The sequence below is a fragment of the Tetrao urogallus genome (genome assembly GCF_951394365.1).
Source record: "Tetrao urogallus genome assembly, chromosome: 7".
In the NCBI taxonomy this organism is placed as follows: Eukaryota; Metazoa; Chordata; class Aves; order Galliformes; family Phasianidae; genus Tetrao; species Tetrao urogallus.
In genome coordinates, this window is record NC_136820.1 from 5176583 (window position 1) to 5279628 (window position 103046).

At 41.3% G+C, this 103046-nt stretch overlaps 1 protein-coding gene across 1 annotated transcript; it reads left to right on the forward strand.

Moving 5' to 3' along the window:
* Window positions 1-17340: 17340 nt before the first annotated feature.
* Window positions 17341-76411, forward strand: NPSR1 (neuropeptide S receptor 1; the record flags this gene model as incomplete). Its single annotated transcript, XM_079538732.1, has 9 exons — window positions 17341-17487; window positions 32246-32378; window positions 59338-59441; window positions 59766-59859; window positions 65247-65448; window positions 72514-72590; window positions 74042-74131; window positions 76018-76198; window positions 76318-76411. The coding sequence occupies 9 exons, from the start codon at window positions 17341-17343 to the stop codon at window positions 76409-76411; spliced, it is 1122 nt and encodes a 373-aa protein (XP_079394858.1).
* Between the last annotated feature and the right edge of the window lie 26635 nt (window positions 76412-103046).

The window sequence follows — 103046 nt, forward strand, 5'->3', positions numbered from 1 at the left end:
TGAGGCAGTGGGTCATTCAATAAAAATGCCTTTTACATCGAAGTGCATGAAGAAGGGATTCTTTTTGCTGTCAGAGAATGCAATATCTTATTAGTGGGCAGTGATATAAATCACTAGTAACACAACTGCTGTTCTCCTCAAAAATGACCTTGTCATTGTGCTGAAACTGACGAGAGGTTTTCTATAAATTCCAAAGCAGCCTTTACATTTTGTTTGGTATTAGAAGAGAATTCTGTGTTTCTAGGTCTTCCAGAAAATGTTGATAATGAAAAGCATGCCAAAACAATCCCCAAACCTCATAGATGAAAAGAGTCAGAAGATAAGTGGGGAGTTTGCTTAAAAATAAAGGATCTAGCTGGTGCCATGGATTAAATTAGCTTTTTTTTGAATTGGAGGAAAGGTTGTTAAAAGTTATTTGCTGGAGGATAAAAACATGTGGAAAGATGGAGAATTTAAGAGTAGAATTTATGCCTTGGATGTGAAGCTGGAAGTTGGTTCCATTTAGACCTGACCCAGAAAGTGAATGGAAAAGCTCTAAATTAAATACATTTGAAGTGAATGCCTAAAGTGAGGAGAGGAGGATTGGGAAATCACATCATCTCAGTTCAAGACAGAAATTTGATATGGAAGGATCAGTATCCTAGCATGTTGCTATCAACAATGCTGCTACTAAAAATGCAGCACTTCTGTAATTGTATTTCTGTGCTGCTTCTGGGTGAAAAGTCTCAAGTATCTGCCTAGGCTGTGACACTTAAATAGGATGGAACCACATATAAAATGTATCTAAAGATGCAGCTGGAGAGAATTATGTGCTTCCAACTGGAAAATAAAATACAATTTATTGTGTTTTATTAGTCAGGATGCATCAGATATGCTCCGCTTGCAGGAAGGTCAACTGTTGAGCACAGTGTCACTTCATCTAGATGATTTCAGTGCTGTTAGGCCTGCCAAGAACAGCTCACTTTTACATATTGGTGTAAATAATAAATGAGTGGTTAAAAGCTTCAGATGAAGGCTAGGCAAATCTCGTTGTCTTCTCTTTGCAGAGTGTTGTTTTGTGCAGCTGTTCAAAGCATGTAAAAATAGCTATCATGTAGTCCTTGCTGTGTTTCACATTGCTTCTGTAATGGCCTGAACAAAGCTCCAACTGGTGGAAGGATAAGGGCTGATGCTCAAAGAGGTGGGTTTCTGTTCATTGCAGAAGGCCTTCTGCAATCCTGTACTGGCTTAGTTCCAAAGTTGCATACAGTGTTCCAGGTATCGACAGCCAAAATCTGATGTGTTTCTATGAAGAATTAAGCAAAGTTAAGAGAAATAATTTTAAGATCAGGCTAGGCCTTGCTGCAGCTGGAATAATATCTACGTAAGTACCTTGCATAGAGTAAATGTGCAAAGTTGTCCAGTGTGTTTTGTCATTAGTTACTTGTTCACAGAAAACTGGAAACGTGCTGGAACTGCAATGCATGAGGTTTTCATTCCTCATTAGTTACAATGTTATTGACTTCAGTGGGTGATGGAACGGTAGCCTAAAAGTCTTCCGAAATTAATTTAGGGTGAAGACATTAGAAAAGGGATCAGCAGACACCTTAGACACCTTAAATATATATATGCCCTTATCTGCTGTGAGATACATGTTTTGAAACACTTTGAGGGCAGAAATTTGTTCATTTTAGGTTGTTTACAGAAAGCAGATTGGACTTTCCTTAACTGCAACCACAACAGCTGGGTAATTATGAATGTTTTCAGGCATGCTTGCAAAGAACGTCATTTTTCTTCCCTTGTAAATTTCACTGGATTCAGGGAGTTCACATGTCTGTATTTTTCAACATCTAAGGGATCAGTAGGAGTACTGAGCAAGGGAAAGCTATCAGCAAAGGCTTAAATTCACTGAGGAGGATATAAAGCTTCAATGGAAAACTTTTATGGGGTCTTCAAAATGAAAAAGGCCAGTGACTTACATCAAAGGATAGAAAACTGTTTTCACCTTCTGGGCGTTTTTCATTCCTTTCATAAGGTTCTGCTTTATTTCTGAGCAGAGGAGAATATATGCTTGCATTCATTACATAACAGAGTTTGAAACTCACTTTATGACTCATTGCTTTGATGACGACCTTTGTGGCCGCTCGGATTCTCTTTATTTAAGGAGAGTATGAGTCAAATGCCTTTCATTGCAAAAACACTGCCATATTATAATAAACTGAAGCTGCAACTAATTTAGTGATTGAGGATGTTCTCTGTATCAAAGATTGCTTCTCACAGTCAGATACATTACTTTGCACTGTCAAACACCGATAACACTGGCTAGTTTTGCATATTGAGCGTGCATGTATATGAATATGAGAATGAAGCCAATGATCCTCTTTTACAAAAAAATAAAATTCCACTGAGAGAGAGCAGGTGCGTTTGCATTTGTCTTAATAGATGGAATTGCCTGGTGCTATTAGAATTCCATTCTAATATAATCTGTGAAAACTGCCTCCACCTATGGCAGCCCCATGGGGTATTTTGTAGACTTTGAGGGCATGTAGGCAGTTGTTTCTTACTGCTGAGGTGATAGAATCATAGAATCACAGAATGGTGTAGGATGGAAGGGATCTTGAAGTCCATCTTGCTTCAGTGTCCTGCCACAGGCAGGGTTGTCAACCACTAGATCAGGCTTTCTCCTCCATTCCTCTTTTCTCAAATACTTTCTACTTAGCTTTTACCCCACAAGCAGAAGAAACACATGTAAATGACATTTCGAGAGACCTGTCTCCTATTTCTTTGACAAGACAAATTTATTCCTAAACCTTTTCTGGTGGATGTTTTTTTTATTAACCAAATAAGAACCCCTGGAATGGGCTTCCATTACCTCTGCAGGCAGTTGATCTCAGAGCTTTCCTTTGCCTTGTAATTATAATTTTTTTTAGTTCCTAATGTGCATGTTAAAATCCTTGCTGCAGTATATGTCTGTTATGTCTTGCCCATCTTATGCTGATGGTTTTGAAGACTGTTTCTATGTCTTTCTTCATTCAATTCCTCTCATGATTAAAAGTTTTTCTGTGTTTTTGCCATGGACTGTATACCCTGAGCTTTTGATTATTTTTTTTATAAAGGCTTTTAAATTTATTTTAAATCAGTTAAAAATTAATTATTTGAATAAAATCATGCTAAATACAGAAAATACCAAATCTTAATGGCTTAAAGAGCAGTGCTTCTGCAAGGAAAGGGATAAATATGGAGATGTCTTTCCTAACTGTTTATATTGTCATTATTTAAGATAATAAGCACACACTTATATCCGAAGGTTGCTCTGAAAATAATGCCTCCTATTTTATTTTGTCAGCCCAAAAGATATTAGATGGATGCTGGTGGTGTTGCAGTAGAGTTTGAACCTTGCTGCTAATATTCCATTATGTATGTTGTCATCTGACAGATGGCAGCAGAGTGGCAGTCTGACCAAATGGCATCTAACATGGAAGTGCATCTGAAACAAAGACGTGTCAGTTTATTTCTCCATGCAGAAAAAAACTGCACCCACTGACAATCATCAACACTTGCAGAATGTTTATGGAGACCAAGCAGTGGATATGAGCTGAGTGAGGTGGTAGGTGGTGCTTTCAGCAATGGTAGCAGCAAAAGTGGGTCACCTCCATTTGTGCAGACTTTTGAGTGCAGCATGCAGGCTTTTCCTCACTGTGGCCAAAATGCACAGCTGCTGGTGATGGCTGTGCTGAAAATTTTTTTTGTAACTGAGAGTTTGCTCTATCAAATGGTGCTATTGCATTCTTCTTACCTGTTGTGGTTTCCATGGAAATAAACAAGAGGCATTACTTTTGGAGTGACCTATGTACAAACTAAAGCATCCCACACATATGAAAATCATAGGAAGTCCTCAAAGATAGAGACCAAAGATGTGAATTTGATGTTTAATTCCTGACTTTCTTGAATTTCTGCCCTGGTGCTGCATGAGAATAATGGGTAAGGGAGGGAAGTTTAGCTGTAGCAGACCCTGGAGCCTCCTAAAGCAGATTTTCATGAGCCAGAGCACTTTAGTGAGAATTGAAAAATGAATGTTTACAGGAATGCTACTGATTCTATCTGGATTGAATGATAATAGGATTTATTCTGTCGGTGATATTCATTGTTATCAACTGAGATGTGCTTGAAAACATTGTCTATCATATAATCTTGGATGGAAATCTTCGTGTCTCATCCTCTTTTAGTTCTAACTGATTTGCTGAATCAGGAACACACCTAATTCTGAATAAAAGTTTAAATTTCACTGACTTCAGTAAGAAACAAGTATGTGCTTTGTATTAAGCACTTTCTAAAGGCTTTTTTTTGCTAATGTTGCTTTCAACTGGATTTTTTTTCTTTAGTGCTTGGCAGTCCAGTGCTGTCTAATTTATTGCTTGTCATACAACACATCTTTCATAACTACCTTTCATGTTCCTTTGTTCAGATGTGTACTGGTGCTATAAATAATGCTGCTGTGTGAGTTTTAGAGAACAGTTGCCTGTAGCAAATACCATTGTGTGTTGTCAGTACATCTGTGAAGGTTAAAGATTAATAGTTAAATGAGGTGCTAACTAATGTTCACATTATATGTAATATGTCTTCTATTCACTTGCATTATTTTTGCTTTTGCTAAGGAAAAAATGTTATTGAAGGAGTAACTGCATCAGCTATTCAGAAACACAGAAGAGGGTTTTTGCTTTAGAGCTGCAAAGGCTCCAGGCTTTTAAAGCTGTGGCTGTTTCCTGAACAGAGGCAATGCTCTTCTCTTGTTTTTCTCTTGCCTATTGCAAAGTCCCTCTGGGTGGAGAACTCAAGTGGTTATGTGGAATTGCTGTGATGCTCCCTTACAATTGCAGGAGGGACTGTGACTTTCAGGCTGCTGGCAGCTGAAAACAGCATCCTTGTAAACGTAGCATTGCAATTGCTCTTCATTAGCTCGTGCTCTCTCATTCTTCCTGTTGACTTGCAGAATCTGTGCTGTAAGCACCTGACTCTTCCAGCACAGTGCATGTGGAGCCCACCTGCTGAATCAGTGCTGTCTGCTGCATTAGCTGCTGTCGTACTGGTGACGGAGGACAGAGATGCAAAAGCTAAGTCCTGGTAAATTCATAATTGTCCCAGTAAGGTTGCTTTTACCACTGTGCTGGGTACAATATATAAATGACCGGATGCTCCCGGTAAAACCCCTCATTTAGGAGACACTACAATTTATGGTATGGACAAACTATAGGCAGTAAAAAGGATCGTTAGCGACTGAGAGACAGAACTTGAAAAAACAGCTGCTAGTGAAGTAGAAAGCAGGATTCTTTTTTATCAAAAGACAGGGATTTATTTGAAGTACTGGATCTAATACACCTCAGGCTCGGTGTGTTTCTTGTGAATCCCAAGCAGTTCCTGCAGAAACACACCAGAGCTCACAGAGTCTCTGAATTTAGTAAGCCAAAGGCTCATGAATTTTTGGTCCTTGACAGACAGTTGCTCTCTTTGGGCTATTTATCAATTTGTGCAAAAGTTTGGAAAGGCGAATTGGAGGACTGGGGACTGTGGGAGTGAGGAGAAATAAGTCTCCATGAGCTAGAAGCCTTTCTTCTTAGCTTTCTCCACTTTAAGTTAGGATACTGAAATATGTCTGTGTAGCAGCTGGGAATACCTGAAGGTGCCACAGTGTTCCTGGATATGAGACAGCAGAAAATTCAGTGATACAGATGAACCATGCAGCAGTGTGACTAATACCATATTGAGCTTTAGAGGTGATTTGTTGTTGGTTTCATCCTTCCTCCAAGACTTTACTGAAACTATAAGGGCAGGACTAGTATGTTAGACACCTGTAATCACCTCAAGAGACCCTTCCTGCAGCCTCTGACCTCTGCGGGGGATTTCCTTCTCATTCCTGTGGATAACATACGGAGCTCTTGGCCCCAGAGGGCTTTGATAAAGCTTCACTGTTCTGTGAGAAATGCCAGCAAAGCCAGTCTTGCTATTTACACAGGATAGAAGGGGCTTACAAGCTGAACATGCTTGGAGAAAGAACCCAAATGCAATAGTGACAGATGCTTTTAAAGCTTTTATTTGAAGATGGCTTTTGAAGATGAATAACATTAAATAATGTAGGAGATTCCTCATGTGTGAGCATCAGTAAAAAGTTCTGTTTCATTTCACTGTAAAAGACAGTTACTGCTTTTTTTGGCTTAAGAATGACTGGCAGCCAGCATAAACTTGAGACAACTAGCCATATTTTCTGTGGAATACTGAGCCTGTGGAGACTACAAGTGGATGTATTAAAGATGTCACTGGACCACATCATTCCCTGCCAAGGAGCAGGGTGTGAAAGGGCAGGCAGGTACCTGAGATACCCACCAGTAAAAAATACAGGGTAATGGCAGTGGAGGAGCTGTGTTGCACACCAAGGTCTGCATTTTCTCCTATGCTAAAGTGAAGCGTGAGGAGGGCAGCTTGGTTTTCCTAGGTGTGTGGGAAATACCCCAAGCCTTCTGAGTGATGTTAATACAAGCCTTCTGAGTGATGTTAATAGGGTAAGTACTTAATAGAGAAAGGGAAGGAGAGAGATGATGACAGAAAAAATTCATTTTAGTTAAAATCCTAACATCATGCTCAGCAGATTCCTCTTACGTTTCGGATGGGCCATACTAGCCCTGGCTCCCAAGGGCCCAAGTCCTTTGAAAAAGCCCAGAGCTCATTGCTCCAGACCAGTGTCATAGAGACAGGATGGCATGTAGATGAAGACTGGAACAGTAGGGTTGAGGGGCAAGAAGTGCTTTATGAGGTCCTTCATGTGGCAGTTCTCAAAAACTAACCAGGGATTTCTCCACAGGCCGAATCCCTCAAAATGTGAAATTTGAAAGGTTGCACAGTGGCCACAGGTTTGGATGGATGAGTGCCATTGCTGATTTTGAACATCAACATTGTTCATTATCACTTATTCTCTGCAACAGTGATGCACTGTGAAGGAAAAGGTGAATCTTGCATGGAGTGACGTGGTTTATGGGCATAGTGGTGATGAGCTGATGGTTGGACTAGATGATCTGTGGTATTTTCCTACCTTGACAATTCTATGATTCTGAGTCTCTGTGCCACTGGTGAACTTCTCTGAAAACAGCTAAGGAGTCAAGTCCAGATAAGAAATTATTTACTGTGAGGGTGGTGAGACACTGGAACAGGCTGCCCAATGAGGCAGTGAATGCCCCCACCCAGGCTGGATAGGGCTTTGAGCAGCCTGGTCTAGTGGGAGGTGTTCCTGCCTGTAGCAGGAGGTTTGCAACCAAGTGTTCTTAAAGGTCCTTTCCAGTTTAAACCATTCTATGATTCTTCTTTTCTGAGCAGCAGGTTCATGCTTTTTAATGATGCCACACAGCACAGACCTCAGCCTGAGTGTAGGCAAACCAGGAACCAGTAAGAAACCAGTGCCATAAAGCCTTATGGCCACTTGGCTTCACAGATAGCATTCAACATCTTAGCAAAGTTTTAGCTAAAATAAAAGGTTAGATAAGTTAGAACTTCAGCACTATTTCTGTGGAATACTAGATTCTCTTCATTTTGGAAATCTTGAAATACTATAGATCTATCTATGCCTAATTCAATTTAAAAAATGATTACCTGACCTGAAGCAAGAAAGCTGAATTTTTGTTTTCATTTTGCTATACTGGTTAGCTGATGCCTCTTCACCTCATCATTACATATCATAGCTCCAAAAACTAATGTAGAAGGCTATGTGCATACAGCATGTCAGCTAGGCTGAGCTACAGGTATGTTATGATGTGGAATCATAGAATCGTTGAGGATGGAAAAGACCTTCAAGATCACCAAGTCCAACCGTCCACCTAATACTACAAACCCACCTCTAGACTATGTCTCCTTGTACCACATCCACACATCCCTTAAACACCTCCAGGGATGGGGTCTTCACTTCCTTGGGCAGGCTGTTCTAATGCGTGACCACCATGAAGAAAATTCTTCATGACATTCTTCATGAGATTTAGCCAATCTAAATCTCCTCTGGTGCAACTTGGGGCTGTTGTGTTCTATCACTTGTCATCCACCTTACCACAGCCTCCTGTCGGATAGCTACAGAGAGCTATGAGGTCTCCCCTGAGCCTGCTCTGCTCCAGACTGGACAGTCCCCATTCCCCCAGCCTCTCCTCATAGGTCTTGTTTTCCCGATCATTCATGTCAATTCAAACTCTTCTTGCAGTGAGGGGCCGAAACTGTGCTCAAGGTGCAGCCTCACTGGAGCTGAGTACAGAGAGACAAAATCTTCCCTGGTTTTTTTTTTTTTTTTGGTCATTCTATTTCCAATACAGTCCAGGTTGCTCTTGGTCACCTGGGCATATTGCTGGCTCACATTCAGCTAGTTGTTGACCAGCACCTCCAATCTCAATTTAATTCTGTACAGGCACCCCAAAGGCTTAATTACAGCTTATTTGATGTAGTTGCTGACCTACAACCGAATATCGTGAAAGTCTCAGATGAATTATAATATAACATATATAATTTTATTCAATTACAAAAATGGAATGAGAAATCGTACATGTATATTTTATGTATGTATAATTTACTGATCAGCCTTTGGACTCTTATCTGTTTGACAGTCTGGAACAGTGATTTTAAATTCACCTACGCCTAATTATTTGATCTGCTCCCTTGACTATCTTAACCTTCTTCAAACAGAAGACATTTATCTTCAGAGCATGTTAGGATTTGAACAGAACAAATTAGATGCTGACATGACATTTTTTGAAGCGTAATTAAAATACATGACAAAGTCACACTTCCATACCTGTAAAAAATGATTTAATTGCATTGAGTATTGAATCCAGGACAGTTAATCAATATTTACCTTACAAGACCATGTCAGAGACTGTAAAACTTCTGGCATCGATCCTTTCTTCAGCACTGGGAAATACCTGTGCTAAAATGATGGGATCGGATTGCTTATAAAGTTCAAGCTGATGTTTCTTGCAGTTCAGTGGTGAGACATTCCCTGGAATGCAAACAACATGGTAGCTGCTTGGGTTGCTCATCTGCATGAAGATATCCTCCTTTTCTCTTCTGACCTGTGCTGTGGGACAAAGATTGTGCCTTCCAGGGTGAGGGAGAGTAGTGCTTCTTCTGGTGCTCATCATCAAGCAGCAAGGTCTACAAGCTTTGACCGGCTTGCATCTGGGGCATGAAAATCCATACACAGTCCGGGTCATTTACAGGAGAGCAGCTGTATGTGAAAGGTTGTGAAGTTACTTGTTTGAGCCTGTATTCTCAAATATAGTTTAGAGCCTACTCTCTCTTTGCCATTCATCACCTCTTCCCTATATCCCGTATGGCATATGCATTGATGTCCCATGTGTCCTTCTGGTTTTGGTAAATTAACTTAGCTTTCACATTTCTTGGGCTTCATAAGAATATGCAGCTCTGAAATTTAATCTAACAGAACAGTGATCCACCTAAGGTATTTACACTTAACACAAAATTATGTATAAAAATTGCCAGATATATTGTCAGAAAAAAAGCCAACAAAAAGGTATATTTTAAGAATTGCTAGTGTTGAACTCCTCCTATCAGGATATTAAAAGTTATCCTTGTGAAATAACTTTCACAAAAATGCTTGTCGGGGTTGAGTAAAATTAATTGGTTTGACAGTAAATCATTTTGACAAAAAAGTTATGAATAAGGAATTTTGGTCTCTTTAATGATTTTGCTCTCCTTACTGATCTATTTTTTTTCACTACAACTGCCTTAAATTTCTGTTTTGTGGAGGAGAGAAGATAGGGGCCGGGCACAAACAGATTTCCTTTGAGATGCTGTCATGACGCAGTGGTAAAAGTCATTCCAGATTTTCAGACCCTGAGGTAGGCCAGATTAATTGCATTTTCATCTGAGTTCCTTAGATCAACAGTTGTAAGGCCTGCAAATATATTTTCTTTCTTTCCTGTGAGTTAGTGTAATGTCTCATACTGACATTTTCCTTTTAAGTTGGAGAGAGGTTGGCAAAAGGCATTGTGCCTGAAGTTCACATGGGATTGATAGTGTGGGCTGCTAGCTGTTAGGTAGCAGTAAGTATGGTAATGGAAAGGGCATCTTAGAAAACCTTGGATAAAGATCTTTGGAATGGAAGACTCAGAGTAAAGAGAAGGTTTTCCTTAGTATGTCTCTAATTTTAATGAAAGCGCTGATCTTCTTTCATGATGGGGATCATTTACACAATTAAACAGCAGCAGCGTGGACTGCTGAAACTGCAGATTGACAGTAAGTCAGCACAGAAAGCCTTGCTTTTTCCTTCCATGAGTGTTGCTTCTCTCAGCAGCCTATCACTGTCTTTTCTTCCTTTTTTTTTCTCATTCCCTTGAATTTTATGTATTTCAGGATAAGCATCCTTTGCATCTGCTGTTGGTTAACTGAGTGAAATATGTTAGATGCTTTGACACCAAATTGTGTTCAGCGCAGCCACGGCATTTCTTCTCATTAGTCACACCTATAAAGGATTTGTAATTAACCTGCAAGTAGTGACTTGGCTACAGAGAATGTGTAAACAGTACTTTGCTAACACAAATCCTACTGTGAGAATAGGAAGTTGGATGCCATTCTTGTAATAGCTCAGGGCTTTGGCTGATGGGGAATGCATTATCCTCATACTTATATATCTATGTACAGATTAAATCTGAGCTCTAGAAAATGAACCCCACCTGTCTACAGTATCTGACTTTTGATGATCTTTCCAGTATCTTTACTTAAGTTTTTGCATTTTCTTATTGAGTTATCCAAGAAGGGAGTCATTAATTATCCTATGAGCTGTGCTTTAATCCAGGCATGAATAGTGTAGATGCATTTGAATGAAAGTTTCATTATTTTTTGGCAAGTGGTTTCGGACCAAATATCACAGGTTTCTGTTGTCTTCAATTTGCTGACAGGACAATGCAGAAGCAGGGCACGTAAATGAGTTATGGAAGGTTAGGTACCACTGTTCTTCCATAGTATATTGAATATAGGGGATCATTAATCCCACTGGTAGATCCAGATTAAATGAAATCACAGCCATGTCTTTAAGCACTGTATCGCTTTTTCATCATTATTCTTATCAGATTCTGCAAATATTGTGAGCTGATAATAAGCAGTTCTGCATTAGTGATGTAGAAGTCCAAATTGTACCAGAGTTTTAAAGAACCCAGGGGCAAATTCCTAAACCTAGAAGGAACAATGGGAAGGAAAAAAAAAAAAAAAGAGAGAAACCTGCTGAAAATTATGCAGAAGTAGATGAAACTTTCTTAAAATGTATTTTTCATGGTAGAGGTTGTCTTGACATTTCTGTTAACCAAAAAAAAAAAAACCAAACCATAAAAGTTGAAAACTGGAAATCTTTGCCAGCATAAAAATGATTGTTTCTTTTTTTTTTTTTTCATGCTTCAGCTTTTGATTAAAATGGAGGTCTTTTATGAAAAGAATAACAAAACTTTTCGTGAGATGTTCATAGTACTGCAAAATACAGGGAGGGCTGTCAACAAACGAGGCTTCCCAATCAATTCCACTTAAGGATGCGAGAAATGAAACAAAAGGACAGTTCCCTAGTGAAGCTTAAGCAGTATTTCCTTAGCTTGTAACAACAGATTGTCAGAGTTTTCTAAAGGAGACCCAATGGTTCAGTTTTAGCTGACACTTTGAAAGCATGTTAAAATCCCTTAAGCAACTCCTATGACAGATAAATTTCTGAAACGATTCCTTTTTTAAAGAAAATGAAATGAAAAATCATCATACGCATTTTATTTCTGTAGAGAAATAAATCAAAAGCTCAATGTATTGTTTTGCTCATCACCTTCCCAAAGAGGAGACACTTTAATTAATCCTTTCTTTGAGAAAGATATTAAATCCTTCTCTAATCCCCAAGCAGCAGTTCATATAAAGACTAGAATCGTTTTGCATCTTCATAACCACAGAAAACATCATATTCTCCTAAAGCAAATTGTGTTACAAAGAATGATGAATGCTTCAAGTGCAGAGATGGTTTGCTTTTCCTTCATTTAATCTCTCCCTAATTTGGTATGTATTTGGATGCATAGCAACGAAAATTCTTTTTCAAAACTACTTGCTGTTCCAAAGAGAGGAGCCAAAGAACTCTTGAACAGTTTTAGCCCTTTTAGAAATGCTGAAAACATGGTTTTGGGCAACAGGAAGCAACACATCCCATGATGATCCCATGTTTGTTTCTGATGACAAATCATGTTTTGTATGTGCCATTTTTCTCATTCCACTATTAAGTGCTGAATACTTTTTTCACTCCATGTGGATACTTAGCATTTTACTCTATCTAGCTTTATTACAACCTTATTCAGGGGTATGTTTGGACACAGACTTGCAATTTTTTATCTGACTATATAAACAGAAAATCAGCTCTGCTTATGCATATAAGAATTTCATGGTGAACATATGAAGAAATCAATAGCTTACCTCCAGGCAGCACCGGAAAGCCAGATCAGCAGCTCATACGCTTGTGCGCAATCTGTGAGCTGAGAAGTGTTGACCCCATTCATTTCCATGAGGACCTGGCACAGCCTGCCCATAACTCACTGCAGGTCGAGCAATGTGGTTAGATGAGTGATTGTGCCCATTCTGACATCTGTCGAACATTTGTGTTGTGATATACTTACAGTGGTGAACGCAGAGTCGCTAGCATAAAATATACAAGACTGTGTGCCTCTTTTTGAAATGCCAGTAAGGTTAATGAGTTATGGAAGTCTCTTTAAATGTAGGGACAAAGTAATGGGCTGAGTTGATTGACCCAGTCACAACTTGCTGAATGTCCAGTCACCAGGGAGTGTGAGTACTTACATCAAGTATTTCCAACATCTTCTAACAGTTGCTGAATTTTGTATATTTCTTTGGCTTGGCTTCTCTGAACATCCTTTCTGTCTTCAAAGTACTGTTGTGAGCTGTTTTGTTTTGCTTCTCTTTCTTCATTGGATCAGAACCAGGAGATTGGATTTTGGGAGCAACTTCTTCTCAGAATGGTGAGAAATTGGAATAATCTTCCTATGTAGTGGTAGAGTCACCATCCCTGGAGCTGTTCAAGAAAAGTGTAGGTATGGCACTGAGGGACATGTTTAGTGTAAATGCCAGTGGTGGGCTGATGGTTGGACTAGATTATATAGTGGTCTTTTTGCAGCCTTTATGATTCTATGACAATCAAATGGTTTTATTTGTTCAGTGTGTTGTATATCGTGGCCAGTACCATGCAGGTCTGGTGTGGGACAGATTCCATTTGTGATCAGATTTCATTCTGTCTGCATGCTCCTTTTGGAGTGGAGAGCCACGGGTGAAATACTTCTCAGGAGAGCCTTGAACTCTGAGATTTGGTGATCAAGGAACTTATGCAGCTCAAATTGTCCCCCACAAGCCTGTTAGTGCCAGCAATAAGTTTAGTTTAGTGCACCTTGGGCATTATTAAAGGGAAATAGAGCATAGCCCATTCCCTCTCTGAAGTGTGGTCTACTTTCTTACCCTCCATGTGTGTTCATGTGTGCAGACTTGAAGGCCATGAGAGAAACACGCTTTCTATGGCAAAGGATTTTTTCTCTAGCTCTACATAATTTCTTCAGCTGTTTTATAAGTGGAAATAAGCTTAGGAGCAGTTAGAATTCAGCTGACTGCTTCTATATTTAATAAATAATAACCCTGCCATGAAATTGTAATTGGCAATAAAACGTCCTGCAATGCTTCTAACAGCTTTCCACCTCCATTGTAAATCTGCACTTCCAGGCTGCTGCTCATCGCCAGAAGACAGAGTGTATTCATTACTTCAGACACAACTGCTACCACAGAAATGGGAACTGGATGCAGGCATTTTAAATTTTTCTATTCTCCTTCCTCCTCCTGGGCACAAAGGTTCCCCAGTTTTTTGCTCTCCATTGAGGTTTTTGCCAGACTTTTCCCAAGCTTGCAGCATTGATAGATTAGTCTGATTTTCCTTGATGTCCCATTCCTCTCTTTGTAGCCTCTGTAATGCCATTTGAGCTGAGAATTATGTTGGTGATGTAGTCTGAAAGTTTGTTCTAATGTTTTGGGGTTTTTTTGTTGCTTTTTGCCAAGTTTTAAACTTTCATTTTAAACTTCATCTAGAACTGTATTGCTTTAAATCTGCTATCCAACAGAAATTCAGTACAGATCTGCAGTTTGCTCTGAAATGAACAACTCAGATACAGCGATGGGTTTGCTTGCTCCTGCTTTGGAGTTTGAGCTTGGTTCTGATTTCATTGGTTCGGATTGGGCACTCAAGGACCATGGTGGTGCAAGGGCTCAGTCCTCTTTAGCAGAGGGTTAGCTATTTGTAGAGGCTTTCTTCATCCACTTGCTTCTTCTCAAAGACATTTCCTTAGGAATTGCTTATTCTTCTCCAAGAGTGTATTTGCAAATACAGATAAATGGCTAAGTATCTTTTCTCATAAAATGGACCACCTTGAATTTAGATCACAAACAGAAATGGAGATGAGAAAAAAGTCCTTCTTTTAAAGCTCATTTATCTATAGAAAAGGAGTGAAGTGCTCGTCATTGTGATTTCTGTGATTTCATCACTGTGATTTTTGTGCCCTTACTACTTTACTGAGGGTGAAGTTCAGATTTATGCAAAAGATACCATCCGAAAGTGCAACTGGTAGAAAGAACCCACATGCTGACAGTCTGGAGATTTAATCCAAAGCTCGACAGCTGCTGACCGGTCAGAGATCAGGCTGGGCCCAGGCAGACAGAGATCTGGCATCTCATTCCATGAAGTCTTTGAATGTATCAAAATTGAGTCTGCACAGATTCTGAAGGAAAGTCAAACAGAAATTTTTCTGTGTAAAAGAAAGTCTCTTCTACTCCAGCTGCCAGCCTCTAACTTCAGAACTCACAAGTTAAATCCTAAAAGATCATTTTCACTTCTTCATGTCTTAAAAGATCTGGAAACTTGATGTTGTCTCTATCTGGAGTGGCTAAACAAAGGTGGCTGCAAATGCTGGGGAAGCAGTTACACTCCAGATAAACAGGCTGACCTTCCTCTTCCAAGGACACTAGATACAGATTTGGGTAATATTTTGGCACTTTTCTCTTGATGCTGAATAAAAGCAGAGAAGTCGACTCCAAAGTAAATTCTCAGTAAAAAATTATGTGTGTGTATATATATATACATATATAGAGAGCTTTAAGTAGATGTGTGTTCAGATGTACCTGTTTCTTTTAAACAAGATAAAAACTCTGAAGATTCACATCAGCCAAATCTGGGGAAATTATCAACATGGTGCACAGCAGTGAAGTGATTTTGTTCTCTGTCTCACAGCGCAGCTGTGGGGTCAAGATGTGCTGCAAGTTTCCCCACTGTGTGCTCTCAAGTTCTCTTGTCCTCTGATTCAAAGCTAGATTTGAGAAACGTAATTTTGTGTGGCTTCTGAGTCCGAGGTAAAGAGAATGGCCAATGAAGCGGCTTCTTAAAGAAGCCCTCCCTGTTCTTCTTACATATAATCCATTTCCTTTGCTTTAGGATTATCTCAAAGTTGTTTGATCTTTCCTATTTGAGAAGCATGCTTATGCTGTGGTGTGCTACCAAAGTGAGACTTAAAAGAAACAGCTTAGGTTAAGAAAGCGCTATCGCGTTTTGTTATGCATTAGAAAAAATATGTGTTAGAATAATAATTTGAGAGTATTTTATGTTAAAACAGTGGGGAAACTTAATTTCTCCCTTTGTAAAGCTACCTAAATCTCTTCAAGCTGAAATTCTTAGAGATTTCTGAAAGTCCTGACTGGGGAAAACAAAGTCAGCTGTAGGAATCAATTCTGCACAGAGGAATTGCTGGGATTTGATCTTGCCTGCTACAGGCTTTTGAGATTCAGTCAGAAAAGTCTGCTGTTTCACAATTCATTTCAGAGGTATTCAAATAGCTTGCTTAATACTGGCAAGGGGAGAGGGAGAAAACCCAAAGGGAAATTTCAGAGAGCAAGCACGCCTTTGTAGAGGATTAAAAAAATAAGTATTTTTTTCCTAAATAATTAGTTTAATTATAGACATAGTATCACAGACTGCCCATAGCCTAAGATTCTGAGAATAAATACAAGATAAGCAAACAACAAAAAACATTTATAGAAAAGCAGCCAACAAGAAAGCAGGGCAGTGACAGCAACGAAGAAATATTCAGAGGCAGGAGTGTAAGAGCTACTGAGAAGCCTCTTGGCACCTGTGATATGCTTGTGGGGAAAAAAAGACAAAAAAAACCCCAACCAGTCAATGCAAGAAGTTTTAGCTTATTCCACAAATAGGAGAGAACAAGGTGAGAGGAGAAAAGGATGAAAAGGAGATGGGATGCTTTCAGGAAGCTTGGTTGCTGCCTGAATGCCTCAGAGCAGAGGTTCTGAGCCAACCTGAGCAGTCATTCAGGATGGGCTTCAAAGAGATGTCCTCCTCTCTTTCATACAATCAATATGTAAGTTACTGTTTTCCCTGTTGATTTCAGCTCAACATGGTTGTTCTGAAAAACTATGTTTTATCTGATTGTATTCCAATGGATGCACAATTTTCTGTTGTTTAAATAGCTATTACTGATGCATATGGGTTAGCACTGATTCTTTCTCATCGTGAATGGTACCAGTCACCTCTATGGGCCAGAAACAGAATCTTCCCCTGGCTGGCCCAGGCCAAGGGCTGGACATTCTGTGACACCCAGAGGTCTCTCTAGTCCCTACAGGCTCCATCCCTGAAGGTAATGCTGACTGCCTCAGTGTTTTATAAGAATGCACATTTATTGGGCTACTGTTTCAGATCAGGGAACTTGGCTCTACTTGGTTAAATCTACCTACACCTGTGGTTCAGGTAGCATAGCAGCACAGGGCATAGCTGTGAAAACAGATTGCGTTCTGCTTAGGAGTGTATTGCTCTGGAGGCAGAGCAGCCCATGAGGCTGGACAAGTTCTGGATGCGTTAAATGCATGCTTGCTCTTCAGGTCTATGCTTTTACAGCCGTGGCAGCTGTGGATGCCTGGCAGGCTGAAATGCACGTGGACGCCTCTGTATGTGCTGACTTCTTACCAGCTGCTCGTCCTGCTGCTGAAAGAGCATGCGGATGGCTGTTGTCAGAGTTGTACTGAAGGAGAGCTCAAAGGGACGACGCTAGCTTGTTGGTTTTTGGGTTGGTTTTTTTTTTCCTTCACTTTGCTTTTTTTCTTATCACTCAGCTGCACTGAAGCCCGATGCCTCTGGTAGCCAGTGGTGGAGCAGTGAGAAGCTGGTATTGCTGCTGTGCTTTTACAGGAGAGGCTTGGCTGCATTAACTCCTAGGAAAACAAGAGCCCAGGCAGCTGGAGCAGAGCCTGGCAATGGAGGTTGGCCCCACAGCAGCCAGCAGCAGCTCCCCGGCTGGCACCGGCTGGCTGGATGTCACTTTTGTCACCTGCACTGACACCGTGACTTTCACCGAAGTGCTGGAGGAAGAGGAGTGGAAATCCTTTTACTACTCCTTTAAGGTACAGCTGGTGCATTGCTTTTCTCACAAGCTTTAGTGCATCTCAGTGCCTCTGCAAGCAGGCAGCTGGGATTATTGATGTTTTATCCCAGATATGGGTGGCATTTGCCCTGCGAAGACACCTGATAGTATATGTGAGGCATTTACTGAAAAACAAAGAGTTGCAGGTTTTGGAGTTCAGACTTGCAGATCTTAGCAATCGTATTCCCTTACAAGAGGGGGTAGTAATATTTTTCTAAAGTGGCATTGCAGATATACGTGCATCTTTAATCAAAAGTGTGTTGTAGTTTAACACACCTTTTGTGTAATTTCTTATTAGCCATCTCTTGACACAAGGAATTTCTTTTCAATTTCCCAGCTGCAACAAACATTGCACACAAGGAAGAGGGCTTTGTGTGTGTGTGTGTGTGTGTGTGTGTGTGTGTGTGTGTGTGTGCTTAACCAACAACAGCAGGGATTAGCTCTAATTAGTTAATTGGCTTGGTTTTCTCTTAAACTTGTGAGGAGGATGCAGGATCATTGTTAGAATGTAGCAGGCAAACGATTCAGGATTGAAAGCCGCTGAATGATGTGAGAAGTGTATTCATTCATCTCCCCAAAACAAACATCACCCTCACAGTATGTGATGGTAGAGAACAGATGAAAGAGGTGCTGAGTTACATCTTTGCTTCAGCTCTCCGTGTCTGTTGTCATTGCTCAGCTTTATGCTGCGTGCCATGTGTTATGATGCTGTAGTGGCACACTGTACAAGTTGTGCTCAAGTTACTAAAAGGAGCCACTACAAGAAGTACCCCGCCTTCCCTCCGGAGCTCAGAACCAAGCAGATCACTTCCAGATGGAAAGATGCAGGCGCTCGCATCGTATGGCAATCTGTTGGAAATCAGGGGATGTATTCAGATGCACTTTTGACTTCCAGGAGGTTGTTAGTACTCTGATACATTGCCCCTGGAATCAGTGGAATTATAACAGGGATTCACCTCTTCTATGGAAAAAGTTGATCTGTAGTCCTACAATTCATTAACTGGAGTTTCTTTTAACACAATACTCCTTTCTTCCCCCCCGCCCCCCTCCGTGTTAGACGCTTAAAAGGCTCTTCAGAAAGCCGGGAAGTGAGGAGCAAAACCTTTTTTCACAATTTTCTTCTTATCTCCTCTCTTCTCTCCACACTTAGGGCTGTAAATCTGAACAATGTCATGGGAGCAATATTTTATAATGGTAAAAATGACAAATTAATTCCATGATTAGAAAGTCCCCAGGCAGAAAAATGCTTCTTAATAGGGCAGATTGAGTAAATTACAATAATTAGGATACTATGGATAGTCATGCGTGCTCGTCCATTGCTGAAGGAAACTTGATTTTATTAGCTGAGAGCTTCTCATTAGACTTGCACTCTGCTGCCTGATGTCTAGCTTTGGCAAATATAGGACGAACTTTGCAAGGAGGTTCACTGATTTCACATCAATTACTGGCTACTGATAGGCATGGAAATATTTTGACTCGAGAGACAAGTGACAGCTGGTGTTGCTGCTGTAGGGAAGGAGGAATAATGCACCTGCTGGCACCTACTATGCAAGGCAGGGCTCTCTGCCAGCCATTTCAGCTCTCAATGAGAGCTTCACGTGTGGAAGGTGCTGACAGAGCTGCCTGTGCTTCACCATCCACACTCTGTGTGGTGACCATGTCCATGTCTGTTCCAGCAAGGTGCCCAGGATCTCCTTGCTTTTCACAAGGCTTTGGTTTGGCAGCTAGAGAAATAGAAGGTCAGCTTGTAACAGGCTGTGTGGATTAAAAACCCATGTCATTTGAAATTGGTGCTCAAAATACAGCTGCAAATGGGTTTTGGCCATTAACTGGGATTTTCAAACATGCTATAGCTGTTGCTGACTAAAGAAGATTGACAAAAGGCCACCATGCAAGTGCAGGTTGACCCCTGCGTGGCCATGAAGCAGAAGACTCAGGATGGATGTGGGACTGTGTCTGTGGCGTGGGGGGGATTGCCACATTGTTGTACATCCAGCACAAAACAAGCAAGTGCTTCTATTTCTCATTGGGAAATATGGAGTTGTGTTATCTTCCTTAAGAGATTTAATAGGAAAACAATCTAAACCAATAAATGGGGACCAAGGAGTGATGCTCATGCAATAAATGGAGCAGTTCCAACACAAATGACTTCTAACAGTTTTATCCACTGGCAGCTCTGTAGGGTGTCTCAAACTCTGCTCAAACTATGGGATGAGAGGAGAATACTGTATTCTTCTTTTCCTGCCATGCTTCAGAAGTACTACCTGTACCAATCCCCAGGTAATATCTGGGTTATATTGTGGTGGCAATGTGACAAAAGTAAAATAATGCCACTCAGAGCGTTTCAGTGCCAAAAAAAAGGTCCTATTATGGGCTGAGTTGTGAATGCTTCCCTGCTCCCCCTTTCAGAACAATTTGAATTTCTTTCCTTTCCAATCCTCTTCAGAACATAATAACTGAATCCCATGCTGATTCAAATTAAAAAACATTCTGCCAGTTCAGTTGATTTTTTTATTTATTTATTTTTTTCTTCCCTCCTTCTATTTTTTTGAGCTGGGAAAAGGAGCATTTCATCCACTTGGAGGAACATGCTCTTCCCTTCTGTTAGACGTTTTGATAGCTGCCTGGCCAGCTGCTATGTGAGCCTTTACCCCCAGGTCTGCTGTAAGGCTGCTTCCATGTGCAATGGGCTCAAAGCTGTTGTCACATCTTTTTGGCAGGACCAGGTGTGTCATGTAGTTCATGAGATGAGCCAGAGCTTTCTGTGGTAAAGAGAGCAGCTCGTCCCCGCCTGCAGGTTCTGTGATCATAGAATGGCTTGCATTGAAGGGGACGCTAAAGATCTTCTAGTTCCAACCTCCACATGGCAAAGTATTGCTGAAAGCTGAGCCCATGTCTCTGCCTGAGGCCTTTGTATGAGGCATGCTGGTAGCTCACCGTCTGGAACCACAAATGCAAGGAATTCTATTGTCTGTGCTGGCATCAAATTCATAACAGATGTGCAGATTGGTATTAATCACAGCTCCAACCTCCCAGGCCAATGGAAAGCTCATTACATCCCTTTACAATCTCCTCCACGTGCATTTAGTCTCTGTGTAAGAAGACTCTGTGTGTCAAATGCCCTTTGCTGAATACAGTGAGCTGTAGAAAACATTATCAGAATGCCTGTTACTTTTCTCTACTTTCAGAGTCCCTCAGTTCTGCCTACCTGACTCATGGGGGCCTAAGACATAAGGTGCTATCCACAAGCCTTCCTAGAGAGCCTGGGGAGAAGCCAAAATCTCAGAATAGGTTCATCAAGCTGAGTAAGAAGTCCCTGTGGCCAACAAGGCTGGAATCTTTGTGAAGGCTGGAAGATGCACCTCCCTTTGCGCAGCCTCAGCTGCTTCAAAGCTTAGAAAGACTCCAGTGGGGCTCGATTCTTATGTATGACGTGGCTGTTGGACAATGGGATGCTCTACTTTGATGCAGTAGTGTAAATCTTCTTCCTTCTTTGGCATTCTTCCTTCTTTGGCAGGTGTTCCCTGCCTTAGAATCATGGAATCATAGAATTGCTCAGGTTGGAAAAGACCTCAAAGATCAAGTCCAACCCCAACCTAACCATCCTACCCTAACTCTTAACAACCCTCTGCTAAATCATGTCCCTGAGCACCACATCCAAACAGTTTTAAACACATCCAGGGATGATGACTCAACCACTTCCACCATCTAGTTGCACTTTCTCGTTTTGTTTTCTTTATCTGTGCAGCAGCACAGAATTTTGTCGCTCTCCCCCAAGAGTTTTTGGGAACCCCTGTCCCATGCTGCAAGGTGGAAACCTCAACAACAGGACTATATGTTATGTCTTCCTTACTCCAGCTCCATCAGTCGTGGTCCCTGTGCTGTGCAGCATCACCCCAGCAGTGGTAGTGAAGGATAAGAGCTGTTAGGAAAAATACTGTGCACGTTAAATCCACTACAAATGATTATTCATGGATAGTTAAGATTCCCAGTTTGTTTGGTTTTGTTTTTTTTTTTCCAGGAAGAACTGTGTACCTGTGGCTATGATGTCCTCCAACACCATAGCATTGCCAGTACCTGCATGTTGTAGCCTAGCTAGTTCAGATAATAAATGGGACTGTAGAACCATGCTAGTGTAACCACAAATATAAAACCATGTGCTTCTCATCCATGGAATATAATCTTCATTGCAAAGGTCAGGGCCTATCACTTCCACCAAAGTACTGAGAAGATCAATGCAAGGAGAGCAGGTTTCCACAGATGAGCTTTGCAGAACTATCAACTAGTGAGGGTTTGTCTCCAGGTGTCCTCAGAGCCTATTTAAGTCAGTATCTGTGTCCCTATGATTTCAGCCAAATGCAGGAGTCTCTTTATCTCCTGGAAAGCATTTGCCTTTATTATTGCTCATTCTGATTTTCAGGCAGACCGCATAGAGCATCCCATTCCTGAATACATAACAGAAAAATATTAATGGGTGCTGTCAAATTTCTGGAGTAATCTCTGTAAATGCAATCATATGTTTTAGGAAAATGAGCAAACCAAATAATTCATTATTGACTTTGCTATCTTTCATTGGAGTGAGAGGAGGAGAATTAAGTCTACACAAATATAGTGTCAAGAACTCCTGAACACAGGCAATGCAGTATGCTCTAAGGAGTGCTGCTAGAGCTGAGCTGCCGTGCTGAGGAGGCAATAGCTGGCTGCCCACCTCGTGAAACAAAGCTGTTCTTGGATGAGCTGGCTTCATCTACTAGCTTAAATGCAGCACAGAAGGGAGCTAGCTTGGTAACAGCCCAGCATGCAGAAGCTGTGAGCCAACCAATTCAGGCAGTTTTACACCAGCATTCCTCACACCTCTCGCTGTTGTCCATGTGACCCACAGGTAAGGTTTGTATCTGTCTGAATCTCTAGTGTAAATATGTTTAAAATGTCTCTAGTCTATGAACTGTTTTAATTTCACAGATTAGGCACATTTAATCATCTTGCCCTTTTCTGTGATTAAGAAGGAACAGTTTCACAGCTTTTAATAGGCCTTTCAAAATCATGCAATTATGGATGGGCTATTGAGTGACCTAATGTTATCTCTTCCTGTTGAAATTATTCTAGGAAAAATAGATACATAATGAAAAATACATCGTTCTTGATGACATCAAAATTAGGGAAATCTGTTTAACTCCTTCCTTGGAATCTTCTATGATACATTTATTGAAAGAAAACCAACCCTGAAATAACTCAATAGAATCATAGAATTATAGAATGGCTTGGGTTGAAAGGGACCTCAAGGATCACCAGGTTCCAGCCCTCCTGCTGCAGGCAGGGTTGCCAACTGCTAGATCAAAAACTAGATCAGGTTGGCCATGGCCCCATCCAACCTGGTCTTGTTCAGCTCCAGAAACAGGGCATACACAACTTTTCTGGGCAACCCTGTTTCAGCACCTCACCATCCTCTCTGTGAATTGCTTCCCCAAGACATCTGATCCAAACTTTCCCTCCTTTGGTTTAAAAGCATTTGCCCCTGTCCTATATGTCCCAGTTGGTCACTCTCTGAATAGAACTGTCCCTGTTTATTATCCATTTACCAAAACACAACAAAATTGGTGAATGTGAACTATCAGCCAGTAAAACTGAATTCTTACCATTTGTTATTAACTTTAAATCTTTTTGATCCCCATCTACCCCAGTCACATCTACATTTATTAAATGCTGCCCATTGAAATGACCCTGCCTCAGCCATGATGGTAAAGTGAGAGCTAAGAAATATATTTTTAAAAACTGAGGATTCACAGAAAAAGGTCAACAGAGCATGGCTATATTTTTAGAAGTGAAAATAATATTAGTAACATAATTACTCCTTTCTATGGGAAAGTATTCTGATCTAGTGAATAGTTTTCCTTGCACCAAAAAAGTAGAAAATATTTTAGATTTTCCTCTGTAGAACACATTAGCATTCACAGACTATAAGTACAATTCCATCCAGATACAAACTCGTACAAAACTACTTCCTAAGTTTGGCAGAATAGAAAACATGGTCTTAGATCTCCTTCCAGCCATGCTGGAATGAAGATGCACGGAGATGTGACTGTTGCCAGAATCTCTGACATGTGGTGAAGGCCTCATGTGACAACAGATGCCAGAATATCCCACAGCCATGTGCTGGAAGGCTAACACAGTCATCCTGTGAGAAATCATCACAGTAAAGCAGCCACTGTGCAGGAGATGGGAAAACTATTGGGCATGACAAATGCATCTGCTGAATTCGAAGCTTGTGCTTGACTCAGAGAGGGGTGAGAAGCTTTCTTTGTTGAGCTTGCTTGGGGATATTGGTGTTTGAAGAGTAACCGCCTAATTAATAGTCAAAGTCCATAGCAGTCAGAGCTGTGTTTTAGCCCCAGGGCTTAAATGGGAAATCAGTGGTTCAAGAGAGACCTGAAGCTGAGCTAGTATTCATGCAGTGTGAATTGGGCTCAATTCCAGGCCAAGTTACCAAAAAATTCAACTCCTAAAGGGCTTTGCTGCCTTCCTCTCAAATTCATCTGCAATGGAAGAACCTTTAAATAAAAAGATACAAAACTTAGCTTTGAAATAATTCATTTCTCAGTTTTTGCTACCTCATCACAAGTTTTCTTAGAGTTTTCTGATGTCAATCAAATTGCATTCCAAAAACTTTCAGGAGCATCTTGTGTATAACAACAACTTCTCATTTTTGCCTTGCTACATGGGAAGCATTTAAGAAGCAGAGTGGCGCAGCGGAAGCGTGCTGGGCCCATAACCCAGAGGTCGATGGATCGAAACCATCCTCTGCTAGTAGTTTTTTTTTGGAATGGGAGGTTTAAGTTGAATATCAGGAAACACTCCTTTACTGAAAGGGTTGTTAAGCACTGGAATAGGCTCCCCAGGGAGGTGGTTGAGTCACCATCCCTGGATGTGTTTAAAAACTGTTTGGATGTGGTGCTCAGGGACGTGAGTTAGCAGAGGGCTGTTAGGGTAGCATGGTTAGGTCGTGGTTGGACTTGATGATCTTCAAGGTCTTTTCCAACTTGAGGAATTCTATGATTCTATGATTCCAAGGCATAATTTTATTATACAAATTTTCAGTTGTGACAATTAGGTCATAAGATTTATCAGTGATCTTTCAGTTCTTTAACGTGTTTCTTCTGAGACATAGTTCATCTGCAAATGAATCAAGATTGATCCAACCATATTTTTGTGGCTTTTCCCCTCCACACATATTCATTTGAAGTAGGAGGTAGTTTGTATTAATCATCTGAACTTTCACATTCAGATGCTTAACATCTAATGTATGAAGCTTACTTCTAGCCTAAAAATCCTTAAAATTATTGGTGCCTTTTATTTTGTTCTCTGACAGTGAGACCTGCTAGCTACTACTAAACTATGTATAACGCACCTATGGCTTATCATCGAACAGATTTCTGTGATGTTTTTTTTCTCAATCCAAATCCAAATCATGGTGGAAGATAAATGGATGTTTCCTATTGGCACTTCAACCAAGTTTGTTATTTTTTATACTTTAAATCACAGGATCAGAGAATCAGAGAATGCCTTTGATGAAGATCATGTAGTTCCAACCCCTCACCACAGGCAAGGTTGCCACCACTAGATCAGTCTGCCCAAGGCCCCATCCAACCTGGCTTCAAATGCATCCAAGAATGGAGATACTTTATACCATATGTAGGTAATCACAATAGATATAAATCTTTCACTTCCATTGCACGTTACTTCTGATAGGTTGCTTAACCTATCACATTCTGGCAGAAATACTTCATCTCAAACTTCTGCACACGCTTTAGCTGAACACCATCTATGACTTTTTAAGTTACTTAAAATTGATATGTTTGTGCCATTCCCATCAGCATTTACACCTGACTTGCAGGGTGATGTAAATTGTAATTCCCCGAAGATCTGAGTTGTTTTTGTTTCTGTGGTACAATAAATAATATATGTCTTGTGCAAAGCTCCCATCTGAATACATATCTGCATCAGTACAATTTAGTTTTTAGTATGTAAGTTTTTAAGAAAATAGGCATTCTGAGTATTATGCACGCTCTCGTGTGTACAGTTCAGGCTCAGGGGGACTTCTGAAGGTCACTTGATCTGACCACTCAAAAGCATGCTCAAGGCAGTGCCCAAACAAGTTCTGAACATCTTCAGAGACAGAGATCCTGCATCTTCTCTGCACTCAAATTCCAGTGTTTAACTATCCTAATATATAATCAAAATGTCCTGAGTTGCTTCCATTTGGTGCTTCTCATCCTTTCATTGTGAACTGCATTATGGAATCGTAGAGTATCCCAAACAGGAAGGCACACACAAGGATCATTGAGTCCAACACCTGGCTCCATGCAGTACCACCAAACCCTGTGTTTGAAAACATTTTTCAAATGCTTCTTGAACTCTGGTAGCTTGGGGCTGCCTGTTCCAGTGCCTGTGGTGAAGAATCTTTTCCTAATACTCAACCTGATCCTTTTCTGATGCAGCTTCTTAAGTAAACTGCTCCAACTGGTGTCTTCTTATTATTTCTTTAAATATTGCGGTCCAGTAGAAGCAAACTGACTGTAAATTAGTTTAAATTGGTATAGCATTAAACGTGGAGGTTGGTGGCCCTGCATGTGGCAGGGGAGTTGGAGATTCATGATCCTTGAGGTCCCTTCCAACCCTGGCCATTCTGTGATTCTGTGATTCTGTAAATCCCCAGCTGGAATCAGTGAAGTTGCACGGCACTCAACTGCCTCAGAAAAATTTGCCCTTGTCTTTTTCTTCCCCCTTTCCTTTCCCTTTCCTCTTCTGTTCCACCCTACATGGAATCAGCTAAAATAACATATCTCTCTTACGTATTTTCAGTAGTCAAAATTCAGGACTCCATGTCTTCTATAACAGGGTCAAAATAATGCAAAACCTGGGGTCCTCCATTTGCTTGCATGGTCTGCAGTTGAAGTGTTTATTTCAGGAGATGAGAAAAAGTTTTCCCTCTCTCTATTTTTTTCTTTAAAACTTCCTTTAGAACAGAGCAATACAATTTACTAGCGGTGAACATGATCTTCAGTATGTCAGTTTCCCAATTTAGCAAGCAATTTTATGTGTCCTTTTTACATGTTAAGAGGAACTTACTTGTGAATTTGCTTACTTTACTCCATGAGTACATCTCAGTGATTGCAATAGGTTACAATTCTTACATCATTTTTAAAATGAACAAAATGCAAGCAGTCAGATTATCCCCAGATAATTCACGTATTCCCAGAACTTAATCACCTAGTAAGAAGAAGCTGCTCAGCGACTTACATCACTACCAAGCTGTGATAGTAGGGATGCATAGAATAGTAGTGTCTTCATCACTCAACAGACCAAGGGCATGAAGCAGGAAAGCACCACAGAATCACAGAATCACAGAATGACTCGGGTTGGAAGGGACCTCAAGGATCATGTAGTTCCAACCCCCCTGCCTAGCAGGGCCACCAAACATACACATTTAGACCAGGTTGCCCAGGACCCCATCCAACCTGGCCTTGAACACGTCCAAGGACGGGACATCCACAACCTCCCTGGGCAGCCCGTTCCAGGGCCTAACCACTCTCCTCGTAAAGAACTTCCCCCTAACATCCAACCTAAATCTTCCCTCCTTCAACTTGGATCCATTTCCCCTAGTCCTGCTATTGTCAGCCCTTTTGAAGAGTTTACTCCCCTCCTGGGTGTAGGTTCCCTTCAGGTACTGATAGGCTGCAATGAGGTCGCCCCGCAGCCTTCTCTTCTCCAGGCTGAACAAGCCCAACTCCCTCAGCCTGTCCTCATAGGGGAGGTGCTCCAGCCCCCTGATCATCTTAGTCGCCCTCCTCTGGACCCTTTCCAAAATCTCCATGTCTTTCTTGTACTGAGGGCTCCACACCTGGACACAGTACTCCAGATGGGGCCTCACAAGAGCCGAGTAGAGAGGGACAATCACCTCCCTGTCCCTGCTGACCACCCCTCTCCTGATGGAGCCCAGGATCCCATTTGCCTTCCGAGCTGCCAGAGCGCACTGCTGGCTCATGTTAAGTCTCTCGTCCATCAGGACCCCCAGGTCCTTCTCTGCCGAGCTGCTCTCAAGGACCACTCCTCCCAGCCTGTACAGGTGCCTGGGGTTCTTCCGGCCCAAATGCAAAACCTTGCACTTTGCCACGTTGAACCTCATTAGGTTCACCCGAACCCAGCTTTCCAGCCTGTCGAGGTCCCTCTGAATGGCATCCCTTCCTTCCACCGTATCAACTGCACCACTCAGCTTGGTGTCGTCAGCAAACTTGCTGAGGGTGCACTCAATTCCCTCAGTGACCCTTCACTGACCTCAGACCAGGTCAGTGACAACTTGAATTCGCTATAAGCCTCCTAACGACATGTTAAGACACCAGCCAGCAACATTAGGAAAGATATTAAACTTTTTCCACTACTATTCCCCACACTGCAATAACTCATAGACACAGAACTTGAGACCCTGAAAGAGCTCAGGGGTGAATTTTGTCATTGATACAAGATAAATACAAATCACATCATAATAGCACAGATGCCTAGAATCCATAAGGATCCCTTCTGCCTTTGATGGTGAGTGAGTGGTACACCAGGCTTACAGGGATGCACTCTGTTTCAAACATAAAGCACAGTACACCTCATGCTAGACTTATTGCAGCCTGTGAATTCCGAAATTTTGTTAGAGACAAAATAACAAAACACTTCTGCGAGCAAAAGAAAATGTATGCACTTTTCAGACAGCTTTCTTGACTTACATTTCACCCATGAGGCGACTTGCTTCATTGGCTAAAGCTGCATTTAATCTTAAAGCAAATTAGCAAAACGTGAATATGTGCTCCAGATGCCAAGCACTTCCATGCTTCAAACAGCAGTCTTGTGGAATAGAAGCATAAGCAATGGTAATCGTCAAGCCAAGGAAATCCTCTTGACTTTGATTTGTCCTATAACCTTATTTAGGTCACTAGCATTTTTAATTTTTCTAATCTACAAGAACTGCTGTATGACACTGGTCTCGCTCATGATGTTCTTCTGTAATGTAGTTAGTACACCCACTACAAAAGCAGCCCTTGAAGGAAGCTTCTACACAAGGAGATGTTATTATCTTTTTATCCAGTTGTCTGTGTAAGATGTTATTAAACAGTGGTTCTCTTTTCTTCTTGCAAATCACCTTGCTGAAGGTTGCTACAAAAAGACGATTTCTGCTGGATGAACATGATGTGAAATGAAACACATCCATTTTTAAGCAACCTCACTGTGAAGTATAAAACAGAATTCTGGACAATGCAGCTGAAGTGAAGTTCAGGGATCAATCAGCTGTATCTCAAATCTAAGACTTATTTTCATAGACGGAGATTTCATTGACTCAATCAATCTATACAGGTATTTTGTAAATGAAAATTTTTAAATAACCATCCTGAATTCTATGCTGTAATTTTGGTTCATTGATTTTGGGCCAATCTGCAGTGGACCAGAAGAATATTTTGTTCCTTTTTTTATTATTATTCCTACAGCCTTATGTCTTCAAAGATATGCTCATTTATTCCTGGAGTCTGTTGTTTGCTAGGTCGAGCGATTTAAATAATTCACTCTTCTTGCTGAGCTGTATCCTCTGAACTGCTGTCAACTCCTTATCCTACGCCTCTATTTAAGTGCAGTGTCCCAAAGTGGACATAGTATAGCAGCTGGCTTCAGTGGAGCAGAGACATGCAACATGTGTTGGTCTGATGGCAGTTGTCACTGTTTTCAGTGTAGAACTAGAGAATATCTCAAGTTAAAGGGATCCATAAGAATCATCAAGTCCAACCCTTGACTCCAGAGAGGACCACCCAAAAATTCAAACCTTACATCTGGGAGTGTTGTCCCCATGCTTCTTGCCTGTAGATCCTTCCCCATCTTTGTAGGCCCCCTTAGATTGCAGTGCCCAAACGTGCACCCAGTGCTGGAGGTGAGGCCAAGTATTCCACCTGCAGAGAACCTTTACCTGCTGTGTGTTGGGGGTGATGTTTGGAAGGCTCACCCAGCCTGGAATCACTACAGCTACTGCACCGTAGTGTCCTGTGCTGCTCCTTTATTTAATGGAATCCTGTTTTTAAAAGTGTGTGTTTCCAGTTCATCAAGAACATTTTGAATTCCAGCCGTAGCTTCTATGAAGGCCTTTATCATGATGAGCATCCCATTAATACCTACAGAAGTTTTCATTCCGCAAGCTAATTCAGACTGATAGAGGCTGCAGTGATTTAAGCTGCCTATTAATGTAGTTCCTTAATCCCCAAGAATGAGATCTTTCTCTGTGCTCTCTGAACAGCAGCTACCACAAATAGATGAATAGAAACTTTGTCTATATGCTTTTGTCTACAGTCTTTCAAATTTAGCTCTCCTTACTCAACTTTTGCGCCTTTTTTGTCATTTTTGTAGATTGTTTTAATTGTACATTTCTGTAGAGCTTAAAGCACTCATTTTAAGTTGGCAAGAGGACTGACAATGTGTGCTTACCCCTATGTGGGGAGGAAGCACCCCTCTAACACAGGCTTGGCTGACACTGAGGATTTTCTTATGCAGGAATTGCAAAAAGATTTGTGTCAGAGCCTTGTTCTGTTGTTAGCCTTATCATTACAATACAGGAATGCAGAATTTCTTTTTGAAAAATGCTCTCCCAATTTTATATCAGAGAAAATGGGAGCATGTCTTGTCCCTTATTTTTTTAACATATGAAAGATCTTTTCTGAAATGAAAAAGACAAGCCAATCCCTTAGGAGAACCAATTGATTTCAAGGACAAATGTGATACAAAATCTTACTTCTTTTTTTCCCCCTGCTTTATTTATCTTCCAAAAAGATGTCTCCTTCCAATCCCTGTACAAAAAAAGTGTCCCCGTAAGCATAGTTTTACCATGTCTCTGCTAAGTGTTGCAAAGGGAATTTGCTTCCAAGAGATTGTTAGATTTTAAAACATGTTTGTTTGTTGTTTGCTTGCTTGTTTTGTTTTTTTGTTTGCTCATTTTGTTTTGTTTTTTTTCTTCTAAAATTTAAGCACCCAGCCCACACTGGTTGTCTTGTATAGGTGATTCTATAATCAGTGGAGACAGCTATCCCAGGGTGGGTGAGATGAATGATGACTCATGTCTGAGATATTACCATTATCTAGACTACAAAGACCATTTAGAGTAGCTGTCTCTCTTTAGAGCTTTAAAGTTAGATGAGGTGACCCAAATGACAGATTAAACTAACAGAAGTTATCGTGCTGGGAAAAATGAAACCATCTAAACACAGCATTCATTGTGTGCTTAAACTAATCCCTGGGCTCAGGCATGGAGCACAGCCTGGAATTGCTCATACAGCAAGTGGGTCCTGCCTCTTCTGCACAGCCACATAGGTCATGAAGTCCCATTGCTACCAGACTGAAGCAGAGCTGGTTCTGTTCCTCAGTAGAAAAGGAACTATGCATGCTGGCTGCTGAGCCACGTGTGTATTTTTTTTCTCCCCTTGGCTGTAATAACAACATGTGTATTATCACAGAATCACAGAATCATGGAATCACAGAATGGCCAGGGTTGAAAGGGACCCCAGGGATCATGAATCTCCAACCCCCCTGCCATATGCAGGGCCACCCACCTCCCCATTTAATATTAGTGATACTTATCACTGCTGGATACTTCAGCACTTCTTAATTCTGCCTTTCCTTGTTTCTCTGTCCTATGCCCTTCAAAGTCTTGCTGTGAAAAATGCTGTCTGTTCTGCTTGTCTTTGCAGAAGAGCTGCAGAATTGTTTTCTCCCTTGCCATACATGCATTATGCAAGTTAGGTTTTCTAAGTTTGCAGAAATGCTGAATATTTTCTCCAGGCTGACTCCATGCTCTGCAGACTCAGTGCTTCTCAGGCATTAAAGCTGGTTGGCTTGATGTAGAGAAACCGAATTTTGCAGTCCCACATGGCTAGAAGAAACCTACAGAATAGCACTGAAAAATAACTAACCTGCATTTAGAGAAGACCAACAACGTTTCAGTAGGCCATAAAGGAGGGAGCAAATTGTGTGCTCACGCACATGAAGCAAACAAATGCGTGTGTGTATGCCCTTAGTCTTGCAGTCAGAGGATCATAATGCTTCCAGAGTGCTTCTTATTTTTCTTTTCTTTGTACACAGTACCACTAGGGGACGTTTTGTCATCATGTATTGCATGCTGCACAATTTTACTTTTTCTTATAGTCGGTCATGCTTACTTTTCAATCTCGCTATACATCTAGATCATGGAGTGGGTGTCTGAATTTCATAGGGCTTATGGGTGACCCATACTCAATGGGCCTGGGAAGGAGAGAAGTATTTATTTCCCCCATTGCTCCAAAGAAGCATGTCTATCAGTATTCCAAAGCATGGCAGTTGGTTATTTCACAACTTGTTGGAGCAACAAGAGTAAGCTGATGGCTGCCTCTTATTTTAGTGTCCAGTGCTGAACACAGGCATCGATAGCAGTTTTGTGAATATAGCAGTAATATACAGGCACTGCAAATCAATCTGGGAGGGACATCACTGGTGATGATGTATGTGAGGTATTTTCTGAAAGAACAAGAATATCTTTTAGTCTGTATAATTAAAAATCAATTGTCAAAACTTACATTCCTCTCCTTTTTGCATTCTCACCTCATTTGTCCTATGTCAACTGATTGGCTTAACCCAAGTCACTATCCACTCACCTGCCTACATCATTTTTTTTTGTCTTTCTGATGCAGACAGAGCAGCTGGTGACTCTTTGGATCCTCTTTATTGTTACTATTGCTGGAAATGCCATCGTGCTCTTCTCTACATGGAGAAGGAAGCGGAAATCTCGAATGACCTTCTTTGTTACACAGCTGGCAATCACAGGTAGTGTTTGGGAGGGAAAGGGCCACTTAAGCTTTACAGAAATCAGTATGAAAATGACAAGAATTTTGTGCATAAACTAGGAAATGCAAGTTGAATGGCGAAGAATTCGGTTGCCACCCAACTTGCAGCTGCAGCTTGTCATAAGACAGATGGATGGGTGCTTATCTTAGGGCTCAGTCTGCCTTTGATCTCAAAAGATGTTGCTAGATGTAGCAGTGTCTGTGTCAGTTGCAGCAGCTGCAACTCATTGTTTTCACTGAATCTTATCTCCCAGTCTGAATTAGCATCCACATTTCCCAAAAGTTATGTTCCCAGCTGTTGTCATAGAACTGTTTAGATTAAAATAGTTCAAGATGAATCTCTAGTGTTTTTCTGCTAAAATCCTTTCTAAAGTACTTCATTAAAGTGTTGCTTCATCAATTGCACGCTTGCATTGAAGAGTGAAAATAACTTCCTGTGGTCTGATTTAACCAAGTAAGGGAAGTATAAAGATGTAAATGTAGAGAGGAATATATTTGGGTTTTGTGTCTGTGGGGAGGGGAATAAGAATTATACGGGAGAACGTACAGAAAGCTGGCTTGTAAAATGTCACAATGGCAAGGAATGGGAACAAGAGCATAGTCAGTACTTTGTTTCTCTGTGGCCTTGAATTGCCTGAATTTATGGAGTTTTAACAGTTTCCCAAGGGAAAAAGTGTACAGTTTCTATAACGATGTCCTGCTACTAATCCCTGTTTACAAGACATCTGTGTTGTATTGCTTGTGTATATAGGATACATTGATTCTTTTTTTGTTCCTTTTTTTCTTTTTCCTTTTTTGTAAGAAACAGTAGTAATTACAAGAATTTTCTACTAAACAGCTATTTAATACATGTTTTCCCAGCAATTTTGAGTCCTCCTTTGACATCTGTTGTGTCTGTTTAAGCTGGAAAATCAAAAGAAATAGCAGGATAGTATTGGTCAGAACTAGTTGAGAGACATCTGGTCCATATGAGGTACACCAGGAGGAAAATACTATTGGTGTTGTGCTGGGTAGTTCTGTCATTTTTGCATAGGAAAAGCTATTTTACTGAACAAATGCAGAGTTGGATGGAGAGCTATTTGCTGGGGATTTGAACACAGTCTATATGATGAGAGGAGAAGGGACTGCAAACACAGTTTTGAAGAAGCTGCAGTAGTCAGTGACAAAAACAAGGAGACATCCCATTAGATGTGGGCAGCACATAATGTTTTACAGCTGATATTAACATATTGACTAAGGTCAATGTGTTAAACTTGCTAGCTCTTTCGATCTCCTCTTTCCTAAAATTATCCCCAACTTACAAAATCAGACCTTGAAAGTGCCTCAGTTCAGCAGTGTGTTCCATTTCATATTAAATGAATTCACACAGGCAACTCACCCCCATCTGCAATGTTAGAAGAGTTAACACCACTTTGAACAGCAAGGCTCCTTTCAAGCAGTGTGGATTTCTTTCTTATGATGCAGGAGTCAGACCTCTAATTTATCTTCCCTCACCAAGAGTTCCTGTCAGCATTTTGGCACAAAGAAATGACTTAATTCCTGAAATGGAGCCATTTCACTTCCTTATCTTCAAAAATATTAATAAGAACAAAGCAAGCTGGCAACAGTCATCAGCCTTTCACAACAAGTTATGAGGTAGACACAGAACATTATGAAAACACTGGCTTGTCACATTGCTTTGACACGCCAGGCATATTTAAATCCTACTAACTAAAGCCTAATCTCCTGACAATCAGTTTCTGCTTACTCAATCTTACTACTTCCATCTATTTTTGAATTCTTAAAATATTAATTATTTCTGCCAAGGAGCAAGAGAGAAGAATAATGAATACAGTTTCATCAATGCAGGCATTTCTAAGCAGTCATTTCTAAGCCATTTAAAAACTTCTTCTTTATAGATATGTTTCATCAGTTGAGTAGCATCCTCAATTCTCACATCCTCCTACTAACATAGCACTAATATAAAATGAAAGTCTAGTTTTTGTGTTACAATAGAAAAGGCATTCAAAGCAAATTGTGCATAATACACAAATAGGAAATGAGCACTGATATTCTCCTTGACTCATTGCCAAGCCAGATGGAGAAGAGAAGTAACAAACTGGTTGAGGCGTCTTTCAACATGACTAAAATTCAGTGGTCTTACTCACTTGGCAGATTCACAGATTAGACTCATATGTATCCCTCTCTACATCATAATTTGTCATGATGCTGGAGGATGCAGAAATATGTAGATATGTAAAGATCTTGCTAACGCTTAATTCAGAGAGTATTTCTTACTAAGTATGTGCCCATAGAATGTCTGTATCAGTACTGCATTTATGCCTATGTTTAACTCTTAGCTCATGTATAAATTGCTTTGAAATTAGCTAGGAATTAAGCGCTAGGAAATCAGCTAAAAGTTAACAGCTGAGTTGAACAATAGTACTAATCACTCATCAGCTAATTTAACAAGGAGTAATATTGCTAAGTTTGTCTAGTGCTCACTTTGCTTTTGGGCATATGCTTTTTTTTCACCACCAACAAGAAACAAGCTCTTCTGTGAAGACTGAAACTAAAGGTAGGTTTCCTACAGATTTCTATCTCCAAGGCAATTTAGTTTCTCAGAAAGTGTAAGCTTTGAAGATTACCCTGTGGGGGGAGTATTTCTAAACACTTTTTCCCAAATAGATTTCTTTTGAGTTTAACACAACTTATCCTTGTGGCATAGCTATCTCTACTGGCAGGAAACCTCTCACATCTCCCTCTATCTGATACCATTTCACATACCTTGCAGAGCCTTAGAGTCTTTAACATTTTTGCCTCTGACTGAATTTCCCAAGTTGTTCAAGAAGAGAGTGGGGGTCTGACAGACTGGTAAGTTCACAGACACTGTGATCATGCTGGAAATTTTCAAGTGAAATATGGTTGCACTCAGAAAATATTTCTACTTATTCAGACACTTTACCCAGTTCTACCAAAGAAAGGCCACCTTACCCCTACTTTCAAAATGTAAAAGCAGCTGACGATCATGCATTTTTTTTCTGTTAATATCTCAGGTATTTGAATGTCTCATCCCACTCCATGGGTTTCAAGGGAGATGAATCTTTTTCTGTCTCCTGAGCTGCACCTCCTCTAGTTAGCAGGGGTTGCTGCAGTGATGGAGTCATCCAAGGATCAGAGGAATAATACGTATCAATTTACTGAGAGCTTTCTTAACACCAATTAATGCTTTACTTGAAGGTAAAATTGGCTAATTGGCTAATTATGGTTAAAAATCATTACAGTTAAGACAATATTAGGCAATGGCTACTACAGAAGCAGAAGTATAAAAGAAGAAAATGAGAAAATATAGAAAATGGGGAGAGACAGACATACAGACATACAGACATACATACAGACATACAGATATACAGATATACAGATATATGGATGTACAGATATACAGATATACAGATATACAGATTCAGCAAAGCAAAGAGGTTCATTGCTCCTCAACCTAGCAATGTCTTGGTGTCAGGTGCTGATCTTTGGTAGTGGTGGGTCATCCAAGGTTGTGGTGGTCAGTTGACTGCTTACAGTGACAGTACTTACTCTTATGGTCCAGAGTGGTCAAGCCTGCTCTTTTGGAGCGACAGTTTCTGACTTCTGAGATCTGAGCAGGAACTCCTTTGTTCCCATTTTCCAGGCCTTGTGAACTTAAATCAGCAGGTAAGAGCACACAGGGATACTCCAGCCTTCACAGGATACAGTGGTGTCATCTCCCAGTCTCCTTTATTAAGCTGGAAACACCTGTTCTCAGGCAAGTCTTCAGACAGGAAACACTCTTGGGCCCTTCCATTCAAAGGCAAACAACTCCAAAGAAATGCTTTCAACTGCAAAACTGTCCACAAAGTGTTGGTGATTGCCTCGTGTTCATTTGAGATATTCCTTACCAGTCTCATACATTGAGTATCATTGGATAAGAAGCATTATATATTACCTAAACAGTCCATTCAACAAAAATTATTGTATTGTATTGTATTATTTGACCACTGGATAAGAAGCATTATATATTACCTAAACAGTCCATTCAACAAAAATTATTGTAATTTGACCAATTCAAAAGTGGATCAAGAAACACAAGATCAATTTTGGTAAACCGTATCCTTCACTCAACTTCAAGCACTACTGTCTGGAGAATGTATTTAAGTTCCTTCTTATGATTTAATGACTACAGGCGTGTGTATGTATATGTTTTTGTGTTCTACATTTGTTGGTTTGAGGTTATTTTTGGTTTGTTTCTTTCTATTTCCTTCCCAAGTAAATATCTAAAAAGTGGGATTTGAAAATGTTAAGGTGATTTCTCACAGAAGACTCTGAGATTTCTCTTTCTGTCCCAACATTAAGCAGAAATCAGAATCTGAACAATGTTGGATTCTGTTTGTTACTGGGGTTAGATATAAAGTGGCAACTTCACCACATGCCTAATTATAAGCCTTAGGCCAACAGACTTGAAAGGTATACATGCTTATTTAGGTATTGCTGCAGTTGTAGTGAAGAAAAAAACTAAAAAGAATGCCAGCTAAACTTCTGTATGGTAGAATACATACAAAAAGAAAAGCAAAAGAGAAAGATGTGAAAAAAATATTCAGCTACAGTCTAACTTGCGAAAGAAATACCAAAATCTAAGTAATGACAAGAAATTTACACTGGAAAGACAAAAATGTATATTTTTAAGTGTTTCTGTGCATCACTTGCAGCTTTCTCACTTGCTCCCAGGAAATTGGACCATGGAAAATGACTTTGGTCCACAAGCTAGTGTACTCATTTTTAGTGTTTAGTAAAATAGCAGTACACAAAGAGCAAGCCATAGGAGTGTTATGTGAACAAATAGGTGGAGACAGGCTGTGCTGATGCAAGAATTATTTCATTTCTGTGCTGCTTAGCCTCAGACTTCTGAGATGACTTTGGCCATAATGACTAAAGGCAGAGTCTGAGAGTTTCCCTGTATAAAACTTGTGCATCTAACTCTACAACTACAATGGCTAAACATGAACAAACACGTTAGAAGCTCCCATTCTTTCTGCTTCTTTTTTTACTAAGTAGTTCATCTCCCTACAATAACAGACTCATGGATGGAGGCAACTGCCTTATGAGATTGGTTGCAGCAGTGGCAACAAAATAGCTGGCAAAGAAGGGGTAAACCTATTTGGGCTGCTGAGCTGTGGAAATACATTACTATTCAAATAAAGAATGTGTAAAGGTGCATCATGTAGATGCTCATGTGCCCAAGAGCAGGGCTACTGAAGAACAACAAAATAACCACCAAGGACATCAAGCTGCCACAACTGAGGTGGCTCAAATGGAGTTGGACTGGCAAAACAAGGGTGAATTATTTCTGTCTCGATGGGCCCATGAAACCTCGGGCCGTGAAGGAAGAGATGCAACATGTAAGTGGGCTAGAGACCAAGGGGTGGACATAACTATGGGCACTATTGCACAGCTTATTCATGACTGTGCTACACGTACCACAGTTAAACAAGCCAAGAGGTGAAAGCTCTGTGGGGGGAAGGACGATGGCAAAAGTACAAATATGAGGAGGTTGATGAAATCACCTTGCCACGAACTCACGATGGTAAGCATTATGTGCTCACTATGGTGGAGGCAACCACTGGGTTGCTTGAAACGTACGCAGTACCCCATGCTACCGCCTGAAACACTATATTGGGTCTGGAGAAACAAGTCCTGTGGTGACATGGCACTCCAGAAAGAATTGAGTCAGATGGTGGGACACATTTTGAAAATTCCCTTGCAAATACTTGGGCCAAACATCTTGGCATTGAGTGGACTTATCTCATATTCCCTTGCATGCACCAGCTTCTGGTAAAATCAAATACAGTGGGTTGTTGAAAACTACGTTGAAGGCAATCATAGGGAAGGGAATCGTAGACGTGTTTGAGTCAGAAGGGACATTTAAAGCAATCTGACCCAACTCCCCCGCAGTGAACAGGGACACCTATGGCCAGATCAGGTTGCTCAGTTATGGCAAAGCATTCAGGCCAGCAGCTCCTGCTGTTTTCTACTAGGTGCACAGAAAAGTGAACGTATGGGGGCATTCTTACATTCCCCTCGAGTTTGGTATTCACTGAGTCAAGAGTGGCCACCTGAAGAACAGTAACCACTCCTACTCTGAAGGTGTCCACACCAAAGGTCAGCTGTTTTGAATACTTACGTAGTATCCAGTGCTCTCCTTTGCACTGCAGTTATAATACCCCAGGCGCAGCTCCTCAGGAGAGATCTCTGGAAAGCCTGCAGGGAGGCAAACAATCAATATGCTCCAAAGGAAATACAACAAAAATACAAAATTGCCCTCTAGAGTTACACAAGAAAATGCCCTTGCTACACCACCTGGGACAAGCCAGTTCTACTTGGAGACACAAAAAGGACTCCTGGTGTAACTTCAGGGGTGCAAACACACCAAAGAAATACCGTAATCCAATGCCCCTGTTGCATCACAAGGCAAGACATCACCTTGCAAGTGCTTCCATTGAGGCACAGCAGTGTGGACAAGTATAGAAATGCAGCCTGAACAGTAGCAGCATGCAGCACTCAGCAAGGCTAAAAACAGTACTGACCTGAAACATTATGCTTGCCCATCACAGGAGAGTAACATGAAAACATCCACTGTCCAGAAGATTCCCAGGTTGCCTTGTCTTCTGCTATACAGTCACTAGAAAACAGAACATGACAGCAAAAGAAATTACACAGTCGGAAGCCAAACGGCAAAAAGCAAAGTCAAACTCAAATAGCCAAAGCCATGCCAATTAATTCCATAGGATGCTGCTCAGAGGGAACAACTGAAGAATACTACAACCATCTTGAAAGACACAGCAGTTGCTCTGCTGGACACACAGATGTCCGACAAAGCATTTTACCGTATCATCGAACCGCAAGTAAATCACATCAGGTCTGTAAGAGAAGCGAAACCTCAGTGCTTCCTATGGTTCCCCCCACACATCCCAGCTTCCATCCCCCAGAACACATCCTCTCCATTATCCAGAGGAAGCCAGTAAGCACTTAAGGAGCTCATTGCGAGCGCTTCCCAGGGGACAGGGTCATCACTTACAAAAGTTTCTGCTGTCCATCTCTGTGGTCATCACCTGGGTTTGCACTGCTTAACGCAGAGAGCGCATTCTGCGAGGAGACTGCACTTTTCTTGCCTGCTGCTCCAAAACTGGAGGCACCAAAGAGTCCTCCTCCATCACCTCCCATGTGCTGGATCATGGGTGGCTGGCTAAGGTTTGTGTTTCCCTGGGAAGCAGGACCCAATCCTTTCACAGTTCCTTCCGTGTGCTGGAATACAGTGGGCTGGCTAAGAACTGTGGGTGTCTGGGTTGTGGTACCCCATGCTGCCACAGCTCCTCCTGTGTACTGGCTCATGGAGGGCTGGCTAAGGACTGTGGTTGTCTGGATTGTGATATTCCATCCTCCTACAGGCCCTCCCGAGTGCTGGATCATCAGGGGCTAGCTAAGGATTGTAGTTGTCTGCGTTGTGCTACCCCATCTTCCTCCATGTCCTCTCAAGCGCTGGAGCACGGATGCTCTGACAGCATTTTTGTATCTCTGGATTGTTGCACGCCATCGTCCTCTGGCTCCTCTGACGAGACCTGCTAATGAAGAAGAAAGGATGCAAAGTGTTGCAGACGGCGTGCGATTCGTACAACGTCAACCAAGCCAGCAAAGTGTCGGAAGCAAAACGCACTCCCGGCGAGTCAGCCTGTCACTTGCACTTGAAGGACTGAAGAGGACTTGTTAGTCGTTAATATAATAAAACCATTACCAAAATTAACACAAAGAACAATATTAACAGATAATTATAATCCAGCTAGTCATCTGGAAAATTGAATTTGTTGTATTTCCCCACTTCAGAGAAATCATAAGTACAAATTCATCAGTTTTACAAGTACCTTAAATATCAAAGTGATAATGAGCATTGGAAGTTAATTGCATAGAGTCAATTAGCTTCTAATTCAGTAAGTCACCTTACTGGAGGTGGATTTGGCAGCCAAAGAGCCAATGCAGTTCCTGGCCATACTTGAAAACTTGCACTTTGCCAGCTGGGTCTTGCCTAGAACTTGCCACTGATTTACTCCCAAGATACAGAAACATAATGTAGAATGCTGAACTTAAGTAGAGTTTATTCCAGCAATCCCCAGAAATCCTTGACTTTCTCTTCTTTTTACACTTTTATTTGCTTTTTATTTTTAGAAAAGGGAAAAAAAAAAAAAAAAAAAAAAAAAAAGCCTAAGAAAAAGGGAGAGGCTTTTTTTTTTCTTCTTGTTTTCTTTTAAGAATCCTTCCTGCAGTAGAGTCTTGGGAGAAGTCTTTGCACAGTTCTCTGATAAACTGAAAGGAAGATGTCTACATTTTTTATGTTCATTATTTCCTAGAACTTCTCAAAAAATGTAATTAACATATGGTAATGAAACACTTCCTGGTAATGGAGTGCCTGTGCTCTACACTTCATGTTCCTGTGACTACTGAAAAGTGTATGTCAAAATCAGGAAGGAAGAAGAGCATCTGTAAATACTGCCACAGGCACAGACATTGAAATTTGCTGGAGAATGCAAAAGCAGCTGCATTCCACCATTTCAGAAGCAGATTGTTTGTCAGACACCCAGTTTGAAGTCCAATGACTCTGCAAATCATCTGTGTGTGTCTTGGAAAACAGGGAAAAAAATAGATGACACCAACCTTTTCTCTGCAGATTAGAGCAACTGTGAGGTTTGACAAAACCACTCATTTTGTATTCACAGAGTAAATGAGAATCAATTAACCAAGAGCAAAAATGATCTCAGGGAGTAAGAACAGCAATATTAATATTATTTATTCAGTGTATCCTGTGGAACTATGTTGACTTTTCTGGACTGGGAGTGAATAAGAAAATTCATTGCATGGTTGCATTAGATGCCTGGAGAAGAAGCAGTCATTTTCCATCCTGATGCTGCCCAGAAGACTAATTCAGTAAGTAGAAAGCTGCAGGAGGCTTCCTTAGAGTAAATCCCCCAGGCTGAGACATAAGTCAGGACAAGACAAATGCGGTGATGTCACTGCCTGCATTACCTCATGGTAGCTCATGGCAGCCACATTTGATACCCGTTGCCATTCCTGGCAATTTAATGCCACCTTGTAAAAACCGAAATTCTCCTTTGAACTCTTACATCCAAGATGAGTCGTAGTGCCCTAGATCAAAATAAATCACTCAGGCACTGATGTGATATAATTCCAGTTTTACTGTACTATCGGCTCTTGCGTGGACAGCCAGCAACGTTTCTGCTGTGTATCTATGCTGATGTCTCCAAACCTGATTTAGATGAGGTAAAAAGTGGAGTACATGTAGAAGCTGGGAGAGGAAACCGAGTGATCTTTAACACCTATAGTGAGAGACAGAAAGCAGCTTTGTGTGAAGGAGGAACATTGTCTCTTGGGGGGGATATGGACCTGCATTCCACAGTGCTTGGTCATACAGCCAAAGGAAAATAGTCAAGGAAAATCAAGATGATTTCATGTTTCACAGGTGAAATTGTGACACTAGAGATGTAACGGAGAGAACCTGGCATCCTGAAAACTTATAGCTCCAATCTAGTATCACAAAAGCAATGAAATGGAGAAATGCACATGAACAGTCTAGTTACACAGCTTCCTTGCAGCTGTAAAGAAACTGCCTTTGATGCAGAAGGAAAACTTTTCCCCCTGAAAAGGTAAAGCTGTGCTCCCACAAGACTGGGGCTGTAGGAGAAAATGTGGCTTTGGAGAACTGACAGTAATCCTGATGTGCAAGACAGCTGGATTGCTTTTGCCTTCTGCATACGTGGGCAAGGAATTATACAGGGAAAGATAGATATGGATATAAATCTAGATATAGATAGGGAACATTCATTCAGTTTCAGTTTCCAGTGCTGAACCAAATACTAAGTATTTTCAACCATCCTGGACCCAGACATTTAGACCTCAAATTTTGCCTAATGCTCACTGATTGCATTTTCAGATACCTTCTTAGAGGCTCACTGGAGAGTTAGGTCTGGAAACAATATGCCCATTTGCTATTACTTCATCTGTTGTAGCCCACTGCAGCAGGAAAAGTAACACTGCTACAGAACTAAAAATAACTGAGGTGTTATGTTTCTAGCAGTAGAAAGAAATGTCCCTACTATTAGTGGAAATATAAAGATAATGAGCTCTCCAAGTTTGCTACCAGAAGCAAGAATGGTCATCCACTTAAAAACTCTGTAATGATTGTTATTTATATAGCCTACTTTAATCTTACAAATGCAGGAACAAAATGTCCGTGATTCATGGTTTGTAATTAATGCAATCACAACCCACTAAGCAGGCATCCTTAAACCAGCATTTTTCAGGCTGTTGTGTCTGAGCAGTGGTCCTCAGATCCATTGCAGGTAGCAAAAACCACACTGCAGCATAGCCTGCGTGAGGCATAGTGCCCCTCAGACAAGGATCAGCCCTGAGCAAAACAACTTCTTCCCCATTTGCTCAATGTACAGCATCTATACCCTGTGCTAAACTGCTCTGGCAGGGGGTAGTTCATGTCAGCCACAGGTGCTCAGAGTGGTATTTTCACAGTGCCTGCTGATATAAACTGCATCCAGTTTAAGATTAAGTATGCCAAGGTGGCTTTTTTCCTGTCACACAGGACTAGTTGGAACCCCGAGAATTTGACAATGAAAAGGAGCTGTCTGTGTCTCATCTGTGTATCAGTCACTGTAACACTCTCAAGTCAGAGAAGACATTTTTAATTTCTACTTAGTGGAGCCACACCACATTTTCAGTATAGGCTGGGATTCCTTTATAAAGAATTTAAGCCTTTCCATAAACAAACTTTTCCTGCTTAATAGTCTTTAGCCCACAAATCCCCCTGCCTCTGAAGCACAGAGAAAAACAGACACCAGTATGCCTGTAGCTATTCAGTGCCATGCACAGTGACTGTTCCTTTGTATATGTATGCTTAAATCATAGCAGGCACCAGACTTCTCTTTCTAAGTCACCCAGTATTGCCTTTAAATACCATCCCAAAGGCCTGGGCCCTTGGACATTGCCACAGTGGAAAAGATAAAATTACTGGAACACCTGGTGATAATCCAGCTTCCCCAAATTCACCTCAGATCGTGTTTAATCTGTGGTGCAACTGGTCACTCCCTTGCTTTGCCTGGGTAATAGGTCATTTCTGAAAGGATTAAAAAATGATGAATGAACCTCAGGTGCCCTATCTTTATTCAAAACCGTCTGCTCGTTTCGACAGATACACAAAGCTGAAACTTGATTCCACTCCCCACCTACAGATTTCCACGCAGGAGAGCCACATTTACCATTTATATTATTTAAAATGAGCTGTCATTTATTCAGAACCTTGCATAGAAATGCAGTTCCTGACTACGTGCTTGTGTGACTAAAATGAAAGCATTTCCTTCCAGCCAGCTTTTGCTAGTGGCATCTTTTTCTCTTTCACCATCAACGTGATTTCTCTAGCCCTGTGCTGAGACCTGCACTATGCATCTAAATTGCTGTGCCATCACAGCTCTGCTGATACGGTATGAGTGCCTGGAGATCATAAAGGTTTGCCTGGCCAACTACAGCACTTTTGAGGTCCGTAGAGCAAAAAGTGGGCTGGGTGTGTATGCTGGAGCAGCCACACCATATTTGAAACAATTTCTTATCTTAGGAGCTTTGTTATTTAGTCAAGTGAAATGTGACTTAAGCAAATATCTCCAGATACATCCTTTCTCTTACAATTGGGCAGCGTAATATTTTGGTGATAATACATGTTTGCAAGTCTATGAGCCAAAGAGAGTTTAATCTGTGACCTTTTTCACCTGAGGGAGTTACTGTTACTGGGGACATCACATCTTCAGCTTTATTAGGCATCATTATCATGAGGAAGAAGGGAAATACGAGGTATGGTTTAATGCTACGAGATATGGTTTAGTGCTTGTGGTACTAATAGGAATGGGAGGGTGGTTGGACTAGATGATCTTGCAGGTCATTTCCAACCTTGTGATTCTGTGATTCTGTGGTAAATTGATCTCTTAGCTTCTTTTCACATATAGCAAACTAGGGCTGGAGGAAAGCATGAGGCTGAACTTCAGTCCTGAGAAACACACTGGGCTGTAACCATCCTAGAGATAGCTGGATTTATTTTCATTACTGCATTCTTTCACGCGGATTTTCATAGTAGGGATTATTCATGCCATCTATTTTAGGCGCCTCGCTGTAGGTATGTAAGATAGGAAGTTGCTTTTGCTATGATCTGTCTGTAGCCAACAGAAGAAAGCTCTCTGAGCTGCCTTTAGGTTTCTCTGGCTGTACAGAAGGATTCAGTTCCTAATTTAGACCCTTGAAGTTGACGATATAAATCCCTCTGACATTCATACATCATCAAATATGTCAAGATTAATGTTCCTCTCTGACAACTAAGAACCTAATCCTCTACTGCAAGACTAAGGCCTCCAAAGGCTCTGAATCAAATGCCGTCAGCAAATATAAAGCTTTCAAGAGAAAGTATTTTTTTTTTTTTTTTTTTTTTTTTTTTTTTTTTTTTTTTTTTTTAATGCACAGCAATGCATATCAACATGTTATCTGAAGGAAAACACATCATTTTCAGCTGATCTATATTTCTAAATAGCCATCTGGAACGTCTCCAGACTTTTTTGGCCTCTTACCAACAGGCAATTTATTCAAGAAGAATCAAGGAAAAAAAATAGTGTATCTGAAACGTTAAATGTTATTCCAAACCTGTGCAGTAACTCTGTGGCTGCACAACTAACCTGAGTGGAACCTCTGCAGGCAGATAGATGCAGAAAATAGCTGCTGTGCTCTGGTGCGCTAAGCAGTAAGAACAGCATGAAATTACTGAAGGCTGTGATGTGGCTATGGGCATATTTTAGCAGCTCACCTTATTTCTGTTCACGTTAATGCACACCAAGAGGAAAACAAACAAACAAACAAACTTTACAGTGCTAAAATGAGGTTCACAGTACAACATTCGAAATGTAGAAGAAACTTGCAAGTAGGTCATGTATTTATCCACATCTACTTGACTTATTCAGCACGAGGGCAAAAATAGCAGGTGGTAGCTAGAGAGAGAAAAGGGTGAAGAACTGCTTAACAAGAACAGGGGTGTTCAGAACTGGATGGAAATTACACCTGGACAAACCCCCAGGCTTTTCACTTCCACAACAGAATTTTTGCTGCTTCTTAAGAAAGAAGGATAACAACACTAAGAAGCAGAAGTGATTGGTTGATCATACTGATTTCTTAGCTGAGGAGGTTACTGATGATGATGCACGTTTTCCTTCAAAGATATTTGTACTTTTTTTGTAAATTAGCAAAAGAGAACAATGGGCAAACTATTATCCAAGCATGACCAAAGCCTGTAGACTAGAATGATTTACTAGGAGGGGATCAACACATGGGAATTGCTTTGTAGCTCTATGAACCTGAAGAAACATGACAAAAGTATAAATATATACATATATATTTAAAATCATTATACTGAAAGTGTGTGAAAGTATTTTTATGAAGCCATTTATGAATTAATTGCCATTAATGAATTAGGAAATAAATTTAAAAGCAAAAATTAGAAGCCATTCACTGGATGTGCTAGGACAGCTTATTATCCTCTGAGTTTTTAATGTAACCTCAATTCAGGATACAAATACCACATGTCTACATTTTAGGATGATACTGTTCTACAAAAGGTGTTCTAGTCTTGAGTGAAGGGGCTGATTTCTACCCACTTCCGCATTTAGCTCACAGATGCAGAAATAAAAACTTGGAACTGGTGCTGTGAGTGAGCTGGAGATCCTAGAATATGTCTTTCCCGCGCTCAGAGATAGTGATCAAATAAACCCTGCTTTTCTCAAGTATTGTGGAGTTACTCCTATGTTACTGCTAAGCCCACAAAACAGGTTACACTGTCTTAAATACTGCTGTTTCATACTGCTCCTTAAGAACTTACCTCTCCAGTGATGTACACTAAGTCTAATTCAGTACAAGAAATGTCAGTTCCTGCCCAGCCTTTTTTGTTTTGTGAAACATGTGAAGTACTTAAAAATCAAGGAGTCATTCTCTGTTGTTTAAATGACAGTGCTCAACATGTAATGAAGTGCAAGCCCATGGACCTTTACTCATGGAAATCAGTTTCAGGTCCCCCTTAAAACATGAAAAGCAAAGCAAGCATTTTCTTTCAGCCCCAGCCTGGGATCTAAAGAGCATCACCAATTCTGAGGCCAGCTTTGTACATAACCTTGATAGCATGAGACTTCTCTGGTGTTTTGATTCGCTTCTCTTACAAAAAGGAGTATAGCATGTCCCCTCTTCCACCTTTCATTTTCACAATAAATTCACATTTGAATATGTGGATTTCCCTGGCAGAAGTGCACACGGGCAGACAAGAAGTCTGACACATTAAAATACTGGGCTGGCACGATGGCACCCATTTGAAGTAAGCCTCACAGTGCTGACCGCATCAAGAGTGAGAGCCCTCAACTCTGCACAGCAGCACTGATGCACTCGTATGCAGCACGTGCATTTTCATGCTGATCTTCTGATGAATTTTTACAGCTCTGCAGTACTAAAACTCAACACATCAAATGTGTTTCTCTTTATCAAAGCATTTTTAGTGACAAATCTCATTGCTCTGTGTCAGAAATTCTCATGAAATGTTAATGCACCACAGGCAACACGGCAAAGAAAGCTACCCACTTGAAACCTTTGCAAAGCAAAATATCTGATCTAATATTAATACTTAAGGACCGACTGCATCAGCTGCACATCAAGCTAGTTCCCCTGAAGGGTCCTCTCATAGTATTATGCTACAGAAGCATACCCCTCAAACACAAAAGTTTCTAAAATGAACGAAACAGTGGTAAGTGCTGCACCATTGTCAAGTTAACTGGAATAGCATCCACTCACCACACACAAGGTTTTCATCAAGTACCTCCCAAATACCCATTTTCTTTCAAGGCACTAAATTAACAAAAAATTTCTGATTAAAAAGTGGCATCTTTTACACTCAGGTATTTCCCAAAGTGCTTTTTTTGTTTGTTTGTTTGTTTAATATCTATTCTGCAGTGAACACTTGTTAGAACAGAAGTTTTGAGTGGTGTGGGCACGTAGCACATTATGTACCAAGGATCTGGATGTGGAGTGGGGGGAACAGTGTCACCAGTCATCTTCTGAAGCCTTGGAGTACATGGGTGGTTGACAGTAATCAACATGAAAGTGTTCTGCACTGTGTCTAGGGTGCAGTATAAGAGCATGCTACTTCAAATATGGATTTTCTGTCAGCAGTAGTATTACAAACACGTATTGCTCTCAGGGACTAGTTTACTGTAAGTGCATACCATATCTAAAGGCAGGTAAAATTTACTCATTACAAAAGGGGAAGTGTTTTCCACTAAAGGACCAAAAGAAAAAGAAAAAAAAATGATTTGCCAGTAAGGGGAAAATTGGGAATTTGGGATGAAGCTCTTGAGGCTAAATGAAAAAAAAAAAAAGTTCACAATTTGATACTAGCTAGATTAGTCCTTATAGTCTCAGATCTTCACCATATTCTGAATCAAAGAATCATAGAATTGTTCAGATTGGAAAAGATCATCGAGTCCAATCATAACCTAACCATCCTACCCTACCTCTAACAACCCACTGCTAAGTCGTGCCCCTGAGCACTGCAAATGGTTTGTAAACACATTAAGGAATGGTGACTCAACCACCTCCCTGGGAGCCTATTCCAGTGCTTAACAACCCTTTGTGTAAAGAAATTTTCATGATATCCAGCCTAAACTAGGATGTCTTCTGCATCCTTTACAAATGCAAACTTCTTAGGCAATAAAAACCTGCACCCTATAGACAGTATAAAACTTTTTCTTAGCTTTGAAAAGGTAGGCAAGATAGAAAAAAGAAGGGAATAAGGGTTGTTACTGAAATTTCCAGCATCCTTTCATTCAGTGCTGTGACCTTCCAGATAAAAAGCTGCTTGCTTTGGAAAGCTGTGTGGTTTAAGAAATGAGCTCAGCTATTTCACATAGGTATTGACAGCCCTCTTGGACATCAGCCTGGAAAATGATGTAAATTTCATATTCTGAAGAAGCACCAGCAAGCAGGATCTTAAGGGAAAGAAATATGAAGTCCTTCATACAAGGAGAAAATTCCTCACTCCCTACAAGCACAAAAAAGGAAACAACTGTACTGAACCCACTGCAGATGGAAAGTCTTAAGCATGCTATGATGTCTGGCAATGCTCATTCAGACAACAAGCTATGGCAATAAATTATTGCTGCTCTCCTTTACATGGGGAAAGCTACAGGCCACCAGCACAGGGTCTGGTCTGGGGAGAATATGAGTCCTCAGACCTACTCCCAGTACTTCAGGTAAAGGATTAAGCTCACACAAGGTTTGAACACTGTGTTTGTGGACACTGCTGAACAAACTAACCGTGGGAGGTGGGAGAATGGCTCTTCAACACATCCAGAAATGAAAGTGATGTCCCCAGCTGTTGGGTGAGACTCTATGTGCCACCTGCCTAGCACCAAAGTCCCCAGCAAACCATGCTCAGACATCTGACTGTGAACTGCAGTGAGAATCAGATTGAGCTGTGACTGACAGGTGGAGATGAGCGGTCAGCTGGAAAGCAGTGATGCTGACTCCAGCAGAGCACGTCTCAATACATTGCAGTGCGTGAGATGCATTAGAGCACCTCAGTGTGCGTAGTTTAGGAGCACAAAGGGCATTTGCCTTTTAATAATGTTTTTATGAGCTGCCTGAGTGATTTGCAAGCAGTTCAATATCCACTGCTGCATACCAGTACTGCTGCATTTCTTAGAAGGCTGCTTGGATAACGCAAGGGAGAAAATGACTGTGATCAAAGTGAAATTACAATACACAATTGCATTTCTGTGAACAATTTGCACAGCTAATACAAATAGACTGGAAAAAATCAATTCAACGGGATCCATCAAAACACAAATAAAACAAAAAAAGCCTCGCCTCAGAGCAGTGCTTCCAAAACAAGACCCCATGAAGGTATGCTAATAAATAACTCTTATTTGGTTTATAATGTCGCTGTAAATGTGAAAGGATCTGCAAAAGGAAACGTTTATGCGTTCTTTTATTGGACCTCATTATGTGCGAGCAACGTTAAAAACAAATTATTTCGCTCTTGCTCAGGACTGACTTGATCACCCTGAAATGTCACAAACAAATGGACTGCCTGCTCTTGCAAGATAGCATTGTGTATTTTCAATCATATTTCCAAATCCTTAAACACTCACCTCATTAATACACTGTTGCATTTTCAAATAAGCACTTTGTCAGGTTAATGTCACTTTCAGCAGATGATGCATCCACAACACTTTTTATACTTTGCAGAAAAGTTTTTCAAACAGATAGTGACTTTGTACATTCACTGCCTTGCTGAATTGATACGGTCTGCTGCTTATGTTATGTCTTTTCATTCTTAGTAGGTACCTAAAAATGTTCACATCTCTCCTTGGTTGACCAGTCTTTGCTCCACGGAAAGCCACTGTGATCTGCACCAAGCTTTTCCCACTGTTACATTTCTTGTGTGAACTATAGCTAAATATGAAAGTTCAAATTATATTCACTACTTCAGAAATCATTCAGATTTCAGTGGAGCTTTTCCAGGGTGGCACTAGGAAGATGTGGAAAAGGCACAAGTAAACCAATTTTGCTTTTTAATTGTGTTGTTGGTTTACACTCTCTGTGCCCGTCGGTCTCATTGAACGACCTGCAGGGAGAACCCAACTTTCTGCATATTCATCTCTATCACACTTTGGCCAGGAAGAGAAGCAGCACATTTGGAAAACACTATTACCTGTATGTTTGTAGCATACTAGGGGGTCACTTTGGGCTGAGACTGTGAATTTACCTGCTGCTGGTGGGCCTAGCCCTCAAGCAACAAATCACATCTCATCCAAAGGATCTCGATGCTGGTGGGAAACTGATTCTGTTTCAGCTTATTTCTGAATGTGTGTCAGAAGCATTCAGTTAGTTACAAGTTTGGGAAAAGGGACCAGTAGCATCAGTAATTCTCTATAACATAATGTTGGTCCTGTTTACTGCATTTTTTCACAAATGACATTCTTCAAAACAGCCCAGCTTTTGGACAAGGCAGAGTACAAGGAGAAGGGCTGTTTTTATATTCCTGCCACATGCAGTGCACGCAGTGTGGAAACATGAAGGGCAAGAGGTGGGCTTGGGCTTTTCTTTGGGTCCCCAGAGCAAAACCAGGCATTAGGATGGCTGATACTTTGACAGTCTTTCAAAGGTCCCATTGGCAGTTCTGAGTATGCCTTATAGATACACTCAGCTGCCAGCAGGCTGAACGATGTGTTTTTTACATTGGCAGCAATCTGCTTTCGCTGTGTCAATTTCTGTTGGTTTATCGGAAGACTTAATTCTGGTTTTGACAGCTCCAAAATTGTTCTGTGGGCCTGAAGGACTGATTATGGTTTTCCTACCTTCAGCCTGTTTTAGACATTCAAATCCTAGTGACAGATGTGCTGCATTTGTTTTTGTTTGTAATGAAAGGTGCTCGCAGCCAAGGTGTGTAATCCTTTGGGTCCCGTGTTTCAGCATTAAGGAAGAAAGTGGATTTTTTTCTGAATTGCCTCGGAAAGGTTGCCTCTAAATTATACAGATTCCTGTTTGACTCCCCGCAGAAATAACAAGCAGGATTGTCACCTGACAGAGGGGATGCTAATTTTGCAGTTACTCTACATGAAGGTTTGGCTTCTGTTGCTAAAGGAAGATACGTGTGCAGATTTTTCTACCTGGCCTCTTTATATGCCAGCAGCAGACATTAAGAGAGATGACTGCAGAGCACAGGCTGCATTTCATGGTGCTGCCAGCAGTGTGGCTCTAATAAGTATGCTTTCCTAAGAATCATCATTTAGGTTCTCATTAGCTCTTGTTAAAAGACATGACTTTCAACTTTTGCCATTAGACATACAAATATATTATTAACACCTTTTAGTCCAACATCTCTACAGCAGTGTTTCTAACTGCAATCTAAAAAAAACTGTAATGGAAAGAACCTCTGCATGCGCTAAAAAGCACGTAGAGCATAAAGCTACATTAAGAAAGCAGGGATTTTTACTGTTCCCCTCTTGCATATTAAAGCAGCGACATTTATTACTCTGAATCTGTCTTTAGACAGACTTTTCTCCATCTTGCTGCACACAAAGCACCCAGCATTTTCATGTTCCATGCTTCCTTACCTCTAATTCATGCTACTCTCTATCACGAGTGCTAAAGCTTTTTTTTTTCTGCAGTTACTTCCTTCAAATTCATTGCATAACTGTGTATCAAATGTTTGCAAAGGTTTTAAAGGACTTTGGATTTTGCATGAAAGATATGAACATGACTGTGTCTGTATGTTCATGAGGTCCCATCCGTAGTACTACAGGTGAGATGGTAGGAGAAAAGTTTTTACTTGAAGGGTGATGCACTGGGACAGACTACCCAGAGAAGCTTTGGGTGCTCCATCCCTGGAGGCATTCAAGGCCAGGTTGGATGGGGCTCCGGGCAGCTGCATCTTGTACAGTGGTGTTTGAACTGGATGGGCTTTAAGGTCCCTTCCAACCGAAGGGACAACTTGTAATGGATGATATAACGTGCTATGATGGAGACCTAGATGATCTGATAAGATCAAAAGCTCAGAAATCAGTTATGGCAGTTTTAGGTGAAATCCAGATGCTAAATAATATTCAGTGCATTCTGGCATTGCAGTGTACTTCATGGAAAGAAGTTCAGCATGTATTTTCATGTATTGTATTTCCCATGTGACGATTTTACAAGGCATTCCTCCAGGGAATCTTACCAGTATATTTTATTTGTGTTATCTGCAAATACCAAGGGAGACAAAGCAGGTATGAAAATGAGAATGGATGCTGTCCTACCGCTGTGTAATTGCCAGCCTACAGTTAGACAAACATTGAGCTGCAGCTTGCAATATCATGGCTTGAACACCATGGCAATCTGCTTTACAGTTTGAAGTGAGGAAGAAAAAAAGACTGTACTCTTACCTATCAACTTAAAGTAGCTACCTCAACAGTATCTGAAACAATAGGAAAGGATTATAAATGCTGGTGCTCAGTGACAGTAATAATGACCAGAATGTCTGAATTACTATAGAAACTTCTTACATGGATAGTGCACAATTTTTATATGAGAAAATTCATGCAGCTGCTGTTGTGACCAATATATGGATAAGCAGACCTTAAAATGCTTGAGATAAAGTGCTGCCAAAAAGGATCAATAAGAAGGACCCAGAGGAAATAACAAAAGGATCTATGGAGAAAACTATCTATGGAGAAAATCTACTGGGGAAGGACAGAATTAAAGTGGACTTGTTAGTAGTTGATATCCTACAAAGTATATTTCTCCTGAAAAATATTAGAGACATAGGCATCACTTTATACAAATCAAGAAGCAATGAATTACAAACTGTGTAATTTCTTTGTCCTTTGAGGAGGCATGTCTCTGTTGATCTATAGAAGCTGCATTTACACTGAATGAGGCCAATTTCCTATGTGCTAGAATTTTCCTTTGTACTGCTTTCATTCTTCCTACCTGTTCTACTTTGCCTGAAGGAGAGAAGGGGAGTTAATTAATGAGTTGCATTTGAGATATACTTTCCCAGCAGCCAAATAATAGTGATTATTGTTCTTTCTTATAAGAGTTTTGATGTAGATATTTAGGCAAGCATAGGACTTAGGCTCATATACCTAGATTTGCTTGATTCCTATTTCAAAACCCGCAGCCACCTCCAAAGCATCCAACACAACTTATGGATGGTGTTTGCAGTGTTTGCCTTTATCTGTTGCTTAAGCAGCTGCTGAAATGTTGTCTACTGTTCAAATCCCTGAGTGGAGCTACATTCCAGAGAAGATTTCTCCTTGGAGCAGAAACTTCCCACTGAACAAAAAAATGCATAACCTCATAGGCCACACTCTCTTCTGCATGCAAGTAAAACAAAGGAAGTGGGGACACCCAGAACTGCCATCAACTCATCTCTCCACAGCATTCGTCCTCCACTCAGTTCTCCATTCAGCTCCTCACCCTTGTGGGAGGAACAGGGTTTTCTGGGAGCCTGAGACCACTGCTGATGTGGATGAACAATTCTATAAACTAAGTTCTCCTTCCTGTATGCTCTCCAGTGTTTTAGTAGGTGCCCTACTCCACACAATCCCCTTGCAGCCCTTAGTCCAGCTCTCTGTGAGTATGGGGTAGTGGGAGGGGGGTGGAAGAGTGCTTAGGAAGAGATTTATTAACAAAGGCAGGTTACTCAAAGGCCTAATACCCCTTGCAGCTGCAACACATTGCATTTGAACTGTCAAGCATCTGATCTCTTGCTCCCTGGTAAGTGCTACATCTTTAGAGGTTGATGCTGTGTGGCACGAGGTTGTTTCAGCCCTTCATTATTTAAGCTAGAGAGCTCTGAGGTGAGGCTGGAGCCTTACTCAGACCATTCTGTTAGCATCTTGCCTGATTCATCTCAGGGGTGGGGGACCTGAGCACAGAAATGTAAGAAATTCAATAAATATATAAAATGCTCACCCACTGTAACAAGACTTCTCTCTTCCTATGAACCAGAAGAAGAAAGAGGGGGAAAAAAAAAGGAAAAACGTCGCTTCTGTCACTTATAAAAGTCTGTATAGCCGTAACAGGAGAACTGAACAGGTTCCCTCTCAAAGGTTTTCAAGTGGGATTTGTTTCATCTCTTACATTTTGCGTTCTGCTCCAGGCCTTAAGCAGAAAACACACAGCTGCAGAGCACAGCGTGTCAGCAGTGCACGTTGCAGAGCTGCAGCTGATTGCCTGCTCAAAGCGCTGCCCAACCACAGCTCCAGCCCTGCACCCAGATGATCTGCAGGGCTGAGAGGGGCTGTGAGCAGCCACAACACTGGGAGAAGGGGCTGTGCCCAGCTCCCACCCTCATCTTTGGCACTACACTGTTCTGAGAGCTACAATGTTGGCACTTTAAATGGCATTTTTAGGTACGTAACTGGTGTCTTGTCTTTGACGTGCTGCTTCTGGTGCTCTTTGCACACAGCCAGGTGATGGGAACACCTGGTGATGTCCCCTGAACACGAGCTGGTGCTCAGCCCTGAGGAAGAACTTGCCTTACAAGCCTTGCCTCACATAGTCTGGTGCAGTCAACAAAACAAGACAAGGCATCCCACTTAACAATGAGACTGCTCAGTAAATTACGTGAACAGAGGCATAAAATTTCAGTAAGAGGCCCCAGCTACCAGCTTTGTCTGAGAGTCATGGATCACTACGTCCAGCTTAATAGGGCTGCTCTCATCGAGGGAAAAAAGACCAACCTGGGGATGAGATGACATGTGGAGCTTTTTAACCCATGGCAGCTTATCAGCAATCTGCTCCTTGCTTCCAACAGGAAAAAACTTCAGCATCTTTAGGGGAAATGACTTAAGGGAACATCAGTGTCAGCACTAATAATCAAATGATGGAGGGCTTTTTTCACAGCATCGCTAGCACAGAATTTTGTTTTAACCTCATTGGTCATAATGAAAGAAATATCCTGAAGTCTGCACAAGATACATCCCTTGGGCAATGCCATCAAGTCAATGAATTTCTATAGAAAGATTAACTGGGACAGTTGTAACACGTCTGTATTCCCATGCTAGATCACTAATTACCTCCATTTGTTTTCCATAATGGACTTCAATCTCAGTGGAGTTTTTTTTTGCCATGAACGTTTTTCTCACTTGCAGCAGTTACTGCACATTCACATTTGTCCCTCCAAGGGCAATGCTGTCTTTTTCCCATTTTTCCAGCCCTCAGGCCTGTGAGGCAGTGTCTACCACACCAGCTCATGCAATCACTCCTGGAACCAAGTGGATCCTGTATTCAAACAAAACGAGTCAAGGTCTTGCACTCATTTATACCCCAAAAAGTCCAAAGGGATTTTAATGAGCACAGTGGAGACTTGGTAAGTACTGGGTTTTTTTTAGGATTTTCACAGCTGCTTTCAGCACCTGCCAAATTACCCAGATGTTGCAGTGCTATACTCTGCGTGGTTCAGACTCCTTACAGAACAGGCTGCTTCTCAGTCCTTTTCTCACTCTTTTCAATAACTGCTGGTTTAAAAAAGCTGCATGTGTGATTTTGAAACAGTGGCGGATTCATAAGGCCAGGAACTTGCTGTGCCCTGGAAGACCTGTTGTTGCTGTGATGGGGATGAGAAGGGAGCAGAGAGGCTGCGGAGCTGCCTGGCTCATGCAGACTCCATCAGTTGTTTTTTCTCCCCATGCACCCTAGGCAAATCCACCTTTGCTCCCTACTTCCCTCTACTTTTTCTTATTATTGAAGTCTCGTGGATTTCTTCTTTTAAATTACATTTTTAGAAACTCCACCTCCTCTCAAAAGCAAACTGTCACTGCTCCTATCATATTAGTGTTTCTGTCTTCTCCTTAACCAAGAATCATTATTTTGTATAGTTTTTGAGCGCGCTTTTGGATCATGCTATCACATGATTGCATTAATTTTTTTAATTTTCTGTCAGAAATGAATGTAAGTAATTAATTGATTTTTCCACTATTCTTTCTGAAGAATTAAATGAACCTGTAGTCGCACAGTTGCCTAGCAATTCAGGCGAAGAAATGCAGCACATAGAATACATCCTGGTTAAAAAAAGTATTAAAAAATCAATGGCAATGACAAGCTAGCACGTAGTTATAAACAAAGGTTGATAAGTGCTGTTTTCAGGAAAGCAGGTGGTGTCATTTGGCCTGGAAACAAAACATCGGTGAAAGAACACTGGTATCTAACATGCAAGCCCCCAGCTCAGTGGGGAGAACTGAAGACACTAGCATTAATCAGGATGCTGGGGTTTAGGGTAGTGTATCAGCTAAGCTGATCCTCAATACTAACTTTTATCATAAGAGACATCAACAATATATTCCAGTGACATGTCTCACGTGTGGCACTGAAACTGTGTGGTGTGCAAAAGATGAGGGAAAAAACTGGCTGGTACATGATAGTGCAATGGACATGACGTTGTTGTGTGGAGGAGTGTTTCCATAATGAAAGGGAATTGAGAAATCTAATTTGTCTTTATCTGCTTTGGCACACGGAGCTGTGCTGTGCCTGGGGACACACTCTGCTGAGCGCCTGCCCAGTGCTTCCAGAAACTCAGAAACCCAAATTTACACCACCAGACAGGAGCAAGGGTTCCAGCTGCCAGCACAATGCAGCTGCAAAGTTTAAAACTTGTATAAAAAAGCCTCTGCACTCACCCAAAAACAGAAGGGCTTTAAATGGAAGGAGAGCTTTGAGCTGACTGAAAGTACCTAAAGCTACAGCTATCCTGGCAAGTGTTGTAGTGCAGCTGGAGCAGAGTGGAGTGAAGTGTGAGGGATATGGAGCTGGCATTCACACCATGCATTCGAGGGGGTCGCATTAGATGAGTGACTGCCCCCATGGTGTCTCAGCACTGGCTGACAGCTGCAAGGCACATGAAGTGGAGAACAGTTCTGGGACGAGCATCATTTGAAGTGAAGGCTCATTCACTTGGCTTCGTGGCATGAGTCAGAGAAATGGAGACCAACTGCAGTTTTAAAATGCATTTGGAACACAAACCAAAAATACTGAGATGGGCACAGGCTGGAAGGGAGGTTTTGGGTGCACAGCCCGCATCCCAGATACGACTGACCCTTCACATATGTCCAAGGAATTTCCCAAGGGTATCAGGAAGGGATGACAAAATGCTGGTGTGAAGAGGAAGATGAGAAGATGTCATTACTTTCTGCCTCTCTTCTCCTTGGAGTGCGCTGAGATGGGTGGGTGGAAGAGCAGACTGTGCATCCTCCTCTTCCCCAGGGATCATGAGCCCCCATTTACTGCCTGCTTGGAGGATGCTAAGATTGTCAAAAGCTGGAAGATACCCCGAGCTGAAGCTCTATTGATGTGTATTACTTTGAATCAATGAATATTTCATTACTGGAGAGAGAGAATATGAATCAATAATTCAGGAGCAAGGAAAGGGAAAGAGCTGGGTTTGAGCCACTGCTAGACACATTTCACTTTAAAGCACTTAAACTCTATGGTTTCTTCAAAAACCACCTTAATTACAGGCACCTACAGTCTCTTCAATGAAGTCCTAAAGCCAGTAATACTCATCAGAGAATTAAAATCATCCTTTGCCCCCATTAGTCTAATCAACAAGCAAAATTTAATATATGGCTTCAAACCAGGATTTTCTGTTGCCTTGAGTGGCTGTGAAAGTAGAAAACACAGAAATGCTGCTTAGAAGGACATTTTTGAGGCAGAGGAAGAGAGAAGAGAGAGAAAATTGTGTTGGGAAATACTGTGAGAGAAAAGTGCAAACTGGCAATAATTGAAAGATATTGAAATAATTGAAATAATGGCCATGAGATAAAGATGTAAGTAGGGAAGCATTGGGTGTACTTGTAGCAGGAATAATATTGCTGTTCTAATTTCATTTTGAACTGAACCTTGATGAAAAAAGGAGATAAAGGATTAGTGATACAGAAAAAAACGAAGCCTATTTTTCTAATGAAACAAAACTGGTTGATGCTTCCAAAGCATCAAATTCCATCTGCAAGTACCTGAAATGTCTGTAATGTGAAAGAGAGTGAAATAAACAAACGCTGCCAAAATCACAGTTATTTGCATGAAAGCACTGGTCACAATCATTTATTACTTGACAAAAAAAAAAAAAAAAAAAAATAGTTTTCCAATTGTCCAAATGTCTTTTTTCCAAAAGCACACATTTTCAAACCAATACTTTCTGATATGGGAGTTATAATGCCTTTATCACAGAAAATATTACAGACACGTTTAAAACATGCAAAGTGGTGGCATCAGAATGAAGCATTTTATCTCACTGCTCTACTTTTTTTTTTTTTTTTTAATTGAAGTTATTTTGCTTTTTGTCCTCAGAAATTGCACAAAATACTTTCCCAGCCTGCTCCCTTCCCTTGTGGTAACCTGTACAAGAAGAGCAATGTGCTCTGCTAATCTCAACAGCAAAACACTACACTGATGGACATCAAAATAACTCTCCTAATCTACGGGGAAGAGCTTTCTTAATATTTTGATTTTAGGTACATGAATTAATATTGCCCACATGCACAGGAGCAATTACAGCTTTGGCAGTCTCCTTCTACAACTCGCATTGCTGTGAGTGCTCATTTGTTCAGTAAGTAGCAGAATGGAGACTGGAATATCTTCTCCAATCTCCTCAAAGAATAAAAGATGGCCTGAGGTGTGTTCACTTTGGTGTACAGGACTGACCAGGCATAAGTAGGTTAACTTCAAGCTGACAGGGTGGGTTTGCTTATTAAATAACTAAGCATGTGAATAAAATCCTGACAAAATTCCTGCTAACTTCAGCAGCATCTGGATTTCACCTCAGGTGCTTTCAAGGGATATGCATTTCTTTTTGCAGTGAAACAAAAGGCAATGAAAACCAGACATTAGATATCTCAGTTTTTGGAGCAGATGCACCTGGGCGCTCACCTACTTCTTCTCCAGGATTATAATTTATCCATTCCTGGTGGGAAAGCTGGGGGCCTTAACAGGAGGCAAGGATTTGGAGGAGAAGCTGCAGGCGTGCTGAAGAACCAGATCTCATCTCTCTAAGGGGAGGCATGAAGGTGTACACAGGTGTACATTAAGTGTGCATTCATCTCACCTTGTCTCTCCAAATGAACAAGATCAAAGAAGTCCAGCTATCCAGCACTGTCTGAGACTTTTCCAGCTCCTTCAGTATCCTATGCAACCAGCAACAGGGGCTGCCCCTGCAGGTGATGGGAGCGGTACATCCAAGGGCCCTGCCTGCCTCTGCAGCATAACTGCACTTCTTCTCATGTAGTTTCGGTGGCTTTCCTTTGCAGATTCATTCACGGGACTCATAAACATAATGACCGATATCATCTGGCGCTACACAGGAGATTTCATGGCCCCTGACATCGTCTGCAGAGTCGTCCGCTACTTACAGGTACAGGACCATGTGCTCTCCTGCATGCCTGAGCTCACCCTAACAAAATGCTGCACAGATGCTTTGCTTCCACCAGGACTGCTAAATGCTGCCAGTAGTCATTTAACGTTTAAACACGTTTTATTTCAAACCTATTAAGTCCTTTACCTTTTGCAGACCTGGAAAAGGAAAAAGGTCTGGGTAAAAATACAGGTCTAAACTGTAAGTCTTTTTTTTTTTTAAAGTAGCGTAAGTTTTCATATATTCCTAGAGCAGTGTTTTATCTGGCACTGATTTCCACAGCAAACATGCCTCAACTACTTCCTTCTGTATCTTCTGCTCTAGGTGGTCCTCCTCTATGCTTCAACCTATGTCCTTGTGTCACTGAGCATAGACCGGTATCATGCCATAGTTTACCCCATGAAGTTCATGCAAGGAGGTAGGAGCATTTGCATACCTTGCTACTGCCATGGATAGTATTGCTAGCTTCATTTTGCTAAGAAAAGTTTCAAAATTATTCATCCTGTTCCCGTGAATTATTAATTCCTGCTGGATTCTGTTACCATTCTCTGAATGGCAAAGGAGCTGTGATTTCCAGATTTATTAAACTGCACTTGGCCCTCAGCAGTTTTTATAAGCATAGTGTTTGCAAAGAATGAAACGACATTTTAAAAGCACAGAGGTTTTCATTATCTTCCAGCATTTTGAGAAAATTATTATGAGCAAAAGGTATCCCTTACAGCTATACTGACTCTAGGAGCAGCAACGGCTTTATTACCTGTATATTCACATGAAAAAATAATTTGGATCGAGTGCAGTATTGAGAATTGATATGACAGTTTGATGTGAACTTCAGAAACTATAGCAACTAAGTTTGGACATTGATTCTATCTTAAAATTTCTTCAATTTGTCATTTTTGCAGCACTCAAATACACCTTGTATGCTTAGCGACACAATTTAAAGAACACGATTTCTTTCCTACGCAGCTTAAAGTCTGAAGTTATGTATGTTGCACAGGGGGAATAAATAGCAATAGCAGCAGGGGGGAAGGGGATCGGTTACAAAAGAGATGGCAGCTGAAAAATGCACTTCAGTCAGGGAGAAATATCATTCTTACTTTGGACAAATGACTATTGACAGCCTGCTCTATTCAGGGGATCAGAATAGTGGTCCTCTTTGGACTCAGAAAGCTGTGAATCCATCACAACCCAAGCAGTGTTGCACCCTTGGCAGATGTTAAAGCCCGAAAGCTTCAAATGCTTATGTGAAGTTCAGCCCCAGCACGCAGGCTGGCTTTTGCAGAGTGGGAGGATTGCTACCAAACTTTTATGAGCAGGCTTTTGGGTGTGCAGTGCATGTTGCAGCTCCCACCAGCCTGGGGTTCCCAAATCACCTTGAGCCAAGCAGGCCCGATGACATTTCTTCCTTACAGTACCTACTGGGCTTAGCAAAGAGGTTGTAACAACAACAACAAAAACCTCTATAAGTGCTTTTCTTTTTTTGTTGCTATGGAAAATTTGCTAGTTTAAAGAACAAATTGTATGCAATATTTTTTTTACTCTCACAGGAAGAGTGCTTTCTTTTATGTGATGCAGGCTCCTTTAAACTCTTCCTACACTTGTTGGGGTGCAGAATATCTCAGGCCTAAGAGATCTCAGTACTCATCCTTCTCCACCACAATGCATGTTACCCCTCATCTGTCCTACAGCGTGCAGAAGCACACCATTCCTCCACCACTCGACACAGGATGGCCAGAGGCTGAGCTGCAGTTCATTGTATAACACAGGGATAACGGGTCTAGGATGGCTGAAGGAGTACATCTGTTTCCCTTCATCACATTTACTGAAGCCAAAGTGGTTCAGGATGCTTTTCTAAGATCTGGCATGCTCACCATGATAAGCACCCTGATGAGCAGCACCTGCTTCCAGCTGGGCTGGTACCATGGAGAGATGTCTTTCATGGAGCCAGAATCGTACAACCAGCTGTGTATGTTCAAGTGGGGAAAAAGGAGGCAGTGTTAAATTCATAAGAATGCCTAAGAAGGCATGTTCATCACTAAAACTTCCTGGAATACATACATGCATACATTAACCTTTTGCACTTAGCTGTCCCTGGCAGAGCTTTCCTGTGTGCAGCTCTCAGGAGTCTTGTAGAAGAACAAAATGATTTACAAAACTTTGTCACTGGTGATGACCCAGATACTGTCAAAACAGCCCTGAGAGAATCAGTGGCAAGTAGCACGTATTGTTTCTTTTCAGAGTGAAATGCTCATCCCCCAAAACCCTTCAGTCAAGAAACACACAAGTCATTTACCAGAATCACCAAGGTTGGAAAAGACCCACAGGATCACCCAGTCCAACCATCCACCCATCACCAATAGTTCTCACTACACCACGTCCCTCAACACAACATCCAAACATTCCTTGAACACCCCCAGGGTCGGTGACTCCACCACCTCCCTGGGCAGCCCATTCCACTGCCTGACCACTCTTTCAGAAAAGCAGTACTTCCCAACATCCAGCCTAAATCTCCCCTGGTGAGTCTCGAGTTTCAAACATTACATTCCTTGAAAATATTATTTTGGAAAAAAAAAATAAGGTCAAATATTTTCTTTAGAAAATGTCAATTTGTACTTTATTTTTTTTATTATATGTTTAATTCCTAAACACGAGTTATGTTGAAAAAAAAAACATTTGAAGGAAGCTGCATTCTTAAAGGCTTCTAAGAAGATAGACTTGGACAGTTAAATATTTCATACTCACTTTGCAAATACCTAATTGACCACAGAAATTGCAAGATGGAGAAGAACTTTATATGCTATATATACTTTTTAATGCCAGCACTTCTGCTCTATGAGGCACCAACCAACTAAATCATTAAAAAATGTGAAGATTGTAAGCTCAAAGAGAAACTGAGAAGTTACAACAGAACGCATTACATAAATATTTCACCAGTTTGAGAAGATACGTATGACCAGTGTGCAAACTGACCAGCAGCAGTCAACAGAACTGCTTAAATAAAAGAAAAAATGTGAACAGATGGAAACTGTCCCTTTTGCTGTTTTGGAGTGCAAACACTGAGGTCCATTAGATCACTGAGATCCTGGAATGGTTCTCTCCAGATTTAAAAAGGCATTTTTTTGGAGGAAGGATTGCACAGCATCGCCATTCACAGTAGCAGGGAGATGCCTTCCCACCAGATGTGGCTGGGGGCAGGCAAAGGTACACAAAGCTGTTGTCACAGTGTGGATGAAGGAAGAGAAACAAAAGAGGCTGAGACTGCATCCAAAGAGAGTGGCCAACAGGGCAAGAGAATTGATTATTTCCTTCTTTGCCTCTCCTATGAAGATGGGCAACAGGAGCTGAGCTTGTTCAGCCTGGAGAAGGCCCCTGGGAAACCCCACTGTAGCATTCCAGCACCTTGAGGGGAGCTTTAAAAAGGACAGGGACTGACTTTTTACATGGTCTGCTAGAGATAGGCAAGGCTGAACAGTTGTGAACTAAAAGAGGGGAAGTCTAGGTTAGATGTCAGGAAGAAATTCTTTACACAGAGGATAGTGAAGCACTGGCACAGTCTGCCCAGAAAAGCTGTGGTGCCCCATCTCTGGGGTCATTAAAGGCCAGGTTGAATGGAGCCCTGGGCAGCCTGAGCTGGTGGGTGGCAGCCCTGCCTATGGCTAGGAGTTGGAACTGGGTGAGCTTTAAGGTCCCTTCCAACCCAGGCTATTCTGTGATTCTATGGCTCTGTGAAAAGGACAGTTATGAGAGCCAATAACCAGAGCTGATGGCAGATTCCTATTAATGCTGGGTGTTGGTTTTGAACATTCTAATACAGAAAACTCCCAATTTAAAGCTCAGTATCATTTTGAAAGGAAAACACAGGGCAAATAGAATATTATACAGATTGTTATACAGAGTATTAGAAACGTGTTACTTATTTGATTCCATTTATAACTTATATGGTCTAGTTATATCATTTGCCAGCATTTAGAGCATTTACAATGAATAAATACACTGCTTATGAGGCAGCCAATTAACATTAATCCAGTAAGATAAAAATCTACCCAGATGCTACCATTGCTCTGCAAAGCTTTTAAGACTAGCAAGGCCATGTTTTATCAAACACACGGAACATTTAAAAACCAAAATCAGTGAACATTGCAGTTAATATTTTATAAAACACAAAAATAAAACAACTCTATTGCCAAACCCAAGCTGCCTACTTCTTGTCAAATTAAGGGTGTACGAAAAGTAAGGTATGTTATCTAACGGTGAGCTTTCCACCTTGGAAACAGACTTGTGGGTCCCATCGAGGCTTGTGTGCATGCTGTTCAAGTAGCTTGCTCACAATCTAAAACCCTTTCTGTCAGGGAGTATTTTGTGAAACTCTTAATATTCCTTTTGCTAAGTTTATTCTGTTATGCTTTGTGAAACCTCATGGTTTTCCTCTTCTAGTGCAATATTTATAGACTTAATCTAACCCTCTCACTTATGTGGTTGTCATCAGAGCTCTCCTAAACCCAAGATTAGAAGGACTATATTTTGCAGAATGTGGGCAGCATTTAAAGATGAGCAGGATAAATGAATATTTGCAACTGATGTTTTATAAAGCATAAAATTACTTTTAAAATGCTTCTCCCACATGCTTTCATATTGCTCTTTGAGCTTCAAGGAAGAAAGTCGTACTTTTTCATATTCATAATTTAAAGTCATTTTCTATTTCACTGCCACTGCAGGTATTTTGTAGGCAGGCTGGACAGTAAATAGTTTCAACGCTGAATCTTCTCAGATCTCTCAAAACTCTGTCCTCATCTGCTCCTCTAGCAATCTGACTCAGAAGGCATAACTACTGCTGAGGATCACTTGTATAACACAGATCAGCTGCTCCTCCTCACACTTTTTAGCAAGAGCTACATGGATTTTAGTCAAAAGATATATATTTATGAAAACTAAAGCTTCAGGGCTGTTTGCTCCAACCAGTTGATTTTTATAGCAGCCCATAGGTGCCACATGGCATCATTTGGTTATCTACCATCTCTCCCTATCTGCTGAGGAGGCCATAAGCCAGGTGTAAGCAGTAACACAAATCTGCTTGAACTCCTATTCTTGATCCTTGAACTGCCATTCTTCACCAGGCAGCCTGGCAGAATCTCCTAGCTGCTGGCTGCTGCAGCAATTAAAACTGCTCAGCACTTTGAGCACAACCATAGGATTTCCTCACCCTCAATGATGCTCACCCTCAGCATCATTGAGCATGTGCCCATCAGCTGGAGATGAGGATGGTCCCCACTGCATCACTGGGAATTGGCAAAGATGTCTGAGCATTCTGGGAGCACAAAGGTCTGCGTGGGATGCTGAGGGGTGCAGATGGGGCTAAAGGCAGATGAATGTGCAGTTCTGACTCAACACTGAGCTGATGAGTTTTTCCTAAGTCTTTTGTAAGTCCTCTCACTACAAAATGCAGCAAAATGTTGAACATCTAAGGAGGTCATTTCTTCTTTTCAGCACCTCCAACCCATTTATGTTTTATGTAACCCTTCCTGGTCTATCTGAAGCTATCTGCTATCTGAAGCACAAGGGCTCCTTCTTTTCCATCTGTTTCCATACCAGCTGATTTGTTGCTGTGCCCAGGTACAAATGTGCAGCAGGACAGGTCTGTTGTCCCTTGCAAGAGGGACAAGAAAGAGATGAAATTCCCACACTCCTCTGCAGTCTTCTCAGCACTTACTATTCAGAGACCGTCCCCACCTCTCTCTCAGTTCTGCTACAAAGGGCCAATCCCACTGCTCACTCTGCTAACAATGTCTGTTTGAATCTGTTGAACAGAAAGACAGGCGAAAGTTCTTATTGGAGTGGCCTGGAGCCTCTCTTTCCTGTTTTCAATACCAACTCTGATAATTTTTGGGAAACGACAGCTCTCCAATGGGGAAGTGCAATGCTGGGCTCTGTGGCCAGATGATTCCTACTGGATCCCCTACATGACGGTGGTTGCTTTCCTTGTGTACTTCATTCCTCTGATCATTATCAGGTAAGCCTGCCATTGGAAGTGCATGGTGAAAGCTGTCAAGCATGCAATCAGCTTAATGCTTTAATTTCAGTCACTCATTATGGTTTCATTTCCACACCTGTCTCACGGTGGCTTTGATTCATATTGCACAGCACACGGGTCGCTGTGCTTGCCTTGCAGTGCTCTCCACGCTGTAATAGCCAGGAACATTATTTCTGAACAAGGAGTGCATCTCTAAGTGTGTCCACTTATCTCTGCAGCTTCAGGCTTTAAATAGACCTTTATAAATGCAATATGAATGTTTAGCTTATACGATAAAACGTGAATTTAATAAAAGAACAGAAAATGCACTTAGCGCTAATTAAACTAAAATTAATTTTAAGTGCTCTCAAGCTTCATAGTATTTGAGGAGTGCTACTTCATCAGGGTCAAAAAGAAATTCCCACTTGTTTGAAGCTGTCAGGCACTTCCAAAATATGAAGAAAAAAAAAACCACACACTGCAAAGGAAAATTTGAACTGCAAGTATTTCAGATTGATTTGCCTGAGACCACAAAGGTGGTCCACAATAAAATCTGCTATTAAAAGGAGCTCAGCACAAAGAATAAACATAAACAGACAAAATTAATTCACTGTGCAATAGAAATTATCTCAGAGAATACTGAGCCTGGCTACTGTTTCTGTGAGAGATTTGTTGTGAATTTTTTGAATAGTTAGCAATTAGGAAATTCTATCCAGCACCTTAAATGTTTCTGGGGAGAGGCCTGTATCCTGTCAACTTATCAATCACACAGGTGTGTAAAACCTCCCCTTCATACTCCAATTTACATGTCCACACATTTTCTAGGACAGCTCAGCCACTCCTTTTCGCATGGAATATGTATAGGTTTACAGACAACAGAAAAAAACACACAGAAAGTCTTTTCCAGTTTTATGACATTATGTTTCCCCTCCTCCCTGTCAAAACTATGTGACTTGACTTACAGCAAATCCCCAGAAGCAAGAAGGCAATGAGAACAGGAGGGAATAGGGAAAGGCGGTAAAGGCAGCATTTCATGAGATTGCCCTGACAGCTGAGAGATGAATAAAACATCCTCAAATTTCCGTGGCTTTAACCTTAAGTGACTTTCACACAAAAAGTTTATGCCAGGGCAGGAACTTAAAACCGTGGCCAGTTTCTCATTTCAGGGTATGTAGTGCAAGTGCTCCCACCTCATCTTCAAGACAAATTTTGGACAGGTCCAAAGTGGTGGCAGGCACATGGAGGTGGGTGGATCATGGAAGGATAAGTAAGGGCCATTTATTAGTTTATGGCCATTTATTAGCTGGCAGCCCTACCCATGGCGGGGGAGTTGGAGCTCAATGAGGTTTAAGGTCCCTTCCAACCAGAGCTACTCTATGATTCTATTTTCTTTATAACAGAGAGGAATGTCTACAGCCATAGAAGAAGATTACCATTAGAACAAAATCAGTAGACACACTGAACAAATACCCCATGCTTCGGAAACAACTGTCTAGTTTTCGAACCATGTTTTCAAGTTTTGGATTGTCAAGTATACAGCTGAAGGTTGCAACATCCCATCTGACACATCTGCCAGACCTCTGTCGATGCAGCCTCGAGGCGCAACACCTATTCCTTTAACACCTCTTGGCAGTCCAGGAGGTTGAATCTAACCTACCTCATGTGGCTGCAGCATATTAATAGGCAGTTTGCAGCTAAAGAGCACCATGAATGGCCATTAATTCCTGCAGGGATTCTATTTCCCTTCAAAAGACACGTTCCACTAAGTCCCTTTGGACATTCTGCAGGACCGGTGAGACACTGTTGCAGAAGGGTGAGCGAGGACAGATGCAATGTCCAGATGTAACTGGTGTGCGACATTCAGTTGAAAGATTAATTATAAAAATGAGAGGTTTTATTTAGTCAAGGAAGTAAGGTATTGTGTGGTTTCTGATTTTAGTGGCTTTTAGGTGAAGGTGTTCCAAAAAAAGACCATCGCTTAACAATGGAGAGACAATACATAAATGTGCGACTGAAAACTCAAATAGTAGTATGGATGAAAAGGATTTATTTGTATTAAATTCCTATATGGAGTGAATTCTTGTATGAAATACAAATTTAATATGAATAAAGCAGCAGCTGGGATGCATAGCACGGTCACCAAAGCAGCCAAGCCTTACAGTGCAGGCAGCACATAAATTAAGACTAAGACCTTTTCTGCAATAACTCATTTTGCTTGTGCAGCTTCTTTATTTTCTCCTCTGAAGCACTCCAACCTAAGTGCATGGTGGGTGCCCAAAGCAATGTGGGATGCTGCCTGAATTAACTCTTGATTAGTTCTGCCACCTGCGTCTGCAGGAAGCCTCACATCCAGAGCAAAGCACTTCACCTAGGAAAGCACTTTTTCTGGCACGGTTCATCCAAAGTTCATGCAAAGAATAAAATCTTCATTTTCCGGTGCAGAACTTAATTCTGCTCTGATCTGCCACTCTGACTGCAAAGTTTTTTCAGTTGCTACAATCCACATACCGTCGTCTTTAAGTTTCTGTCATCCATCTTACAGCACTCAGAGCTGATTTCACATGTTCCCAATACAGCCTACAAGTAACTCAGGCGAGATGCATCGCCCATAGTACCACAGCACAAATGATGTAATTCAGCTGATAACCCTCACGGTCAGCCTGGGAAGCCCTTCCGTTGGTGAGCAAACCCTCCAGACACAATGTGAGCAAATTGTCTGGAAACCAGGCAAAAACATGCAAATAACCTGCTCTTCAATTTTGTTAATGTCTACATAAAAAGGCAATCTATCTATAAAACCACAAAATACTTCAATGCTAGACAGATGTGTTTCCACTGCCACTTTGCACAAATGGTGAATTTTTTACCCAATTGTAATACAAATGAACAAGACCAAAATATCAGAAAGAGAATGAAGGCTCTTTAATCTAAGCCTGGTTATCTTCGAAAGCTGAGAAATGGAAAGAAGATTTGTTGTTTTCTTTTTAAAGATCCCCTCCTCTTTCTTCGTGCTGGTCAGGGAGATCTAAGTGTCCTGCATCACATCCCATTTTTCCTTGCAGCACTTGAAGGTTTGGCCTGTTCTTTCTTCTCATTTGGGCTGCACTACCACTTTTTCTGCAGCTGATATTGTTAACCTACCAAACACCAAAGAGCACAGAAAAAGGAAAAGGGAATCTTCCTGATTTGTTCTTCCAGGACGAGAGTCCACAGCTACAACAAAAGCCATTTCAGCTACACTGAATAAAGCCAAGTGAATCTCTGAATGATACCTGTGATAGGTGAAGATACTTTGGGGCACTGCTAAACAGGGGCCAGATCAAGATTACAGTTGTTCCTCCTGCAAGCATTTGCACCTGACCTCTCAGGTCCTGTGATGGAGAGACATGAAAGTTGCTGGTTTTCTGTCCTGCATTGTTACTCTGTGCCACACCATAATTGAGTTCTGTGAGCTGGATATCAGAAATTTGGAATTCGTAAAGTTTTGTTCTTTTTAGCTGTTCTTCAAGAGTGTCAGATGCATTTTCTCTGTTTTAACCTTTTAAATACAATATATAAAGATTCATCTAATATAATTCCAAATACAAGTTAAAAAAAGAAAAATTCCTCTTGAGGTACAGAGGAAAAGAACAGTCCATCTGTTGTTTAAAATCAGAATTCCAAAGAGAACATTTGCTGTTGAGCAGCAAAAAACTGGTCAGAAGGGAAAAAAAAATAGAATCACCTAACCTATAAGGAAAATTTATTGAATTGAAATACAAGCTCTATAATGAAATGGTGAGTAGATGAGTTATCAGAATTAAATCAAATAAAATGAAAAAAAAAAGGTATTAATAAAAATTGCAAAGATCTGATTTTGAGTTTGATTCAAAGAGAACAGTCATTTTTGCCTGCAATTTCCATTTCAAAGGAAGAAATTCTAGACCTTGTATGTACGTTCTACTATCTGCCTGTCTATTCACTTGCTCATTATGTATGCCTACAGTGATTCATCTGGATGAAGTTACATGCACTTTTTGTCTTTAGATAAACAGTGCTGCAAATCAGCCACCACACAACATAGGACAGCTGCAGCCCTCTGCACAAATACAGTATGAGAAACAATAGACAATGCTGGAGGACAAATACAAGCAATTAACAGGGAGCTTCAGTATACCCTTTGCCATTGCAATGGCTCATTTTGTTAGTAAAGACTGTGCCCAGGTGAGATGCTAACATGATGTCATCATTTATTTTAAAACAAAAACATAATTCCCATTCTTGAAGAGCTGGCATCTTAGGGATGTTTTTATCAATACCTAGCTTTACCAGAAAGCATTTTGTTTTCCAAAACAAAAGTGAGGTAGGAAGCTACCTTAAGTTGGCTATTCACAAGGACAAAGGCTGCCAAAATTACCCATGGAGTCAAATTAACCAACACCATTAACTAATAACATGCTACAATGAATGTGCATCTTAGTTCTTCAGAATCTGGATCAATCTAAATTGCTTTTGGAGGTGCAACGAATGTAATTTGCTGAGTTACATCCCTAGACTAAATTATGTTCTTGTAATTTCCTGACACTTCTACACGTATGCATCTCCTTGGGGCTACGAAAAAGAAGCACTGCATTTTCATATGAACAGCATATCCACTTTATCCTATGGTCTTCATCACAGCCTGAGTGGCTCCTTCTGAAAAAAAGTTTTAATTCTTTTTCCATCTAGATTTTCCACCACATCTGATCTCTTCTTTCCTTTCAATAAGTCCCCTCCTTGTAAATAATGAGCCACAACAACTCATATAATATTTCATTATGGTAGTATGTATTACTACCATAGCACACTTACATGGCATCCAAAAGTCACAGTCAGGGTTGCAAGATGAGTACACTAAGTACATTCAGGCAAAGAAACCCAACATCTGGACTTCCCAACCATCTGAACATCAGATCCTGTTTGTCCCTCTCTACTCTTTGCTCATCTGCCACTTTGTTTACCATCAAGTGTCAATCTATTCCCATCCTTTAAGCCCTCAGCAGAAAGCAAGTAAGGAGCCTGGGTTCATAATTCAATAGCAGAGGCATTTGAATGGAAGGATGGAAACTGAGTATTCGAAGCTCCTTCGTCCTGATACTTGAGCAACTCTGCATGTGTTCTTCTGGGCACACAGACAGATCTGCATCAAAGGGGGCACTGTTCTAATGGCAAATAAAGAAGGTCAGGCTAGAGACAGCAGGCTGGAGATAAAATAGAGACAGGTCTTGCAGGAGCTGGCTGAAGTTTTCTCATGATAACAACAGTCATCATCATAATACATTCTGATTCACTGAAACAATCAAAGGAGAAATGATGCATGAATTTTCAACTTTTATCAGAGCAAAGTACACAGAAACTCTCAAGTGAACCAGCTGATAAATAAACAGGCTCTTGAAAAGCCAGGAGATAAAAGGAAAATGTTTGAGTCAGCTGGGAGCCATGCTGGACCTTTGAAGGGATTAAGGAGGGCAAGCTGACATCTATGGAAGAGGCATGCAAAATCCTTGTTGGGTGAGAACTGTGCTGCTCTGCTGCACAACCTGGTCTGTGTGTTGAATTTCCAGCTCTCACCTTCTAAGCCTGGGAACCAGAGCTCTCAAACCTGTACAGAAAAGATACCTACAGGATGCACAAGTGCTGCCTTTGGAAGCATGGCTAGGAGCTGAGATGCTATAGGAAAGGCTTGTGTATCAGTCTGAAAGCTCTGGTAATAATAATGTTATCCACTCTCTGGAGGAAGAGGAAGTCAGAGCAAGGCCTTGTGTGTTGTTTTTCTTTCAGCTGCTGCAAACATAATGAATCCAGAGGAGGGCCACTAAGATGATCAGAGGGCTGGAGCACATCTCCTATGAAGAAAGGTTGAGGGAACTGAGGGAATGGCTGTTTATGAGGATGGATAGTGATAGGACAAGGGGGAATGGTTTTAAACTGAGACAGGGGAGGTTTAGGTTGGATATTAGGAGGAAGTTTTTCACCCAGAGGGTGGTGAGGCACTGGAACAGGTTGCCCAAGGACGCTGTGGATGCCCCATCCCTGCAGGCATTCAGGGCCAGGCTGGATGTGGCTCTGGGCAGCCTGGGCTGCTGGCTGGGGACCTGCACAGAGCAGGGGGTTGAAACCAGATGATCTCTGTGGTCCTTTTCAACCCAGGCCATTCTATGATAACATCCTCATCCAAGATGTGTGTTCAAACATCTCTTCAGCTGAGAGGAATTATGTTCACCTATTCTATGTCAAATAAATAGAATCCCACAGTTTTTATCACCTAGGCAGAAGCTGTAACTACCCATGGTTACTGTGCACTAGAGCACTTTCTATATTTCCTACCAAAGATACAGGCATATTCCTTTCTAAATATGCAAACTGCAACAAATCTGATTTTAAGTTACCTAATTCTTCCGATCCACCTGACACTTCTGTGCTCTTTGGTTAGATTCCCAGGACCTCAAGAGCTGAGTGAGCACTGAGGTACATTATGTTTTCATGGGTTGTGTCCCCATTCTCTTCCCTGAGTTACCATCTTATTCATCAGCTTCATATTCCCAAAGTAACACCAGAACAGAGCCAGACATACAGCTGAAACAATCCCTTCTTCTTGCTTCCCCCATTTCAGGACAAATTTCCTCCTTGCAGCTCCCACACTAAGCACTCACAAGCACATCCTAGCGCAGGATGAGGTGCCTCCTGCCAGGATCTGATAATCAGACAGTTTTGGCCTCAGACAGCTCAAAATCCCCAACAAGCTCTTGCCTAGGAGAGGTTGGCCAAAACCATGTCTCTGCTTCTGACTTCAAAGCCGACATCTGTAAAACCTGGACAGTGGTAACAAACTTCAATGTGAAAATTCTTTGGGTTGCTCCTGGAAATATTTTGTTAGAGTCATATGTAATTTACTATTTCTATTATTTTTACTATCATTTTTATGAAGTTCTGCCATCTCTGTGGGCTTCTTACACGTAGACAAGTATATTCACAGAGAACGAATGACTGAGATGTCAGTTAAATTTACCATGCCTCACAGTATCAATGACTCCTTCCCTTCTGCAGTGTCATATACTCAATCGTGATTCGAACCATCTGGATGAAGAGCAAAGCTCAGGCTGTCATTATATCCAGCTGCACTGGTGAGTCTCAGCACGCACGTGTCTCCAGACGCAGGATTCAGATTTGGGGAGCCACACCAAATCTGGGAATGCCCACATATGTGGTGTTGAGTTGGGACCCCATCACTGTGGTGGGATTGGGTTATCTGCCACTGCTCCTTCATACCTGTTCCATACTTCTTTCCTTTGACATTAAGTACCCTTTTGAGAAACGATAGAAAACATCTACAAGAAAAGAATTAGAAGGTAATAATCCTTACTCTAGAACTCAGAGTCCCTAATCCAAGAATTTTGTCCATATGTAGAATGATTTGTTTTCTAGCAGCCACTCAGACAAAAAATTCAGAATGTTTTCAAATGCCCTTGGGAAGTTTGAATTTTGGTATGACCAGAAACCATGCAAAAAATGAAAAAAAAAGTCATTTTTCTCACTCAAGAGATAGATTCTGCACTAAAAACCAAGGAATTTCCAGAACTATTAGGTATGGACTGTTTTCAAGCTCCTCTATACAATATTTCACTGATAACAAGCTCTCATTAATTTTATTTATATTTTTTCCTCACAGATTACATAGCCTGGATATGTTGTTTTTCTAAGAGGTGCAAAAAGTCATGTACACATAGTTATTTCCAATGACATTCATTAAAATTCAATTTCTCAGCTCGGATTTCAAGAGTCGAAAGATGTTTTGATAAAAAATGACCTTCTTGTGTGTTCACTATGATGAACCTAATTATTCTCACAGGGCAACACGAACAGCAAATTGTCATGAATAATGAAATCAAGCATATTATTACAATCATGCTGGTACTGCCATTGAAATGTGGAGATTGGTTCTCAGAGACATTAGCGTGACTTCAGAGGAAATGAGATCAACCAGCCTTAGTGCAAAACTGAATAGACTTCGCTTCTCAATTCAAGCCACATTTTACTTCTGAAAAGCAAATCTAACAGCATTTCTTCTTTTCTTCTTTTATTACTGAGTCCAACAGAAGAGCAAAATGCATGACTGTATCTAAAGCATCAAAAAGAGGTTAAGGGAATGGAGTATGTAGCTTTCAAAACCCATCTAATTGAAATGCAGTTAAAAACTGAACAGGTAGTCTGTTTTGCCAGGTTATATCCTATGTTGTTTTTTTTAATTACAGTTGCCAGATCCTTTCACAAAACATCTCTTCTAACACCACTCCAGTTGTGTTTTTGAAGCTATGATGACCAGAGGTTTTTGCTAAACTGATATTGTTGGGTTTATCTACAATGTTTCTCCTGCCTACAGTTCCAAGCGTGGAGATTCAGGGATATGCAGCTGCTACAGTGCTTCAAAAACATCTCCTATACATATATTTCCACTTCTGATTTTAGAGGGCTCAGGTTTTTTGTGCCTAATGGGAGAAGACTTGCTAATATTTGAATTGCAGGAAATGCATACACCAGCCCTGCTCTTTCACTGGTTCTACTCTTCCGTCCCCAGATGGCAGAACCTCTGCTGGCTACACCAATCGTGGGTTCATATCCAGAGCAAAAGTGAAAGCCATCAAGTACAGCATTGTAATTGTTCTTGGTAAGTATGAAAAAAAAAAAGCCTGCAGCTGGGGCAGATGCTGAAGTTAGGGATCTCCCTTCATCACCAGCAAATAAAGGGCATAAAGTGGTTCAGCAAAGGAGTTTTACTTAGACCTCTGACTTGCCTTCTGACCTTGTCCTCTGCCCTCCTATGACTGACAGGATCCTATTTTAGGCACCTGATGTATGCAGTGATACACACAACCAAGCTGCTAAAAGACCTGGCAAATGAGTTGTCTTTCAGGTTTAGAGAATACAGGCTGCTTCATTAGGGCAGGAACAGGAAGGAGAGGCAAGGGAAGCAGAGCAATTAAATTTGATGTCAGAAGCACGTTGCCTGCAGAGGTGGGGAGAACAAGCTCTCCTCGCCCAGCCAGGATGCAGATGACTCAGTGCAGGTGTCCTCCGTCTCCCAGGGAGATGACATTATCCTGATGGAATTAGGAGGCTGACATTTAATCTCGATAAATAAAGGCAACATCACACAGCACTTGTGATTAGCTGATGGAGACAGACAGGGAGATATCAGAAGCTATTTACTCCCCAGGGCACTGCAAGAGAGATCGCTCCTCTTCCCAGTCCTACACAAAACTCAGATTGATTGATACTGTGATAATAGCTACTACTAGAGGTGCTTAGTTCACTGGTTAGCTGTAGTGTCCTTGGACATGAGAGATGCTGCTGTGATTCACGGCTCTCAGAAATCCAAGGACATCTTCTCTGCATCTGAACTTATCTGTGTGGCCATCAGAGAAAGACTGTGCAAGAAACACAGAAACAGTCACTACCACAATGCCTCCAGATGGCAAGAGCTCACCTAGGTGCTCAGTATTTCAGAGGACCTTGATAATATCAGGCACCCAGCATCTCTCACTGTTCACACATCTCCCACTGTGCGAGAAAGTGAAGGCACATAATGCTCATGGATTTCCATAAATCCACCTATAGTGGGGGATCTGTAGCCAGTGCTATGATCCACGCACTGACAGGGCACACTGTTGTTACTACGGCCCCTGTGTGTGCACACTATTAGGTTGGTTACTCCAGAAAACAGGAGAGCTTACTTCTTCCTTGCACATTCACTGAGCACCCAGCTCTGTGCCCAGCACATTGGCAATCCAGGTGCCTATAACTTAGTTGAGTGAACTGCCTGCCCCAGCATGCTCAACACTCTTTGTGAGAGCAGTTGACGTAGGCATTTATGAGACAAATTATTCCTGAATGCCTGCAAAAAAAGCGAAACCCATGGCCTCTTTTTCTACCACCTCCTAACAAAAGCTACGAATGACGCAGCCCTCTCAGACTTGTTTCTCCAATAGCAGTAGGGGAATTGTAGAGTCTTCCTACATTCCCTTACTACAGGGCACCTCCAACCAGCATGCAAAACGGTACGTCAGCCTGCTGTAATTCAGAGTGAAAGTGTCATTCCTTGCTTCTGGGTGCCTAAGAGCCTTTTCTTAATAGGTGGCTGTGATAGGCAGGGCTGTCACAGAGCAGCACTTTGGTGCTGTCTGCGTTTAGACGGGCTGCTCACTCAGGGGACCATTAAAAGAGCGCTTTTCTGTAAGTGATGATGCTCTAACTGGCTACCTATTTACCCTTTATGTGTGTGCAGCGTACAGAAGTGCCTCAATACATCTAGAGGGAGCACTCTAAGCACTTAAAGGAGCACACGTAATGTATTTTATGGGCATTAAAATAAAAATGAAGACAAATAAAAACACAATTTAATAACTATCCTCTTAAATAAGACCCTGCGTAGGGAGCAATTTCTCTTGCATGAACAAATACTTATGTGTTATGACAGTCTCTATTTGTGCGTATGTGATTAACTCCCTAAATAACCATACTGTCTAATGTCAAGCTCTTCTGTCTCTCCTGCAGCATTTGCTCTCTGTTGGAGCCCCTACTTTCTGTTTGATATCCTGGACAACTTCAACATCCTCCCCGAGACCAAAGAGCGCTTCTACGCATCCGTGATAATTCAAAACCTGCCGGCCCTGAACAGTGCCATCAATCCCCTCATCTACTGCCTCTTCAGCAACCACCTCTGCACCCCCTTTGAGTACCGTCCCTTTACTCTCACCCTGACTATCCCAAACAGAGGGGAGAGATAAGCACAGCTGCTGAACTCATCCCCTATTTTCACCCGTTTTAATCCTGACCATTCCTTATTTTCCTTAGGGAGAGAAGAACACGAAGGTTGGAGGGGACTTTCCGGGACCGGAGTGATGGAGGGCAGGAGATGCAGGTCCTGTCCAAACCAGAATACATCTAGCACAGGTAATGCCCTCAGAAGCACAGCAGGATCCATGCTGAGGAGAGCAGAGGTTTCCCCAAAGAACAGACACCAAGCATGAATTGACTGGACTGAACCTGTGCCTTGCTGCTGTTGAGCAGCACGAGCACTTGGGACCAGCACTGCACCTTCAGCTATCACACTCTGCCAGGACCAAGCCAGCCACAAGGGCTTTGCATGCTACTTTTGTGATGGCTCATTTTAGCCATCTGTTTTCAAGCAAGATGTAACACACCTGTACTCCAAATGGCAAAAAGCAATGTAAACAGTGTCTAGCCAAAGCCTCTCTGTTCTTCAAGAGTCTCTTGCAGCCATCCAGTACCATGCAGCTCATAGAATTGGTGAAGTGTTTACAAGTAGTTACAGGAGGGTACCCTGCTTAAAATGAACCTAGGAACTTTTCAAATGAGAATACACCACTGTCACTCTAAGTTTATGTCTTGGCTTCACGTGCAACCACTGACAATGCCCTACCAGAAAGGAAGGGACTGGAGGGATGGATGGTTGTCTCCCTCCCACCTTGCCATCCTCCCATACACACCATCTCTGTAGCTCATCCTCCCATTCCCTTGCAGAACTTCCCTGCTATTTTATCTTGGCTCCCCTACCTTTACTTGCCATGACAAATATGGGTGATAAGCTTCTTCTGGGCTACTGTATAATAAGATGTGAGCCAGCCCACCCCAAATCCTATTGTTCCTCAACTGCTCTGCTGCTCACATCCCTGTGACAAAAGCCCAAGCAGCCTTTGGGGGATTCTACGCTCATGCCACATAAGTACACTTGCCATACAGGACACTCCAGCAGTGCAGATCAATCTTGCCACAACATAAAGGTATTTCTCCCTGTCTACATAAGAGATGATATATAGCTCTAGATTCTCTACATAAGAGATATATCTAGAGGTATTTCCCTCCCTACAAAATTTTTTAATGTCCCTTAAATCATAGAGGGAACCGTATACATCTTTAGAGCAGCTCAAAGCTGGAGAAAAGCATGGGTTAAATTGTAAAATTCAAATTATATTTTTAAAAAATTACTGGCTGATGTTCCAGTCTTATAAATTCATTGTGGGGTTCACAGAGCACCAGGCAGCGCTCTGTGGCACAGTATCCTGAGCTGCTGGACATCTCCTCCCTCAAACCCTTGAGTTTGAATACAAATGTTCTCAATGTTCTAGCAACTGGGCGAAGGATATGAACATCAATGCTTATTTTACCATAGGTCAGCTTAAATTGTTTGCATGATGATGTGCTCTAACCAGCTGCACAGCATAGCTTTGCTTTTCCCTGTGCAAAATTTGCATCTTTACATGAGTCTGTTTAAACAGGTTTGTTGTTTTTTTATTTTATGATGCTGCTGCTTCACACTGAGTTTATTCCCTGCGAAACAAGAACTGAATAAAATTTATTTCATTACCTATGTTACAAAAATGTTTTTTCCTAAGCAGAGGATATATAAAATCATGTGGCTTTATGTTCTTAGGAAAATGAGTAGGGTTTCTCTTTTTATTATTATGAAGTTCTGTTGCATATAAATGTTGGTGTTAAAACCAGCTTAATTAAAACCATGAATCCACACCACCCTTTGCAGCCCCTACCTATGTATATAGACTGTCTATAAGAGCCAGAAAACTGTTTTTTGTAGGCATCTCATAACATTTCCATAAGTGGACTGCTTGGTTTAATCTTCATAATGATGTTGGGTTTTTTCCCCCCCCACTATTTTTCATCTGACACAATGACACCAGTTGCCTACTTTTGAGCATTCAATGCAGTTTGCAGACTTAATACCTGGAAATCAGATACATTTTTTTATTAGTACTTTGGTTTGCAAACTTACATGCCTCAGTCACCGCCCACACCTCCCTCCCCCTCACCCCAAATGTATATATTTGGTCAGCATATGGATTAGCCCACCAAAATTAAACATATTCATAAATAAATTTAGGAATCCAGCCTTGAATGAAGTCATTACTCACTTATTTTTCAAAGAGATGGTATCTCTCAAGCATTACTGTGTCAGGTGCCATTTATATGTTGTTCCTGTCGCTTTGCCTGGGGCCCTGACTGCAATTCCCTTCTCCATTAGGAGACATTTCTCTTTAAATACCCTCCTGTATTTCACTTGTCTGCACCCCTTCTGAGCATGTATTCAGAAATAATTTTTCTCATTTTCTTTGTGCTTCCTTCCTGTGTAGCACAGGCAAATTTGCTAAGCTTTTATGCTTTTTTGTTGTTGTTGTTGGAAGATAGCGTGCATTATACTTAAAAACTAAAAAAAGAACTGATTTTTGCCATTAGCCCACAAAATACATTCACAGTCCTTTGTCTCATGAGTGAATAATTCAGGGGCTTTCATTTAACTCTGGCGGATTTCTAATTTCGTGTCCACAACCCAATCTTCACCTGTTGATTTAATTGCAATGCAATTGTTTAGAAAGATCCCAGAGTAACCAGGAGAGGTAATAAATGGCAACGCCAGGGTCCAGATGCCAAGAGACAGAGTCTGGAACAAAAGAACGTGGCACTCAGTCGGGTTGTTGCCTGTGACAGTCTGTGAGTTGTGTGTTGCATCTTCTCTGACACTTCAAGACCCAGCTGAGAGATCCTTCTGACGTGCCCACAGTAACCATAGATGTCAACAGGCATGCCTGCTAGGATGTAGAATACCTTCTGTTTATGAAGTCCTTTGTGATCATAGATTCCTAGGAATCGTGAAAATGAGATATTCAACCCTCAGACAAGTCACACCAAACAGCCTAAAACTAGTATAGCTTTCAAACTAATAAGTAATTCAAGCAAGTAAGAAATACGTCTTTCCCATGACAGGCACAAAGAAAATATGAATGAGAAAGCTATTCAGCTTTCATTCATTTCTGGATGCAGTTTAAAATTAAATTCTCAGTCCAGATTTCCATCTGTTGCAAAAAAGTGTAAAGTGGTATTTTGTCCATATTGTTGTTTTAGTCCTTGAAAACTCCATTCACATTTTAATTTGAACAAAAGCTAATGCAGACAAGAAAATTTAAGATCCAAACCACTGGGTAGGTATAATGTAGTAATGGAGTACAGTATTCCACAATGAAATTGTGGAAGAATAACAAAGTGAAAGCCTACCCTGAGGCATTTTGCATCCTCCTGCATACTTCTGGCTGAGATCTTAGAGGCACAGATGTTATCAGCCAAGAAAAATGGTGGGCTGGTCAAGAAAAATGATATCCACTGTAGCTGATGGAGCCAGATTCTGTGCAGATCTCAAGGATCTGAACACATAAGGTCCACACGCTCCTTTCACTGAATCAACCCATGCACCCCACGACCACAGGCCATACTCTCACCTCTGCAGCAATTTATGCCCTTGGGAAAAGAGATGACAGGCACCCCCTATCCCTATTCCTGCCTGCTTTCAGGATAGGAGACACAGAACATTTGATGGTGCTTGCCTTGCAGGGTTCCCAGGAGGGCTAACATTTCTCTTTTCTGCCTTTTTTTGTGTAATGCCACAGCACTCCATTTTTGTATCAGCAAATGGATTCTGTAGTACCTGCAGTTAAGCAGATGTCAACCTTAAGTTTCTGGAACAGATTACCTTTGGGAAGAAGTAGGTGCACACAGGGTACCGTGCACAACAGCTGCTCAGTGCATTTCTTTAGGAAAGAGATGTTTTCTAGAATAAAATTCCATTCCAAATCTCTGCCTCTGAGATCCGTTTATTTTCTATATGCTTGTCTTTTTCTTTACAGCTATATTTCACAGAAAAAAAACTTGTCCTATGACACAGAATGATCTGTCTCCCACAGAACAAAAACAAGATTTACATGGAAAGCATAAATGAGTGAAGGTCCCTGTTCTACAAGTCACCTAGACACCTAAATATGAATTGTTTTAATGGAAATCAGGCTATAGAAACAGGCTTACATGGTTTTATAGTCCTGGATATTGCAAGCAGCAGACCCATATGGGTTGAAGTCCCTAAGAAGGTCACATAAGCAGAAGTACACATGAAAATAGTACTTATTTTAGTTCAAAATCTGGTACTGCAATACAGGAAGGTTTTATGGTTGTTAGGACCTTATGTTTTCATGACACTACAAGACATCACAGGAAAACAGCAAAATCCTTTCTAAACCAAAGGCCTCTGTTTCAAGCGTAGGAACAAATGGCTCAATAAAAGATCATTTTAAACAACTTCAGCAGAGAATTTCTGAGGAGGAGAGCTTTAGGGCAACACCAACTGGAGATTCCCAAGAACAGTCTCTTGGCATTCTCTGAACGTGGAAGACACTTGTTGGCAAGATACCTCAAGTTATGAGCACCTTCAGTAGGAATTACTGTGCTGTTTGTACAGGTTTGTTTCACACGATAACCAGAAGGCATAACACTACCTGCCACTTCACCTTACCCATCACAGGGACTGCATGTACTCTTCAGAAGCACTTGATGAAAACGGAAGAACTACAACAGGAATTGCAGAAAGCACAGAAAAAAAAGGATGTATGTATGTATTGTTGGGGTGTCTTTTTTCCCCAGTGAGAAATAATTCCATGATAAAAATAAACTACAGTAGAATCTATCAGACTTCACCTTCCAACCAAGAGCCCAGTGTTTACAGAGTTTTCCATTTATTCATCAACCTTCAGAAAAATGATTGATTTGGGGAGTAGATGCAATTTTTACTGTAAGGTAACGCGTGCTTCATTTTCTTTTAGCAAACTGCAATTTATTTTGCACAGCATTCAATTTAGATAAGCATTAGAGCTGAATGGTTCATCAGATAATCTTTTGTCACATTTGATGGCATCTTATTCTGAGTACGCATAACATATGGAGTAGAGGGTTAGACGTACAAACACAGGCATGGGTTTGCAGATAGGCACTGCTGGATTCTCATACTGAGTTGCTTATAGTGGTACATAATTACAAGCCTAACTCTTAATTTAAACTCAAGTGAGACAAATGCAAACGGACTAAAATTCAGCAGCTTTAATGATTCAATAAAAAAAACGACGGTCGAACATTTCTCATAAAGAACTGAATGATCTTTAGAACTATATTAGCAGAAATATGACATTATGTACAATACTGTGTGCTAATAATCAGTTACTTCAATCATGAGAAATTCTACTCTAAACTGGGAGCTCATCAGCTGGAAATGTCTGAGGAGGAGAAAGTGCTGAGAGTATCCAGAGGTCAGATGATGCCCAGTCATTGACAACAACACAGGGTGAGGGGCTAATATAATCCAGTGTGCATCTGCTGATGCATTTATTAGAAGACCTAAGGCTCCAATAGCATTATTGTGAGCCTCCATTGAGAACATTCTACATAAAGAAAAAGAAGAGACACGGAACAAAGAAACCTGAGGTTATAGTTTTTTGGGGCTAGTAAAATGAGAAGTGGAAAAGAGGTGTTTGTTAGCACATCGGGAACGCTGAATGGGGAAAGGACAGAGAGGAGACAACTAAAAATGCATAACGATTGTGCAACAAATGCCACCCCCTGGAATAATCTTACTGTGAATAAATTTGAATATATTTTAGAGACACAAACCAGCTTACTCAGCAATATTGCATGGATCAGCAGCAAGATTTTGGGAGTAAGAGAAGTATCCTATTTTGTGTTACAGCCTTTTACTGAGATTTAACAAGGTAAGGCACAATTCTCTGTGCTTTACGGAGAAGGGAAAGGGAGGAAGTGGCTGATTCCTTTAGTTTTGCATCAAGTTAATGGCCCTACCTTTGCAGTGGTACAGTGAGGAGGTTTTCTGTGAACACTACTGTGGGTGACATTTATTCTGAGACCTCATGTCTTCTGCAGTTAAACTGGTGGAGCTGGGAAAACATACAAACCTCCAGACACGTGCATGCCCTCCCAGATCACATCACAAGTTTGAGAAAAGCACAAGGTGGCAGCTGACCTTTTAGCTGATGCTCAGGCTTTCAGGATGAGCCTCACACCAGCGATAGCACAGTTATACAAGCATTACTTTCGGAACCCTAATCCCTCTCCTCTTCACCCAAGACACCGAGATTCACACAATTCAACTTCACACAGCAGCCCACAGCCATGCTGGAGGCTTTCACACTACTTGGCTCCACGGCTCCCAGCAGCTGTGTTGCCAATCAGCTAACTTCACGTGTGCTCATGGTTCTACAAAGAAGCAATTAAGAGCATACAAAGTGGCATGCAGTTACGCATGAAATGACTGGAAAACTGTACTTCCTGGGCAGTACAGAGTAATGCCAAAGGGAAAAATCCACGTAGCTGTAAATTAACAAAGTGTCCTTGACTTAAAGGATTTGGGTCCCTTAAATGCATTACGCAGAAAGTTAAAGTGAAATCAGGCTCCCTTGGTCATGCTAAAAGCTAAGAGGTACATTATGAAGCTATCATAGAGCGAGAAAAGGCTTTAAAGTGATCAAATGGGAAAATATCACTAACTCCCATTTGGAGCCCATAGCTTAATCTCCTTATTTGGGAAAGAAGGATTACTCCAAGAGTCTTTTTAAAAAATCTAGATAGGGGAATTAGTGATATGCACTGACATCAAGTAGTGAAAGACATGTTCACACGGCACCAAAATAATAATTTAAAGGCGACTTTGTTTTGCAGTGTTTATAAAATGACACGAATGTAGGATAATTTGTAGAGGAAAGATAAATGCACTTGCTCTTTTGGGAATACTTGGCAATTCCCCTGAGTGTCCCTCAGAGAATGGGCTGTTAATGTGGTTATTCCTATGGGGTATGGTGTAGAGTCATCTGGGAACATTTACTGTCAAACAAATTCCTGCAGGAAGTCGCTGTTTTTGAGATAACTTTGATTCTGAAAGATTTTCCCTGCAGAGAACGTATCTGGGACCAAACAGAAAGGGGAGGCATCTCAGCAAGTCCATGGCCCTTGAGGTAGTGAGAGCTCCAGGCTCAGCTTGCGACTCCACATTCAAGGGAGTGGACCCACTCCTGAGGCTGCCTTTGCTTTCTCATCCTTTTTTGGTTTCTCCCCTCTTTCTCAGCCTACCTCCCTTTCCATAGGATTTTCGTGTGCCTTGGGACTTCTCATTGAGGATGGAAAACTGAATTCTTAAAAAATAACTCAAAGTATTCACAGAAATTGTTTGACCCAGGAGTCAGTTATTGTGTCTTAGCACAGCTTTATAACTTTCAGTTGAAGCTATGTCTGTTTTTTTAATCAGGCCTACATTCATGCATCAAGGAACATACAAGAGAATCATTCTGAGCTATGAGCAACCATCCAAAACCAGGTATAATTGTAAATTCATAAGAATAATTGTAAAAGGTCATTATTCTACCCAGTTGGATATTTGCAGAAGCCTGAAGGCAAATAGGTTGCTATATTTTGAAAGTTATTTAATCGGTTTAATTTGCTTAGATAAAGCAACATGAACGTTAGTTCACATGCTAGAAGGTGCCTGTTAGGGGACAAGTGAATATCAGTGATAGACTGACCCATACTTAGCACGGGTCAGGTAGATTCTTTTTCTGCTTCTAGTAGGAGTTGATGGGGCTTTGTTCAAGAACACAAGACCCCTTTAACATGTTTGCTCTTACTATTTCAGTACTGAGCTAATTGAACTGGCATCTCAATTCAAACTGACATTTTAAAAACAGGTCACAGAGATTTTTCAGGTCAGCCAAGCAAAACACAGAGGAAATACTGCACACTGACACAGAATCATTTAAGAAAACCTAATAAATAGGTTGGGAGATATCACTTCAATATTGAGAGAAGTGAAAAAGTAACACATTTCCTAGAAGCACAAGTCATTCCTGTTTCTTGAAAGATTGTCCTGATACCATGAAAGCATTTGGAAGATTCAAGTGACGCTACAAGCAGGAAATCATAAAACACTAGCAGCCTGGAAACAAGTACTCAGTGGCACTATGGGGACATAGGGTACTCCAAGACTACTGCATCAACTTCCTGAATGCTCTTGGTTTCATTATAGTCTCAGCAGTGAAATAACATAATTCCTGGTTCACTGAGTATGCTTGGAATTACATCTATAGGGACTTAGATTGCTTATAGGAATCTATAAGGACAGGGTAAGCCTTCCTAGTCAAGATAAGATTTCCAATGAATTTTGCTTTTTCTCACTCTTAACTGGGACTGAGCAGCACAAACACCATGGGATCTGTTTCAAAGATCCTAACAGACAGAAAGTCTTAGAGTCAGTAAAATTCACTACCTTGGTCTCAGGCCACGATCAAAACCATCTGACTTTGGAGTATTCCACAGTGCCAGTGCCTTGATGAAGAGTTCAAGGAGTCACTGTTGCATTCTTTCATTGCACCAAGGGAAACTGCAGCCTACATCCCAGCCTGGGGAGAGAGGGAAGCAGGCTGGGAGAAAGTCTGGGAAAGATTTACTCACAAGTGAGAATCCATACCCAAGCCTATCAGTTATGAAACCATCTATATAGCAGCCTTGTGCACATGAAGGGTTGTGGAAACAGACAGGAAGACAGGGGCCACAGTATCCTGACAACTCTGCTTTGGATTTAGAGCTGGTCTAGACAGCTCTGCATGCTCCCACACCCCGCGGCATTCTTGGACGCTTCCTCTGCATGTGTGCCACGCTTATGGTCAGGCCACAGTCAAATCAAGGCTGATGTCTATCTTTTTAACAAAGTGAAGGCTTTTGGATAAAAGACCTGTCACGCCTGATTGTCTTGCTGGTTGTCCAAGAGACACAAGCAAAAGGCCAGTTGCAAAATGAAAGCACTTCCCCTGCCAAGACATTGTTTTTTTGAGATTAGTGATACTGCAATCTTATTTTAGTATTTCTACGGCATACAAAAGCCACTCACCTCTCATCACTGCCTCACAAAGCAAACGTAGCTCAGATAATTAACTCAAGCACAAGTAATTATCAAGCTATAGGACTTTCATGAGCAGAGTCATTAATCCCTTTAAACATATTACTATTGCTCTATTGACTGACACCCCTTACGTGATCAGCTGAATTCAGTTCATAATCTTTTCAATCAGAAAATGCATGACTGCAATCCTCCTCCTCTGAATTGCTACATTAGCTTCCTCTGAAGTTTGAATCATGTGGATTTGTGAAGTTGCTGCTGCTATCTATTAAAGTAATCTATGGCTCATACTATTCTAGGTGGGATATCTGCAAACAGAGGCAAAGGGGGCACTTCTGTTCTAAAGAGCCTTGTAACTCATTTCATGCGTTACAGAACAGGAGAGGGGAACAAAAAAAAAAAAAAAAAAAAAAAAAAAAAGATGTTTCTTATGTAGAGTGACCCCAAGGAAAGTTTGCTTACAGAGTACTTCAGATACCAATAGGTCTTAGCATGACATTTGGACATATTAAGCCCCTTTTTCTCTCACATACAGGCCTTTCTTCTGCCACTCTATTACAGACCTTAGAACCCCTTAGGGCACATCAGAAATTTCCCACCACCTCCTTGTAAGATGTTGTACACCCGGAGCATAGTATCCTGATAGTCATCCAGTCCTTTCCACTCTGGCCTCTGCTCCACTTGCTAAGTAGACAAAGGGACAGACATCTCAGGAGGGAACAAGGGGACTAAGAAAGGACACACAGGCTCTGGGCAATTGCTCCTCAGCAAGAGCCCCTTCACCAGCAGTCACATTGCCACCAAACATTAGGTAGCCTGAGGCCTGTAGAGAGGCCAAAAAGGGCACGTAGAAGTGCTGTATTTCACTGTCTTTTCATGTTTCATGGTAGTCAAATAATTCTGTACACTTACCGCTCATTTGGAAATACAAAAATGAAATCTCTTCTGCTAAGTTGTGCTAACACCAAACAAATAAACGCAGAAGAGGGCTGAATCTTCACAAGATCAGGAGATGTGTGTTCCATAACTTAGCCTTATACTGACAAAATGCATTTCAGTAAAGTCAAATACCAACCTATGTATCAAGGGGAAAATATGCCCCCTTTATCTAGGGATAGTGGCTCCACAGCTGGAAAACCCAATCTAGAAAGGAACTAGAGAGTATAACAACAAATCAGCAACATAGCATGAGCTCTCAGTGCGATTGGAGGCTTAGATGAGATCAGGGAAAAGAAGAAAGCTGTTCGATACCCTTCCATATGCAATGGGAAGAACAGATGTGGATATAATATCTTTTTCAAACACAATTACAAAACTTATGCAATTTCTCAGCAAAGAGGCATTAATAAAAAAGTCTGAGGATGGAAGAAAATCAGCTGCAGTAAGAATCTTCAGAATCAATCTATTTTGCTTAGAAAGAGATTACCAGTGGCAACGTCTAAGAACTTTCACAGGGAGAAAAACAAAGTGCCAAAAAATTAAATTGAGTGGAGCAAGGCATGATGTATCAGTAATATAAAGCTGAAACCTACAAATCAGACCAGACGTAAGGATCTCACTTTAATAGGGAAAATGTTTAACTAGTGGAAGGAATCACCATGAGAAATACTGGATTGCTCATCTTCAGTGCCTTTTAATCAAAGCTGAGTTGCTTGTATTTCATGAACAGAAATTAACTGCCCTTCCATATTTTGAAATATTTAAACATCAAAGTTACTTTCTGCATGGCTTTGCATGAACTCTTCCAGCAATAGTTAACTGCATTGAGCAGTGTAAGAACCAAAGATAAAGAAAAGCTGACTAGTTTCTAGAAGCCCCCAAACCTGATTTTTGTATTGATATTTTTGGGTAGAAAGAAACTCAAAGCCCTGATTTTATTATTTTTTTTTTTATACACCTAATGAAAATGAGTAAAATGTCTAAGTATCTTTTAGATAACGTTGTGGTGGCACACAAAAACCAGCATATGGTACTTCCAGCGTGGATAAAGCCAATTCTTGACCTCATCCCAGGAGAGCACAGTAAAAACAGGGCATGTTAAAAGACGGGGCAAACAAAGCAACAGCTGGGTAGCAGGGGGAAGCTTTGAGGCTATGAAGGAGCTCCGGCTTCCTGCTGTCAGTTCTACCTTTGATTTCAAAATGAACCAGGAATTCACACAGACATTGTTTTGCACCCCTGGGAAAAAGTCAGAATCTGGACAACAAAGCGATACCATTTATGTACTGCTGGGACAAATGACTTATAAGGAGAGCAATAAGGTACATACAACAGAGAGACAGAGCAGGCTAGACTCTCCTATTTAGTTTGTCCCATAACCAAAGAAGAAATATCAATTACAAAGGCAATCAAACGTGCAAGCAATCATGGTAAATGTAATATTTTAATTAACATGCTGGTATTTGGAATTCAGTACTCTGTGCTAAAGCTTAATCAGTTTAAACCTTTTGTGAACTCTCCAACACTTTACTGCACAGGAGCAGCAGCTGTACTTTTGGTCACTCCGGTTGAGTCACAGTTTAAAAAAAAAATTGCTTTTATTTCCAGGCAAAAGTTACCACAATTGGGTAAGAAATAAAATCCCATTCCCTGCAACATCCAGCTGTGAATGAATGTCCTGTCATTTATTTGTTGGGGGTATATCTTCTTGTTTCTCTGCTGATACACCCAGCCCAGACCACTGTACTGTCACGGCAAGACATAGGTGAGAATGGTCTCTTAAACTATCAATGTCTCTTCCTCTCTTTCCTCTTCTAGAAACTGCTCTGGCTTGGTATAAAATTTTGCATACGGCACATTGCACAGAGCAAATATGGAAGGAATCATTTCTCATTTTCATCTGTGCAGCAAAATGATATTACCTACCACAAATTTAATCTGCAACGCGAATTGCTTATAGCTGTACAGCTGAGTCACTACGATTGCTTGGGTCTGCTTTCATAATCTCAAGAAGATTTATTTATTTATAAAAAAAAAAAAAAAAAAAATGAGAGAGAAAAAAAACTGGCTCATAAGTTCCTGGCAAACACCTGAGACTTTTCTGTCCTGAATGGAGGATTACTGAGTGTTAATCCCCCCTGAAGGCACTTTAGTCAGTGTGTTCCCATGGTCCATTGTGATTATTGAGATGTGCTGCTTCAGAAACAAGTCGACAACTGCCTTTGTCTAAACACCAGAACACCTGCAGCCAAGCAGCAATGGATGAGGATATCTCTTGGAAGGACCTCAGCACATGGCACACCACTGCCTTAAGCGAGAAGAGAAAAGCCTATCCATTAATTGGCCAGAGATGCTAGGACCTCAGTATGCTTGAGCCATGCCCAAGGGAGAGCCTCTCTCTGAAAGCAAAATACATGCACCAGTATCTCACATGGGGGATTACCAACATGGCACCTATGAGCACAAGGTATGCAGGCAACAGCCTTCACAACAGCTGACCTACAAACATTTCTCATGGCACTTTCATTTCATTATTTTAGAGTCCAGAATTTGAACCCCAAAAATCAACGGCAAAGTGGCACTATCAACAAAAATAAAGAATTGGGTTTTTCTCTTCCTCGTATTGAAACAGTGTTACAGCTGGAAAGATCATTGAGGTGAAAATGAGAAAAGAAACAAACAAAGGAATGCTCACCTGTATCCAAAGATGTAGGTTCACAGGAAAGACCCCACAAAGAAAGGATCTCCAGCAAGAGACCCTTTCCCCAGTGGCAGCCAGCCCTTCAATGGGTCTAGGAGAGGTGCAGCCAGGCTCCACCCTTCATCACACAGCTGAATCGCCTTCACCTGTGCTCCCATGGCTGCCTCAGTGCTGACCCAGGTGAGCAATCAGTGGCTCAGGCCGTGATCTAACAGTTTCCATACACACGAAGGTAATACTATGAGAGTTCAGGGTGGGGGGTTGTTTGTTTTGTGTGTTTTTGTTTTTATAACCTCTCTGCATTAAGCTACATTGAGGCTAAATCTATATTGCTCCGTCTAAATATACTGCTGCCTGGAATTTTTTGTTCAGTAAGAGAGATGCAGAAATTATTCATTACTTGATGAAACACCATTGGTAAGGAAATGCATTCATGAGTGCTGAAGGGATTTTGTTTGCATGCATCTACTCATTGTCAATGTTAACCAGATTGAACGTCTTTGTCTTTCTGTCTGACCACGCTCCCCTCTCCAAACAAGATGTTTGGAGACATTTTGAAGGTTAATTCAGCATTTCCTAAATGTCATCCAACTCTGAATGATAAAGTTTGTCTAGTTTTTTTTCATCCTCCATCACAACAAGCTGTTTCCAGTACTCTTACTTAACAACTCTTAGGACCATAGCGTGTACAAACCAAAGGCATCTAAATCATGAGCTGAGCTCTTGGTTATGAAAACAAACAAACAAACACACGCACAAAAAAATCACACAATTTGTTGTTCTTTGGTTTCAACAGCTTCATTCCTTCCACAAGAAATGCAATATCTCTTCACTCTGCCCCCAAAGTAAGCTATCTCACTTTTAACGGCATGCATCTGCTACTGGACCAGAGTACACGACACCCAAATTTGGTGATGAGTTCACTGCATTGACCTAACATCCCACTGTCAATCCTGAAGAACAAATTCACTGCCACTGAGGATGGAGAATTTGGGTTTTGGAGATATGTATGGGTATTCAAAGTTACTAGAACAAAAAATTGCCATCTTCCAATGAGCTCATGAATTGTCTGGGAGATTCCAGTGAACTAAGCAGTGAACTCATCAGTTCATTGACAATGCAACAATTGCACTGCAATTAGACCACAAACACTATTTTATCTAATTTTCTTGTTAATCCAGGAAAAACCTTCTTGTTCCTTCATCCTCCTGCTCTAGTGCTAACCAAACACACCCCACTTGCAGCCTCTGAGGACTTGCCACCCAAGGACAAGCATGCAGGTGATGCCTGCTCTGCTTTTCAAACTTATCAACAAAAATATGTTGGTGACAAAAATGGCCTTAGGAGTATAATAGGTTTAGAGAAGCAGAGTTTGATATTGTCTCTGTAACTATACTTAATAGGCACTAAAAGCAGCAGAATGATTATTCAGCCCTTAGATAACTGCGCCTCGTAATTTCACAAACTGATAAAAAGACAATATGAAGCACAGGGTCAGAGCAACAGACAACACATTCCACACAACACAGTCCCTCGACATGCAATAGACCAGTGAAACAGACCAAGAGAGATGGAGACTTTGCCACCAGGAAGTTGAACTCCAGAGGAGAGGGGTCCACACCATAAGCACTCAGCTCACAGGCAGGGAACTCTATGCTCCATTTGACACAAATGATGGTGATTGGGTATTTTTTGTGCTTGCTTGCTTGCTCTTTTTGGCAGCAAGACAAGGACAAAGACAAGGGGGAAGAATCACAATTCTGGAGAAGGTTGTGCTTCTTCTTGCTGGCATTCTTGCATTCAAAGCAGGCCAGGTGCTGCCCCACTGTAGTTGTATCTTCATTGCCAGCAGGGCTCTGCTTCAGAGAACTTCCAAATACCACTTTGGCCTGCTGACTGTCTGTGTTACTAAAGGTAATACTACAAGCTCTCAGGCCCCATCCTCACACTCTCACTTAAGAATTTGCTTCAGAAGAGTGTGGTTGAAGAGCTGGTATGTAGTGAAGCTACAGCATGCAATTAGCTGAGCTGTATGCAACAGCATCAACAGAGTGACTCAAAGCACCTCACTAAGAGGCTTCGTGCAGGGCAGAAGAAAAAAAGTGCCAATTAGGTACCTATAGAAAATCCTGTGGACCTTCTCTGCTAGCTAGGGCAGACTCTTTTGCTTTACTACCTGGACTACAATCTATGCCAGATGTGCAGACATTCTCCCTTAGCCTTTCTTGTGGCAGTGACAGATTTTCCCAGATGCTTGCTGATTTTGGCTGAGCAGCCGACACAATCATTTCTGCTAATGGCCATCCCAAAAAAGCCATCATCGAGGCTGGTGCACCTTAACCCACAGGGCAAGAGGGCAGGTCCCACTGCCCCACCATCAGCTGGCAGTGGGTCCCAGGTGGCACAGCAAAGGTGGCAGAAGGAAAAGGATTCCTTTAGTCAGCTTTAAATACTTTCTGATACCTTTCTGAACCAATCTCTGACCTTTTAAAAATGTCATTGTTATTAATTCAAGCAACTTGCAATACTAAACTTTAAATATTATTCAGAGCAATTCTTTGTCCTTTTGTAAAATGCCATTCTATTCATCCAGCCACACACATTTTTTATTCATGTGCTTCTTTTTAATTCTCCTTTACTGTACTACTGAAAGAGAAGTGCGTAACCTTTGCCTACACTTTGAATTCCTCTTCAATTACATCACTTCAAGGCTTTACACTGCATTTAATTCACTGGGAAGATCCAAAATGGCTTCTTGACACTGTTCATAACACCCCATCTTGCAGTAGGGGTGCAAGCATGGCTGTGCCCACACATGCAAGGTGTCTCTTCATCTGACAGAGAAGGATCTCAAACTCACCACCACTCAGAGGCATAACTGCATGAATATTCAGGAGCAATCTTGCTGCAGTTACCTGCAGTTACCAATGGCTGCTTTTGCCATTGGGGCAGCTGGGATTAAAGCTTTGCTCCTTTGCTTTTATGTCAGCTATGATCTGTAACTCCCAGCCTGCAGAATCAGTGTATGCTTAACCCTCAACCAAATCATCCTTCTTTGTACCCAGGCAACAGCATCACACCAAGGAGAACCACCCAGCTGCAGGTTTCAGGTTCACCCTCTTGTCCTCAGCAGCACTGGAGAAAAGAGTGGCTTTTCTCTAGACTATGGGTAAAAACTGTAGGCATGCCAGTTTTGCATTCAAAACACTGCAGGAATTATTTGTTTTCTTTGTTTGTTTTCCTAGAGAGAGCCCCTGTTTGGTGTCTTGCTTATATACCAGCATTCCTCCAGCTGAGGCAGTGACTCACTGTTGCTACACAAGCTCAACAATATGTGCAAAAGAGTGAACACAGGAAGAGCTGCTTAGTCACATCTGCAGACAGCAGAAAGTTGTTTTCAGTTAGTTTACTTTGAGCATTTAAAAATCGGGGAGAAAGGAGAATTAAGATCAATCCAAATCCAAAGAAAAAACAAAAATGGACTATTTTTGGAAATGCAATATTCCATTATCTTTACCTTTCTGCTTAGAGTCAGAATACAATTCAGGTTCATGTGTTAGCATTTCATTTAGTTATACAGCATACAAATGGCAGTACTTTGACGTAGGAAAGTACTTTTTCGCTGGAAAGAGCAGAGTTTCTGAAGTTTCCTGAGGAAATATGATACAGATAATATGAAAAAGCACAAGAAGTGGAGCATAATTTTCAAGACCTATAGCAGGCACAATTTATATAGATTGCAACACATCAAACATTCTCCTGAAACCCGAGTCACTTGGAGCCACAGCTGACTACCTTTTGATTGAAGCTAAAGTTGTGCATGCAGCCAGCTCGGTGATTCTGGATTTTTGCTGCATGAAGTCTCATTCCCAGTGGATTTACAGATGCTATGCTGGGCTGTCAGGCAGTGCACCAATTTCAGCATCTACCCTTGCTCTCAACCAGGCCACTGTCATTCAGGGTTTCTAGGAGCTAAGTGACCTGTGTGTACAAAACTCCAGCAACTCCTTCAGGCTCCAGAGTTCTCTCCAGTGAAACAGGAAGGTATGGATCCACCTACTCAATGTGGATTGCTCTTTCTTTTTTTTTTCCAGCACAACTGCTAAAAGCCAACAGCTCTGGAATTATTGATTTAAAACCCTTTTGTCCCAGGACAGGCTTTTCAGACTAGAGATGATGGTACTCAGTAGACTGGATCCAAAACCTGTCTTCTGTGACAGGGCGAGCACGTACCCACAGTGGAGCAAAACCTGCTTGCTTTTCTTATCAAATAATACCAGGTACTGGGGTCAAAAGACTCGTGTTCATAATTCCTAGCAATTTCATTCCAAATTTCCTCCCATTCTGCACTGATTGTTCAAACTGAAGATGTGCAACCTCAGGAGAGCTTTGCTTCTCTTGGATCTGGCATGGTTCAATCACTTTGTTTTTCTTCCTGGCTCTTCAGTGTTGCTAGCATTAACTGATAGCAGCACAGAAATCGTTCTCACTATTTTAAATTATTCATGCATTCTGAGATTTTCCTTAAAGAACCATACAAGAAAACCAAGGATTTCCACTTGTGCTATTCTCTTCATATCAAAGAAACATGGAAGGAGGCTTAAAAAAATACGGAGGCACAATACACAGGTATCTCAGACACTGACATATCTTCATGCTAAAAAACAAGCTCATGTTATCATACAACATAGAATGGCCTGGGTTGAAAAGGATCACAATGAGCATTGAGTTTCAAGCCCCCAGCTATGTGCAAGGTTGCCAACCAGCAGCCCAGGCTGCCCAGAGCCACATCCAGCCTTGAATGCCTCCAGGGATGGGGCATCCACAACCTCCTTGGGCAACCTGTTCCAGTGCCTCACCAGCCTCTGTGTGAGAAACTTCCTTTTAATATCCAACCTAAACCTCCCCTGTCTCAATTTAAAACCATTCCCCCCCAAACAGTCCATCCTTCAAATCCGCACCTCTCCAATCTACAGAGAAGGATGTGTTGAGGGACCATGTCAAAGGCCTTGCAGAAGTTGAGATAGATGACACCCGTCACCCTTCCCCCATCCACCAATGCTGTCACTTCATCATAGAAGGTCACCAGATTGGTCAGGCAAGATCTGGCCTTGGTGAAGCCACGCTGGCTGTCTTGAATCACCTCTTTATCTTGGATGTGCCTTAACATAGCTTCTAGGAGGATCTGCTCTTCTGCTTCCAGGTGAAGCTCACTGGCCTGTAGTTCCCCAAGTCTTCCTTTCTCCCTTTCTTAAAAATGGGAGAAACATTTCCCTTTTTCCAGTCACTGGGGACTTCACCAGACAGCCACAATTTTTCAAATATGATGGAGAGCGGCTCGGCAATCACATCAGCCATCTCTTTCAGAGCCCTAGGATGGATATCATCCAGCCCCATCTCCCCCCTGCTCTTTGCATGTGTATGCAAAACTGATGACTGCACAAGTGGTGCCCTGTATTTAGTAATTACCATAATTACCAGGCACTTCTCCTTCTTCTCTTAATCCAAAACTCTGAATATGAGTGTGAACAGCTGTCATAAAATGCTCATCAACTTTTTATGATCATCACTTAATACATCAGGCTTCAGGGTATCACTCTGGTTTGTCGGGGTGCCCAGTACTGGGCTCACTAAGATGTCCAGTACATAGTTCTCTCACCTCCTGCTCTCATCATTCACTCCTATGCTTGCATTGCACTTTAGAACAGCAAAGGCAGGGGCTGATATCAAAAAGTACCACTGTGTTCACTCTGGATAGCTTTAATTTCAGCAACAAGATCAGATCCTGCACCAGTCCTAGTGTGGCTGTACAAACACCTAATCAAAAGAGAAGGCAGTAAAAGGGAAGAACGCATTCTTTTTGGTAGTAACACCAGCTCATGGAACTGCTTGTAGACAAGGCATTGGTTTTGTACCCAGAAAGCAGGAAAGCCAGTCAAATTGTCAAAATCTTCAAAAAAATGTGTTTAGCAAAGTATATTGAGGGGACAAAACGCGTAAGTGCACTGCAAATTAAAATCTTAAGCCAGGAGAATGTCTAGAAGTGACACACTAGCCAGCTACATGCACAACACAGTGAATGCATATGAATGCAATCATATGTATGACCAGACGCTGGAAAAGCCCCAGATGTGTCAAACTTAATCCTTCCAAATCTAGAACAAGCCAAAATTAAGGTTGCATGTGCCAATTAATTTACTCTTTCTTCCTGCATGCAGATCTAATACAATGCAGATGTAATACGATAAAAATGTAATGAATTACTACCACAAACATGTTTATTTCATACAGTACACAGAATAGCCTGCCTTGATAAATTTTCATTATTTCATCTTCTCCTAAGTGTTCAGCATGCATCCACAGACCTCCTTCACTTCGTGTTGTTCAGATGTGCTGCCCTCAGTGTTCACTCAGCACTCTGCCACACGGCAAGTTTGCTTTAGGTGTGGCAATGAAATCATCTCCGTTAGGCCCTCCTGAGCCTTCATCCTCCTACTCCAGTCCTACAGGCTGCAGTTTTACATCATCTGTTTTAAATTAATATTTACAAATCAGATCTCCAAACGGCTTCACTAGCAGTTATGTGTGCTCAGCACTCTATGGCAGATCCTTCTCACCTCAGCAAAGAAGCTAAAGGCTGGAAAAGCTTTGCTTTCCCCTTGGTTTGGTTAACTCAAGTCAAGCTATCAGTCAGTAATAAGGGAGGTACTTATGACTCCATTACCTTGCAGGAAATAAGCCTGCAGTGTTTCCCACACATTTCTTCTGAGGAGAGCAAATCCATCATCTCCTCAGCCCTCAGCTTTTCACAGAAACTCTGTGACTGGTTGAAAGTGACCAATTTAAGACGATTTGGTGGGGTCACAGTGAAAACTGTGCTGTCATCAGTGAAGAAATGTTTAAGCCCCAAGTACTGGGAAGAAAAGGACTTGTGAGCTTTTCAGACTGAAACCATGAAAAGCCTCGTTTGGCAATGCCAGTCTGTATGGATTCACCAAAATACAGTGCAACTGCAAAACATTTCTGTGAGTTTCTGAATTTCTAGCAGAGGAAGAAGCATTTGCTGCTCACAGGATGGTACATTAGGGTGCTCCACACATAAACCAACTCTCACAGTATTCTGGTGGGAGGGATGGAGGTTCCAAGGAAATAAGCCTTGGTGATAGAGGAGAAGAGGATGATTTCTTTTTCTGGCTGTTTCCAAGAATTTTAGAGATAGCATTGCAGAGCAGTAGAAATATGGATTAAATAGATATGGGTTATATCCCACTTTGAACTCACAGAATGGAAAGATAAATAAATCAGGATACGATTTATCTATTTATTACAATACATTTGTAGTGTATCTTGTTTTAGCCAGCCTAAGCTGCAGGATTAAACTGATGAATTGACCTTTTTAACGCCCATGTTTGTCTAAGCAATTAGAAGTCTTACCTCTTGTATCTTGTTGCCTTTCAGTTCCAAACAGACAGCAACTCTTTTCCTTTGCATTTTTCAGACATTCTTCTACTCTCACCTATGCTTCATGAGAGATGATCCACAACTGCCTGAGTGCTGCTAGCAAGGGAGGAGAGGAGAAGAGAGGTGGCTTCCCTTGCTACAGCCCTACCATACCCTGCAGCAGCAGCACAGAGGGAAATGTGCCAGCCTTCAGCCCCTTCTCTGCTTCCACCGAGCAACAGCCAGACCGTGGCTCTCACCTCTGCACCTCCACCTCACACAGGACTCGGGTTTACAACCGACCCAGCACAGCAGGAGCTTCCCCGGCATCCACAGGCAGCAGGGGGGCAGCTCCTCCTCACCTCATCCCCTGCAGCTGCCATGCTGATTGCAGCCATGCTGGTGCCACCTGATGGGCAGCCCCATCCTGCCCCAGTTGCAGCTAGGCAGAGAGAGGAATTATTTCGTATCTTTCCCTAGAGTTAATCTTTAAAGAGGAAAAAAAAAAACATAAAACAAAAACGTACACACCAAAAATCCTCACATTTTAAAGTCCTTTACATCTCTGTCACCTTCTGCTCATTGTGAGACCTCTGAATTTCTCAGCATACATCTCATGGAGAAATCTTTCCTATTTTTTTTCCTCACCCTCGTGGCAGCAGTGCTGGCATGTCAGCAACACAAGACAACGTGCCTCCTGGTGACAACCCTTAGTATCTGCCTTTTGCCAGCAGTAAACAACCTGCTCAGTTCTAGTATACCTTCTGGGTGGACCTTACAGGTACCTTACAGGTAGCTCACCCATCCTTTTCTCACAGATGTAATCACAAGGCAATCAGGGAATCACACAGGAATCAATGATGTTCCTTTACAGGGCCTGCTTCCAAGAATACAAATAACATTCAGAATGATTTGCTGTAAGGGTCATATGCCACTGACCATGCAAAGGGAGAGGAAATAACACACAGGGTAGGAGAGCTTGGCTTCTTTGCCCCTTTACTGAAAGTGGTCTCACTGTCTGCCCACTCCTTGGTATCAGCTCAGCTGGCAGTAGTGAAGTCTGGCTTGCACTTGAAGGAAGAAAATACAAGAGGGTGTCAGGACACTGGAAGCAGAGGAGAGTGATTGCACATTTCACCTCTAGGTGTGAGTGCATTGGCTTTCTGAACCTATCTAGCTCACCCACACTGTGGATTCACTGTGATGGCTGAGGGAATACTTCGATCTGACTGTACAGAATATAACCTCAAGCCCATCAGAAAAGAACCGTTTCCAAACTGTCTGCTTCCCTCATTCTTCATTCCTCCAGACTATAATCTGACCCATCAAAAACAGGTCAGGTGCAATTCTGCAACTGTCAGAAGGTACCTTTTGACTTTTTGGTTACTTTATCAAAGAAAATAACTGCGTCTAGCAAAGCTTTCAATAAAGCCTGCATGTGTCTTTTCTGTATTTATTTATCACAGATTTGCTGGAGCAAGTTCCAGAAGGAAAATTAGATATTTACAAGATGGCAGAAGCATCAGACAGTACACCACTGTAGTTATTTATTTCCAAAATGTAAATAGAGGAGCACAGAGAGAACAGCTTTCCATCATGGTTTGCATGTATGGCGTTGAAATCTCTTTAATCACCCAGACTGGAACTTTCCATATCACATAAAGGTACTGGATGAAGCAAATGGTAATAAAATAATATAAAAGGAGTGAAACACTGCATGAGGTAACAGGGGAACAGTGAGATCCTCCTATACCTCACCACACTGACAAAAAACATTGCTGCACATGTACTACTTAGGAGAGTTGAAGTGATTTGGAACAAAAGTAAATGACACAGCTAAGCTAAAACAGCAATGACACAGAGCTGGCAACCACAAATAACTCAAATAGTGTGTCTGCAAACCCCCCAGACATGTTATCTCTGAGTCCACAAGGGATGACTGCATAGGCTGCACGTACATTAAGCATAGCTCTTCACTGAAGTTTGTCAGCTGAACTGCTTAGCACGGCAAAACAACATCCTTCTGTTTCTCCTTCAGTGACTTGTCTCAATTAGCTGTAACATCAATCTTGGAAAGGAAAAAACAGAGCCTCAGAGCAGGAATGTGTAATTCTTCATGGTGCAGCAAACAAACAATTAGCACGCTCTGGTCTTAAATTCAAAGCAAAAGAGAGAAAAGGGCAGCTGGAAAAAGAGCTCATCGGATGACTTTCTTTTTTAAGTAAAAACTTCTTTCTAGAAATGCTTCCTAGAATTATTGTAATTACTGTTATATATGTTATATGTATATATATTCAGACATATATATATATATATGTTATATATATATATATATGTCTGAAGTACGCTACTAGGACATGAGATTTACTCTTAAGCAAGACTGAGGGGTTAAAGTTTGGCTTTAAGCAGCCAATTCTGAGTGATTAGCTGGACAAATACTTCTTTCCAAAGCAGGGCCACAGCTTCATATGGAATCGTTCATTACTTTTGAAAAGCCAGTCCTTCATCAGTTTTGTGCTAGTTTTACTCTTAGTGTGATTGATAATCCCAGTATATTCTTGCAAATCATCCTAATTCTAAACTGTCTTTGATAAAGTTGAATCAAAATCAAATAAATTAGAGCATTTTGAATACAGCAGCTATGGCAGGAGGCTCTTTGATTCCCAGTGTGCCATGTCTATGTTCTTTTATTTGGTTACATATGGAAGTATGTAGCTGTACATGACATTTGTCTGAAGGGCCCTTAAGTTGCAGTCAAAGTACAGATAATTTGTTCATTTGTTCAAATTCAGACAGAACGCAGATGCCACTTTGATTCACAGTAGCTTGAATGAATTCTTCAGTAAAACACACTTTTGGACTTGCTAATTAGACAAGAAGTAACGCGTTTAGTCTTATGTGAAAATAAAGCAATCTCCTATGAGCTGTGCTTCAAGGCCACAAAGAGGGCAACGTGTTTTGATCATAACTACAATACGTTCACTTTGGTTCTCATCATTGCAGCACAGCAAAGTGCGTCTGTGGTAATTTATAGCGGTGAGCATCTGTTACAAAGCAATGGGTTGAGATGTGCTGCATGTGGAAGAAAGACATTTTCAGAGCACATAAACAAACACAAATGAGACACGTGTTTTTTGTCCAAAAGTGCTTCTCACCTTTTCTGTAAGGTCTTGATGCTGGTGAGTACTCCAGGATTAACCTAGTATTAAGTCTAGCATCATTTAAACTAAGGAATAAATGAATTGCAGAGTGAGGAAGAAAGTGACTATAGACTGTACTGGTGCAGGAAAAGCAGCTAACATGGGCAGCTCCTGTCATCCAGATCATTTGCATACGCCAAACTATTTTGACAAGGTTTAGAAAAAACAGGTTATTCTTTGAAGAAACAGGCACATTCGGGTAGATTTCAGCTATTCAGCTTTGCTCCATTCTATTCCATTCAATTTTATCACATTTCCAAGTATTAAAGGAGTGAAACAGAATCAGACGAAATAGAACACACACAGAAAACAGAAAAAGGTGCTCCAAACAAGGTCTGGGTTTATTGAAACCGTGTTTCCTTTTGGCAATGCTGCTGCACCTTGAAGCATCAAATACGCTTTTCAATTTATTTCAATTGGAACTCTACTGCTTCACCGCTTCCTCAGGTGCGAGGATAACCTTATAAAACAAACCGTCAGTGCTGACAAGTTTCTAAATTCAATTATCAATTCAGTTGCACATTGAGAATTCAAAGGAATGCAACTCATGTAGCAGGCTCCTACTCTTTATAATCTCTATTTAGGCAAAATACGAGTGGATGATAGAAAAATCCAACTAATAACCAAGACTTGATTAGTTTAAAAATGCTTTAAAAACGTCATCCATTTCAATTACATAAAAACACAAAAATGGCCAGATCAAAGACCCTGCATGAAGCAGCCTGTAGCATGATTACTGCAGCTAAATCCAGTGAGGATTGATGACAATGAAAACAAAGGCTAAGGAAAAGCATCTATTCCTCTTATTTTACGCAGCTTGTGTTTCAAGTTGAGTGTTTTTTGAGGAATATGAGAATTTCTACTTACACAACTCACAAGCTTGCTTCTAAAATTACCTACAACTGCTCATAAAAATAAGCTCAACTCCTCTAAACATAGACATGTTTCCACAAGCAAAACTAAAGAAAAGCAAGGCAATTATTCAAGTGCCATCATAAAAACAATTATGGGAAAAACAGAAGTTAACCTGTTTTGCAGTATTTTCATTATTTTGTATTGTTATTTTAAATTCTTGATTGTCCAATCTTGAACAGGAAGGACAGGCTCATAGGAGCCTTGGCTGTGAAAAGAATGATGAAGAAATGCAGGCTGCATGTGAGCTCATAGGGTGGCCCTGAGCTGGGGCTCTGCCGGGTAAGGGCAAATTTACGGGCTTGAAGGATCAGCACCAGCATTAAGGCAGCCATTTGGACGGAGGTGGACAGGCCGTGGCACCCCTGGGGTGATCTCTGGGGCACAATCTCTTCTGGTTGGCCTGACAGTGATGGTGTGGTGACTCATATACTCCAACGGAGGTGGATCCGCTTCTATCAGGTCATCCTCCAGAGGTGGATCCACCTCCATAGGCTCTCCATCACTGTCAAGCGGGTCCACCTCCATGGGCTCCATGTCATCACCCACCTTCACCAGCTGCCTCTTCTTGAAAGGTGGATGCTTCATCCTCACCCCAGGAAAGACAAACTTCTTGTCTATCTCATTTGGAGACAAAATGTCACTGGCTGCTCCAGCTCAGCTACTGGGATCCTGGATGCAGAGTCCCCATGTTTATAGGGCTCAGTGGCCATTCCGACAGGATTCTGAGTGCTACTTGCACTGGGACTGCAGGGGGTGCATTGGAGGGCCTGTGAGCTCCTTGGGACCTGGTGCTGGGGTTTTGCACCTGGGGGATGGAAGGCTGATTAGGGCTGCTGTCCTCAGCCTGTTCTCTCCTTGGCCACAGAATGAGTGGTTGGAGGTGAAGCCAGGCCCTCCATGGCAGTGCGCAAAGAACAGTTGGCTATCAGTCGTGCCTCCACATATGCAGTTTGGATAGATTCAGTGCCTGCAATCTCTGCTATAGGGGTATTGAGAGTTTAGGGACACAGGTGTGTTGCTGTCCCCCATCAGTTGACCCCTATGTGCCTCACACAGCATGGAAACTTTCAGATCTCAACAGCAGGTGAAGAGGGGGCTGGGCCTCATGTGGCCCACAGAGCATGGTTCAGACACACCTGCAGTGATTTATTTCACCTTCTGCCTTAGGCCAAAAGGTCAACTTCTTTCACAGTAATCAATCAGCATCTTCCCATATAATAAGAAAAAACTTTATGAGACATGACTTCCCAAGCATTTCTGCCATAGCCGGGACATAACTGTTAATGCCTGATCCATAGACCAGGGAAGTCAAGCTAATCCCCTCTGAAAGTCTGGGCTGGCCTCAGCATGATCTCCATGCCACCGCCAATTTCTGCTGAAATGCTGGCAATCCTGCCAGAGTCATTAGCCAGATATAAACCCAATACTACTCAGTCACTGTGTGATTTCTAGCTATATCTCTTGATCTATTAGCCATAAATGTTGGCTACACATGCTCTAAGAGGAAGCAATAAAATTGCCAAACTACTGCATGATGAACCCACTCTAACAACTGACAATTTCATAAAGTGTAAGAATTTCATTTGTAATAGAGAACAGAAGCACAAGATCAAGAAATAGAAGCCAATGTCTGAGAAGGCAAAGATTCGGAAACGAGCAGATGGATTCCATAAAATCACCCAGAAAACGTAAGTTGTTCTTTCAAGGTTACAGTAATACTGTTTGACCTTATTTTTCTGCCACTCCACATAAGAGCAGGGAAAATCAGGCTGTGAAACCAACAACGTTTGTTATTCAAGTAAATATCTGATTGCTCATCCCTTCTAGCTATGACATTTTAAGTAACTTAAAGTCTCTTTGAATAACTATATTGAAAACTGGAATTTATCATGTCTTCATGTGGTGAGCAGATTATGTATATGTTAATAGAAATGGCAGAAAAAAAACACATTTTAGTCATCATAAGCTGCAAAATAAACAGAAGAACTGATAGAGCTATCAGTAGCCCCCCGTACACTGAGACAAAGGTGAAGAACCTGAAGTTTGAAGAGCCTGTAAGAACAGTCATTGATTTCCTGAAGCGGAAGGAAAATCCTTTACTACTCAACACAAAAGTTTTTAGAAAACCCTTAAAAATGGCTCATCTTTCTTCCCTTGCATTGACCACTGAAGAGTACATGACTTAGTCCATGGAATTTCATTAGCAATTTCCAGTTGGTATCTGCTTAACATAGAAGCCTGTGTGACCAACCAGCTACGCTCTTGAGACAGCATAGGAGCTTTTATTAACGCCCATGTTCAGTTTCTCCATTTTGCAATGTTTCTGGCGGGTTGAGGAAAGTTTAATTCCATTGCTCTGCACAAACTTCTGATGCCCAATCACAACTTTCCATTACCAAGTAGCAAAACTAACTTTGCTCCACACAAGCTGGCTGAAAGCTGTTTCCATGCCACATCTCTAATCCCTCTCTCTTCCTGGTACATTGATAAATCTCATGTAGAAAAGCACTGGCATTAATTCCTATTATTTTCGTTTGTCCTGAGATGACTCAGGAGCACCTTATTCTTTAGGTTTAAA